The sequence below is a fragment of the Budorcas taxicolor genome, chromosome 1 (assembly GCF_023091745.1).
Source record: "Budorcas taxicolor isolate Tak-1 chromosome 1, Takin1.1, whole genome shotgun sequence".
Lineage (NCBI taxonomy): Eukaryota > Metazoa > Chordata > Mammalia > Artiodactyla > Bovidae > Budorcas > Budorcas taxicolor.
This window is the reverse complement of record NC_068910.1, coordinates 114,413,567-114,557,745: the sequence shown is the minus strand read 5'-3', so window position 1 is coordinate 114,557,745 and position 144,179 is coordinate 114,413,567. Positions and strand designations below refer to the sequence as shown.

General features: G+C 37.2%; 1 pseudogene; it reads right to left on the bottom strand.

Moving 5' to 3' along the window:
* Positions 1–25,425: 25,425 nt before the first annotated feature.
* Positions 25,426–127,309, bottom strand: LOC128052372 (60S ribosomal protein L18-like; annotated as a pseudogene).
* Positions 127,310–144,179: the final 16,870 nt, after the last annotated feature.

Sequence of the window (144,179 nt, the reverse complement as noted above, 5' to 3'; positions counted from 1 at the left end):
AAAAATGGTATGGACCTAACAGAAGCAAGTGATATTAAGAAAAGGTGGGAAGAATACATAGAACTATACAAAAAAGATCTTCATGACCCAGATAATCATGATGGTAGGATCCCCTAGAGCCAGATATCCTGGAATGAGAAGTCAAGTGGGCCTTAGGAAGCATCACTATGAACAAAGCTAGTGGAGGTGATAGAATTCCAGTTGAGCTATTTCAAATCCTAAAAGATGAATCCTAAACGTGCTGCACTCACTATGCCAGCAAATTTGGAAAGCTCAACAGTAGCCACAGGACTGGAAAAGGTCAGTTTTCATTCCAATCCCAAAGAAAGGCAATACCAAAGAATGTTCAAACTACCACATAATTGCACTCATTTCACATGCTAGCAAAGTAATGCTCAAAATTTTCCAAACCAGGTTTCAACAGTTCATGAACCATGAACTTCCAGTTGTTCAAGCTGGATTTAGAAAAGGCCCCATGGACTGTAGCCTACCAGGGTCCTCCCATGGGATTTTCTGGGCAAGAGTAGTGGAGTGAGTTGCCATTTCCTTCTCCAGATGATCTTCCCCACCCAGGGATCGAACCCGGGTCTCCCGCATTGTAGGCAGATGCTTTACTGTCTGAGCCAACAGGGAAGTCCTTTAGAAAAGGCAGTGAACCAGAAATCAAATTGTCAACATCAGTTGGATCATCAAAAAAGCAAGAGAGGTCCAGTAAACATCTACTTCTGCTTCATTGACTATGCCAAAGCCTTTGACTATGTGGATCACAACAAATTGTGGAAGGCTCTGAAAGGGATGGGAATACCAGACCACCTGACCTGCCTCTTGAGAAATCTGTGTGAAGGTCAGGAAGCAACAGTTAGAACTGGACAAGGAACAATGGACTGGTTCCCAATTGGAAAAAGAGTAAGTCAAAGCTGTATATTTTCACCCTGCTTATTTAACTTATATGCAGAATACATCATGCAAAATGCCAGGCTAGATGAAGCACAAGCTGGAATAAAGTTTGCTGGGAGAAATATCAACACATCAGATATGCAGATGACACCACCCTTATGGCAGAAAGCGAAGAACTAAAGAGCCTCTTGATGAAAGTGAAAGAGGAGAGTGAAAAAGTCGGCTTAAAACCCAACATTCAGAAAATGAAGATCATGGCATCTGGTCCCATCACTTCATGGCAAATAGATGGGGAAACATTGGAAACAGTGACAGATATTATTTTTGTGGGGCTCCAAAATCAGTTCAGATAGTGACTGCAGCCATGAAATTAAAAGATGCTTGCTCCTTGGAAGAAAAGCTATGACCAACCTAGACAGAATAATAAAAAGTAGAGACATTACTTTACCAACGAAGGTCCATCGAGTCAAAGCTATGTTTTCTCCAGTAGTCATGTATGGATATGAGGGTTGGGCTATAAAGAAAGCTGAGGGCTGAAGAATGTGCTTTTGAACTGTGATGTTGGAAAAGGCTCTTGAGAGTCCCTTGGACTGCAAGGAGATCCAACCAGTCCTTCCAAAGGGAAATCAGTCCTGAAGATTCATTTGAAGGACTGATGCTGAAGCTGAAACTCCAATACTTTGGCCACCTGTTGCGAAGAACTGACTCATTGGAAAAGACCCTGATGCTGGGAAAGATTGAAGGCAGGAGGAAAAGGGGATGACAGAGGATGAGATGGTTGGATGGCATCTCTGACTCGATGGGCATGAGTTTGAGCAAGATTGGGAGTTGGTGATAGACAGGGAAGCCTGGAATGTTGCAGGCCATGGGGTCACAGAGTTGGACATGACTGAGTGACTGAACTGAACTGAACTGATTTTCAAACCAGCTGTGGACATAGAAAGAAATTTTGTCCAAGGTAGAGGTTCCTACAGCAGATTTGGGCACTTCCCTTCAAATAGGTCTGTGTGTTGCTCTGTTTATTTTGTCTCTTCTGTTTTCCTAGCATTCAGAATGTGGTGTTGATGGCTGAAGCCAGGACAGCCATCTCTGACTATGGTGATGGTGATGGTAGCCTTGGTTGGTGAAACAACATGGTAGAAAGATTTGGTGGAGCAGATACACCTTCATTACTCCTGGACAGCCTACTACTGACTTTTGCCTGAGAGAGCCTGTACTTTTATTTAACCATGGTTGGTAGCTTAGATGGCAAATAATCTGCCTGCAATGCAGGAGACTCAGGTTCAATACCTGGGTCAAAAACATCTCCTGGAGGAGGGAATGGCTACCCACTCCAGTATTCTTGCCTGGAGAATTCCATGGACAATGGAGCCTGGTGGGCTACAGTCCATGGGGTTCCAAAGAGTTGGACAAGATGAGCGACTAATACTTTCACTTTTTTCAGTGTCCTCAGCTTAGCTTATTCCTAACTGATACATGGATATGTAGGGGGAAAAGGTTAATAGAAAAAAAAGAAGAGAGAGCAGGCATTTCTCACACAGACCCCAGGGAGGTTTTCTACAACTAGGAATTCAAGGTGGGGCAGATGGGACCTGCATTCTTTCTAAGCCAGCAAAGAATGACTTCATGCTACACCTATGAGGGTGGATCCCAGGCAACCTCACAACAGATGCGATGCTTGACAAAGAACAGAGAAACACTATAAACACTATGCCTTATGTATGCTGTGATTCTGGGAACAGTCAAATACTTTTAAATATTCAAATCATAGTGTGTGTTTGGTATTTCTTTTCTCTTTTAGCAGTATAAAATGAACAAGGTGCCAACATCTGCATAAATTATTTCATCTAATATTTATAATTCTTATAAGATAGGGATTCATACTGGTAAAGAAAACTGAGAGTTAGGACTTCCCTGGTTGCCCAGTGGTTGGGACACCACACTTCCATTTCAAGGGGCATGGTTTGATACGTGGTTGGGGAGCTAAGATCTTGCATGCTGCGTGGAGTGGCAGAAAAAAAAATGAAAAGATTGAAGAGTTTAAGTAATTTACCTAAGGTCACATAGCTATAAAAATCATAAGCAAGCTAGTTTTCAAACACAGGTCCATCTCTTTCTGAGCTTCATAGTTGAAAACATGAATAAAAACAAAGTTATTTTGGATATGTTAGAACTTATTAAAGGAAAATATTAACAAAATTCTAAATCATTGAATTCTTGATTGAAAAATGATACAGCATATTGATTAAATGTATACAATATGTACAAATACAAGTTAATTACTTAAAGAAATCCTAAAGAGGAAAAGAGTATTTTCATATTTTACATGCATTTTAGCAAGTGAAACTCTTTTTTAGTAGATCTAGTAGTCTAATATCATTAGTACCAAGAAAATAACACTATCTATCTGTATATGGCAACCCACTCCAGTATTCTTGCCTGGAGAATCCCAAAGACAGAGGAGCCTGATGGCCTGCTGTCTATGGGGTCGTACAGAGTTGGACACGACTGAAGCAACTTAGCAGCAGCAGCAGCAGCAGCATCTATCTATCTATTTATCTATCTTATATCTAAAGTAAGGACTAAGAGGAGCTACTCCTTGTTCAAGCTCAGGAGGGGAGACCTCATCCAAGATAAGGAGCAATGGCTGTGCTTTTCTGGAGCAGCCGTGAAGAGATACCCCACATCCAAGGTAAGAGATACCCCATGTCCAAGGTAAGAGAAACCCAAGTAATATGGTGAGTGTTGCGAGAGGGCATCAGAGGGCAGACACACTGAAACCATACTCACAGAAAACTAGCCAATCTGATCACATGGACCACAGCCTTGTCTAACTCAATGAAACTAAGCTGTGCCCTGTGGGGCCACCCAAGATAGATGGGTCATGGTGGAGAGGTCTCACAGAATGTGGTCCACTGGAGAAGGGAATCACAAACCACGTCAGTATTCTTGCCTTAGGAACCCCATAAACTGTATGAAAAGGCAAAATGATAGGATACTGAAACAGGAACTCCCTGGGTCGGTAGGTTCCCAATATGCTACTGGAGATCAGTGGAGAAATAACTCCAGAAAGAATGAAGGGATGGAGCCAAACCAAAACAATACCCAGTTGTGGATGTGACTGTTGATAGAATCAAGGTCTGATGCTGTAAAGAGCAATATTGCATAGGAACCTGGAATGTTAGGTCCATGAATCAAGGCAAATTGGAAGTGGTCAAGCAGGAGACGGCAAGAGTGAATGTCGACATTCTAGGAATCAGGGAACTAAAATTGAATGTAATGGGTGAATTTAACTCAGATAACCATTATATCTACTACTGTGGGCAGGAATCCTTAGAAAAAATGGAGTAGCCATCATGGTCACAAAAGAGTCCGAAATAGAGTCAGTTCTGTTCAGTTCAGTTCAATCGTTCAATCATATCTGACTCTTTGCGACCCCATGAATCGCAGCAAGCCAGGCCTCCCTGTCCATCACCAATTCCCAGAGTTCACTCAGACTCATGTCCATCGAGTCAGTGATGATATCCACACATGCATTCTCTGTCATTCCCTTATCCTCCTGCCCCCAATCCCTCCCAGCATCAGAGTCTTTTCCAATGAGTCAACTCTGCATGAGGTGGCCAAAGTACTGGAGTGTCAGCTTTAGCATCATTCCTTCCAAAGAAATTCCAGGGCTGATCTCCTTCAGAATGGACTGGTTGGATCTCCTTGCAGTCCATGGGACTCTCAAGAGTCTTCTCCAACACCACAGTTCAAAAGCATCAATTCTTCGGCAGTCAGCTTTCTTCACAGTCCAACTCTCACATCCATACATGACCACTGGAAAAACCAAAGCCTTGACTAGACAGACCTTTGTTGGCAAAGTAATGTCTCTGCTTTTCAATATACTATCTAGGTTGGTTAAAACTTTCCTTCCAAGGAGTAAGTGTCTTTTAATTTCATGGCTGCAATCACCATCTGCAGTGATTTTGGAGCCCCACAAAATAAAGTCTGACACTGTTTCCACTGTTTCCCCATCTATTTCCCATGAAGTGATGGGACTAGATGCCATGATCTTCGTTTTCTGAATGCTGAGCTTTAAGCCAACTTTTTCACTCTCCACTTTCACTTTCATCAGGAGGCTTTTTAGTTCCTCTTCACTTTCTGCCATAAGGGTGGTGTCATCTGCATATCTGAGATGATTGATATTTCTCCTGGCAGTCTTGATTCCAGTTGTGCTTCTTCCAGCCCAGCATTTTTCATGGTGTACTCTGCATATAAGTGAAATAAGCAGGGTGACAATATACAGCCTTGACATACTCCTTTTCCTATATGGAACCAGTCTGTTGTTCCATATCCAATTCTAACTGTTGCTCCCTGACCTGAATATAGGTTTCTCAAAAGGCAGGTCAGATGGTCTGATATTCACATCTCTTTCAGAATTTTCCACAGTTTAATGTGATCCACACAGTCAAAGGCTTTGGCATACTCAATAAAGCAGAAATAGATGTTTTTCTCGAATTCTCTTGCTTTTTCGATGATCCAGTGGATGTTGGCAATTTGATTTCTGGTTTCTCTGCCTTTTCTAAGACCAGCTTGAACATCTGGAAGTTCACAGTTCATGTATTGCTGAAGCCTGGCTTGGAGAATTTTGAGCATTACTTTGCTAGTGTGTAAGATGAGTGCAATTGTGCAGTAGTTTGTGCATTCTTTGGCATTGCCTTTCTTTGGGATTGGAATGAAAACTGAGCTTTTCCAGTTCTGTGGCCACTGCTGAGTTTTCCAGATTTGCTGGCATATTGAGTGCAGCACTTTCACAGCATTATCTTTCAGGATTTGAAATAGCTCAACTGGAATTCCATCACCTCCACTAGCTTTGTTTGTAGTGATGCTTCCTAAGGCCCACTTGACTTCACATTCCAGGATGTCTGGCTCTAGGTGAGTGATCACACCATCATGATTTTCTGGGTCATGAAGATCTTTTTTATACAGTTCTTCTGTGTATTCTTGCTACCTCTTCTTAATATCTTCTGCTTCTGTTAGGTCCATACCATTTCTGTCCTTTATCAAGCCCATCTTTGCATGAAATCTTCCCTTGGTATCTCTAATTTTCTTGAAGAGATCTCTAGTCTTTCCCATTCTGTGTTTTCCTCTATTTCTTTGCATTGATGGCTGAGGAAGGTTTTCTTATCTCTCCTTGCTATTCTTTGGAACTTTGCATTCACATGCTGATATCTTTCCTTTTCTCTTTGTTTTTTGCTTCTCTTCTTTTCACAGCTATTTGTAAGGCTTCCCCAGACAGCCATTTCGCTTTATTGCATTTCTTTTCCATGGGATGGTCTTGATCCCTGTCTCCTGTACAAGGTCACAAACCTCCATCCATAGTTCATCAGCAACTCTATCTGTAAAATCTAGTCCTTTAAATCTATTTCTCACTTACACTGTATAATCATAAAGGATTTGATTTAGGTCATACCTGAATGGTCTAGTGGTTTTCCCTACTTTTTTCAATTTAAGTCTGAATTTGGCAGTAAGGAGTCCATGATCTGAGCCACAGTCAGCTCCTGGTCTTGTTTTTGTTGACTGTTCAGAGCTTCTCCATCTTTGGCTGCAAAGAATATAATCAATCTGATTACGTTATTGACCATCTGGTAATGTCCATGTGTAGAGTCTTCTCTTGTGTTGTTGGAAGAGGGTGTTTGCTCTGACCAGTGCATTCTCTTGGCAAAACTCTATTAGTCTTTGCCCTGCTTCATTCCATATTCCAAGGCCAAATTTGCCTGTTACTCCAGGTGTATCTTGACTTCCTGCTTTTGTCTTCCAGTCCCCTATAATGAAAAGGGCACCTTTTTTGGGAGTTAGATCTAAAAGGTCTTGTAATTCTTCACAGAACCATTCAACTTCAGCTTCTTCAGCATTACAGGTTGGGGCATAGACTTGGATTACTGTCATATTGAATGGTTTACCTTGGAAATGAACAGAGATCATTCTGTCATTTTTGAGATTGCATCCAAGGACTGCATTTCAGACTCTTTTGTTGACCATGATGGCTACTCCATTTCTTCTAAGGGATTCCTGCCCACAGTAGTAGATATAATGGTTATCTGAGTTAAATTCACCCATTCCAGTCCCTTTTAGTTCGCTGATTCCTAAAATGTCGACATTCACCCTTGCCGTCTCCTGTTTGACCACTTCCAATTTGCCTTGATTCATGGACCTAACATTCCCTATGCAATATTGCACTTTACAGCATCGGACCTTGATTCTATCACCTGTCACATCCACAACTGGGTATTGTTTTTGCTTTGGCTCCATCCCTTCATCCTTTCTGGAGTTATTTCTCCACTGATCTCCATATTGGGCACCTACTCACCTGGAGAGTTCCTGTTTCAGTATCCTATCATTTTGCCTTTTCATACTGTTCATGGTGTTCTCAAGGCAACAATTCTGAAGTGGTTTGCCATTCCCTTCTCCAGTGGACCACATTCTGTGAGACCTCTCCACCATGACCCATCTATCTTGGGTGGCCCCACAGGGCACAGCTTAGTTTCATTGAGTTAGAGAAGGCCGTGGTCCTAGTGTGACCGGATTGACTAGTTTTCTGTGAGTATGTTTTCAGTGTGCCTGCCCTCTGATGCCCTCTTGCAACACCTACCATATTACTTGGGTTTCTCTTACCTTGGACGTGGGGTATCTCTTCACAGCTGCTCCAGCAAAGCACAGTGGCTGCTCCTTACCTTGGACGAGGGGTATCTCCTCACCATCACCCCTCTTGACCTGGAACATGGATAGCTCCTCTAGGCCCTCCTGCGCCTGAAGAGCCATGGCTCCTTGGACTTGGGCTTGCTCTTCCCGGCTGCTGCCCCTGGCCTCGGGCATGGGATAGCCCTTCCCAGCCGCCACCCCTGATCTCGGACACAGGGTAGCTCCTCTTGGCTGCCGCTCTGACCTCGGATGTGGGGTAGCTCCTCTCGGCCATTCCTGTGCCGCTGCAACCTGGCACTCTCGGCCACTGCCCCTGACCTCGGACTCTGGGTAACTCCTCTTGGATGCCGCCCCTCGGGCATGGGGTCCTCCCAGCTTCTGCCCCTGACCTCGGACATGGGGAGTCCAAAAGAGTCCAAAATAAAGTACTTGGATGCAATCTCAAAAATGACAGATTGATCTGTGTTCGTTTCCAAGGCAAACCATTCAATATCACAGTGATCCAAGTCTATGCCCCAACCCGTAATGCTGAAGAAGCTGAAGTAGAATGATTCTATGAAGAACTACAAGACTTTTTAGGACTAACTCCCAAAAAAGGTGCCCTTTTCATTATAGGGGACTGGAATGCAAAAGTAGGAAGTCAAGAAACACCTGGAGTAACAGGCAAATTTGGCCTTGGAATATGGAATGAAGCAGGGCAAAGACTAATAGAGTTTTGCCAAGAGAATGCACTGGTCAGAGCAAACACCCTCTTCCAACAACACAAGAAAAGACTCTACACATGGACATCACCAGATGGTCAACCCTGAAATCAGATTGACTATATTCTTTCCAGCCAAGATGGAGAAGCTCTGAACAGTCAACAAAAACAAGACCAGGAGCTGACTGTGGCTCAGATCATGAACTCCTTCCTGCCAAATTCAGACTTAAATTGAAGAAAGTAGGGAAAACCACTGGACCATTCAGGTATGACCTAAATCAAATCCCTTATGATTATACAGTGTAACTGAGAAATAGATTTAAGGGACTAGATCTGATAGAGTGCCTGATGAACTATGGATGGAGGTTTGTGACCTTGTACAGGAGACAGGGATCAAGACCATCCCATGGAAAAGAAATGCAAAAAAGCAAAATGGCTGTCTGGGGAAGCCTTACAAATAGCTGTGAAAAGAAGAGAAGCAAAAAACAAAGGAGAAAAGGAAAGATATCAGCATGTGAATGCAGAGTTCCAAAGAATAGCAAGGAGAGATAAGAAAACCTTCCTCAGCCATCAATGCAAAGAAATAGAGGAAAACACAGAATGGGAAAGACTAGAGATCTCTTCAAGAAAATTAGAGATACCAAGGGAAGATTTCATGCAAAGATGGGCTCGATAAAGGACAGAAATGGTATGGACCTAACAGAAGCAGAAGATATTAAGAAGAGGTAGCAAGAATATACAGAAAAACTGTACAGAAAAGATTTTCATGACCCAGATAATCACAATGGTGTGATCACTCACCTAGAGCCAGACATCTTGGAATGTGAAGTCAAGTGGGCCTTAGGAAGCATCACTACAAACAAAGCTAGTGGAGGTGATGGAATTCCAGTTGAGCTATTTCAAATCCTGAAAGATGATGCTGTGAAAGTGCTGCACTCAATATGCCAGCAAATCTGGAAAACTCAGCAGTGGCCACAGGACTGGAAAAGCTCAGTTTTCATTCCAATCCCAAAGAAAGCAATGCCAAAGAATGCTCAAACTACCACACAATTGCACCCATCTCACACACTAGTAAAATAATGCTCAAAATTCTCCAAGCCAGGCTTCAGCAATGCATGAGCCGTGAACTTCCAGATGTTCAAGCTGGTTTTAGAAAAGGCAGAGGAACCAGAGATCAAATTGCCGACACCTGATGGATCATCAAAACAGCAAGAGAATTCCAGAAATATATCTATTTCTCCTTTATTGAGTATGCCAAAGCCTTTGACTGTGTGGATCACAATAAACTGGAAAATTCTGAAAGAGATGGGAATACCAGATCACTTGACTTGCCTCTTGAGAAACCTATATGCAGGTCAGGGAGCAACAGTTAGAATTGGATATGGAACAACAGACTGGTTCCAAATAGGAAAAGGAGTACATCAAGGCTGTATGTTGTCACCCTGCTTTTTTAAATAATATACAGAGTACATCATGAGAAACGCTGGACTGGGAGAAACACAAGCTGGAATCAAGATTGCCAGGAGAAATATCAATAACCTCAGATAATTAGATGATACCAACCTTATGGCAGAAAGTGAAGAGGAACTAAAAAGCCTCTTGATGAAAGTGAAAGTGGAGAGTGAAAAAGTTGGCTTAAAGCTCAGCATTCAGAAAACAAAGATCATGGCATCTGGTCCCATCACTTCATGGGAAATAGATGGGGAAACAGTGGAAACAGTGTCAGACTTTATTTTGTGGGGCTCCAAAATCACTGCAGATGGTGATTGCAGCCATGAAATTAAAAGACGTTTACTCCTTTGAGAGAAAGTTATGACCAACGTAAATAGCGTATTCAAAAGCAGAGACATTACTTTGCCAACAAAGGTCCGTCTCGTCTAGTCAAGGCTTTGGTTTTTCCAGTGGTCATGTATGGATGTGAGAGTTGGACTGTGAAGAAAGCTGACCGCCGAAGAATTGATGCTTTTGAACTGTGGTGTTGGAGAAGACTCTTGAGAGTCCCATGGACTGCAAGGAGATCCAATCAGTCCATCCTAAATGAGACCAGCCCTGGGTGTTCATTGGAAGGACTGATGCTAAAGCTGAAACTCCAGTAATTTGGCCACCTCATATGAATAGTTGACTCATTGGAGAGACTCTGATGCTGGGAAGGATTGGGGGCAGGAGGAAAAGGGGATGACAGATGATGAGATGGCTGTATGCCATCACTGACTTGATGCACATGAGTGTGGGTGAACTCTGGGTGTTGATGGACTGGGAGGCCTGGTATGCTCCAATTCATGGGATCACAAAGAATTGGACACAACTTAGTGACTGAACTGAACTATCTAAAGTAATGGTATTTAGACAGATAATTGGTAAGAATATGTTCTTTTACCTGATAATACATATAGAGAATAAAGGTTTTATAATAAAAAAAATGTTAGTCACTCAGTCGTGCCCAACCCTTTGCAACCCCATGGAATATAACCTGCCAGGCTCCTCTGTCTATGTGTCTTGAGGCAAGAATACTGTAGTAGGTTGCCTTCCCTTCTCCAGGGGTCTTCCCAAACCAGGGATCGAACCTGAGTCTCCTGCATTGCAGGATGATTCTTTACTGTCTTTGCCATTAGGGAAATCCCCTGAGTGTTATATCTCAATGGTTTTCTAAATAAAAAATCTGACTATATTCGCCATTTTTTCAATGTTTATAGGAAATAAAATCTCAGACATACCTCTGGGTGGCTACTGTTCCTTTTCTAGGATTATTTATGAGCTTTGAGAGATTTAAAGTCCAGAAAATTTGGGAAGCAAATTTTGGTTTACTAGATTTCAATTGCCATTGTGATTCTTATTGCCTAATGTGGTTCATTTCAGGGAAATAGCTCTGCTCCCACTTTCCAAACTCCAATAGTTACTTTCTATTTCCAGCTCACAAAGGTGTTCTACTTAGTGTAGATACCCCAGTGATAACATATTGCTCCCAGACTCCATTTTGTAGCAGCAATCTTATCTCTAGCTATGTGCAGGATCACTTGTTTCCACTGGTATGATATCTCCTTTCTTTGACTACAAATCTACTGGAATAAGTGTCTCAACCTGGTAGCAGAAGTGGTTTTTCTTTTTTTTTTTTTTTTTTGTTTTTTCTTAAGCTGGACTCCTACTGTATCCAATGTGGAAGAATCATCTCTCTGGATATCAGTGTTTCCAGCCTTAATGAAACCAAATTTGAGAAGATAGGAAGCACTGATTTCAAATTGGTTGTTGAGGCTAAAGATGAGTGAGATGAGTGATTTCACTCCTAATTTTCCATCTTTGTTCATGAACCCATGCATTCTTTCTAATGGGATACTGTTGCATACAGTGGCGATCGGGTTAAACATCTTGAAGGATATTTCTCTGTTTTTGCAGGGTGTTATTTCTAAGCTAATGTATCACCTACAGCCAAGGTCTACTTCATCACTTTCTGACTATGAATGGTATTTGGTATGTAATCCCTGCAGATGTCATTTCTTTAATCCACTTGTTCCTAAAATTCCCACCTTGCTTCTTCACATCCCTGACCAACCAGTTAGGTAGTGAGGCACTGCCCATGAACCTGTGCAAATCCTTATCATGGGACAGTTTTACTTTTACAAAAAGTAGCTGATCAAGTATACAGCAGGAAGCTCTGTGCCTTGATTTGTCTTTCAGGGTTACTCCTTACAGGGGCTGCAGTTCAGTAACAGTCATCGTTCATCTTGGACTTGTATGTCAGACAGTCTCAGTCCATGAACCAAGCTTGTGTTTTTTCTTCCTCTGATAGGTGATCATAGGGAACTCTCTATGAAGTCATAGGTGTGAGCTAAGAAAGAGACATAGAGGTAAAAGTAGTAGGTGACATGGAGGTCTGGACCACTTATTTGTGCAACTCACTTAAGTTCTTTAGACTTCATTGCAGGCCTAGATATACTATTTCTGTTTTAGGATATATTTCTTTTTGGCTCACGCCAGTTTATGACTTTGTACAATTGTGAGCACTCAGTTATCATGGAATGGAGTGCAAGATTCATCAACCAACAGTGTGCCCATTCTGACTTCCTAGTCAGAAATTGGAAAGCAATCACAAAACAGGCTTGGGTCAGAACTCCTTCACATAACCTTATACACTATTGACCCTAATAGGTGGGTGATGATATTTGAAAATCCAGTAATGTTTCATAGGATATTTGGTATTCTTCTTTATTCAGTTGTGTTTACTGATAAAAAGTAGGAGGAGCCTTTAGGGAAGGGCTGGGGACTGCACTGACTTGTCCTCACCTGTTCTCCTTTATGATTACAGGATGTCAGCTGTGTTTCTAGGCCTTAGATACAAATATTACAATGTCAGCATATATGTCCTCACTTATATCAGTAAAGAAACTTTCCTCGGAAGTCCTCAGAAGACTTCCCTTCATTTTTATTGGCCAGAATTATATTAAATGCCCTTGCTAAAACTGGCTATTGAGAGGGGAATGGAGGTTTCACGACTGGCTTAGTTCAATCAAGATTTATTCCTAAAGTTGGAAACAGGGCCAGTTTCATCCGAATTTAAAAGATAAAAAAAAAAAAATTGTTAACACATCTAATTTTATTCAAGTGTTCTCAGATATTATCCTTAAAACAATCACCAGCAGGTTTTCTGTCAATTAACACATAGCGCACATGACCTAGGATAGAAACCACAAGACTTTTTACCCTCTTATCCACCAATATATGTTAGAATACAGGATAATGAATATTTCTGTGAAAAGAAAGAAAAAAAAAATAAGCCTGATCACTATTTAATGCTTGTTAGTATGCAAACAAAATGATATAATACAAAACGATATAATAATCTATATGTCTGATGGAAGTTTTATTGTAGTAAGCTTTTTGTTTTAATGCTGTTCCCAACAAGTGAACCAATCTAGTTAAGAAAGTTAATTTATCTGAGTGGATCTGTTAGCATCATTTGACAGCAAAACAACAACAAAGAGTGATTATAAATTGTTCAGAAGATATTTTTAATACTCTCTCCACATGCACACAAGCACGCACTCTATTCCAGGAAAGAATATTTTCTGTATGATACTTAGAGACTTAGCTGAATGTGAGTTATTTTCACATGTGCTTAGAAAGTTTGATCCCTGGGTTGGGAAGATCTCCTGGAGAAAGGAACAGCTACCCACTCCTGTATTCTGGCCTAGAGAATTCCATGGGCTGTATAGTCCATGGGGTCGCAGAGAGTCAGACACAACTGAGCAACTTTCACTTTTCTAGAAGATAAGCTAGGAGGACATCCTGAGGCTCAGCATCCTTACTACTGACTGGGTGCCTGTAGAGCTGTTAATAATCCTGAAGACCAAGTTGCTTTCAGCCTCCTTAAAATGGAAGGACTCTGGTATTGTTATTATAGTATTATTTAGCTTAAACCAGATGCTAAGTGCATGAATTTGTCAGACAAAGACTGCCACCAGAGATTAAGGAATATTATCTTCTAGAAATACTATGTTCTGCTTTTGTGAATAGCACAGTCTCACGACTGGTTCTTTGTAAACATTTTCTAAAGACATAAAGCATTTGTGACTTCAAATTGCACCCATTTTGAAAAACCTGAAAGCTGTTTCAGAAAGGAAATGCCAAATTTATTGCAAGTCAGTACAAAAGGAAACACTTGTCTGTTGAATATGTTTCACAGAACTGAATAGTTAGTTGTCTTTTCAGGTATAAAATAATAGCCTGATGTTTTTGTACATTGTATTTTGATGGCAGGTTATCTATGGAGCCAATAGAAAATCAAATATGGTTTTGTGAAACTGCAAGGTTTTCCAACACTCTTCTACTGGATGACTGAAAAAAAACAAGTGAACAAATAAACACACAAATTTTTACAATGAAGTGATTTGAGAATTGCTGACTGTAGTTAGCTATTTTCTTTCTTGCAATATTTAAAAAACAACCTATTAGTCCATGGTTTTATCAATTTTATTTGCATTATACAAAGTGATATATTATTATTAGGCAGATGTAAATTGTTACATATATCCCAGGTAGGGCAAGATTTGCTTTTTCTCTTATAGAATGCATATCTTAAAAAAGAACAGTCAACAATTCAATGTTTAGGTCCCAGAGTATCTGCATTACTGCAGGCTACATCAATAAAATAGAATAATTCTAGGTTTGTGCCCTGAGTCTTTATTGAGATTATTGTTTGTAAATTGATTGTTGATTGCTATAGTGAAAGTGGAGTGGGTGTTTAAGATTTATTTGACTTGATTTTCCCATGAACTGTGGAAAATACGGCCTCCGTGGCTTGAGAGGAAGGATAAATGTTTCTGACTTTATATTGTAATATTTTTTCTATGGCAATCTTGCCAGATCAAGGTTTAAACAGATTCATTTTCAGGGTTAACATACAACTAAGTTTCTGTAAACCCCATGTTTTCTCCTTATGAGAAGGAAAATAAAGGTGGTGAGAAGAGGATTATAAGCAAATTAGTTCCCTTGAAAAATGGAAATCACCATTCTGATTTGGGATAGGCCATCTTAATACCAATTGGTACCTGTTGCCATGGGTCTTCTGAGAGAGAATAGCAGAATTTAGTATGTGGTTACCTTATGCATCATTACTGTGGAATATCAGAATTAAAATCAACATGTGATGGAGGGTCTCAATGAGGTTAACCCGCAAGACAAGAAGATGAAGTCATAAAGGACCAAAAGATTAATTAAGGGAAACCCGGCCTTTTTCTCAGTCTCTAGTGCTTTCCCTGCTCTCCCACCTTTGCTCCCCCCTACTTCCACTCTACACCCTGCTGAGGTAAAATCATCGATCATTTCTTGCATGTCTGCTTCCCAAGTCTGATCATAAGTGACCAAGATACCATATTTTTTGTGAACAGCAGCACTATTAGTCTACAGAGCAGATGGGCAGCTCAGTTTGAACAAAATTTCAAGCTAACTATGGAAGTTGACCCCATCCCTCTGAGAATGACTAGTCAGACACAGCTGCTAGATTTATTCACCTGAAGTCAAACTAGGCTCTCTTCTGAATCTCACTCTTTGCAGTCAAATTTAAAGTGAAGAAAAACAACAATAGAAAAGTTACTTTGACTTGAAATCTAATTGGCATGAAGCTCTAAATTGATTTGATTTGCTATCTGCTTTACCACTGCCTATGAATACCTTCCTGGCAAAGTTTTTACATCTTAAACTCTGTTCAGAAAACTATCATTTTTCACCCCTAATTAACCCTCCTGTCCAAGTTCTATATTTGTGCCAACTCCACTATTATCCTCTCCATTTCCTAAGTGAACTATTTGATGTTATTCCTTCTTTCACTCATTACATGTATACTTTCCAAAGCCTGGACAGTCATCCTTTACAAGAAATTTTAGATTTATGCTTTCCTCCCCAATATCACTGTTAGCATTGAGATATAGGCTCCTAACTCACAATACCAAAACCTTCTACCTGGTGTTCATCTCTGGTCTCTTTTCATTGTATCACATTTGCTCATAGAATAGGCACATCTATTATAATATTTGATGATGTTAAAAGTTTGGGCAACAAGAGATATTCTGTGGGTTTTATTATCTGGTTTTATGAGAGATTATATAGTGACAGTGAGCAAGTCAGGTAACCCCATGTGCCCCAATTTTTTATCTGTTACCTGAGGTTAATGATCTGTACTGTTGTTGTTGTTCAGTTGCTAAGTCTGTCTGACTTTGAGACCCCATGGACTGCAGCATGCCAGGCCTCTCTGTCCTTCACTGTCTCTTGGAGTTTGTTCAAATTCATGTCCATGGAGTCGGTGATGCAGCCTAACCATCTCATCTAATATGATCTAGCTTAGAGAGTTTCTATAAGGATTTTAAAAAACTTCTTTAACGTATTTCTCACATGAGAAGAGCTACATGTGTTTGTTGTTTTTGTTGTACTTTTGTTATAAAAAAATTCCACTTTTATACAGACTGATTAAAAGTCTAGTAGTTTTCTGCCAACTCTTGGATAGAGTTTTTGATATGGTTGTATAAACTATTATTTTGTCTTTCCTTGCCTAAGCATTGTTAATCTTTCTCCTCAGCTCCAGTTAAACACTCAGCTGCAGTCTCTGTTCTTCCCTAGAAACCCAAGACTCAAGCCCAACCTTGTGAGTGTTACTGCTTATTTAGAAATTAATCTCCCTTCTTTTATAACTAGGCTTTGTCTCAACTACTTCACATAATATTCTTGGAGGAATCCATGGTGGTTCTATATTGTTCCTCAACTTAAAAAGTTAAACATACAACTTGTGCTCTAATTCCTTCTGGTTATTTAGAGATTTGTGATAGCACTGTTCTCTAGTCTTTGCATTTATACAGGTCTTCTCAAATAGGTTATAAGTTCTCTGAGGGTAAGAACCATGTCTTCTGCCTTCTGTATCTACAGTGCCAGGAATAATAAAGCAAACGGTAAGTGACTAATAAGCACTTGTCAAATTTAGTTGACAATTTGGAAGTTTTCTATTGACATTCCTTTGTATATACATTCTTGGAAAAAGTTCAGAGAGAGGGAAAATAAAGCTTTTTTATTTGACTTTTTATAGTTTGAAGTAGCTAATTAAAAAGAAAATTCCCTACTTAAGAAACTGGCAAACTAGGGAGAATGCGTTTGTCAAGAAAATAAAAAAATTTTTAACCTTGTGAAAGGCCATTTTCCTTTCTCCCCCTATAGTTCTCAACCACTTGCTTGGTCCTCTCTTTTCTCCCCCGTTCCTTCATCTAACCAAACCCTTCTGTGGGGTTCCTTCCCATCTTCCAAGCTCATGCCTGCCATTCTCCCTTTTCTTACAACCAAGCTACATTGCCTGCTTTCTATTCCTTAAACACACCTGGTTCTTTCCAGAGACTTTAGGACTTCTGCATTTATAGTTCTGTTGGCTTAGAATGCTCTTCTTCTGACTCTTCTATCTACTTCTTCCTCACATTCTTCTAGTAAAACTCAAGGGTACCTTTTCAGGAGTCACCTCTGTGACCACCACGTTCAAGAGAAGGTGTTATTCTTTTCCCACCATCCTCTGTCATATGACCCTGTTTATTTCCACTCCAGCCCTGGCCACAACTTGGGCTGATCATGTCTACTTTCTCCTTGCTGCTGTCTTCTTACACTGGTGTGTATGCTCCACAGTGGTTGGGACCTTAGTCTCCATGTTTATTACAATGTTTCTTGTACTTTATAAGAGCACCTGATATACAGTGGGCACTCACATGATAATTTAGTGAACAATAAACTTATAATAATATGTTTAAGCTGCAAAAATACATATATTATCTATTGAGGTATAAAATAAATATTCTTAAAAGGGCTGTAGTGAGGCATGGGGATACAAAACACTGAATGCTTACATATTTGCCCACAGAGAGGAAAGGGCTCTGGAGTGAAGCTAGTATCATGTAATAAGCCAATTACTTTGATAAAGCAAGGTTTCATTTCTCCCCAGCTGTGAAAGGACTAATGGATCTTGGGTATATGTGTTTTTCTCCCATGTGTTTTCTGTCTATTGTGTAACAGATGAAATGAAGAGAATTATTTTAATAGCTGCTAATGTTTCCAAGCAAAAGTAAAACATGTCTTGCCCTCAGAGCTTGCCAGGGTTTCTGACTAACTCTGCCAGTTAGTGTAGAGAGGAAATAAAATTTACCTCTGCAATTTCTGCAGACTCTCATAGATGTGGAAACAAAACAATGTCTTAGCTTACGGTGTAAGAATTTACGGCATGACATTTAATATATAAATTATGTACTCTTACTAATCTAGGGAGACTTATATACTTACTTTTTTGCCCTCCTAGCTGTCCATGTTTATCTCCTGCTGTCAGCTCTCCATTTCTCCCAATATACAGTTCTCAATCTCCAATAAAAGTCTCTTGTTTATTCTTTCCTCCAAGTCTTGGCTGACATTACTTCCCTGGCCTACATTCACCAACTTTATTTCAAGGTCCAGTCCAAGTCCTCCGTCTTCTCTGAATTGTTCTTTTCTAATCTTATCTTTTGAATTTTTTTGCTTGTGCCCTAAATCATTTGATGTTAACGTTTCCCACTTAAAAAAAGAAAGTCTTTATGTATTCCTTCTCTAATAAAGATTTAAAGATTCTCTAGGGAAGAAACTATTCCATATATATCTTTTTCAACCCCTATAACTCCTAGCACTGTCTACATTCATCACATGTTGGTGCTCATTAAATATATGCAGAATTGAATTGGCTAGTAAGAGACCATGGAGATGATGGAAAATAGAAGTCTGCATTGTATAATTGAGCTCAGTTAGGCCTGTGTTTTAAATCTTCTTGCCTACTAAATATTTGCAGAGAGTTTCAATGAAGTTATAAAACTTTTTTTTCTTCTTATAAAATCAAAGTGTCAATAAAAATGACCAGGGGCTTCCCTGGTGGCTCAGTAGTAAAGAATCTGCCTGCCAATGCAGGAGACACAGATTTGATCCATGATCTGGGAAGATACCACATGCTGTATAGCAGCTAAGTCTGTGGAGCACAAATGTTGAGCCAGCACTCCAGAGCCTGGGAGCCACACTGCTGAGGCCCAGGTGCCCTAGAGCCCATGCTCAGCAACAAGAGAAGCCACCACAGTGTGAAGCCTCTGCTCTGCAGCTAGAGAGTAGCACCTGCTTGCTGCAACTAGAGAAAAGTAGCCAAAAATAAATTTAAAAAACAATGACCAAAGGACAACAGTCTGTAATAGAAGAAGGGAAAATTTTAGCTATTAGATCAGTGAGATTATTCTTATTAGTTTGAATCTCTAATTGTCTTAAAATTTGCTTTCTGTAGAGAAATATATACACAGTTTAGGAGGTCCAGAAGTAGCTAAAGAGAGGTTTATTTCACAGTAGCTCATATTAAAGAAATGTGGTCATACGGATTAAAGCAACGACCATATGGTGTCTGTTTTAGTTGTTATATATTTTCAAAAGACCCACACTCTTATGTTTCTCTCTGCCCCATTCAAAGAAAAAACCCTGTGTTTATCCAGAGAATGAATTACTCCACTACTGGTTCCTTTCAGCTCTCCTGTGTAGGAAAGTATAGTCTTTGGTCAGATAAGCATTCTAAATTTTGATGCTGAGAATTTGACTTTTCCTTCCTTTCTCTTGGTAAATAGGAAGGTTCAGACTGCCATAGCACTCTTCATGAGCATAGATTTTATGGCATAATATTTTTATTTCTCCACTTCTCTTATGCCCAAGTCAGTATTTCTGGTGAGTTTTTTTAAACATAGTTTTAATTTCATTATTTCTCTAATTTTAAATTTCACAAAAGTATGTGGAGCAAACAGTTTTTGAAGATCCTGACTTACCATTACAAGCGAATACCCTATCCTAAATAAAAGTGCAATGGAAGGTTCTTTTTTTTTTTCTCTTCAAACTGACATATTTTCCCTATGGCAAAAGGAGAAGCGGGTGGCAGAGTATGAGATGGTTAGATAGCAATACTGAGTCAATGGATATGAATTTGAGCAAACTCCAGGAGATAGTGGAGAACAGAGGAGCCTGGTGTGTTGTAGTCCATAAGGTCGCAAAGAGTCAGATAATTTAGTGTGTCTGAAAACATCACTTCTCCCAACCTGCTAGCTCTAGACTGCACTAAATGTTGCTGTCCCTGAAAATATGTCTTCACATAGGAGTCTCATACTTACTCTGGCCTTCAGAAGGAGATGTAGGATGTAAGCTCTTATTTCTGTGTAGCACCATAAAAACAAACTTCATCAAGTTAGTGATTCCAGCTAATGGTGAACAAAAAATATTAATATAGTGTCAATAAGGGAGATATATTTTTCTTCCAGAAATGAGATATTATTTATGAACTATCTGAATCCAGAGACACAACTGGGCAGGAGAGCAGGATACCTATTTTAGTTCTCTTGACATGCAACTTTGAAGAAGGGGCTCAGAGAAGAGAAGACAGGGGAAGACTGGTAAAATCCTCTCTATTTATGAGTATTTATAACCCACATTCTGCAGTGTTGAATTAATCCAAGAGAAACATAAACTTCACCTCTGGAACAGAAACATTCGAATATCTTCATCTAACACTATGTTTGCACCATTCAGAATTCCTTTTGCCTGATCCAAAATGGCCAAATATAGATGAGTCTATTTCAGAAGAAGAAATATCATATTGTCTCTTTAGAGATGGAAAAATCTATGTTGGAATAAACATTATAATAAGTGTTATTATGTTGATATAGCAGTAATTTATATACTCTAATGGAATACAATGATTTCAGGCCGGTAAATTTTCTTGATAACCCAAATTATTCTTATTTATTGTGGCTTTACATTTTAATCATTTGGGGTGGAAGTTATGATTTGCTTCTCTAAACAGAGCATAATGATCATTATATGCTCATTTTAGTAATGATCAAGAGTCATCTGAATGAAGAATAATTATTATTTGGTGCTATAGCATAGAAATATTATTTACAATCTGAAGTGAGCAGAACCTTCTCAGTGGCTCAGTGATAGAGTACAGTGAGAAACTCGGTATTCTCATAGCATGAAGAAAGAGAATACCATTCCATAAGGAAGAAGTTGAAAGGTTAAACGATTAAAGTCTGGAGTTAATATTGAGGTACAAACAACTTATAGAAATACTGGCCTCATGACACCAAAACTCAATATTACTTCATTGATTCAAAGATAGATTGAGGTATCTTGAGGTAGCTTATTCTCACACTTCCTCTTAAAATGAAAGTGAATGATTTGAAATGGGCATAACTGCTACACAAACCGCATTACTCTCCCCCACCCCCCACCAAGGAAAAAGATGGCTCTAGTTTTCTTATTGTTTTCCACTTTGATTATGTCTAAATGCATCTTTCAGTGAAAATATTCTACCCTTCTTAGAGTTGTGGTTATTTTTCAGTTATTCCTGAAAGGTCCCTGTATTGCTTATGAGGATCATTAAAGTTGTTTTGGTTAAATGTTAGTTGTGGGAATACTCTCTATTGTTATTAGCTCCAGTGTAGTTTGGGTGATAAACAGTTTCATATCGGGTCATAAACAAATGTCTCCTTTGAAGGAAAGGACATTGCTTTGCTGTACTAATCCCCCTTTTCCCAGTAGAACTGAAAAATTTAAATAGTGGTATACACTAATGAAACTTGTTATGATGCTTTCCCAAGAGATTTGCTGCAGAATCCAAGCTATATCTAATTTTAATTTTTCAGAAAGCTTTTCTGACCCAGTCTATTTACCCAGCGGTGGTCTATTTACCCAGCGGTTAATAACATAGCATTCAGATCTCACACGCCCTTTCACTAAAGGAAAAACTTTACATCTTTTCCAGACTGTTGTCCTCTTTCCTGCTTTATACCTCTGATCTGATTAACAATGTTAAGACATTTCAGGAGAGCAAAACTGCTCTTTCTTTGTTCTTAATGGCAGATAATCTTAGGGAAACAAACAAGTAACAATTTGATCAGAGACAACTATAATCCCTCAAATAACAGCTCCTAGCTCTTCATCACACTCCAACTTGGTTTTTGCTAAATAGCTGGAATCTGTACATTTCTTTCTAAAAAGGCTTACCTTTCTAATGGCATTGAAAAGTGGCCTTGTGGAGGAATGTTCTGTAGCACTAACTAGTAATAGCTTTTTCTCTGAACTCCAAGCCCTCTCAACTGAGAGACAGATAAAACCCTATCATCTACTTCATTTTCTCTAATTCTTTTTTCCCCCTTGCCTCTAGGGGAATAAAAAAAAAAAGGAAAATAGTTGGCAGCACATTAAGGACACAAAACAGAGAAAAATGTAGGTTCCTGGAATGTTTAAGGGAGATGAAAATCATCTACGTTTGGGATCTGCCTCATGGAATTTAGCTGTGGATTAGTTATCCAAATTACCTCTTGCTTTTATCACACAGACAATATACAGCTGAATTGTTAAATGATGTGCACTTTTTTTTTTTTTCCTGAGAGCAAGATTGGGTACTTAATCAGGTCAATAATTATTCACACATTAGCACAGTCTTCTTCTTAAAGTGTAACGGTGACTCATTGGGTATATAGTCATTATTACTGATTAGAAGGAAATTATTTTTGTGGATCAGTGGTTCATGTGAAAACAGCTAAATTTATTATGCTGAGCTATTTAACAGTTGGACCATGTGAAAATTCTGGTGTTACTATTGTGATTAAGTCTTTATGTATATATCAGGAAATGACTATGAAAAAGACCATACTGCATTTACTGTTAAATTTGAATTTTGCTACTAATAGACCCAAATTTCTGAAGTTTGGTACTAAACTTGGACATCCATAATGCACTTCCACAATGAAATTTCTTTATAGGTAAATTTATTTCACAAAGAAATAGGGAGCAAGAAGGTAAATAATCTAGAAAAAAGATGAAATATGAATATAGAGAATAAGTATAAAAAAGAGAGAAAAGAAGTGAATAAGGAAGAGGAAAGAATGAAAGAAATATAATGTCACTTGGTTTGAATTGTTAGTTGGATTTCATATTTGATGAAATATCTGCAATTCTACTTGGTTTGTGCAATTAATTTTTAATATTATAAGTGAAGGACAAATCCTACATTTCATTTCAATTATTTTACATAGAAAATATTCCAAGAATATTATAAATGTATTCCAAGAATACGCTGTAAATATAACAGCATATATTGCTAAAAGGTAAGGATTCCCTTTTAAACGTACCTACAGTATTATCTTATCTTAAAAATGCATTAGAAATAACCCATTAATATTATCTGATAACATGTCCATGTTCAAATTTTGCTAGTTATATGATAGTTTATTTACAATGAGTCTGTTTACATCAGTATTCAAATAAAGTCAAAACATTGTATTTATTTTTATGTTATCTCTTTAGTATCTTTAAATCTTATATTACTTTTCCTATTAATTTTTATTCTTGCAATGTATCTGTTTAAAACTAGATTATTTGTATGGCTTGATCTGATTGAAGCTTGTTACTTTTGGCAAAAACAATTTATATGTGTTGTTGTATCTTTTATCAGCTGGCACATAATATATGGTTGTCTGTTTTGAGGCTGTCAAGTATTTTGTTAAACATTTGTTTTATATGGGAGAAACATGTTAGATACTTGATTATTTCCCTTTATTTAGCACTTTCTAAATAGTGAATTAGTTAAATATTATCTTCTAAAATGATTGGTATATTTTCAATATAGTTTGAATTTGTAGATTTTAACATATTTGCTTGTCATCAATCCTGTACAGTTATTTTTTAATACACAAATCTATAATGCTAAAATAAATAGCATTTCCCTTTATTGAATTATTTCCTCATGATAAATTGTCATGATTGGAATTACTGAGTCAAAAGATATAAAAATCTCCATAGTTTTTGCTATACTGTAACTTACAGGTTTTCAAATAATGCAACTTTAATGCTACTAGAAGTAAGTAGTGAATTCTTTGTAGCTATGGATTTTTAATTTACAGATTAAGTGTGCCTTATGTAAAAATAAATCTTGGAAATGATATAAAAATGAAAATGTAATATATAAAATGTAAACTGTAGTCTCCTGTCCATCCTTTCCAGCAACAGTTCTGTACTCCCTGGTGGATGCCAATTTTAAATTTTTAGTCATTTTCTTTTTTATTTGGCTAGATTCTAAAATAACTCATTTTGAATATCTCCCAAATTTCAGACATTGTGTATTGATTTCCTACTATAGAAACTGAAAATATAGCTCTGTTAAACTGCTCTCACATCCTGATGTTCCTCTTACAGATATGTGTATCTCCTCTTCCTAGCTAACGAACCCAGGTTTTAGCATTCAAGTTGAATCTTTCTTCAGAGTTTCTAGTTATTATGGCTCTGTGTATATTGTTTAATTCAGACCCAGACTGAGTGCGCACACACACAGTATTAAAACTTTTTTCTTGCACAACTTGTATTCATCTGTGGAATTAATTTCTCATTATTATTATTATTGTTATTTAGTGTTTCTTACAATCTGTGACTAACTTTTCCATATTGTTTAACACTTCTCAGTTCCATTTTCCACTAAGTAAAAATTGTCAAATAATCTCTTTTTTAAAATAATTTTAATTTAATTTTAGGAAATCTCTCCCAGAACTTTAATTCTTAAGTCTTCCATTCCAGTCTGTCTGGTTGTTCTCTAAGTTCAGTGAATAACCATCGTCCTCATATTCCATGTTGTTCTCTAGGAAAATTCCTTTCACCTCTCTCTAGTGCTAGGGCCACTATTTCATGGATATTATAGAAAAAGGTAAAAATACAACAAAACAAACACTTGTCTGTTTTGTATGCCCAGCATCTGAAGACTTTTATGTAATTAGGAAAGTTCTCTCTCTGATGGACATTGTAGGAAAGTAAAGAATGTCTTACTGTATAGTAGCTGAAAATGCTGGGCTTCCCAGGTGGCTCAGTGGTAAAGAATCCACCTACTGAGCAGGAGACATTCTATCCCTGGGTTGGGAAGATTCCCTGGCATAGGAAATGGTAACCCATTCCAATATTCTTGCCTGGAGAATCCCATGGAGAGAGGAGTCTTGTGGGCTACAGTCCACGGGGTCACGAAGGAGTTGGACATGACTTAGTGATGAAATACCAACAGAGCTGAAAGTGTTAGAGTCTCATTTCTCTAATACCCTTTCACTCGGGATGCAGATGTATGAGCTAGGATGTCTCAGTCAAATGTGTCCACGGCCAACTTTAACTTGGCTTAGGATGGCTAAAGGAAGGGGCAGGGAGTGCTCTTCTCCATTGGTTTCAGAAATAACCCTGTAAGAAACAGTTCTTTTTATAGGTAGGGGCAACTCAAGGCCCCCAATCAATTCTTGAAAGGAATTGTAGTAGTTAACTGCCCTCTCTGATTCCTGTTCTCACTGCTTCTTTCGAGCTGCTACAGAAGTTTGACCATCTGGATTGTAATCATGTGATACACCGAAATCATAGTTTTTTTTCCTTACCTCTCCTACCAAGTGGCTGGAGCCAATATGTATCTAGGTTGTCATCTCCAAGGTGTCCACTGGTCTCCAGTGATTTTGTTTACAAAATAAAACAAAAAGCTTCAGTGATTTTTTCTTTTCATTTTGTTTCATTTTCTTTATTACTTACATCCAAAATCATTAATAACAAGGCAGGGTATTGGGTTAGTATTTGGAGCTGCATTTGTCTGGTTGGACTTTGGCACACTGGAACCTCTGGTCCCACAAGGGTTTGGTGTGGCCATGCTGTTCCCCGGGCCTTGAGGAAATGCCTGTATACCTCCCTGCTTTCGTGAGGGCCGGAGAGCAGGATGGTGCTGCGGCCCTTGGGGGCGTCCAGGGCCAGCTGGCTGAAGGTGAGGATCTTACCCCTGGCCTTGAGGATGTGGTTCCACACATGTCTGCTCATGCACAGCCCACAACTTCAGTTTGGGCATTTCCTGGATATGCACGTTGTTCTCCACTATAGTCCCGGCAGCCACAGCTGTTTTGTCTTCTGGGGCCAGGATGCTTCATCTTCTGGATCATCAGGGAAAGGGACAGAGCACCGCCAGTTGGTGCGACTCTTGAAAAGTCTCTTCAGTACAACTTGATTGAAGGCAGAATTGAGCCTCTGGCCAAAACTCTGTACAATTTAACGAACAGACTTTGTTAGATGTACATGATCTTGGGTTCTTTGAACTGAACCTTTCATTCTACCACTCTCACCCCACTCCTATCTCCACCACTCCTTGAGAGATGAAAAATGTCACATTTCTTTGGGGTCAGTGCAGTGGTATGGCTTGTTTTTCTAGCACATCCAATGAGCCTACAATGACCCATATCTTTCAGATAATACTATTCATCTAGGTAATCATCTAGAATTCTCTTTGGTTCTTTGAAACTAGGAACTCTAATAGAAAGTTGGAAGATATATCATACTTTCCTTTCTTATTTGTTCAGTCACTAAGCTGTTTCTGACTCCTTTGTGACCCCATGGACTGCAGCCCACCAGGCTCCTCTATCCATGGGATTCTTCAGGCAAGAATACTGGAGTGGGTTGCCATTTCCTCCTCCAGGGAATCGTCTGAACCCAGGAATAGAACCTAGGTCTCCTGCTTTAGCAGGGGAAATTCTTTACCACTGAGCCACCAGGGAAGCCCTCCTATCTTATTTCTTCCCTTGTTTTGCTTTAGAACATTCTCGAGCAGCTGCTGGTGATTATATAGAGGGAGAAATTATTTGAGAGCATGTATATTGAAAAATACTTTTCTATTCTCACAGCTGATCAGTTCAGTTCAGTTCAGTCACTCAGTCGTGTCCGACTCTTTGCGACCCCGTGAATCGCAGCACACCAGGCCTCCCTGTCCATCACCAAATCCCGGAGTTCCCTCAGACTCCTGTCCATCGAGTCAGTGATGCCATCCAGCCATCTCATCCATCCTGTGTCGTCCCCTTCTCGTCCTGCCCCCAATCCCTCCCAGCATCAGAGTCTTTTCCAGTGAGTGAACTCTTCACATTAGGTGGCCAAAGTACTGGAGTTTCAGCTTCAGCATCATTTCCTCCAAAGTAATCCCAGGGCTGATCTCCTTCAAAATGGACTGGTTAGATCTCCTTGTAGTTCAAGGGACTCTCAAGAGTCTTCTCCAACACCACAGTTCAAAAGCATCAATTCTTCGGCACTCAGCTTTCTTCACAGTCCAACTCTCACATCTGTACATGACCACAGGAAAAACCATAGCCTTGACTAGATGGACCTTTGTTGGCAAAGTAGTGTCTCTGCTTTTGAATATGCTATCTAGATTGGTCATAACTTCCCTTCCAAGGAGTAAGAGTCTTTTAATTTCATGGCTGCAATGACCATCTGCAGTGATTTTGGAGCCCCCGAAATAAAGTTTGACACTGTTTCCACTATTTCCCTATCTATTTGCCATGAAGTGTTGGGACCGGATGCCATGATCTTCATTTTCTGAATGTTGAGCTTTAAGCCAACTTTTTAACTCTCCTCTTTCACTTTCATCAAGAGGCTTTTTAGCTCCTCTTCACTTTGAGCCATAAGGGTGGTGTCATCTGCATATCTGAGGTGATTGATATTTCTCCTGGCAATCTTGATTCCAGCTTGTGCTTCTTCCAGCCCAGCGTTTCTCATGATGTACTCTGCATATAAGTTAAATAAGCAGGGTGACAATATACAGCCTTGACGTACTCCTTTTTCTATTTGGAACCAGTCCGTTGGTCCTAGTTTAGACCTAAATTTTTAAGTAGCAAATCATGCTTGGAAATTTAAAAGCATGTTTACCTTGTTGTTAATCTTCCTTCTTCTCACACAGAAGAATCTCCCTGTCAGCTCTCCTAAATCTCTAACAACTGCCCATTTGGCTTCCAGTATTCTAAAATTTAGTTAACATCACTACATTGTTCTAATTTTCTTTGGCTTTGTGGGTCTATCCTTTTTTTATAAGACTGATTCACTGCCTGCTCTGCTAAGGAGGCAGATGAGTCTGTTCCTTTTTAATTGCTTGCGTGTGTATGTGTGTGTGTGTTAGACAGAATAGAAATAAATGCATGTATTAAATTCACAATGCTTAACAGAAAATTTTAAGTATATTTCTTTCATAAGCAAATATCAGGTGCTAAAGAATCCTTCCATGGACAGATTGAATAATAATGGGAACTCTGAATTCTATTAACTCTTCCTGGGCTTTCTCATATATCTACTCTTCATTGATTGGCACAGATTGGAATTGGTTTATTCTAGAATTGTATATTTTCTACTTTCCCTCTCTTACTGTGTTCAGTATTAAAAATGTGTTGATATTATTTTGTCTTATATGCCTCATCTTTATCTCTCTTTCTTTCCATGGATAAGATTAATATTATCAAAAGGTTATAAATTTTGTTCCTTACATCCCAAATTCTAGTTCTGTACTCTGTAACTTGACTGAGTCCACTTATTGAATCTGTGCTCCTGAAGCTACTCTACCACAATAACTATGTTCAAAAATACCTCTTTGTCTTTGCTCTTTGGAATTTTATTTCCTGTCTGCGTGCATGTGTGCTAAGTCTCTTCAGTTGTGTTTGACTCTTGGTGACCCTATGGACTGTATAGCCTGCCAGGCTCCTCTGTCCATGGGATTCTCCAGGCAACAATACTGGAGAGGGTTGTCCTGTCCTCCTCCAGGGGATCTTCCCCACCCAAGGACTGAACGTGCATCTCTTACCTCCAGGCAGGTTCTTTATCACTAGCACCACCTGGGAAGCTCCTTATTTCCTTTCTAATATAACTTATTTTAAGATTATAAACATGCATTAAATAATATTTATGTAACTATTATGTTTTATTAATTATACATATAAAGCATTCCATCCTCTTATTTTTCTTTCTATCTAAAAACATTGTAAGTACCTAGCAACTGTTAGGCTTCTCTGGTAGCTCAGCTGGTAAACAATGTGCCTGCGATGCAGGAAACCCTGATTCGATTCCTGGGTAGGGCAGTTCCCCTGGAGAAGGGATAGGCCACCCACTCAGTATTCTTGGGTTTCCCTGGTGGCTCAGATGGTAAAGAATCTGCCCACAATGCAGGAGACCTGGGTTCAACCCCAGGGTTGGGAAGATTCCCTGGAGGAGGGGATGGCAACCCACCCCAGTATTCTTGCCTGGAAAATTCCCATGGACAGAGAAACCTGGCAGGCTACAGTCCATGGGGCTGCAAAGAGTCGGACATGACTGAGTGACTAAGCGCCCGAAGCAAGTGTTAAACATTGCAGATAGAAGGAAAACAAGAATGTAGAAAGATTAGAGAATGTGAATTTATCAGACATAAAGATGCACAGAAAGAAAAACAGGGGAAAAATAACAGGGTAGTCATTATAGTTGTAATTATCCTCTTGATAATTTCTGGATATTCGTTTTTATTTTATTTAACTATAATTATATAGCATATAAAATCTGATTTGTTTTTTTTTTCTTTCAAAATAAGCTATTGGGAAAATTATTGCTAAGTGTTATATGTTGCTACAATGTCACCAGTAGCAACTGTCCAGAACTTCATACCTAATAGAGTGCTTCCTTATGAAGTTAATCTAAATGGAACCAAGAGACAGAGTATATTGCACATTCTCTTTCTAATGTCCATGGAATACAAGTAAAGGACTTGTCAAATGAATAAATACCAAATAGGTTGCTTGAAATGAGGAATTCCTTTCTGTAGATGTTTATACAAATTTATTCTAACATCCCTCTCCTCGCCAAGCTCTCTGGAGGGAAGAGAGTTCACACAATCACCTATTGAAATCTCCTCAATGTATTTGTCATTTCAACTTTCCTTTCTCTGTTGTTCAAGATTACAAACAGAATACACTGTTGTAAAGAGACATGAATGAAGATAGCCTGGTTTGATAGAAATTTTGCAGCCATTGTGATGTGTTAAACTGTGAAAACTTTTGCAAGAGATAGCTACTTTTCTAGCATGTGAACTCAATTTCCCTAAAATATGAACTGAAAGAAATATGAGAAAATACAGAAAACAAATCCCCAGAAACCTCCTGTATATATATAATTTAAAATTTTCAATGGCTTGTTTTGTTATGAAAACCATTAGGTAAAATGCCTATCTATCCTACAAAAGCTTTGAAAGTGAAAGTCACCAAGTTGTGTCCGACTCTTTGCGACCTCCTGTACTGTAGCCCTCCAGGCTCCTCTCTCGATGGAATTCTCCAGGCAGGAATACTAGAATGGGTTGCCTTTTCCTTCTCCAGGGGATCTTTGCAACCCAGGGATTGAAACTGGGCCTTCCACACTGGAGGCAGGTTCTTTACCATCTGAGCCATGAGGGACACCCTTAAAATAGCTTTAAAATAAATCAAAATGACTCACACAGGTAGAAGAAAAAAGGAAGATATTCAGGGTATGAGTTTAAGTAAATAAAAGATGACTAAATGCCTCCTGGCTCTGTTGCTAGTCCAGTATTACCATAAGCACTCTTATCTAGTTTGAGAATATCTGCTTGTTCTTGACTGAGATGACAGTAAAACCTTAAAGTATGTCATTTTTGTTTCCGCATTGAAAACTTCTATGAGTTCACCTTCCACGCCCTTTTGTTATTAGACAAACAAGTCTATTTGCTTTCCTACATTTTTGTTTGTTTAAGTCAGGAATTAAAACCCCAGATTTTTTAAGACAAAAGGCTCATAAATCAGTCAGGCTTGGGAAACAGATATTTTAAATTTCTGCTTCTTTTCTTATAATGCTTTTTACTCTAATCCTCGTGGCACATTTCCCTGATCACTGAATTGTTTGCTTCATGTTGATTCAACTTGATACCGTGTTTTCATTTTATACATATAGAAATTTCCAGGACAAATACTGAAAAGTGTTCACATTTTTTAAGAGTTTAATTCTCTGCTTTAAGAAAAAGATAACAGAATTGTCCTCTATTTTCTTTTGTTAAATATTCATACTTCTTTTACTCTTTATCATCACCAAATTCTCTGAACAGTTTTCTTCCCTTCTAGGCTGTCTGGTCCGATATGAACAGGGTTTCTCTTTTAGCTCACTGTTTTATCGCAAGCATCTAACATCCTATCTTTCACATGGTAGACACTTAATAATTAATTCATTATAAAATGCCTGCATTCTGCCCTTTCATAAAAGGCAGAGTACTTGCTTTTCACTTTCCATATTCTGTAATATTGTTTTAATATTTTTAATTATGGGAATTGGATATGAAAAATGATTGCTGAATTGCCTTTTCAACCAGAATGGTGTATGATGAGTGAATAACAATAGCAGTATTGTCTTATTTCACAGATTTAAAAAGAAACTTAACCATCTTCCTCCGCCCACATGTTGACATCTCTGATGTTGGAAAGGATCTACAATAATGGCATACTATGATTTAATTGTAGACTCTTGTTCCTTCCTCCCTCCACTCCTTCCTTTTCATGGATCATAACATAGTGATGATATATCTTAGGATCAGTGCAAACTTTTATTTGATTAAAGAGCATAACTACAATTAGATGAACTCCTATTGTATGTTAATGCACATGAAGTCTTATTTTTTTTCCTATTTTACAAATCAGGAAATTTATGTTCAAAATTTAGCAACTCACTTGAGGTTATATATCTAGCAAATGGTGGCATCTGAGCTGATATTGTTCTAGTCCAAAGATTGTGTCTTTTTACATAACTTAAAGATACACTATTCATCATAAGTGAAGTATAACTGAAGTTATAAAAATAGAATCATATACGTTAGAGTTGGAAGAAAATTAAGAGAGCATCTATTCTAATACCCTTATTTTACAGATCAGAAGAGAGCTCCAGATAGGTTAAGTGTTCTGGGTAATAAATCTAGAAATTTGTGAACATAGGACTATGAGAAAAATCATGCATACTCATAGTAACAAATTGAAATACTACAGAAACGTATGGTGAAAGAAACAATCTTACTGTACCCCAATTTGGACATACTCTACCTTTCTGAGATATACTATATATGTATATGTATGTATGTATACATGTATATTTTCTAGTTTTTAAATAGGACTCAAATATATGGTTTATGATACAAGATCTGTAAAACTCATTCTTAAAATTATTTTGGAAGTCAAAAGCTAAATATTGATACACATATAACTTCTAATATGTTTCTTGTAACATTCATTTAAAGAAGAATTGATACAGAAAACATAGAACGAATTTCAAAATATCTACAATGGCACCCCACTCCAGTATTCTTGCCTGGAAAATCCCATGGATGGAGGAGCCTGGTGGGTTGCAGTCCATGGGGTTGCTAAGAGTCGGACACGACTGAGCGACTTCACTTTCACGTTTCACTTTCATGCATTGGAGAAGGAAATGGCAACCCACTCCAGTGTTCTTGCCTGGAGAATCCCAGGGACGGGGGAGCCTGGTGGGCTGCCATCTATAGGGTCGCACAGAGTTGGACACGACTGAAGTGACTTAGCAGCAGCAGCATTATGTACTTAGAATTCATCATACCTTAACTCATTTAAACTGTATCACAAAGTTTTGAGATGAAAACTAGCTATTTGTGAAGTAACAAGAGGTTAAAGAGGACAAGCAACTTACCAAAGGTGCAAGGATGAAATAATTGAGGACTCAGAATCTTTGGGTCATTTAAACTCTGGTTAATTAAAGTTTTGGCTGATGATAGAGGTAATAACTAATGGATAATGAGAGAAGAAAGCCAAAGACATTAGTAAAAGTCCCAGGATCAATCACAGAAATGAGGCCTATAGAAGCCTTGTATAATTTTATTTGACTGTTTTTTTATATGTGTGTGTGTATGTGTGTGCACTTATTTGTATCCTACAATTTTCTTCATATCTCACCTTATTCTCTGTGTCATATGAATACTATTGGCAGTTAAATTTATAATTTAGTGTTTAGGTAACAGAATATTCAGTGGGAGTCTTACTGAATCTGAGGAGCAATCAACATAGCCAATGATGGGTACAATGACTGTTTGAATTGTTTCTCATTTGGAGGAAGTAATATAATCTCTTTTAAGAAGCATAACTCTACATTATTATGTAGTGATATGCAGTTGTTTTACTGTATGGGATCTAAAATGTGAGCAGCAGGGACCATGCAGAAGTTGAGAGTCAAAGAAGTAGACTGTGCTCCTTATCTATTGATTACCTATGTGCTCCAAATTAACACTTTTTATTTGCTCTGTGAAAAGGGATCTGGACCTTTTGACAATTGGCACAATGTTAAGCCTTATCAGAAGGATGGAGAGTTAATGCAGAAGGAAGGGCTTTGTTTTCCGGTTTTGGAGTGCTTGACCAGCGGTCTCCAATAATGTGGCTGGCTTCTTCATTGCTTGGCTTCTGCAGCCCCTGAATTGTGTAACTTCTCAATTAGTCCCAGCTCCTGCAGTGCATGGCAGCAAGCAGCATCTAGTAACCAGTAGCTTCCAGGTGGCTGATTTTGTAGTCACAGGCATATCTCTGTGAACAGCTTTCATAAGCAGCGCTTTAGACCACAGATATCCATCAAGTTCTGCCAGCTAGGCACCACAGAAAATTCTCTGCCATTCAGCCAGTCATGGCTGTGCCTTCCTCACCTTCAAGGTCTATTTCTTAGTCCTGGTGGGGGCGGGAATTCTTTAGGGTGTTCTCTCTCAGCTCTAAGAGTAGTGATTGCTTCTTATGTCTGCTATTCCTATATTTTTTAGAGTTCTCTTTATGTTTTACTAGCCAACACCTCCTTATTCCAATCCTTCATTATAGTTAATAATTCATTATATTAAACTTTCCTTTTTCAAATTATTGTGTGGCTTCTCCTGATTAGATGTAAGACTGTCTGACATCTATTTCTGGGCTTTTAGACCATTACCACTGTTCCTTACCATTAACAGGGATAAATTAAAATGGATAATAATGAGGCTTTGCATAATTTTAAACATAAATAATTAATACTTCAGGTAGTAGAATCATAAAATTTGCAGGTGAGAAGGAACATTAGAAATGATTTAATGTAGTCTTCTTTTTTGAGATATGGAAACTGAGGCCAAAATAACTTTAAAAATGAGGAGATCCATGTTCTATCTGTTTTTTATATCACCATTGTCTATCATAGAGTCAGTGTTCAGTGACTGTGAACTGAATTGAATTGAAATAAGGGAATTAACTGAAAATATTTATTGAGCACTGTGATTTAGACATAGTTCTTTCTCTCAAGAGATTTTCAGGCAAGTAGCTAATTTGGAATCAGAATTATAACTTTGGTTAAACCTATGCCCTCATTAGTTTGGTTATTACCACTAATTTAATTGTGGATTGAAATCAGAAGTTAGTTTTCTTTGTGTACTCTTTGTACATATGTCTAAATTTTCATTGGAAACAGGATGATATGGGCATATTTAAACCTAAGTTACTCTAACTCTGTTATGGTTATTATAACCATCCATCTTCCAGGACAAGTGTTGTATGCTGCTGCTGCTGCTACTGCCAAGTCACTTCAGTCGTGTTCGACTCTGTGCGACCCCATAGACAGTAGCCCACCAGGCTCCCCCGTCCCTGGGATTCTCCAGGCAAGCTCGATTTCCAAAACACACATGTATGGTTTTACTTTTTCATTTATAGGAATATTATTTTTGCACAAGAGTCTTAAACTTATTTTAGATTTTAATTTGTCAGAAACCTTCTATTCCACTTCCTAGAATGATGGGTGACAGGAAATAAGGCCACAATCTTGTAGGGTCAGATTGTGAAATACCTTGTTTATTTAGCATATGTAATTTTAATAAACCTTGCCTGAATTGGTTTATGAATTCTTGTAACCTTTATACATTTAATAGATGTCTATCTTTAGCATGTCTTTCTGGATATATTTCTTTGATAACAGTTTGTGATACTCTAGACCATTTATTTTGTTAATGTTAATTTACCACTCTCCCCCATTTGCAAGAGAGATTAGGACATATTTGAATCCATTAAGATTTTTTCAGACAAATTCTGTTACATTTTAATCAAATATGTATTTTAAAACTTCTGGGTATAAGGATAGGGACATTATAACTTTGTAATCTTCATAAATGGTTGTGCTATCCTGTACTTCATGTAGATATCTTGCCTCAATTCACTGAATGGGGTTGGGGGGATTGAGCATCAGAATATCTCACAAAACTTGTAATAAATAGTTCAGTTCAGGTCAGCCATTCAGTTGTGTCTGACTCTTTGCGACCCCATGGATAGCATCACGCCAGGCCTCCCTGTCCATCACCAACTGCCGGAGTCCACCCAAACTCATGTCCATTGAGTCGGTGCTGCCATCCAACTATCTCATCCTCTGTCGTCCCCTTCTCCTCCTGCTTTCAATCTTCCCCAGCATCAGGGTCTTTTCAAATGAGTCAGTTCTTCACATCAGGTGGCCAAAGTATTGGAGTTTCAGCTTCAACATCAGTCCTTCTAATGGACACCCAGGACTGATTTCCTTTAGGATGGACTGGCTGGATCTCCCTGCAGTGCAAGGGACTCACAAGAGTCTTCTCCAACATCGCAGTTCAAAAGCATCAATTCTTTGGCACTCAGCTTTCTTTATAGTCCAAATTGCACATCCACACATGACTACTGGAAAAACCATAGCCTTGACTAGATGCTACTGGAGATTGATGGAGAACTAACTGCAGAAAGAATGAAGGGATGGAGCCAAAGCAAAAACAACACCCAGTTGTGGATGGGACTGGTGATAGAAGTAAGGTCCGATGCTGTAAAGAGCAATATTGCATAGGAACCTGGAATGTTAGGTCCATGAATCAAAGCAAATTGGAAGTGGTCAAACAGGAGATGGCAAGAGTGAACATCAACATTCTAGGAATCAACGAACTAAGATGCACTGGAATGGGTGAATTTAACTCAGATAACAAGTATATCTACTATTGTGGGCAGGAATCCCTTATAAGAAATGGAGTATCCATCATAGTCAACAAAAAAATCTGAAATTCAGTACTTGGATACAATCTCAAAAATGACAGAGTGATCTCTGTTCATTTACAAAGTAAACCATTCAATATCACGGTAATCCAATTTTATGCCCCAACCGGTAACGCTGAAGAAGCTGAATGGTTTTATGAAGACCTACAAGACCTTTTGGAACTAACCCCCCAAAAGATGTCCTTCTCATAATAGGGGACTGGAATGCAAACGTAGGAAATCTAGAAACACTTGGAGTAACAGGCAAATTTGGCCTTGGAGTACAGAATGAAGCAGGGCAAAGGCTAATAGAGTTCTGCCAAGAGAAAGCACTGATCCTAGCAAACACCCTCTTCCAACAGCACAAGAGAAGACTCTACACATGGACATCACCAGATGGTCAACACCGAAATCAGATTGATTATATTCTTTGCAGCCAAAGATGGAGAAGCTTTATACAGTCAGCAAAAACAAGACCGGGAGCTGACTGTTGCTCAGATTATGAACTCCTTATTGCCAAATTCAGACTTAAGTTGAAGAAAGTAGGGAAAACCACCAGACCATTCGGGTATGACCTAAATCAAATCCCTTATGACTATACAATGGAAGTGAGAAATAGATTTAAGGGACTAGATATGATAGACAGAGCGCCTGATGAACTATGGAATAAATAAATGAGGAATAAATCCTACCTTTAAAAAGTAGAATTTCTAATAATTAATATATTTTAGATAGAAGAATTATCTGGTATAAAGTTTATTTCTTATGTAAAATTCATTAGTGAATAGACAAACTGAAGATCAGTAAATGGCTCTTGTAACTCCATATCACTTTTTATTATAAATAATATTCAAATTATCACACAGTTACACTCATTTCACATGCTAGCAAAGTAATGCTCAAAATTCTCCAAGCTAGGCTTCAACAGTACGTGAACTGAAAACTCCAAATGTTCAAACTGGATTTAAAAAAGGCAGAGGAACCAGAGATTAAATTTCCAACCTACATTCAATCATCAAAAAAGCAAGAGCATCCAGAAGAAACATTTACTTCTGCTTCATTGACTATGCTAAAGCCTTTGACTGTATAGATCACAACAAACTGTGGAAAATTCTTCAAGAGATGGGAACATCAGACCACCTATCCTTCCTCCTGAGAAACCTGTATGCAGGTTAATAAGCAACAGTTAGAACCAGACAGGGAAAAATGTACTGGTTCCAAATAGGGAAAGGAGTACATTAAGGCTGTATATTGTCACCCTGCTTGTTTAACTTATATGCACAGTACATCATGGGAAATGCCAGGCTGGATGAAGCACAAACTGGAATCAAGTGTGTCGGAAGAACTATCAGTAACCTCAGATATGGAGGAGGCAATGGCATCCCACTCCAGTACTCTTGCCTGGAAAATCCCATGGATGGAGGAGCCTGGTAGGCTGCAGTCCATGGGGTCGCTAAGAGTCAGACATGACTGACAGAATTTACTTTCACTTTTCACTTTCATGCATTAGAGAAGGAAATAGCAACCCGCTCCAGTGTTCTTGCCTGGAGAATCCCAGGGACAGAGGAGTCTAGTGGGCTGCCGTCTATGGTGTTGCACAGAGTTGGACACGACTGAAGCGACTTAGCAGCAGCAGCAGCAGCAGCATGCAGATGATACAATCCTTATGGCAGAAAGCAAAGAGGAACTAAAGACCTTCTTGAGAAATGTGAAAGAGGAGAGTGAAAAAGTTGACTTGAAACTCAACATTCAAAAAACTAAGATCATGGCATCCAGTCCCATTGCTTCATGGCAAATAGATGGAGAGTCAATGGAAACAGTGACAGACTTTATTTTCTTGGGCTCCAAAATCACTGCAGATGGTAACTGCAGCCATGAAATTAAAAGCCATTTGCTCCTTGGATGAAAAGCTGTGATAGACCTAGACAGCATGTTATAAAGCAGAGACGTTACTTTGCTAACAAAGGTCCGTCTAGTCAAATTATGGTTTTTCCAGTAGTCATGTATGAATGTGAGAATTGGACCATAAAGAAGGTTGAGTACTGAAGAATTGATGGTTTTGAACTGGGGTGTTGGAGAAGACTCTGGAGAGTACCTTGGACTGCAAGGAGATCAAACCAGTCAATTGTAAATTAAATCAGTCCTGAATATTCATTGGAAGGACTGATGCTGAAGCTGAAGCTGCAATACTTTGGCCTCCTGATGTGAAGAGCCAACTTATTGGAAAAGACCCTGATGCTGGGAAAGATAGAGAGTAAGAGGATAAAAGGACGACAGAGGATGAGATGGTTGGATGGCATCACTGAATCAATAGACATGCATTTGAGCAAGCTCAGGGAAATGGTAAAGAGCAGGGAAGCTTTGTGTGCTGCAAGTCTATGGGGTCACAAAGAGTCGGACCTAATGAGGGACTGAACAACAAAAGCAATTTTATATAATTTGCGATGCTAAGAAAAGTGACCAAACAGTATCTCTATCAAATAGTGGTTTTAATATCCCTTGTTTCAAATAATAGCTTGTTATGAAATCATAATTTAAATCATTCACTTTGTGTTCAGTGTCATCTTTTTATTTGCATTAATACTTATATTGGCGATATAAATGTAATATCCAAGATGTCATGAATATTTTGGAAGGTATCTCCTTTTTTTGCTTTACTGTCTCCTTGTGCTTCATATTTCCATGTCTATCTTGATTATTCTCATTTCTTAAATTCAATTCCCCTCACACTTATTCCCCTTATACTTATTCCTTGCCTGTTCAGATCTCCTGCTGACCTCCAAAAGTCATGGCAGACAAATTCGATATGAATATGAGAGTAAGGATTTGGTCCTTTACTTCTACTGGTTCCTCCAGAGGTCATTTGTTTTATGATAGCATTTTAGAAATGCTCCATATTTTTTAAATGATCTAAAAATACAGTAGGCAAAATAATAAAACATAAAAATCTACTATAATTTATAAAATGAGAAAACATAGGTACAATCTTCATGAATTTTCTCTAATTTCTTTCTGTGCATTTTGGAGATATAATTAAGATTAAACTTTATAAAAATTAGGACCATGTAGCTTTTATTTTGAGGCTTCCCAGGTGGTTCAGTGGTAAAGAATCTGCCTCAATGCAGGAGACGCAGGTTTGATCTTTAGATTGGGAAGATCCCCTGGAGAGGGAAATGGCAACTCACTCCAGAATTTTTGCCTGGAGAGTCCCAGGGACAGAGGAGCATTGTAGATCACAGTCCAGGGTGTCACAAAGAATTGGACACTACTGAGCACACATGCAACTTTTATTTTATATTTTCCTATTAGTAAGTAATCTTCTAAGACCTGATTTCTAGTAGCTTTATGACATCTCATCATATAGACTAGTGGCTTTTAAATGCAAAGGTGAGAGTGTTTCCAAGGAATCATACAGTGAAAGAGATGGGCTTTCCTGAAATGAAGCATGGAAACATTTAATATGTTGCACCTAATCTGAGGGAGGTGGCAGACAGAGCCCCAGCCCACGACATTCTTTACCAACAAGAACATGTCCCTCTTGTATGAATGGCCTGGAGGAATCACGAAGGAAAAGAGACAAACCTGCCTCACAAAATTGTTCCCTTCAGTGAAGAATGGAACAAAAGGGTGAAACTTGTTTTCCTCTCTAGCATGATAATTGCTGTACATGGAATCCATAAAAGGAACAATGAAAATCTAAGGTGATTATATAAATAATTTATAGAATAGTAATCATTCAAATTAAATCAATATTATATTTTAATCTTAATGCACTAAGAATGATGCAATCTTTGGTTACATTATTTTCATCAATTAACCCCTCCCCTGATCCTAATTTTTACAATGGGGTAGTAGCCATTAGTTGCCAGTGTGTCTGGCTTACTGTAAATGGTCACTGGGGACGAAAATTAAGTGTAACATCTCTCAAAAATGTTTAAGTTCCCATACAATCCAAACTCTTTCTTAGAGTAAAATTGTTCATATCAGCAAATCTAATGCTAAGTAGAAAGGGGTTTTTCTAGAATGGAGAGTTATTTTTTTTCTCCCCTAATAATAATAGTAGGCTGAATTCTCTAGCCAAGTTTATTGCTTCCAGTGGTATATTCATGTTGGTCATGATCAGTCAACAGGCATCAACATGATACAAATAAATGGAGGTTGGTGACTATTTTGAAGTCACCTATTTTGCATATTTTAGTCTCATGTATCTGTGACGAATATTTAGATTTGAAAACCTTTTTATATGAAAAGATTATTTTCTGTCCTTAGAGTGCACAAATAGATAAGCTACTTTGAAAATAAAAGCTAAATGAAATGTTCACATATCTATTTAGATGCTAGAACAATTTGATGGTTTTCATAAAATACATTTGAAATTATTGTTTTGAGATAATGCTGTCTATTTACATAATGGTGATATTACATCCTTAATAAATATTTGAGTTATTTGACTCCTGGTGAGCATCTTTAATTGAAGTTTACCCAGATGTCTAAATTTAGCAATTGGAGGTTGTTTTCTTTTTGCTGAGATTGGAGTTGCAATCAAACCTTGACTGTAATTTCAGTTCAATCTTTTTGCATAATTATTTTGAAGTTGACGTAATGGAGGAAAACAAAGAGCACATGTGTATAGGAGAGAGACAGGCTGAGAGAGAAGAAAAGCAAGGCCATATTTTAAAATAGCATTTGATGGCTTACTAGGAAAAAGAAATAAACTTACCCATTAATGTTAACAAAGAGTAAACAACTCATGTAGGATTTTTAAAATTATTATACATTTGTTCTTTATCATTTGTATAGTATGCAATAACTTTAACAGATTATGTATTTGCTTCCCTTTGGGACCAGTGATTTCACTGCAGCAAAATGCAGTGATTCTGTTTTTTAGGTATGTGGTCAGAGTAAGATATTTTTAAAGATTTGCTTTTTATCTAATTAAAAATCTGTAATTAAAAAAAATAAAAAGCAAAGGAAACAAATTTTTACCCACTGGACTTCTATGTGAACTGTAAACTTTAGAGCTTGAATGAATTTAGACCTCATCAAGTCCAATAGTCTTCCTTTTACAGATGAGGCTTCTTATGTCCAGAAGGTGGTCTAATTTTCATAAAAGCTCCTTGGAGACATGGTTGGGAGTGAGTGTAGGGTGTTCGTAGTCTTGGGCAGTTCCTTGGCTAACACCCTGTGAAGATGAATTTGTTCTTATTCTGTTGTTTAAGACCTTGTGTATTTATAGGTCCCAGGCAAGCAAGTGCTTTATCATAGCAATTTCACTCATAATCTATTTATAATAATATGCATGACTGACAGTCATATATATTTTTATTTTCTGTTAGGTAAATCTCTATTTTAAATTGTATATTAAAAACATATTTTTTTCTAAAACTGTGTCTTAAGTATTAATGTGAAGAAATGGGAGATTTTGTCATCCAAGAGCAGGCAGCATTATAGTGGGGTTATTATAGGGGATATAACAAATACCCCACTTATTTGTGATTATAACAAATAAGCAACTAGGAATGCTGATCAGATCCTCTTCTAAACATCATTAGAGAATTTTTAAATGACTTGGGTAAGTCCTTTAAGCTATTAACACTTGTATTTCTTTATTGCAAAAAGGTGATAATAGCTGTCCTCTGGCTGTTAACCTTTAACCAATATGTTGTACACACATTGATTCCTCTTTTATAGAAATATTAAGTTTCTTGATGTGTCTTTATTCATGACTAGCATGAATATTTTTAATGTTCTCCCAGCAGGGCTATTAAAAGAAGACTGAAAAATAGATGAAAGTTGATTCTCAAATTGGAATTTTGATTATTTCTGTGAACTTTCCCTAAGAATCATTTGATCAAATGCAGCTAACTGAGGACAAAGTTTACCCTAAAGTGGAATACCGTGATTATCTAAGTCACTGGCTTTCAAATGGTGATCCCTTGACCTGAGGTGCCATCACTTAGAAACTTATTAGAAAACAAATGCTTGGGTCCTACCACGGTTGTACGCAGTCAAAAACTCGGGTTGAGACCCAGCCATCTGTGTCTTAATGAGGTCTACACATAATTGTGGTGTATGCTAAAATTTGAGAACCAGAGGTCTAAACTAAAACAAAACTAAAAAGGATAAACTCAAGGAAATCAAACCATCTCAGACTTGGCAACAGAACTTACAAGGTATTGGATAGGTATTTTTTGATGTTCCCTCAGGGGACAAGAGACTTTGTGTTAAGCTCACTTGGACGTCTTATTCTAGCTTTAGTTTATCACTGAAAATGTTGGAAGAAGTCACGAAAATTTTACAGTTTTGATAGTACAACATTAGGTCATTAAGGAAAATATCATTGCTGCTGAGACACTGGTATCAGAAATCTAATAATTTGTTCTGTATACAAATAAAAGCTAAGAAAGGGGGCACTCTGAAAGATTTAGCACATGTTAAAATGCTTTGATCATCTGAGTGCTATTCACTTAGCACTTGTTTTTATAAATAAAAGCTTGATTTGGTATTATAATAATGATGGTCTTCAGACTTTGGGGCTTCCCTGGTTGCTCACTTGGTAAAGAATCTGCTTGTAATGCAGGAGATCCTGGTTCGATTCCTAGGTCAGGAAGATCCCTTGGAGAAGGGATAGGTTCTACACTCCAGTGTTCTTGCCTGGAGAATCCCATGGGCAGAGGAGCCTAGCAGGCTATATTCTATGAGGTTGCAAAGAGTCGGACACGACTGAGCGAGTAACGCTAACACTTCAGGTTTAATTTAGCTCTTTGAGATTAAGGAAATTAAAGAAGCTAGAAAGATTTGCTTCATTACAAAGGTATTAAAATTTTATATTCTTTATAGAAGAAGTATTTTTTATAGTGGAAATAAGTTGTTTTTTTTTCTGAGAAGAATAATTATAAAACTAATTCAGTGCTGAACAGTTATGATAGTTTGAGCTATTTTTCTGATATTATCATGAAAGAAGAATGATGCTGGCAAATGTCCAAGGCTAGGTTTGAGCAAGGTGGCCGAATATCAGTGGTTCTCAAAGCAGTTGTTTTGGTGTGACCAAAGGTAAAGTGGTGAGTTTGTCAAATTACCTGGGTGTCTTCTATTAAGTTATTTATGTTCCTCAACATCTCACATTCTCCCAACATCCATTTACAGGGCATCCATAAGAAACATAATTCATAGATTATGCTAAATCTAATATGAATTTGTACTTAAGAATAAGTCTTACTTATTGTGTTTTTATTTCATTTATAATATTCATGTATCTATCTAATGTAGGTAGAACATATTACATATCAGCTAAACTTTAACATAAAGTGTTTCTGTGAAAATAGAGGAAGAAAGAAAGCTTAATCATTTCAAATTGATATCTTTTTATATCTTTTGTAAGCTATCAGGATTTTTCTACCTAGGATGGATAATTTGTTTTTCCTCCAAATACTTCTCCTTTTCTGTTATTCTAAATAAAGTCATAAAATATATTAAAAGTGAGATTTTTAGTATTGGGGAGGTTGGAATAAAAGTGAGATTTTGAGCGTTGAGGAGGTTGGAAGGTCTGTCTTGGCCAATCAATAGATGTTTGTGAGGAAGATGCCTATAAATATTAATTGTTTAAAACCCTACTATTGTCCCTAATCTTTTTGGTTCATTATCATTAATGGAATGATGTAAATTTGTTAATACCCAGTTTTTTGAGGATGCTGATTTTGTGAAAAGAAATGAAAGTCATCACTTTAGACTTTTGCATATGGAAAGCTGGTTCAGTGAGAGGTGTAAATCCTTCTCCATCTGATCTTAGGTGAACCGCTGTCATTGTTCTTCCGTCTTGAGTAACTGCTTCCTGGCTGTCAGCTCCATGGACAGTTCTACCCAGTCTTCTCTGCTTCAACCCCAGTTAGTGCTCTGGCCAGGCCCCTGGGTCAGCCTCGTTCTTACATGGCTTCCTTCTTCTCTCTAGACATTCTTTTCCGTCCATAGTTTCTCTCATCAGTATCATCAGCTGTTCTGTCAGGTCAAGGCGGATCATGGCGTTCTTTTAAAGCTCCAGCTCCCTTCTGGAAAACATACTAAAGGCAGAAATAATGCTGAGACAAGGTATAATCAATGTCTATGCAATAGACATATACCCTCAGGAACACAAGATACTTTCAGAAATAAGGTATATACCACACAGAGGCAGAAGACAAGATCCCTCTGAAGACTTCAAGTTGTCTGTTATGTGCTGTTCTCTTAACAGTCTTCTTAATAACTCAGTTTCTTGTATACATTGCTGTGAGTACCTGATTAATATCTCAAAAGTATAGTTTATAAGGACATGGTCTGTAGCTGTTTGTTGTGCTGTATGTGGACTCTGATCTTAGTGCTAACTCAAGAGTGTTTAAGAATATACATGTATATAAACTGGAAGGGTTCTGGAGAAGAAAACATTACGGAGAAATAGGGGAGCAAAGGAAACTTTATCATGTGACATGAGGTGAATCTGAATCCAGTGTAAAACTATTGGTAATATTAATATATGGGCTGGCGGGTACAATCTAGATAGAGATGGTTGTCCTGTAATTCCAGTGAGGGAAGCATCATAGAAACAAGGAACAAAGCCAGCATGCAAAGGATGTTCTTATTTAGCTTGAGCAGAGACTTCTGTATGAAATGATAGAAGAGGAGGTTAAACATGTGAAGTGGATGGTGATGGAACACTTGGCTTAATGTGGTTTAAACTGGTTCCTGGGAGCATATTTGGCTTATCTCTTCCCACCTTTGGAAAATCAGCCATAATGAAAGTACTTACATGGTAGAAATGGAAAAATGGTACAAATTAGGGCTCCTGTTCTTCCAATAAGCACCCATACAGAACCAGTTGCTAAACATTTGTAAGCAAATCACTACATTGTTTCTTAGGTTTCAAAGGTGGTGCTTGTTTCTAGGTTCAAGTAAGAGCAAGATGAAACTGAAATATTTGTAAGATTAAGAGCCACTATTTAGTACCATCATAGTGTGGAACTATTGCAATGAATAAACTCTAAAAATATTGAAGCTAGTAATTTCAGTTACAAAATTGATGGTTTAGGAAGGTTTGCTTGTTTTGGCAGTTTTGCAATAATCTGCTGTCTTGATTTTTTTCCTTAAGTTTCTTCATATCAGTGAAACTCTTCCTGTTCTCAGAAGATAATCCTGTTTTAGGATAACTTCAACCCCATAGAAAACAATGACACTGAGATTTTAAAAATTTATTTACTTTTACATTTACTCTAATTTTCCTTATGAAAAAGGAAATTAAACAATTTCTTATATAAATAAATCATTATAAAAATTAAGTAATGCATAAAAGTATAAAAGAGTAATCTTTTAGCATATAGATAGTCATTATTAAATTTTTTATTCTTTTAAAATGAAACCAATAATTCCAATTTCCTTTTGTTTTTTCATTTTTATTTGTAATTCTTACTATTGTCTAATCAAAAGTACTTAATTTTTTATTTATTTTTTCTCCTCTTCAAAAATATATCAGTTCAGTTCAGTTCAGTCAGTCAGTCATGTCTGACTCTTTGCGAGCCCATGGACCGCAGCACGCCAAACCTCCCAGTCCATCACCAACTCCCGGAGTTTACCCAAACTCATGTCCATTGAGTCGGTGCTGCCATCCAACCATCTAATCCTCTGTCATCCCCTTCTCCTCCTGCTTTCAATCTTTCCCAGCATCAGGGTCTTTTCAAATGAGTCAGCTCTTCGCATCAGGTGGCTAAAGTATTGGAGTTTCAGCTTCAACATCAGTCCTTCCAATGAACACCCAGGACTGATCTCCTTTAGGAGGGACTGGCTGGATCTTCCTGCAGTGCAAGAGACTCACAAGAGTCTACTCCAACATCACAGTTCAAAAGCATCAATTCTTCAGTGCTCAGCTTTCTTTATAGTCCAAATTGCACATCCATACATGACTACTGGAAAAACCATAGCCTTGACTAGACAGACCTTTGTGGTAATGTCTGTCAAAGTAATGTCTCTGCTTTTTAATATGCTGTCTAAATTGGTCATAACTTTCCTACCAAGGAGTAAGCGTCTTTTAATTTCATGGCTGCAGTTACCATCTTCAGTGATTCTGGAGCCCCCAAAATAAAGTCTTCACTGTTTTCCCATCTATTTGCCATGAAGTGATAGGACCGATGCCAAGATCTTAGTTTTCTGAATGTTGAGTTTTAAGACAACTTTTCCACTCTCCTCTTTCACTTTCATCAAGAGGTGCTTTAGTTTTTCTTCACTTTTTGCCATAAGGGTGGTGTCATCTGCATATCTGAGGTTATTGATATTTCTCCTGGTAATCTTGATTCCAGCTTGTGTTTCATCTTGCCCAGCGTTTCTCATGATGTACTCTGCACATAAGTTAAATAAGAAGGGTGACAATATACAGCCTTGACATACTCCTTTCCCTGTTTGGAACCAGTCTATTGTTCCATATCCAGTTCTAACTGTTGCTTCCTGACTTGCATACACATTTCTCAAGAGGCACGTCATGTGGTCTGATATTCCCATCTCCTTCAGCATTTTCCACAGTTCATTGTGATCCACACAGTCAAAGGCTTTGGCATAGTCAAAAAAGCAGAAATAGATATTTTTCTGGAACTCTCTGCTCTTTCGATGATCCAGTGGATGTTGGCAATTTGATCTCTGGTTCCTCTGCCTTTTCTAAAACCAGCTTGAACCTCTGGAAGTTCATGGTTGACGTATTGCCAAAGCCTGGCTTGGAGAATTTTGAGCAATACTTTACTAGCATGTGAGGTGAGAGCAATTTTTCAGTAGTCTGAGCATTCTTTGGCATGCGATTTGAATGAAAATTGACCTTTTCCAGTCCCATAGCCACTGTTGCATTTTTTAAATTTGCTGGCATATTGAGTGCAGCACTTTCACAGCATCATCTTTGAGGATTTGAAATAGCTCAACTGGAATTCCATCACCTCCACTAGCTTTGTTTGTAGTGATGCTTTCTAAAGCCCATTTGATTTCACATTCCAAGATGTCTGGCTCTAGGTGAGTGATCGCACCATCGTGATTATCTGGGTCTATGAAGATCTTTTTATTACAGGACTTCTGTGTATTCTTGCCACCTCTTCTTCATATCTTCTGCTTATGTTAAGTCCATACCATTTCTGTCTTTTATTGAGCCCATCTTTGTATGAAATATTCCCTTGGTATCTCTAACTTGAAAAGATCTCTAGTCTTTCCCAATCTATCATTTTCCTGTTTCTTTGCACTGATCACTGAGGAAGGGTTTCTTATCGCTCCTTGCTTTTCTTTGGAAAAGCATTCAAATGGGAATATCTTTCCTTTTCTCCTTTGATTTTTGCTTCTCTTCTTTTCACAGCCATTTGTAAGGCCTCCTCAGATAGCCATTTTGCATTTCTGCATTTCTTTTTCTTGGGGATGATCTTGACCCCTGTCTCCTGTACAATGTCATGAACTTCTGTCCATATTTCATCAGACACTCTGTCTATTAGATCTAGCCCCTTAAATCTATTTCTCACTTCCACTGTATAATCGTACAGTTTTTTATTTTGGTCATACCTGAATGGTTTAGTGGTTTTCCTACTTTCTTCAATTTAAGTCTGAATTTGGCAATAAGGAGTTCATGATCTGAGCCACAGTCAGCTCCCAGTCTTGTTTTTGCTGACTGTATAGAGCTTCTCCATCTTTGGCTGCAAAGAATATAATCAATCTGATTTTGGTGTTGACCATCTGGTGATGTCCATGTCTAAAATCTTCTCTTGTGTTCTTGGAAGAGGGTGTTTGCTATGATCAGTGCATTCTCTTGGCAAAACTCTATTAGCCTTTGCCTTGCTTCATTCTGTACTCCAAGGCCAAATTTGCCTGTTACTCCAGGTGTTTCTTGACTTCCTAGTTTTGCATTCCAGTCCCCTCTAATGAAAAGGACATCTTTTTTGGGTGTTAGTTCCAAAAGGGGTTGTAGGTATTCTTAGAACCATTTAACTTCAGCTTATTCAGCATTACTGGTCAGAGCATAGACTTGGATTACTGTAATATTGAATTGTTTGCCTTGGAAACGAACAGAGATCTTTCTGTCGTTTTTGAGATTGCATCCAAGTACTGCATTTCAGACTCTTTTGTTGACTATGAGGGTTACTCCATTTCTTCTAAGGGATTCTTGGCCACAGTAGTAGATATAATGGCCATCTGAGTTAAATTCACCCATTCCCGTCCAGTTTAGTTTGCTGATTCCTAAAATGTCGACGTTCACTTTTGCCATCTCCTGTTTGACCACATCCAATTTGCCTTGATTCATGGACCTAATATTCCTCGTTCCTATGTGATATTTCTCTTTACAGCATCACACCTTGCTTCTATCACCAAGCACATCCACAACTGGGTGTTGTTTTTGATTTGGTTTTGTCTCTTCTTTCTTTCTGGAGTTATTTGATATATAAAATATATGAAAACAATATAAATCCACCAATTTTTTCCTCCTAATTTCAAGATTATATTATTTAAAATTTTAAATCCATTTATGTATTAAATAAAATTTGAAATAAATTATGAGATTGGCTTCAATATTTCTTTTTAAATTTCTTCTTCAGTTTGTCCTAAACCATTTAATAGCTGTTCCGTTTAAATACCACTGTAGCCATTCCTGAATTTTCCTATGTACTTTCCTATATATGCCTATGAATTTTCCTATGTACTCTGTGTTTCTTGTTTTATATTAACTCCATTTAATCATTCATTGTGTCACTTATCCAACAAATACTTACTAGATATTACTATGTACCAGGCACTGCACATGTTGAATGGTATTGGAACAATGAATTCCATCCCTGATTAACTCAGAGTTCTTTTTAAAGCTCTACATAGTTCAGTTTAGCTTAGTCTAATGACTAGTGAATTGGTTTCTTTTTAAGTTCTTGCCTGTGATTTGAAGATTTAAGTAGTGAAGTAATGGACATGAGTGTGATAATGAAAACCAAGGGGAAAGGGCAAGGGGAACATGGAGGAAAAGAATCTATATTTAAACTCTGAGTTAGAGATAGAATTCTCCTAAATAAAATATTTTAAAGAAATTATCTTTCACAATTCACCTTCGTTCACTTATTTGTGGAAAAAAATGGGGCACATATAGAACAAATTTTAGTGCAATAAATTTAAGAAATTAATAAGACAAATTCTTGTATTTATGGAGCTTAAAAATTTTTCAGCTAAGAAGTCAGAAAAGACAGATATAGCACTGAGGATACAGTAACAAAAACATGCCAAAGACAATTTCATTAAAGCCCCAGAGAATATGGATTGGCTTTCCAGAAGAAGACAAGTGAACTTGAGATGGATCTTCAGATTTGATTATGAGTACTTCAGAAACAGAAGTGGAGAATGTCATGCAAGTTCAAAGATTTCTCTAAATTAGAGATAGTGTGAATTTTACAAAAGAAAACTTTAGCAATAGTTCAGAAAAAAAAAAAAAGAAAAATTACTTGTGCTTAAAGAAGGGCTAGTTGCCTGATGCCTCTAAATAGCCCTGCTGTATAAGTTGAGGAAGAGGTTGCTAAAGAATATTAGCTTGAGCCATTTCTTAGAAGACTGTGTTAAAGGCTGTTGGCTATATACATAGTATTCATTGTAACCTGTTTTCCTTACAAATGACACCCTACTTCTTTTGCAGCAATGATGTGCCCAAGAAAATGTACATTCCTAAGGCTTCTGGGAATGACTAGATTACAATTTTCTTATGTGTTTAATTCATTTTAACAGTTATTTATTGTTATCTTCTCTAAGCCAGACACTCTTTTAGACACTGGAAATACAGTAATTAGAAAACACACACACACACACAAATGAAACAGACAGTCTCTAATCTGGATGAGCTTAATTCTAGTAGCGGAAAGAGAGGCCATTCAACACAAGTCCCTTCCAAAAGTAAATATATAGTAAGCTGCACAAATACCATGGGGAAAAATAGGCAAGAAAATAGTTTTCTTTTTAAATAGGATGGTCATAGAGAGCTCTGTTGTTGGAACAAAAATTTAGAGGTAAGGAAGAATTCCTTATTGATTTCTGGGAAGAGAGATTTTCAAGGTAGGAGGAACAGAAAGTACTGATACCCCAAGTCAACGATGTGCCTAGTGTGTTCAAGAAAAATCAATAATAGTAGGAAAGACAGTCAGAGAGGAACTCAGAGGGTAGATGCTCAAGAATTCTGTGGACATTTTACTCAGTGTGAGATAGGTAGCCATTGAAAATTTTGAGCAGAGAAATGACAATCTCTGATTTGACTTTTAATAGAATCTCTCTGGCTCCTGTGTTGATGGTAGATTTTAAGAGATCAAGGTTAATGGAGGAGAGGAACTTTATGAAGTTATTAGAGTCATCAATGAGACATGCTAGTGGCTCAGACCAGGATGGAAGTAGGAAAGATGAAAGGAAGTGGTCAGAGTCTGTGTACATTGTATTTTGAAGATAGGTAGTTTGCTGAGAGCATGTGGGTGTGAAAATAACATAGGAATTTGAGAAAATTATGAGCATCTGTCCTAAACTAATGGTAGATTGTTATGAGTTTTAATTGAGAAACCCAGATGGGAAAGATTTGGGGGAAAAAGGGTTTTGTTGTTACTGTTCTGCTTTGGTTATTTATTTTTTTAAGGTGTAGACATCAAGGATTCAGTTTGGGACTCGTAAAATCGAGAGGTCTATTAACACTTTTATAGAACTGTCATGGATTTAGATAGGGGAGAAATCTTTAAGGGAAACATTTATTTGGATCCCTTCAGTATAAAGGCAGTGTTAAAATATTGATACTATGAAAGCTTGTCAGAGGACTGAATGTACATAGAGAGGCAAAGGAAAGAGCTGAGTCATGGGGCTTTCCCTGGTGAAGAATTTGAGTTGGGAGAGGCACTAGCAAAGGAGATTTAGAAGCAACCTGACAGGTAGGAAGTAAACCAAAAGAGTAAGGTGTTCTGTATGTCAAGGAAGTTTCAGAGAGGATAGAGAGATTAACTATTTCAAATGCACACTGTAGTACAAGTTAGGAGAGAACAGACAATACCCACTGAATTTAGCAACGTGGAGTTCATCAGTGAGCTTGGCAAGACAAGTGAGTGGAGTGGTGAAGTTAAGATCTAGCTTAACTGAGGGCAAGAGAAAGTGGGAAGAGAAGTATTGGAAAGAATTGTGATACACAAGTCATTTCTTCAAGGAACTGTGCTATTAAAATAAAGGTCAAAGGAGCAGTTCTAAAAAATATGATACAAATGAACTTGTGTACAAAACAGAAACAGACTCATAGACTTAGAGAATTAATTTATGATTACTATGGGAGAAAGGTGGGAGGGAAGGATAGGTAGGGAGTCTGAGATTGACATGTACACACTTCTGTGTTTAACCAACAAGGACCTTCTGTATAACACAGGGAACTCTGCTCAATATTCTGCAACAGCATAATTGGGAAAAGGATTTGAGAGAATAGATACACATATATGTATAATTGAATCACTTTGTTGGATACCTGAAACTAGGACAACACTGTTAATCAACTGTACTCCCAATATAAAATAAGTTAACAACACCAAAAAGTTAAGGGGACTGCAAACTTGAGATTTTTCTTATAACTAAGGTTTAGAAATGACATGTCTATTTGCTGATGAGAAATAATAAGAGAAGAGAACAGTATTCTCTGGTGGATGAAATAGACAAATATTATGCACAAGAGGAAGTTTTGGAAAAATATTCAGTCAAAGCTGACAGGTGAGAAGATGTGGAGATAGAAGTTTACAGAAAATTTCTATTACTTGTTTCAGGTTTTGTAGGCAAATATACAGCAAGTTCATAAGCTGAATGTGAAGATGTCCTATGGAGATATGGAGGCTTAAGTAGAGGAGAATGTGAGAACTAGGCTTTGTTGGACAGTGAGGAGATGAAAGAACTAGGAGAGGCTGCTGGGTACCAGGAAGCTGCCTTTCCACTCTTGCCTGCATGGATTAAGGATGCAGTGATGAAGGCACAGTAGCTATCTTGTAATTATGGCATAAGAATTGTGTGGCCAGCATTTCACATGAGTAAATGGAAAGGACCTTTCATTTGTTTGTAATTTTGGAGACATTCTTCCATTCCTTCACTTACATCTAGATTTCCCAGTGTATGAGAAAAATAAAATGTCTGGGTAATCTTTGATAGTTCTTTGATCTCCTGAACTCTATTCTAAAATATACTATAAGTTTGTCCTTATTTATTAGTTGAAGGAATTCACCAAAGTTTTTGAAAAAGAATATGACATGACATGCAAAATGCTGGGCTGGATGAATCACAAATTGGGATCAAGATTGCTGGGAGAAATACCGACTACATCAAATGGGCAGAAGATACCACTCTAATGGCAGAAAGTGAACAGGAAGTAAAGAACCTTTTGGTGATGGTGAAAGAGGAGAGTGAAAAAAATGGCTTAAAACTCAACATTCAAAAAACAAATATCATGGCATATATTTTTATAACTTCATGGCAAATAGATGAAGGAAAAATGGAAACAGTGACAGACTTTATTTTCTTGGGCTCCAAAATCACTGCAGATGGTGACTACAGTCATGAAATTAAAAGACACTTGCTCCTTGGAAGATATCTATGACAAACTTAATGTGTCTTAGTCACTCAGTCATGTCTGACTCTCTGCAACCCCAGGAGACTGCAGCCTGCCAGTTTCCTCTGTCCATGGAATTCTCCAGGCAAGAATACTGGAAGGGGTAACCATTATCTTCTCCAGGGGATCTTCTTGACCCAGGGATCAAACCCAGGTCTCCTGCATTGCAGGCAGATTCTTTGCTGTCTGAGCCACCAGGGAAGCCCTTCTGCATTGCAGGCAGATTCTTTGCTGTCTGAGCCACCAGGGAAGCCCCTAAGTGTGAAGGTGTTAGTCGCTCAATCATGTCCAACTCTTTGTGACCCCATGGACTGTAGCTTGCCTGGCTCCTCTGTCCATGGAATTCTCCAGCCAAGAATACTGGAGTAAGAAGTCTTTCAGTTCTCCAGAGGATCTTCCCAACCCAAGGATCTCTTGCACTGTAGGCAGATTCTTTACTGTTTAAGCCACCGGGGAAGCCCCCAAAACCTGGACAACATATTAAAATGCACAGACATCACTTAGCTGAAAAAGGTTTCTATAGTCAAAACTATGGTTTTTCCAGTAGTCAGGTATGCATGTGAGAGTTGGCTGATGCTTTCAAATTGTGGTACTGGAGAAGACTCAAGAGTTTCTTGGACTGTACGGAGATCAAACCAGTCAATCCTAAAGGAAACCATCCCTAAATATTCATTGGAAGAACTGATGCTGACGCTCCAATACTTTGGCCACCTGGTGTGAAGAGTCAAGTCCTTGGAAAAGACCCTGATGCTGGGAAATATTGAAGGGAAAGGACAAGGGGTGGCAGAGCATGAGATGTTTGGATGGCATCATTGACTCAAAGGACATGAATCAGAGCAAACTACAGGAGATAGTGAAGGACAAGAGAGCCTGGTGTGCTGCAGTCTATGGGGTCACAAAGAGTAAGATGCAACTTGTTGACTGAAAAACAACACATGACATGACTGCTATTGAGGTTTAGAAGATCACTCTGATATGACAGTTGGATTTTCCCAAAGTATGCATAACCTCCATTTCTTGATAACACTGGTTTGGCTTAGAGTCAAAAGCATTGTATAGAATTTACTGACGCTTGTGTCTGGAAGGAGTATTTTTCAGTCAAATCTCATTGAAATATGGTACTAACAGGTTGGTTTTTTTTTGATGCTCTAGTTAATTATTAGGTGAATACAATGGTGTTAAAGTTGCCTGAGAATAAATTGTTGTAGGCTTTCAAATTTATAGCAGTAGACTTTAGGTTCCCATCACAGGTTTTAGAGATACCCTGCCAGTGTTCCCCTGTAAACAGTCAGAGTGAATCGTGTCCTCCAATATATCATAAGTGCTATTTCGTCATTGAAGGTCCTGTGTTCATTTTGTGTTGGTCAATACATAAGTCCTTTAAATAATCATTTCTTATGAAATAACAGAGATAGGTTTTCAAAATTGAGCTCATTTTGGCATTCTGTAAAGTTTAGCAAGTAATAAGCTTTCATTAACTCTGTTAAAACTCTGTCAGATATTTTCCAACTCACCCAAGCTGCCTCTTAGGAAATCTGTATGCAGGTCAGGAAGCAATAGTTAGAACTGGACATGGAACTGGTTCCAAATTGAGACAGGAGTATATCAAGGCTGTATATTGTCACCCTGCTTATTTAACTTATATGCAGAGTGCGTCATTAAAAAAGTTGGGCTGGGTGAAACACAAGCTGGAATCAAGATTGCCAGGAGAAATATCAATAACTTCAGACATGCAGATGACACCACCCTTATGGAAGAATGAAGAACTAAAGAGCCTCTTGATGAAAGTGAAAGAGGAGAATGAAAAAGTTGGCTTAAAACTCAACATTCACAAAACTAAGATCATGGCATCTGGTCCCATCACTTCATGGCAAATAGATGGTGAAACAGTGGCAACAGTGTCAGACTTTATTTTGGGGGGCTCCAAAATCACTGCAGATGGTGACTGCAGCCATGAAATTAAAAGACACTTGCTCCTTGGAAGCAAAGTTATGACCAACCTAGATAGCATACTAAAAAGGAGAGCCATTACTTTGTCAACAAATGTCATCTCATCAAGGCTATAGTTTTTCCAATAGTCATGTATGGATGTGAGAGTTGGACTGCAAAGAAAGCCAAGTGCCAAAGAATTGATGCTTTTGAACTGTGATGTTGAAGAAGACTCTTGAGAGTCCTTTGGACTGCAAGGAAATTCAACGAGTCCATCCTAAAGGGAATCAGTTCTGGTTGTTCATTGGAGGGACTGATGTTGAAGCTGAAACTCCAGTCCTTTGGCCACCTGATGCAAAGAATTGACTCATTTGAAAAGATCCTGATGCTGGAAAAGATTGAAGGAAGGAGGAGAAGGGGATGACAGAGGATGAAACAGTTGGATGGCAACACTGACTCAATGGACATGAGTTTGGGTAAACTCTGGGAGTTGGTGATGGACAGGGTGGCCTGGCAGTATTGCAGTCCATGGGGTCTCAGAGAGTCAGACACGACTGAGCGACTGAACTGATACTGATTCTCCAACTCATGGTAACATATGCACAGATATATGTGATGGTGTTCTGGACTCATTTGAAAAGACAATGCTGGGAAAGATTGAGGGCAGGAGGAGAAGGGGATGACAGAGGATGAGATGGTTGGATGGCATCACTGACTCGAAGGACATGAGCTTGAGCTAGCTCCAGGAGTTGGTGGACAGGGAAGCCTGGTGTGCTGCAGTCCATGGAGTTGCCAAGAGTCGGACACAACTAAGCAACTGAACTGAACTGATTGTGGGAATACCGAGACAGTCGACTTATTTTGTGGCAAGAAGTTAAAAATACTTTTCTGCTCAAACTACAATTTATTGTGACAAAATGCTAATTCTCATGATTTTGAAGATCCATGTAAATGACTACATAATGGAACTTTCTAAGCTAAATTCAAATGACTATTATTTCATTGATTTTTTTTACCTATACATTTCTTGTTTTGTGCCAAGCATTGGGCTAGGTGAAGAGATAGAGCAATGCACAAGAAAGACAGGCCTAGTCAACAGAGGGCAAATCTATTTTATGAAAGAAAGGAAGAGAACTAAATTTACTGAGCACATACTAAGTGCCAGTTACATAAAATAAATGTCAAACCCTTGACATATATTTTGCATACTCACTATTCTGCCATCCCATCACTTAGTACAGGGTCATACAACTGTAATGCCACCATAACTGAATGTCTTTCTAGTTAAAAGTAATTAGGGGGATTTAGAAATGAACATAAGGTGGGAGCTTCTTGTTGAAAAGTCAACAATATTTGAAATATATTCATGTAACCTGAATAATATAGCACCTAGAAGTTTTGATATAATGAAACTTTATCCTAGATTTTAATTAGCTACTGTGCAATGCACATTTTAGAAATTATTACCACTAAGATAACACTGGATGTAAGATTTAAATGTCAAGGATTCTTTAAACTGAAAAAAGTCATAGTAATTACTAGAGGATAAATAGTGCTTCTTTTTAAAAATATAGAGTTTGATTACTTGGTTTGTGGACTATTCTGGCTTCATCACTGTCATTTTCTTGAACTTCCCTTAGCTCAACTTAGAAAATTTTCTCTATTTCTTATGTCTTTTTCTTCAGAAGTTTCTTCAAAAGAAGAAGGCAATTGAAACTCATGATTAAATGAGGTATTTTTATATGGAAACTTGCTATAGTTGCATAGATTGTTGTTTTTCTGGTCTTTTACTTAATCTTCTAGCTTCCTTATTGTTTTTTCTGCTTTAGAAGGTGTAATAGGTTATGTTTATATTACAAAGAAAGTCTACTAACAAGGTGGTACAAACCTTCTCAGTATAGGAAGATGGATGGTTTTATTCTGTTACATTTCCTTTACAGCAATTTCAACTTTTTAACCAATTAAAATAATACCATTTAATTAACAAAAATTGTATGTTTAAATTTTTTAAATAAGTGTGGAAAGAATTAATGTATACCTCTTTATCCTTTGCTAAACCCATCTGGACAATAAGCATAAATTTTATGCAATATTTTACATTTGAAAAACAGTATCAAAATACTAGTTTAGTTATCATATCACTGAATTAACTAGTGTTTTGATGCTCAGTAGCATTAACATTTATGGACTCACTAAAGGGATGTGAGAGTAATTTTTCTTTTTTGAAAGTTCATGACCTCAACTACAGAGGAAATGACACTTCCTAAATTAGACATATGATTGCGAAGAAAATATTTCCTAACCAGTTATCAGGTAGAGTGACTTGGGGGAAAACACCCAAAACACCAACAAAAAGTAGGTGGTAGAGAATATCATTTGCACATATATAAATCAGAATTTCCATCAAGCTTAGAAACTGAATGTTTTCCATGACACAAGAAGATCCTAAACAAGATCTTTATTTTCATCAAACAATCTATAGCTGACATTTTTACATGACCGACAGTTTGCTAAAGAGGTAAATGCTTATGGAGATTTTTGAATTTCTTGTTTTTCTTTACTTTTTTGCAAAACAATTTGAAAAATACATTAAACCTAGAGTTTTGTGCATTTATTTTTTAAAAGAAAATATCAGTAAATGCAGCAGTTAAAATTGTAGTGTGTCCTTGGTAAGGTGCATATATGGTTGGTAAATTAATGCCATGAATTAGTAATTTAAATTAAACTTTGAATTGAGGTCATTGCTAATGTTGCTATGAATATATGGACTTCTCTACAGATTTTGTAGTTTGAATATAATATTGATTATCTATCTAGATAACTAGATGCATACATGTATGTATGTATTTTTTGTAATAGGTATACAGAGACCCTTTTCTGAGAAAAGAAGCTTGAGAATTATTTTAGGGCAAAATTTCCCTTGTAAGAAACATGGAAAAAATTTACTATATAATGCCATTGACATTGGGAAAGATGGGCTATTTTTTTAAGTGAATAAGTGGTATACAATGTTCTGCACATTGATTTCTTGGCCTATAAAATGAAGCTTGACAAGGAGGAGGTCTGGAGAGGGAACTAAATAATATTCCTTGAGCTTATTGTCTATTTTTGCAGGATTATAAATTTCTAAGGGATAGTGTAAACTGAGCATGAATTCATCTTTTTTTCATAGTTCTCTAGGTTTACAAATTGGTTATCTGATAGCTTCTTGCTCTCGTGAAATACACATTTTCCTTCCCAAATGGAAAGGCAGAAAGCTTTTTTTATTGACATAATTAAGAGTGTTACTGCTGGAAAATAAATTTTAAAGCATTGCCTATGTAGTGTTCCAATAGTTGATAAATTTATAAATAAATGAAATTTAGACAAGGAAGTTAATTGATAAATGCAATCTTTTTAACAGCTATTTTTACTGTACTGTTAAATAGGTAAAATGCTGCAAAAATGTTTTGTATTTTTTTTTTTGTTAAATGACTTGATAAAATGTATTATATTCCTGGATTTGGTGGGGGGTATATTTATTGTTCAAAAGAAAAACTGTGTCAATAGAAGAAGCACTTAAAAATCTTCAAATGTTGTAAAAAATTTTTTAAAAGCCAAAGTTCCTAGATCTACTTAGTAAATTACAACTTTAGTGTAATAAATGGATCATATATTCCAATGACTACTTAGGTTGGTTTTTCTAATAGTGCTTTTCTAATACTGTTCAGACAGAGTCCAAAGGTTCAGGGTGAACATGATCCTGGTGAGATAATGTTATGTGTTTCTTGTGTGTCTGTGCTAGAATAAAAATAATGGGAAAGAATATAGAAAAGAGAGAACCAAAAAATGGGGGAGAATACTATGCATGAGTAAAGAAAGTGAAGTTGGAATATTATGGAAGAAGCAATACATAGGTACACATAGATATCATTAAACATTTCAAATTTAGTAAAATATTATTTTGAAGATATTTACCATTCAGGCATTTCCTGGTGGCTCAACAGTAAAGAATCTGCCTGCAAATGCAGGAGATGCACGTAAGAGACACACATTCCATTACTGGGTGGAGAGGATCCCCTGGAGTAGAAAATGGCAACCCACTCTAGTATTCTTGCCTGGAAAATTCCATGGACAGGGGAGCCTGGAGGGTTACAGTCCATGGGGTCACAAAGAGTTGGACACAACTGAGCAACTGAGCACAAACACACATTTAACATTCAGAGAGGATGTTTCAATTACCTAAATTTATAATAATGGTTAAAATATATTTTATTACATATTTACCAATGTGTTTTATAAAAGAAATTATATAAAAACTGATACACTTTTCTTTATCTGAGAGGTCATGATTTGGGACTAACAATATGGCTAGGAAATGAATAATTATAGAATAAACACAGAGTATTGACAGGGAAATCAGTTATTAGAATTAAAAACTGTAGGCATTTTGTTGGTAAAAAATCAAATAGCATTTTGATTAAGAATGAGTCAGATTGCTTACATTTCAAATACAGGCCTTCCTTACAAGCTGTGCTATATTGTACAACACTTTGTATCTCACTTCATCATCTGAAAAGTGAAGATGATGATGTGCTGTGCTGTGCTTAGTCTCTCAGTCATGTCTGACTCTTGTGACCCCATGAACTGTAGCCTATTGGGCTCCTCTGTCCATGGGGGTTCTGCAGGCAAGAATACTGGAGTGGGTTGCCATGCCCTCCTCCAAGGGATCTTCCCAACCCAGGAATCAAACCTGGGTCTCCTGCATTGCAGGCAGATTTTTACCAGCTGAGCTACCGGGGAAGCCCTGAAGATGATAACAATAGAACCCAATTCATAGTATTTTTAAGAGGATTAAATTGTATACATATGTGAAAATGTTATTATATGATTGTATAATTGTGATGTGTGTAATTATGAATGTGTTTATGTATAAGTACTTGTATATGTATATGTGATTGTCGACAGTATGTAATTGCATTTGTGAAGATGTGCATATGGCTATGTGTATGTGTATGTATATATATGCATATGTGATTTGACTATGTGAGTATGTGCAAAGTTATTTGAGTCCTTTACACATATTTGTCCTCCATTGGCATGCATTATAGCTATAAATGATACTTGCATTGAAAGAGGGGAAGAAAAGGAGGAAGAACAGGGGACAGACTGAAAATATTTCAACTATGGACATTTTGAATGAAATTACCATTGTGTGCAGAAGGATGAAGACTAGTTAGGAAGATTAATGGTGAAGGATTAACATAGTAGCTACTGAAAAGAAGACAAAGGGGCAGAAGGTAATACCTCAGAGGAAAGTGAATGGTAGTCTCTTAAATGTAAGCAGTTTATAAACTAGTGAATGAGAAAATTCTCTCTCTCCATGATTTGATTCTTGGTTCTCTACTCTGACTTCTCTAAAGTAGAGAAGTAAAGGGTAGAAGTTTTCTCCATTCAGCTAATATGTTTCTGTGGGTACATATGCTCATGTCCCCCAAACAGTTATGTTATATATGCCTTTGAAATTTTTAAACAGTGCTTCAGAGGGTTGTTGCTGTTGTTATTGTTTCCTTTTGATATTACATTAAAATTTAGCTTATTTTAGGATTAAGATACTGTGATTTTATTCTGCTGGCTTGTGAGCTTTAGTGTTAACCTTCGGCAGTGTTTACTGAATGTTTGCACAAGATGAATTTATGTCACTAGGAAGATGGTAAATATACATGTTAAATATACTAAGGGTGACACATGGTAGACCACTATCTTTACTATGTTTACTGCTAACTTTGCATATTAAATATTATCTAGATTTTAGATGCAGAAGCATGTTCTGTCAACATGTAAAAATGTACTCCATTTTGCTTTTATTATACAAATTTCTCTTATTCTGTTCTAATGTGAACTACAGAACAATATCTTCCACAGAAAAGTTATGAAAGGGTACCAATGAATTCAGTAGGTCAGTTTACAAAGACAACCACTGAGGAAGAAGTTATAACAATGATAAACTTATATTTACTAATTTTAAAACTTCTGAAATATTTTGAATCCATTGATCAATTAGCTCACATGTTAGTATCTCATTGGTAGGTAGTATTATTCTCTAAATCTTAGTTAAAAGCAAAGGTTTGTAATTATTTAAACATCTTTCTTTTGAAGAGCACAAAGTATTTCTGGAAGTTACCTGAGCCCCATATCATTTTTCATGAAAGCCAGCAAATGGGAAGCATTAATATTTTCATATTAAAGCTAGAGAGCAGGAATTAATCTGAGGTAGAGTGACTTGCTCAAGATTATACATTAATTGAATTGATGGGAGAATTGATGATTTGGGTTGGCAAGTTCAATGACGATCTGAGTTGAAAAGATGTTTTACTTGAGAAGGTCATTGAGAGACAAGGGTTCATTCAGATATACTTAATGGGGCTTGTACCAAATTTTACTTTATATTCCTTCATAATATCCCCAATATGGAAAAATATTGCCTAGAGATTTCAAAACTACATAACTATGTTTAACAGTATTTTCTCTGTATTAATCTCCATACAGCCAGGGAAATACATTCCTTAGCATTTTCCTGAGATACCAGAATAAGTCAAATTACAACTCATTAATTTCAAAGGAATCAACATATGGCTTCTGAATATTTAAAGAAGATATATTTGCCTCTTGTATTTTAGACAGAGTCAGCTTCTAACCATCCTTATAATGGAGATTTCTCTGAAAAAGTGTTCCTTATGTTGCTTTACTTAATCTGTCCAGAAGGTTGCAAGTTCAGGCTGATGTACATAAAATGAATCAAGGGTAATTTAATATACAAATCATTTATTACCATTGTCTGTCATGGTAATTTCCTTAGAATCTCATCACTGATGTCAGGGAGTATTAATTGAACATTGAATTTAGACTCCAGAGGTGTTTGAAGAGCATGAGAGGCAGGGCTTCCCCTGAGTGGGCTTATGATTCATTTAAAGAATAAGATATATTTGAATATATAGCTCACATAATGAGGTAGGATATGCTAAGTACTAGATCAGTGGTAAAGCCAGTGAAGGACACTGGAATTTAGTAGTAACAGATTAAAATAAATTAGAGTAATCAGAAGGAGGGGGGGAGTTTCATTTAAAAAAATATAAAAATAAGCTAGTCCTCAAAGGAAAATTATGACCCAGAGCAAAACTGACAAATAGATTTCAATTTGAGTGAGAATTCCAATTAATAGGTAATGGCTTCCCAGATCAATGTTAAAGATTAGGTGACCAATCAATGTATCAACATATTACCTTTATTGATCAGAAATTCGGTTTGCAGAGTATATCTCTTATTTGAGACCAAAATATAACTTCCTATGACTTTTAAAAATTAAGCCATGAGATTTGGCTGAGGAAGACTGTGAGTGGACAGAACAGATCTTTTGCTAACCAGTTGCTTGGAAAACCTCAGGATACTTCACAACCAGTTGAGATAGGATAAATAAATAATATATACACATTACTATATATAAAATAGGTAACCAACAAAGACCTATTGTATAGCACAGGGAACTATATTCAATATTTTGTAATAACCTATAAGTAGAAAGAATCTAAAAAGATATATGTATATCTATATCTTTATTTATGTATAACTGAATCTCTGTGCTGTGCATTTGAAACTAACTTGATGTAAGTCAGCTATATTTCAATTAAAAAATTAATTAATTAAAAAAGAAAATAAAATGAGTAGGCAAAGAGCATGTTCAACTTTCAACTGGGCAGAGGTGAAGAATAGGAAAGGAGTATACTCTCTTTATAGACAGGCGAATTCTGGAGGTAGAGCAAGAGTCAATATGCTTGCCCATACATGAGCAGTGCCCTTTACCTATTTCACTATGTTATTCCTCCATTATGAGAAGGAGTAAACAAAAGAGCTGGAAAATATGACCACACTTTTCCTATTATTCTCAAGGTGGTATATATAAGGATGGAAAACTTCCAGCATTCTTATGCTATTGTATCAGCTCAGGTAAGAATGCAGAAAGAGGACTAAGTTCTATTGTATTTGCCATGGGTGTGGGGTGATGGATTGGTGGTATGTCTGATGCATATTTTCCATTCCTAAAGTTGACCATGAAGACGTTATAATCAATGATAATGGTGAGAGAGAAAGGCAGGGAGGCAGAAATAGGTGATTTGATCCAGATAAAATGGTAACTATCTTGCTTTGATTATGAGGCCAGTACTGGAGAATGTTGGAGGATACTTTCTGCTGCTGCTGCTGCTGCTAAGTTGCTTCAGTCGTGTCCGACTCTGTGCGACACCATAGACAGCAGCCCATCAGGCTCCCCCGTCCCTGGGATTCTCCAGGCAAGAACACTGGGGTGGGTTGCCATTTCCTTCTCCAATGTATGAAAGTGAAAAGTGAAAGGGAAGTCGCTCAGTCCTGTCCGACTCTTTGCGACCCCATGGGCTGCAGCCTACCAGGCTCCTCTGTCCATGGGGTTTTCCAGGCAAGAGTACTGAAGTGGGGTGCCATTGCCTTCTCTGGAGGATACTTAGATATCACTTAAATTTTTTTTTTTTCTCCCTCACAAAGAACTCACAGCCATATTCTTTGTTCTCATCTCTTCCTTTTGTGGCTTTCCTGGTGGCTCAGATAGTAAAGATTTAGCCTTCAATGCGGGAGATCCAGGTTTGATCCCTGGGTTGGGATGATCCCCTGGAGAAGGGAATGGCAACCCACTCCAGTATTCTTGCCTGGAGAATCCCACGGACAGAGGAGCCTGGAGGGCTGCAGTCCACAGGGCCACAAAGGGTCGGACACAATTGAGCAAATAACACTTTTACTTCTTCCTTTATATCTTGGAGAACACTGGCAATGGGTCACTTCTAGTTTTGCCAGGAGGAAGACGCTGTTTCCACCAACCTCATTCCTTTGGCTGAGGAAGCTTGAATGTTCCAGAAAATTTTTTCTGCATAGTAGCTTCTGTTTGTGAGCTGTTCAGTGTCCAATGGGTTTTTGAATGTAGAAATATAAATTTGAGAAGAGGGGTGAATAAGTCATGAAAGCTCATAGCAAAATTACTTTAATAATTCTTGTCTTTTTGTTTCCTGTGTACTCTTTTGTATTACCATTGTTTATTAAGCCATTAGTGTTTTGAGGGCATTAGATAAAATTTCTGACTCAGATTCTTATTTATATATTTAGATATTCTCTTGGGGCAGGAAATCTGAGTCTGTTTATCCATGATTGTAAATCATGTAAATCTGGGTCAGTTTACCCCTAATACAATGTATATTTGCAATCCCAGACAGTTGTGGGATGATGGGCAGGGAGAGATAATAACTGTTATCCTGTTATGTTTTTACAAGTTGATGCTGATGCATTATTATGACCTGGATTCACATTCTGACTCCAACACTGAAGAATCTGGAGACCTGAAGCAAATCATCTGATCTCCCTAAGCCTCAGTCTTCACAGCTATGCATTAGGGATAACACTTTCTTGCCTACCTTACAAAACTTTATGAGGACAAAATATAACAACAGAAAGTTAGAAAGTTTTACAGACATACATAACTTTTTATAACATCAGTTCAGTTCAGTCGCTCAGTCGTGTCTGACTCTTTGTGACCCCATGAATCGCAGCACGCCAGACCTCCCTGTCCATCACCAAATTCCGGAGTTCACTCAGACTCACGTCTATCGAGTCAGTGATGCCATCCAGCCATCTCATCCTCTGTCGTCCCCTTCTCCTCCTGTCCCCAATCCCTCCCGGCATCAGGGTCTTTTCCAATGAGTCAACTGTTCACATGAGGTGGCCAAAGTACTGGAGTTTCAGTTTTAGCATCATTCCTTCCAAAGAAATCCCAGGGCTGATCGCCTTCAGAATGGATTGGTTGGAACTTCTTGTAGTCCAGGGGACTCTCAAGAGTCTTCTCCAACACCACAGTTCAAAAGCATCAATTCTTCGGCGCTCAGCCTTCTTCACAGTCCAACTCTCACATCTATACATGACCACAGGAAAAACAATAGCCTTGACTAGATGGACCTTAGTCGGCAAAGTAATGTCTCTGCTTTTGAATATGCTGTCTAGGTTGGTCATAACTTTTCTTCCAAGGAGTAAGCATCTTGTAATTTCATGGCTGCAATCACCATCTGCAGTGATTTCCATCACAGATAATTAAAGTGGGCTGTAGGACCATACATTACCTAATCCTTAACTTAAACTGTTTCTTGTAGGAAATTTATTAAACTCCATTCTGTATTTACTTCACCATCGAAACACACAGCCAATGGGCCCTCTAGTGGCACTGGCTGATGATAATTTGGATACACCATTGTCTTTCATCATGGCAAAAATAGAATAGTAAAGAAAAATCTAAGCTTATTGAGTGCCCACTGTCCTTAACTGACTATTAATATATACAGAAGTGTTACAAAATTGGAGTTTGCTTTTAGTAGCTTACATTTTCTTTTTTTGAATACAGAAAAAATGTTTTGAGTTTTATGAGCATTAATCTTAGTATGAATTGTTTACTGGTTGTTTATTATTATCTGTTAACTTGGAGGATAGAATTTTATACAAGAAGTTTGATGTTAGGGTAGAAATGGAAAATGTAGCTCATTTGTTTATTTCATAGGATGCCTGTCATTATCTGTATTGGTGACATTAAGTGTCAGTGTATCAATTCCAGGCTGCTTTCAACATGAGCTGTGTATTCTTTTAATGGCTAGCTTTATTCACACCTCTATTTTTAGTAGATATCATTTAATCTTGAAGTGTAAAAAACCATAGCACAGTCATCATTCTTAAGTACATCTTGAAAACACATTCTTCTGAAAATACTCACTCCCCACTAGAGTATACTTTGGACACTGAAACGTTGACTTGGGAACAGATTGATAATTGGCATTGTTTTGCCCTTACAAATGATTATTTTGAAACTAAATAAAAAATAATGTTGATTGTGTTGTATAAACACAGCAGGTTCCTAAAGTCTCAGTTTTGTTTTGTATCAAAATATTTGTCAGTAATTTGACTAATAAATATTTTTAAGCGGTATAATAATCTATCAGTATAATAATATGTCAAGCATATCTATTTTAGGTATGTATAAGCATACACATATGCACGTGCATATATGCTGGACACATCATAAAATGCTATGATATAAAAGTTAAAAAAAAAGAAAACTATAAAAGACTCAAATACTCTGTCCTTTGTGTCATTAAAGATTATGTTTTTGGAACTTGGGAAATGGACTGGTTCTTAGAGCACCTTCTTTATCTTTATCAGAAAATATAAAGAACATGGGTCTCTTTTAAAGTCTGTTTCCTGTTAATTCTAACTCCTTGCTTTCCAGATCCCTTTGTAACCCAGTCAGTATTGTAAATAGTGGTGGCTAATCCTTGATTTTCCTTACGCCCTGAAGACCAGTGCATAGATGACTTTGACACCTTTCTTTGCTTGGTAGAGATTAGAGGAGCAAATGTACCACACCAATGAATAAGCGACAGGGGACTCTATTTAGTATAGCCCAGATGTTTTGCAGAAGCTGTACCACTGGTAAGAGCTGCTGGGGTCACCACTACAGAGAACTAACTCTTTGCTATATCCTGAAGGCAAAATCTTCAGACTAAAATGATGCAGCATTGGCAAAGATAGTGAGATGCTGAGTAAAATCTTTGCATTCTTCAGGGGTCATAACAGCAAGCCATGAATCCAATGCTGCCTTACATATTAGCAGCAGAGGATGAGATGGTTAGATAGCATTAGTGACTCAGTGACCATGAATTTGAGCAAACTCAGGTTGATAGTGGACAGGGAGCCTGCTGTGCTATAGTCCATGGGGTCGAAGAGAGTTGGCATGACTTAGCGACTGAACAATGACAAGCATTCTTAAACGGAATAAGTGTTCTCAAGTTGAAGCAGTTGGTAGGGTTTTACTATTATTCTGGACAAACTTATAAGAAACAAAAGCGAACCCATATTTTTTGAGTGAGAAAGAAACTAGTCAAAAATAAAGACCTAATTTTTAGTTGGATAGCAGATAGAATATCTGAAATATACACGAAACATATATTAAAACTATAAAAAACTGATTACTTAACATTTAATATTAATTCTCTTAATAAATTGATTTCAGAGATAGATGACATTTTAATTCTGGGTGACACATTTCTAAGACTGCTTAGGCCAGATTTTATTTCAAAAGCTGCATAATTAAGTGGATCATCCACGTAGATCCACATGAATCCACAGTTTACTCAAAGGTCACTGGACTTTTAAGAATACAAAATAAGATACAACATCACCAGCACAGGAATATCTGAGCCTTGGTAAGCCTCAGAAAAATTGAGAATGTTATTCACTCACTGTGATGTTAAAAGACTATGATGTCATTTTAGGACTATGTAGATAGTGGCTAGACAAAGAAAGAAAAAAAAAAAAAAAGAGCTGATTCATGCTGAAGAAAGAAAATCCTAAATAATGAGGCAATGGCTCCAAAGCAGTGACCAGGAAATTACTTTCTGAGTAAGATGCTCCAGGGCAAAAGTCTTTCTTTAACAAATATTGTTTAAGGCAGTGAAATCTGTTTGCCATCACTTTTTCTCCTCCTAGGTGATTAAATGCAGAAGAAAAACAGTCATTTCATAGCCACAGAAGCTATTTACTGAAAGTATATTCAATCACCATAAACATTATTTTTACAGCAAGACTAGTGAAAGATACTATGGGGTATCCCATAAAACATTTTTTAAAAGAAAAAAATGATAGTACCATATATTTTTATGAGGGTTTCAGAGTGATCTGTATGCAGCTGTTTCCTCCTAGTACTGCCTGACATTGCAAGCTCTGCTCTTGGAGCCAGATGGCATAAAATTCAGTTCCCAAATGGGAGAGATTTCAGAAGCTAAAGAATAGGTTCAGGGCTTGTTTTATTTTGTGACTAAGGATGATTCCTAATTATCTTCTGTATATTTCTCATCTATAAAATGAGATAACCTATTGTAATACAGGGGATCTTCAGGGCCTGTTTTATTCTGTGACTAAGGATGACTCGTGATTATTTTCTGTATATTTCTCATCTATAAGATAAGATAGCCTATTGTAATACAGGGGATCTTGCCAACCCAGGGATCTAACCCAGGTCTCCTGCATTGTAGGCAGATTCTTTACCAGCTGAGCCACAAGGGAAGCCCATTGTAATACAAGCCCTAGATAATCATAAAGCATTTCATTGCCATACCTTTTAAAGACAGAAAGAAACAGAAAAGCCTGATATGTCTTCAAATTGAAATTTTCTTTTTTTTTTTTTCCTGTCTCCTTTTGAAAACGTGCCATAAGTCATTCTGTAGGAAAAGACTATCACATTTATTCTCTCGGATTTCCAAGTAGAAGCTTCAGGCTTAGTTTGAAAGAGAAAGGACAGACTCAAACTCTCAAGATGTAGAAAGGCTTTATCCAGGAAAAGTGTGGGGCGCTACAAAAGGGAAGTTGCCAATGGATGTGAATGGGACAAAACAGCTAATATAAGCTCTGGTTTGAGTAAGGGGCTCTCTTAGGTGGAGCTGGGACCTTTTATCTAGGCTGACTTAAATGATTACACAGTCCTCTGATGCTGGGACAATACTCCTTACATTGCCCTTTGACTGACATAGCTGCCTTGTCCTCTTTTGTCTTAACCCTTTCTTCCTGGAACCTTTTCATTTTTCTCATCCTTTCCCGGTCCAAAGGCAGGAGTTGCCTCTCTAAACCCTCAGACTGTTCCTTAATGATGTAAACTACTGAAGCACAAAGATAGAAAGAGACTCAAGATTTTTTTTTTCCAGTTCTGCCCTATCACCCTCTTGAGATAATAATTATATGCGCATGCTTAGTTGATTAGTCGTGTCTGACTCTTTGCCACTCCATAGACTGTAGCCCACCAGGCTCCTCTGTCCGTATGATTCTCCAGGCAAGAATACTAGAGTGGGTTGTTATTTTTTTCTCTAGGGAATCTTCCCAACCCAAGAATCAAACCCGGGTCTCTGGCACTGCAGGTGGATTCTTTACCTTCTGAGCCACCAGGAAGCCTGATAATAAGTATAAAATTACCCAAATTAGTTTTCTCAACATTGGCTGCACAAAAGAATCATCTCTGGGAACTTTTGAAAAATACCAGTGTGTAAGCCCACCCCAGAGATGTATTGCAGGCAAAAATATTTTTTTAAAAGCATGCTAGTGGGTCTGAGAACATCTGGTTAGGTATTTGAATAGGAAAAGACAAAGATGAGAAAGGAAATGAAGAAGCAATGATGAGGAGCTATTAATTAACAATTTTAAAATTATTTTGCATATAGTAGTTTTAAACTACAAACCGTGTTTAGAGTTGTCTCAAAATCAAGTATACCTTCATATGGAAGGCTTCACTATTTAGAGTATTCAGAATGATATATTACAGGCTTGGGAGATATTTTCAGAGTATTTTGAGTCATAGCAGTGTGACTGGAATGTATAGGATACCTATGAACATAATTATATTGAAGGGGAACTGTAGAGCTGGAATCCACATTTCTGACATACTAGAATAGCAATATTATAATCTTAGTAATTTTAGTTCTTATATAGTTACTAGGCATTGTCCAAAAAACTCAAACTACCATTGATATATAAAAATCTAAAATAGGATCAATGATAAATCTGTACTTTTTTAAAAATGGAAAAGTGACAATTTTGCTTGATTTTCCTCTTAGACTCATTACACTGTGACTTCTTGTGGAAGTCTGGACCCTGAAAATTTATCTGAAATGCCCCAATTTCATACATATTTTGACATATGCCTGACTCAGATGACGTTTCCAAGGTTTATACATTGACCCAATGTTTTTCTTCTATATATGTCCTCCTTAGAGTTTTTCTTCCTTTTCCGTAGTTTCAATTTCCCTGTTACTTGGATGATATTCAACTCTGTCACAGCTCCTTTATCTTCTTAAATTGTTTTACATTTTTCAACTAATTGTTGTATCATTCCAAGGAAATGTTTTCATGATGCCCTATGATGGCTGTTCTCTCTGATTCCTTTTCATATGGGAAGCTTAAGAAAGTATATATTGGATTTTAATGGCTCCTTTCCTTGTTTTCAGTCTGGTTGTGCATAAGAATGATGTGAGATTACAATCTAGAAAAAAAAAAAAAAAACAGGATGATATGTTATTTGTAATTAAAGGAGCCCTGGGATATTCCTGTTATATTTTAAAATATTTATGACAGAACTGTATTATATTCTTTCAATATACTTAAAACTGTATATTCAATTATAAGAACTACAATTAAATAATAAAATCCATGCATTAAAAAATAAGCAACTATTTCCTTTAATAAATGTAACAAATATCCTATATAATTTTAATAGTATGTTTTTCTCTTGAGAATGTGCTGAACTATTGGAAAATGATAATGGAGATAATATTCTATTATCTGAATTTATTAAACAGAGACTTAAATTTAAGAAAAACACATTGAATGTGAGCTCTAGGATACAGAATTGTGAGTTTATCCAAAAATATTTAAATTATTTTTACATAGTATGTCACTCCCTTCTCTCTCTGCCCCCAATACCTAGCTACTGCTATATGGAGAAAAATATAGGTTAGTTTCTAGGATTTTTGTTATACCCAAATGCATGTAATTAAAAGAATTTAATATGGACTTTAAAATTATACTGAAGTGTGTGTATGTGTACAATTACATGCCTAGTGGATAATAAACCAAATAACTTTTAAATAATAAAAAAATACTAATGATAGTAATTATAAACATAAAACTAACTCTCAGGAATTTTAGAACTTGATATTGCAGAGTTCTGAAATGTAAGCTATATTTTTTGAAGAGTAAGCCATTGCACAAAAGCATACTTGTATAAATGAAAAGTTAAGATGAGTTTATTTTTATAAATAAATGGATTTTTCATGTTTTATTTGTCTTAAAACCACCACAACATATTTGCAGCACTATTATAACCAGAGGCTGTTTTCAAGTTATGCTGTGAACATTAGCCAGTGTGTCAAGGCTAGGCTGGTATGCCTGCTATTTACTTTTTGTATGAAGATTTTTTTTTTCAGATGACTGAACCATTTTTGATTTGATAATCACTGACCTGCACAATAAGAGTGTAGTTTTCCCTGCCCATCCTGGAATGTTTTTTTTTTTTTTTAAAGAACTAGGGAAACAAGATAGCTAATTATAAAATTTCCAATGAGTGTTTGATTTTGTTTTCATCACAGAAGTGTACATGCTGAGGAGCTGACAATAATCTGAAATGACTTCAACAACTTGAACCAGTTTTTCTTCTCTGTTTGCCCAGATGGATATGTGCTCCTCTGGGTTGTCCATGAACATTCTCTTTACCTTTGATTTTGCTGGAGTATTTCTCTGATCATGTGGTCAGAGTCATTGACTTATATTTCAGTTCTGCTGCAAGGAGAAATTTGTGTGATATTTGGAGGCATGTGTAGAGCTAAATGGATATGTCCCAAAGATTGTTTTCAAATAAATAATAATTGTAAAATAGGAAAAAAAAACTTTTTAGAGCTAAGGACTGTAGAAATTCATCTGTGTTAAACTTGTGGAAGATTAACCATAGCCAGCCTGCTAGAGAGCCTTTGTTCAGTGTAGGTGCAGATCTGGGCTTCCTTTAACCAGCTGTAGCTGGAACCATGTGAGTGGATGAACATTCTGTCTAAAAGAATTAAAGAAAGCCCCAGATGGAGTCCAGAGCAAACCCCAGAAAGGCATCCTAAGGAAAACTAAAGAAGAAAAAACATAAAGATTAAGTTTGTCATCTGTGTCAAAACAAATGAATTGTGTATAGGAGCCAAAGGTTACTAGGTAATCAGAAGTGGTTTCAGCTTCAGTTATGTGTTTAATTCACGCAGGATCAAGCATTTATACTAAAAACATGTTTTTGAAATAATTCCCATAATCATTCTGGGGGGTGATCTAATATAATTTTTATGTACATACGAGGAAACATAAAACCATAGTGAGCAGTTAAATGATTTATTTATTTATTTATTTTTAACTAGAGATGTCATTGCTTAAGCTTCTTGTTCTGAAAGATGGGCTTAGTCCATTTCAGAAAGCCACTTCCTCAATAATCACAGGTATTTTTCATGTATACTTAAAAGAAATTGTATTCCCTATTTTCTTTTGAAAAATTATATTAACAAATGCAAAGTATTTGATAATTGAATATCCATTAAGTAAGCCAACTTACATACACTGAACTCTCATTTTGCTAGGGGAACAGTTTCACAAGAGTTTCTGTTCCCACTTGCTTTACTTTCTTTTTTCTAGGTTTCTCCAAGAATGAACATTTTAGTAGTGCTCGTCACACGATATGCCCCTGAAAAAGACATATGCTGTGACCATTGTTCCACTGAAAAGCAGTGAAACAAAATATGTTCATAAGGTTTTAATCTTTGCTTTTTGTTTCTTATAACCTGAAATTAGTCTTTCTGAAAATGATTGTATTAGGGGGGCAGTAACAAAGTACCAAAAGCTAGGTGGCTTAATGAACAGAAATGTACTTTCACAGTTCAGGAGGCTAGAAGTCTGAAATCAAGATGTAGGTGTAGTTAGCTCCTTCTGAAGGCTGTGTGGAGATTTTGTTCTATGTCTCCTAACTTCTGGTAACATAAAGGGTTCTTTGGTTTGAAGATGACATTCTCCTTAGGTGTTCACACCAGCTTCCCCACCAGTTTGTCTCTTTGCCTAAAGTTCCCCTTTTTAAAAAGATACATTCATATTGAATTCAGTTCAGTTCAGTTCAGTCACTCAGTCGTGTCTGACTCCTTGTGACCCCAAGAATTGCAGCACACCAGGCCTCCCTGTCTATCACCAACTCCCGGAGGTCACTCAAACTCACATCCATCGAGTTGGTGACACCATCCAGCCATCTCATCCTCTGTCGTCCCCTTCTTCTCCTGCCCCGAATCTCTCCCAGCATCAGAGCCTTTTCCAGTGAATCAACTCTTTGCATAAGGTGGCCAAAGTATTGGAGTTTCAGCTTTAGCATCAGTCCTTCCAATGAACACCCAGGACTGATCTTCTTTAGAATGGACTGGTTGGATCTCCTCGCCGTCCAAGGGACTCTCAAGAGTCTTCTCCAACACCACAGTTCAAAAGCATCAATTCTTAGGTGCTCAGCTTTCTTCACAGTCCAACTCTTACATCCATACATGACCACTGGAAAAACCATGTCCTTAACTAGATAGACCTTTGTTGGCAAAGTAATGTCTCTGCTTTTCAATATGCTATCTAGGTTGGTCATAACTTTCCTTCCAAGGAGTAAGCGTCTTTTAATTTCATGGCTGCAATCACCATCTGCAGTGATTTTGGAGCTCCCAAAAATAAAGTCTAACACTGTTTCCACTGTTTCCCTATCTGTTTCCCCTGAAGTGATGGGACCAGATGCCATGATCTTCATTTTCTGAATGTTGAACTTTAAGCCAACTTTTTCACTCTCCTCTATCATTTGCATCAAGAAGCTTTTTAGTTCCTCTTTCTGCCATAAGGGTAGTGTCATCTGCATATCTGAGGTTATTGATATTTCTCCCGGCAATCTTGATTCCAGCTTGTGTTTCTTCCAGTCCAGCGTTTCTCATGATGTACTCTGCATATAAGTTAAATAAGCAGGGTGACAATATACAGCCTTGACATACTCCTTTTCCTATTTGGAACCAGTCTGTTGTTCCACGTCCAGTTCTAACTGTTGCTTCCTGACCTGCATTCAGGTTTCTCAAGAGGCAGGTCAGGTGGTCTGGTATTCCCATCTCTTTCAGAATTTTCCACAGTTTATTGTGATTCATACAGTCAAAGGCTTTGGCCTAGTCAATAAAGCAGAAATAGATGTTTTTCAGGAACTCTCTTGCTTTTTCCATAATCCAGAGGATGTTGGCAATTTGATCTCTGGTTCCTTTGCCTTTTCTACAACCAGCTTGAACATCTGGAAGTTCACAGTTCACATACTGCTGAAGCCTGGCTTGGAGAATTTTGAGCGTTACCTTACTAGTGTGTGAGATGAGCACAATTTTGCGGTAGTTTGAGCATTCTTTGGCATTGCCTTTCTTTGGGATTGAATTAGGTCCACCCTAATAACCTCATTGTAACTTGATCATCTGTAATAACCTTATGTCCGAATAAGGTCACATTCAGAAATCCTGATGGCTAGGACTTCTATATATTTGGGGGGAGGACACAATTAAGCTCATAATAATGTCCTAAACAGGATTAATGTAAATTTAATGGGTATTTTATATTCTCATGTTTGTAGAACATTTCATTTGTTAATTTCTGTATTTAAACATACTCAAGACTTGATCTATTTAAAAAATTCTATCATTTTAATATATCACTTCCAAGCATCATTTTTAAATTTTCTCTTTTTATATTTGAACCTCTTTAAAAAAAGTATTCTGTGTTTGTGATCTTTGTTTCCATACCCCACACTCACCCCACAATATGTTTTTACATTATATCACCCTGATGAAAAGGCTTCCCATGTGGCGCTAGTGGTAAAGAACTAACGTGCCAATGCAGGAGACGTAAGACACATGGTTCAATTCTTGGGTCAGGAAGATCCTTGGAAGTGGGCATGGCAACCCACTCCAGTAGTCTTGCCTGGAGAATCCCATGGATAGAGAAGCCTGGCGGACTGTGGTCCATAGGGTCTGAAGGAGTTGGACGCGACTGAAGCGACTTAGCACGCGTGCTCAGTAATGAAATAGCTCCTAATTAGGTTGAAGATTACCTCTATTTTGCTGTATCCATTTCAGACTTTTTTTCTACCCTGAATTTGTTTGTCATTTCAGGATCATTGTTGAAAGATACAATCTCCAACAGGCCTTAGGCATCCCTGTGTGTTCTTCCTGGCTGTGCTAAGCAATCAGGTTCCTGACTATTCTTTGTTGTTGTGTTGTTCATGGTTGTTCAAAAGTCACTAAGCTGTATCCGACTTTTTGTGAGCTCATGGACTGGAGCATGCCAGGCTCCTCTATCCTGCACTATCTCCCAGAGTTTTCTCAGATTCATGTCCATTGAGTCAGTGATACTATCTAACCATGGCATCCTCTGCCACCCCATTCTCCTTTGCCTTCTTTCCCAGTATCAGGGTCTTTTCCAATGAGTCAGATATTTGCATCAAGTGGCCAAAGTATTGGAGCATCAACTTCAGCATCAGTCCTTCCAATGAATATTCAGTGTTGATTTCCATTAGGATTGACTGGTTTGATTTTTTTTGCAGTCCAAGAGAATCTCAAGAATCTTTTCCAGCACCATAATTTGAAAGAATTAATTGTTTGTTTCTCAGCCTTCTTTATGGTCCACCTCACACACCCATACATGACTACTGGAAAAACCATAGCTTTAACTATAGGGACCTTTGTTGGTAAAGTGATGTCTCTGCTCTTTAATATGGTGTCTAGGTTTATTATAGCTTTCCTTCCAAGGAACAAATGTCTTTTAAATTCATGGCTGCAGTCACTGTCTGCAGCGACTTTAGATCCCACGCAAATTAAATCTGCCACTGTTTCCACTTTTCCCCATCTATTTGCCATTAAGTGATGGGACTACATGCCATGGTATTAGTTTTTTGAATGTTGAGTGCCAAGTTAGCTTTTTCACTCTCCTCTTTTACCCTCATCAAGAGGCTCTTTTGTTGCTGTTCACTTTCTGCCGTTAGAGTGATATTATCTGCATGTCTGAGGTTGTTGATATTTCTCCCAGCAATCTTGATTCCAGCTTGTGCTTCATCCAGCCAGGAATTTCGCATGATGTACTCTATATAGAAGTTAAATAAGCAGAGTGATGATATACAGCCTTGTCGTACTCCTTTACCAATTTTGAACCAGTCCATTGTTTCATGTCCAGTTCTTACTTGGGGCCATTTTTTAGGGTTGTGTTTCCAGCAGGCAACCCTGAGGGGTAGGTGACATTTTATTCCAGATAAAGAGCATGCTTGTCTCCACCTTACTATAAAAGTGGTTAATCTTCCATGCTCAGTGTTTCTTTCCTATAATGCAACCCACTAAATGTGCAGGTATCCATATTGGGCACTTCACATCACTCCCTGGGATTTAGGACACATAGGGAACCAGCAAGAGCATCATGTGACTATTTTTGCATGAATCAAAAAGTCCTTTGTCTCTAGCCCAGGAATCTCATGTCTTCTGTGTTCATAAAGTAGAAACAGATATTTATGCAGAGAAAACTCCTTGGCTCTCCGCACAGTTCTTCTTAATCATTTGACATTTTGGACATTCTTCAAGTGTTGCCTCTCTGGCCATGCCTTTCAAATTTTCTTTGCAAGCAGTTCCTTGTCTACTGGGTCATCAAACTCTGGAGTTTCTTAAAGATCAGAAACAAGCCTTTTAAATAGTCCCTTACCAGGAAATTTCAACACATTCATAGTTCTAGTTACCATGCAGGTGCCAAATTTATTTCTCTAGCCCAGAGCTCTTCTCTGGTATATCAGTATATCCAACTATTGACTTGACATATCACTTGGATAGTGGGAAGATATCACAAATTTATATGTACATGACCAGATTCACGGTCTTTTTCTTCAAATCTGGTCATCTTTCACTATTCCTTCTCACAGTAAATGGCATCATCATTCATTCACTAGTTCTGGCCAATCCTCTCTGTTTCCCTCAATCCTCTTATCTAATCTGTCTTGAAGACCAATTGCCTTTATCACCTCAATATCTATGAAATCTGTTTTCTCTTCATTGTTACCTTTACTCTGCTCTTAGCTTTGGTTATCTCTTAAGAGATCCTGCTTAACATGTCCTGCTATGTTCATTCTGTTCTCTCTTCAATCTGTTCTTCAACTGAAGCTAGAGTGAATGATCACTTTAAAACTCACATCGAATCGCATCATCCTGTTTAAAACTTTTGTTGTACTTAAGGTAAAAATCAATTTATTCCTACTCATTCTTTTGATTACAGATACTGGAAACTTTTCTATGACTTCCCAGTTAGATTTGGATTCTTTGATACATGCTCTGTTATAAACCCATTCCCTTTCTTCAGAGGACTTTTGCAGATAGTATTTATATATCCTTAGTGTGATTATTTAATTCATATCTATGTCTCTTCTCAGACAGTAAGATTCATGAGAATGAGGCCCCATGTTAGCTCACTTGTATCTCCAGCAAGAAGTACAGTGTTTGTCCCCAAATTGACACTCACATTTTGAAAATGTACAAAAGAGAATAATCTATATAGAGAAGCGACAGTACATTTTTCCTTATCCTAAAATGTTTATTGTATGTAAGCTAACAATTCACACAGAGGTCAATGTGATGTTTTAAAATGATAATTTGAATTATATTAGCTTTCAAATTATATTAGCCTTCAAAACCCTTCATGACTTCCATCACAATCAAGATGACTCCAAATTTTTCATCTTGTCTCAAAAATCCTATGTGATTTACCCTCTGTACAACTCTTTCTCTCATCCACTATCATAAACTAAATTGGTTATTTCTTCCTCATTCCCACTCAAAAGCCCGTGTACCACTTGTTCTTAATCTTTGCTTGATTGGTTCCTTTTGTCATTTAGATTTTGGGTTAAATATTACCCAAGTTTTTTGTCTATCAAATCTAAACTGGTGACTTAGTCATTCTCTCATCACTTATCATAAATTACTGTTTTTCCTATTTGCTTTTTATCATACATGTTCTATAACTCCTATACATACATATGCACACATGCCTCACCCCACTAGAAATTTCCTTGCATGTAGATTTTCTTCTTTATTGCTATATATCTAGGACTTAAGACTTCCAGGTACATGGTAGTCACAGATAAGTTTTGAATAAATCAACACACTTTAAAATTTAGGGGTCAGATAATTTCTAACAATGCTGTTTGGTTTAATAAAGTAAAACTGCTTCAGGTTACCAAATATGAGACTGATTATGATTTCTAAAATGACCCAAAATAATTTTTTATAATTTGAAGTTTTTCTCTAAATTAGTAGGGGATGAGTCTAGGGAATCAGTAAGTCTATGATTTTTTTCTGTTTTCTTCTTTGCTGATTTACATTGAGAACAAGTTGTCTATACCTTTTAGTAAAGTAAATTGAGTGAAGATTTAAATTAATGTGACAGAATGTGCTGATATTTAATTTGAGGTTAGTGTAAACACAGAGGAGCCAAAGGATCCTTTAACAGTCCTCTGATTTTGAAATACACCTTCCTCTGTACCGTTTCAGTATTTGGATTTGAAAACAACAGTCTGTACCACCACAGATGCTTTAATACTTACAAAAGCTGAACTTAATTATTTCAATCTCTTTACCTTTTAGGTGTAGATTAATACTTTTTCTATTTTTTTTTTTTCTAGTTTTCTAAAGGTACTAACTTAAGAGCAAGATTGATCCTCTACCTCTCTGAATTACATTGACATCACAACTATGAATTAAAGATTGAAATCTATAAGACTCCTAAACAGGAGGTAGAAACATATTTTAGAAAGAAGTTAGGAAAAAATTAGCATGGATTTGATATTTTCATAAGCACCAGAGGGAGAAACTATACCTCAGATGTAGCTCAGTATGCCCCCTTTTACTTGTTTCCATTAGGTAGAAATTCTCCTATGCTGTTGACAACCTTTCTGAGATATGTTCTGGTCTTTCAGGATTAGCCTTAGGCACAATTTTGAAATATTTAGAATTATTCTTGTGAATATTGTATTAGTGCTTCCTTTTATTTTGACATTGCCAGTCCATTGCATCCAGGGATTCAAAATTTTAGCTCCTCATTTTTATCTTTCTTGGACATACTCTATAACTCTTCCTTTTTGCTCCTTCATCCCATCAATGGCTCTGTTTAATCTTATTCACAAATTCAACTGGTTAGGAAGAGCTAATTATTTAATGTATCTCCCTTTCAGGAAATTTATTTCTGTGTAAATTAGGGCCTATCCCTTCACTCAAAAATGTGACTTTAATGATCTTCCTGTTTAGGGATTTAGAGGCTATTTTTTGGTAATCAAGTACAAACAGTGCAGGTCAGTTCGAATTAGCAAAGACATATTAAGAATAAGTCCAAAAACCATAGTCTTGTGGAAAAGACTATGATTTGGCAAACGCCTTTAATAACAGTGCTAACAGTTTTTGAAAATGGCAGTCTCCAAAAGGGCAAGAGACATATTATGATGACATATAATCAAGTTTGTCCCTTCAGACTTGTTAAGTGTAATCCCTGAATGGTGATAGGGTGGTAAGGAAAATAAAACCCAAGGCCCTTTTCCGGATATCAGTGAGCCAAGGAGAAAACAAATGAGGTCAATACTAATTGTAGGATGCAATCATGAAGGCCAGTTATGAGCCGCTTTCATGTGTGGTTTCATGAGCAGTTTCATGTTTCACAATTAGGTGCCTTTTCAGGAACCAAAATCCACATGTGCTTATTCTGATGTTGCTGTTGTTTCAAAAAAGGAGGTCCCTATGGAGAATCTCAAGCTTCCTGATGGTTCAATGGTAAAGAATCCGCCTGCTAATGCAGGATACCTGGATTCAATCCCTGGATCAGGAAGATCCCTGGAGAAGGAAATGGCAACCTACTCCAATATTCTTGCCTGGGAAATCCCCTGGGCAGAGGAGCCTGGTGGGTTGTTGTTCATGGGGTCACAGAATTGGACAGGACTTAGCGACTAAACAACAACAACGTGGATAATTTCATTCACCAGTGGGTAAATGTGGAAGTCCCTTGCTTAAAACTTCAGATCTTTAATGAGCATCAAATGTTCACTATTTTCTATTTCTCATCTTTCATTTTCTACTACAACTCAAGCATTAGTAGGCATGAAGTGATTGTATATTATTATATAACAAAATGATATATATTATTATTATATAACAAAATCTCCATCAGTTAAGAAGCAGCCTGGATAAGTTAAACAAGATAGTGTTTGTTCAGTGTGGAGCATTCTATTTGTAAATAGTAAGTGGCAGCAGTTACCTAAACATAATATTGTTATTAATAATAATATGATTCTCTGCATGTAACGGTTGAGCAGTGAAATACTTTTTTTGTTTGTTTGTTTTTAGAGAGAATTAGCAACTGTATTTTTATTAAATAAAAGAATGGTCTTCCAGTTAGCACTCAGTTTAGAAGATACCTTCTCCACCTAAAGCCATGGAACCCAGTAAGACAGGGACTTAACTGAGGTAGGTAATGGCAGAACCACTTTGAACTGATGAAGAAAATGAAGGATAGAGATGAATGGTCTGGTTTGAATCAATATGGATAAGGGGCAAGCAGGCATTGTTTAAGGTATAGTGGCTAACATATTAAGTGCCTAACACATACATATGAATATAGATATAATTACATTTACATATATGAATCCAGTCAATGGATATATTGCCATCTCTGTCTCTGATTGTTCCCTCTAACCTTTGTATTGCCTCTCCATAATAATTATTTTTCTTATTTTATATATAAGAAAATTGGGGCTTAAGTAATTTTAATGAGTCCCAAAATTGCATATCATTCTACATTATATTAAGGTTTTTCTGACTTTAAAGTTTGAGTCATGGGCTACTTTCAGAAAGAAATCACAAGATAGAGCAGGCTAGGGCAGTGGAAGAGAAAGAGAGGATGAGTGCAGAGATATAGTATTGCAGTTTGGGTATTAGACATTCCTGGGTTTGATCATAACTCAGTCAGAAACTACCTGGGATACGCTGATCAAGATAATCAACTGTTGAAAGCTTTGACTTCCTCATCTTTGATATGGGACTAATGATACTTCTTAACAGATGGTTGTAAGGGTTTCATGAGATAAAATATGTGAACTGTTTAGTAGACAGTAGTAGGCTGGTCCAGTATGTAGGAGACTTGGAAGTTGCCACTCTGTCCTAACAAGTTAAAGCTGAACAAACTGGAAAATCAACAAATCTTCTTAGGTCTGTAAGGGAAATGAGGTCACAGGACAAACTGCTGCCTTCAAGACTGGAGAGATTGACAGGCAAATAGTCAGTACTTACTGGAGCAGAAACCTGCAAGTAGAAACATCAATGGAAAAAAGTATAAGGAGAGGGAAACCTGAATTGTAATTGGTGAATTGCTGGAGGCTCAGTGTGGATAACTCATATTTAAGAAGTTGGGAAGGAGGGTAGTTCCTTGGTGACCCTGTGGTTAGGATTTGGTGTTTACACACTTTTATTGCAGAAGCCCAGGTTCAATCTCTGGTTGGGGAACCATCCCATATGCTGCCAAAAAATGTTCAGGGGACCCAGTCAAATCCTACACACCCTGCCATTTTCATGACTTTTATTTCCAGGAGCTCTTTCAGGACCCAGGTGCTCACAGTGAGTATATATAAATCCCCTCATGCTTCTTTCAAGGGGAGGCAAAAGGAATCATTTTGAAATATACCTGAGCATTTTGTGCTTCTTAATAAGGTCTGCCCTTGGGAGAAACTATTTAACCAAAGCCTAACTTTCTGGGGTTTTATCAAGGCCCAACTGACCTGTGGAAAGAAAAAACTCAACTCCAGTTCCATTGAGTCATCCTGTCCCACTAAAGGAAGGATAGAATAAACAAAACAAAGCTGAAAAACACTTGCAAAGTCTGAGTCTAGAGGCATAGACTCACTACAGAACTAAGACCTAATCATACGGGTACAGAATGCTTCCCTTCCTCTACACCTCACCACTACAGTTTCTTTCACCTAGTGCATCACATCCAGCTAGAAAGAAAATATTACAAGACATACTAAAAGGCTAAAAAGACAGTTTTAAGAGACAAAGCAAGTACTGGAACCAGACACTAACATGGCAGATGTGAATTATCAGACCAGCAACTTAAAACAACTATAATTAATATGCTAAGGGAACCAACAGGTGAAGTAGACAGCATATAGGTGGGCAATGTAAGCAGAGAGATGAAAATTCTAAGAAAGAACCAAAATTGAGTGTTAGAGGTCAAGAACACTGTAACAGAAATCAAGAATGCCTTTGATGGGCTTATTATTAGTAAGCTAGACACAGCTGAGGGAAGAATCTCTGTGTTTGATGATATCTCATTTGAAACCTCCAAAACTAAACAGTAATCAGGAAACAGACTGAGAAAACTAGAGCAGAATATCCAAGAGCTGTGGGACAACTTCAAAATGTGTAATACATGTGCAATGGAATATCAGAAGGAGATGGAAGAGTGAAAGGAAAAGGAGAAATATTGGAAACTGTAATGACTGAGAATATTCTCAGATAAATATCTGATACCAAACCACAGATCCAAGAAGCTCAGGGAACACTAAGAAAGAGAAATAGTTTAAAAAAAGGAAGAAGAAAAAGAAGAAAGAAAGAAAAAAAGAGAAAACAAAAAACTACATCTAGGTATATCATAGTCCAACTAAAGAAAATCAAAGATAAAGAGTAGTAAGCATTTCATCATTAAAAGACCCCAGAAATATTATATAATATCACTATAACTATTGGTGTAACTGCTGCTGAGCTTCCCTGGTGGTTTAGTCTGTAAAGAATCTGCCTGCAATGTGGGAGACTTGGGTTCGGTCCTTGGGTTAGGAAGATCCCCTGTAGGAGGGGATGGCAACCGACTCCGGTATTCTTGCCTGGAGAGTCTCCATGGACAAAAGAGCCTGGTAGTATACAGTCCATGGTGTTCAAAAGAGTCAGATATGACTGAATGACTAAGCACAGCACAGCACATAACGGCTGTTTGGTAAATTGCATATAGATAACACCATGCTGTGCTGCGCCATGCTTAGCCCTCAGCTATATTTGCAACCCCATGGACGGTTCCTCTGTCCATGAGATCCTCCAGACAAGAATACTGGAGTGTGTTGCCATTTCCTTCCCCAGGAGATCTTCCCAGCCCAGGGACTGAACCCCATCTCCTGCATCTCCTGCTTTGACAGATGGATTTTTTACCACTGAGACACCTGGGAAATCCTAGGTAATACCAATACTTACTAGGTAAGCCCCTAGTAAGATAATACCATAATGAGCCTAATTACAAGAAACTGATTATTTTGCCATATTTGTTTCTTTACTGCAAAGGAAAGTGGGGTTATCATTGTAAGGGAAATATAAGAAACTGATGGACTCTCTAGACTTTTCTGACACAATGGACATGAGTTTGAGCAAACTCTGGGAGATAGTGAAGGACAGGGAAGTCTGGTGTGCTTCAGTCCATGGGATCACAAAGAGTCAGACATGACTTAGCAGTTGAACAACAACAGCAAAGTCTTTTCTAGTCACCTTTGTGTTGCCCAAAACTTTTTATTAATTAGTGCCTGAATGGATCTTCTCCTGGCTTACCTTATCAAGTAATATAGATCTAAAACAAACATTAATATCAGCATATAGATTACTCTTTATAAGCGTTGAAGGGAGAAATCATTAAAAATTGCCATAAAAATATAATATTTCTGTTCCCATGGTTCAATATCAAATTATGTACAAAATGTAGGAGACTGTTTTCTATATAATGAGACATTAGCAAGCGGCACATACTGTTTCAGATGACTGTTAAGTCAACCTCTACTTCAACCTTTGGATGATATTTCCTTCTTTGCATTAGAAAATATCTAAGGCTAATTTAGTGAATTATTTTAGGTCATGAAGGGATAGGAGAGTTTGCTTTCTAGTCTTCATCCTTCCTGTCATATGACTCTTCTTCCTCTTTTATCAGAACATTTACCACAAAGGACTTTAAAAAGGTTCTTGGTTTCTAAGGCCTCTGCTGGCTTCATCTCCTCTGTGAGGATATAGCAGGGGTATCCACACTTCACCTCCAGAACCTAAAGTATGGAACCTGTGTAATTTCCTCTTCTGAAAGGAAATAGGGTTGAAGTCTTGACAAAAAGAGAAAAGAGGAGAATTCCACAGAACAAAGTAAATTCTTCCATTTAGAATCCATGACAACTCCACAGCTCATTTTCTTATTCTTTTATATTAACTGTAGAATTTCAGTAAGGCTTTTAAATTTGTGTCCATCTTTGCAGGGACTCATTTTATTAATGGATGTGAATTGTCTGGCTTTATTTTCCAAGTCAATATCTTTACTTGTGGAAAATTCCTACAAATTTCTTAACAGAAACCTCTTAGTTTCTTCATATTACATTTTCAACCTGTAAGTTCTGAGAAAAAGAATCTATTTTACCAAAGATGTGAACATAGGAAAATATCACAATACAATATAATAGGGGAGAAATTTTTACACAAATTATCATTGTGCTGGATTCACTTGCATAATGAATGAAGCACATGCCTTGGGTCAAGGACTGATTTGTCTCCTGTCCTACATGGCATCAAAGACCAGGACAATATTTAATAAATAATATTACCACTTGACTGGAGTTATTACATCTGGGTGGAGGTGTCAAGGCCTATTTGCCTCATTTGTGCCTCCTTTTAAGGGCATCACTAGAAGTTTGGTTTTCAGATTCAATTTTGTTCTGCTGTTCTGAAACGAGGTGAAGTCTAAGTTCTATGTTTCTTATCTCTAGAAGGAATATTTAGGAAATCAATACAGAATTTGGAACTTGGATTCTTTTCATTTTAGTCGACATTTTATAAAAAGATGATTATTCCTGGATTTAGGAAAAAAGAGAGGCCAGATGGTGAAAGTAAAAAAGCAATATTCAATTTAAAATTACTATAATAATAGAGAAATAAAGGAAGAGCTCCCATACCAAAATGTTTTACATTATCTGTTTTAACTATTTCTAGCATTGTCCAGAATGAACATCCTTAAGAATATGTGTTTTAACTCCAGACTCTTAAGAGGTCATCACAAAAACATTAGTAAAAATCTAGTAACAGTATAGGCTTCCCAGGTGGGTCAGTGGTAGAGAATCTGTCTGCCAATGCAGGAGACACAGAAGACGTGGATTAAATTCCTGGATAGGGAAGATCCCCTTGGGGAGGAAATGGCACCCAATCCAGTGTTCTTGTCCTGGAAATCACATGGGCAGAGAAGCCTGGTGGGCTGTAGTCCATGCGGTCATAGAGTCAGACACAACTACACTACTGAGCACATAAACAATAGCAATAGATTCCTTGAGAGGATGCTTTCTGAACTGGATTTTTGAATTCCTAATTTCTGTTGTTTTTATGAAGAAGTCTGTGTTGTACATCCACTGGAAACAGCTGATTGATATTCTCTGTTGGTTTACCCATTTAAGTTCCTCTGAGTATGGCTAGGAGAGGACAGCGGTCAAGACTTTATTCCACAAATATGTATAAGCATATTTTATGATCAAAGCACTAATTAGAGATTTACTTTCAGAAATGAGGGCAGGGAACTCTAGGGGTAGGGTTGTGTTGATGGTGCAAGACCAAATTTATTGAACTGCCTTCGACATAGATTTTCAAAATGTAAAAGATCTTTTAACATCAGAGAGGAGCTTGCATCAATCCAAAGATGGACATTTACATATATTTAGTCAAAATTCTGGATTGTCCCTTCAAAACTTAATCTTTGAAAATATTTGATGATCCACCCTATGCATATCTATATCCACTTTCTATGCATATCTGTGTCATGTCACCAAGTATGTATGTCAGAAGTTAAAGATAGGCTCAAAATATCTGGATAATGTTGGCCTGTGCTTTCTCTTAGAATGTGAAATAAAAAGGGAAATGGGGACTCTAATTGTTAGTTCCCTAAATTTGAAAGAAAATTGTGTATGTGTGTGAGATTACTCTGTTTTTGATTTTTAATCATGTTATAAACACTAGGATAAACTTCAAATCAATCCTGTGGTAGATTATCTGTAATGATTTCTATAATAATTATCCTTACCTTTCTGTGCCTGCCCCCTTGCAGTGTGACTTAAGTATTTTTCCCAACTGAAAGTTAAATCCTTTTGTCCACCTGGAATCTGGGCTCATCATAACTTTCTTTGAATATGGCAAAGTGACATACAATGTCTGAGTCTGGTTCCAAATTGACCTTGTAGTTTTTTGCCTTGAAATGTTTCCACCATCATGTGCTACTTTGCATACAGTAATATGAAAGGCCACAAGTAGAAAAAAGCCATCATAGTAGATGTGTTCAAGATCAGCCAGCCAGCAGCAACCATCAAAATGTGATTGAGGCTATCTTAAGTCTTCCAGCCCCAGTTGTGCCATCAGATGACTTCATTCACTTGAGTGACTGTGAGATAAACCAGCAGAAGAACTGCCCATATGAGCATCTAGTCCAACAGAATTATGACCCAATAAAGTGGTTATTGCCTTAAGCCACATTTTGTGGTGGCTCGTTACACAATAAATGACTGAAACAGATTCCTACTATTTAATTTATTCAATCTCCATGTGATTCCTTGAGCAACAATCTTACCTTGATTTTTACTTAAAATTGCTATCATGCTAGTGCATTAAGTAGCAATATATATATATTGAGTACTTCCTGCATGTGGTGTATGATTATACACCTCTCCTTTTCTTGAGCTTTACAAAAGGAAGTAACCAGAAGACTTTCTGTCCTTATACAATGACATAGTAATTCAGTTCTATAGACAAGTGTACCTGAGAAGCTATAGAATAATTTATGTTTTACTCTGCATACATGCATGGATATTACAAAGTTAAAAAGAAAAGCAGAAGAATAATCAGAGGGGAAATTATGAAGGATGAATTTTAACATGGGCCTAGGGAAAGAAAAGCTTGGTGTTAATGCAATTCTGAGTGATAATATTAAGAAAATAAGAATTTGTTCTCAGAAAGACTAAGAAACCTCAACGTTATTTGTAGTTTCTGTTAGTAAGCCTTAAGCACTGTGGTCACTGTGGTGTATTAGATAAATTTTGTTGTTTGAACTATCATTTCTATAATAAAGTGTTGCCAAAATTGCAAACATTTTTAACTTGAAAAAAATTTTCTTTTCTCCATCTAGTCAAGGCTATGGTTTTTCCTGTGGTCATGTATGGATGTGAGAGTTGGACTGTGAAGAAGGCTGAGCGCTGAAGAATTGATGCTTTCGAACTGTGGTGTTGGAGAAGACTCTTGGGAGTCCCTTGGACTGCAAGGAGATGCAACCAGTCCATTCTAAAGGAGATCAGCCCTGGGATTTCTTTGGAAGCAATGATGCTAAAGCTGAAACTCCAGTACTTCGGCCACCTCATGCGAAGAGTTGACTCATTGGAAAAGACTCTGATGCTGGGAGAAATTGAGGGCAGGAGGAGAAGGGGACGACCGAGGATGAGATGGCTGGATGGCGTCACGGACTCAATGGACGTGAGTCTGAGTGAACTCCGGAGATGGTGATGGACAGGGAGGCCTGGCATGCTGCGATTCATGGGGTTGCAAAGAGTCGGACACGACTGAGCGACTGAACTGAACTGAATATGTTTCTCTAAGTGTTTATCATAATCATTTAAGAAATAGCTATGTACTTTAAATTGCTTGAATTTATTTTCTCTTTATTTTTTGATTCCTTCTCTCCCACTTTCATTTCTTCCTTTCCTTCTACCAGTTTGATTTATTTGCTCTTTTTTCTGAGAGGTATTTAAAGAGTGATAGGGTTTTACAGTTAATGCTATTGTTAGTAAATAAATGAAAACAGGAAACAAGGACCAGAAAAAATAATTATCACCTCATGTCAAAATATAAAATACATCTGATGTAGTTATTCATAGGGTATAGGCCTAAATTAAAGAAATATTATTTACTAAGGAAGAAATATAAATGGAGCCATACTAATTTACTCAGTCTGCTTCCGAAGCCAGCTTTTACCCTTTTCCTGATTCAGACAGAAGTGTGAGCAGTTAAGTCAGAGAATTGATTCCAAAGTGGGAAATAAGTGTTAGTCTTAATTGTATCAGACATTAATACTTTACACTGCAAATAATTGCTAGTTTTCTAAATGCCTCTTGTTGGGACACTCCAGTTTGATACTTTGGCTCCTCTCTAAAAGCAGTGTGTTGCTCGGCCTTGTTGCTAAGCGACATCACACTGTGAGAAGAGCTGAATTCTGAAAATATAGTCGTGGATTAAAAAATATTTTAATCTGTAAGTTAATATTAAATGACATATATGTCTTTAAATTATACAAAGCAGAACTTAACTTCCTAAGATCTGGAAAATTTTCTAATCAAGATATGTTTTCATTTAAGTTACAAAAGACTTTAAAATACATAGCATATGTCATCTTCTAAAAATTTAATAAGCAATTATATTACAAACAAATCTAATGTTTTATTGTTGTGCAGCTATTAGCACAACTATTAGTTGTGCTGTTGGCATTTTAGTGGAGAGGGTCACTCCTGCCAAACATTCATGAAATGAAGGTGTCTGGAGACAGTTCTCTATGGGTCTCTTGTGTTTCTGCATGTCTGTAAGTAGAGGACTGAAAGCCTTTTATCCAGGCTCTCTTTTCAAGGATGCTTGTATAACAAATAATTTTAGAAGGTAGAGAAGTATCTCCCTCTAGAGCAAAAAAAAAAAAAAAAAAAAAAAAAAAGCAGGTTTGCTTACCTTTGAAAGGTGGAAATAGTGGCTCCTTCTGGAGTGAAGAGCAAGCATGTTTACTGCCCATTATAAAAGGTTCACGTTTTCTCTAGGCTCACTGTTCCTCTTAGGTAATGCAATTCACTGTGTGTACAAGTATTATATCACCTGGTTGTCTGCATCACCCTGTGGGAACTGGAGCTTGAGGAACCTGCATAGAAAAAGCTAATTTTCTGGCTCTTGTTACTGCTGTGAGTAGCAAAGTCCTTTGTCTTGTGATTACTCTCACAGAGTTGCAGACTGACTTGTTAGGCTAGGGTAAATTCTAGGACTGATCATGGTTCTTGGCAGTTAATATTACAATAACTGTATCAACTAAAAGAGGCTTTAGGAGACTTGATTCTTAAAAAGTAAGAAGCAAACAAACAAACAAAAAATCAATTAGAAGTAGCAGCATGGAATGCGGGTTCTAGGCAGTGTAAGAATGTTAAATTTGTGCCTTAGTTTTAATTGTATGAAATAATTTGTTCTTTTTAAAAGAAGGTTAACCTTGAACCATAAGTAATTCTTCAGATAGGCACATCGTCCCAGAATCTTTCATATCATTCCATTTAGGCATTTTTCTTTTTGTCCAAACGTATATCTCTAATCATACCTAACTTAAGGAAAATCAAATTGCTAACATTTGGTCTTAATGTTAATGTATACTATTGCATTATGATTTATAATAAATATATATTTGGTTTTCATTCCAGTTTCTAGAATAAAGCTCCTAAAACCCTTTGGATTTCCTAAGTGATGAGAGCAACAAAATGTGTCTTTTGTTATGTTAATAAAGTGACTTCTGAAATGTTCACCTAAAAAACAATTTGAAAAGGGTGAGATTGGTTGTCAGGGGAACAAGCATTTTATAATGAGAACCTGTGATAGGAGGGTTGGAATTTACATCACCCCCACCTACCCCTACTTCCCAACAAAGGGGAAAGAAGCTACAGATTGAATTCAGTACCAAATGGCCAATGACTTATTCAGCCATGCCTGTATAATGGAGCTTCCACAAAAACCCAAAAAGGTGAAGTTTGGAGAGCTTCCAAGTAGGTGGACACACGGAGATTGGGGGAGTGACTTCTTGAGAGTGTGGAATCCCCATATCCTTTCCTCATTCCTGCTCTATGTATCTCTTCCTCTGTTGATACATGGCCTTAATATCCTTTGTAATAAATTAGTAATCTGGTTACTAAATGGCTTTCCTGAGTTATGTGAACTAGTTTAGCAAATTAATTAAAGCCAGGAAGAGGGTCTTGGGAACTTCAGATTTATAGCTAGTCAGTTGGAAGCACAGTTAACAACCTGGACTTGTGATTGGCATGTGAAGGAGAGGGGACAACCTTAATGGGACTGAGCCCTTAGTCTGTGGAATTTGATGCTATCTCCAGGTAAATAGTGTCAGCAGTAAGTTGAACTGTAGGAAAATTATTTGGTAGCATGAGGAAACTCCCTCTCTCCCACTGCCCTCTAGTGAAATAGTGTGCAAAACCCTTTTAATACTACTGCTTCACGTTTTATAATATGCATCAAAGTTAACCTGGAAGATGTTAAAACATAGATTATTGAAGACAGTTCCTAGGGTCTCTATTCCTGTAAGTCAAAGGCAGGCTGAAGAGTTTACATTTTAACAGTTTCCTAGATAGTGTGGATATTTTTGATCTGGGGAACAGTCTTTGAGAATCACTGATATAGGATGACTGGAAGTAGTATAGCATGTTTAAAGAGCTCATTATTTAGAATCATATTGACCTAATTTAGAAATCCCAGCTCCACAATTTACTAGCTGTATAACCTTGGAAAACACATAATTACTATGAGACTCAGTATTCTTATCTGTAAGGTAGAACTATTACTTATAATACTATTTTAAAAAGAGGTTTTAAGTATTAAATAATTCATTTAAAGCTCTTTGCATACTAGTGACATAGCCCTCCCAGATTTCAGAAAATACTACAAAGCTTCAGTAATCAAAACAGAATGGTATTAGCACAGAAACAGACATATGAATCAACGAAACAGAATAGAGATACCAGAAACAAACCCATATGCTTATGATCAGTCTTTCAAGGAGGAGACAAGGATATACAGTGAAGAAAAGATAGCCTTTTCAACAAGTGGTGTTGTGAACGCTGCACAGTTCAGTTCAGTTCAGTCACTCAGTCATGTCCGACTCTTTGTGACTCCATGAATCACAGCACGCCAGGCCTCCCTGTCCATCACCAACTCCCGGAGTTCACTCAAACTCACATCCATTGAGTCGGTGATGCTATCCAGTCATCTCATCCTCATCGTCTCCTTCTCCTCCTGCCCTCAATCCCTCCCAGAATCAGAGTTTTTTCCAATGAGTCAACTCTTCACATGAGGTGGCCAAAGTATTGGAGTTTCAGCTTTAACATCATTCCTTCCAAAGAACACCCAGGACTGATCTCCTTTAGAATGGACTGATTGGATGTCCTTGCAGTCCAAGGGACTCTCAAGAGTCTTCCCCAACACCATAGTGCAAAAGCATCAATTCTTTGGCGCTCCGCCTTCTTCACAGTCCAACTCTCACATCCATACATGACTACTGGAATAACCCATAGCCTTGACTAGATGGAAAGCTGCACAGCTGCATGTAAATCAGTGAAGTTAGAGCACTTCTCACAACATACATAAAAATAAGCTCGAAATGGCTTAAAGACTTAAATATAAGACCATAAAACTCCTAGAAGAAAACATAAGCAAAACATTCTTTGATATAAATCATACTGATGTTTTCTTAAATAAAAGCAAAAATAAACAAATGGGATCTAATTATGCTTATAAGCTTTTGCACAGCAAAGGAAACCATAAGCAAAATGAAATGAAAAGACAACTAACAGACTGGGAGAAAATGTTTGCAAGCAGTGAGACCAACATGGAATTAACTTTCAAAACGCGGAAACTGCTCAAAATACTAAAAAGTTAAAAAACAAACAAACAAACACTAATCAAAAAATGGGCATAAGACCCAAAGAGACATTTCTCCAAAGAGGACATACAGATGGCCAATAAGCACATGAAAAGAGGCTCAACATTACTATTAGAAAAATGCAAATCCAAACTACAATGAGATATCACCTCACAGTGGTCAAAATGGTCATTATCAAACAGTCTATAAATAATGCTGGAAAGGGTATGGAGGAAAGGGAACCCTCCCACTCTATTGATGGGAAGGTAAATTGATACATCCACTATGGAGAACAATATTGAGATTGTAAAAAAAACTGAAAATAGAGATCATATAATCCTGAAACCCCATTCCTGGCCATATATCTGGGGAAAACTATAATTCAAAAAGATGCATGCACCTCAGTGTTCATGGAAGCACTATTTACAATAGCCAATATATGGAAGCAGTCTAAATGTCCACTGATAGATGAATGGATAAAGAAGGTATGGTATAGATATCAATAAAAAATTACTTAGTCATGAAAAGAATGAAGTAATACTAATTCCAACAATACGGATGTACCTAGAGATTACCATACTAAGTGAAGTAAGTAAGAGAGAAAAAGACAAACAGCATATCACTTGCGTGTAGAATCTAAACTGTGATACAAATGAATTTATTTATGAAGCAGAAATAGACTCACAGACATAGAAAACAAATTTATGGTTACCAAAGAGAAAAGAGGATAGGAGAAAGTATAGATTAGGAGTTTGGGATTAGCAGATACAAATTATTATATATAAAACAGATTAACAACAAAGTGCTATAATATATCACAGAGAACTATATTCAATATCTTGTATTAAACTATAATAGAAAGGAATATGGAAAAGAAAAATGATTATATACATATATATGTGTACATATGTGTGTGTGTGTGTATATATATATACATGTATATATACATATATGGCTTCCCTGATGTCTCTGACAGTAAAGAATCTGCCTGCAGTGCAGGAGACCAGGTACCTGTTGAAGGAAATGGCAACCCATTCCAGTATTCTTGCCTGGAGAATCCCATGGGTAGAGGAGCCTTGTGGACTAAAGTCCATGGAGTGGCAAAGAGTTGGACATGACAGAGCAACTAACACACAATAGTTCTGCTTTACTGGTTTTATCTTAACCAACAAATGTCTTTGATGCACTTATACAAAGGGTTCTGTTTTCACCTGAGTAGCTAGAAATAAAGACACATAATTGACTGATCACAACCCATAGCTGAATAAACAAACACAGGAACAAAATATATATAACTGAATCACTTTGCTGTATTCCAGAAACTAATGCAACATTACAAGTTAACTATACTTCAGCAAACAAATGCTTTGCATAGTGTATGGTACTTAGTATGTATTCAACAAATGGTAATATCATCATTATATTCAGTTCAGTTCAGTCGCTCAGTTGTGTCCGACTCTTTGCGACCCCATGGACTGCAGCATGCCAGACCTCCCTGTCCATCACCAACTCCCGGAGTTTACTCAAACTCATGTCCATTGGAGTTGGTGATGCCATCCAACCATCTCATCCTCTGTTGTCCCCTTCTTCTCCTGCCTTCAATCTTTCCAGGCATCAGGGTCTTTTCTAATGATATAATCTAAAGTAACTTTTCCTCGACAATGAAGATTTACCAAAGAACTCATAACATTTGTTTAAAAAATATAGTTATGATGGTAATATTTTATATTTGCTATATAAAAAAGATACAAATATCTTAGAACTAATTAAAAGTATTTTTATTAAGTTAACATGTGATCACTGAAGCGTATCATTTACCTGGACAAATAAATTCTCCCAGGCTTCATTAAAATGTCTTAATGTATACCAATCTTGTTTGATTTTTGAAGCCTGCATATATTCCTGTGAATGGTACTGTGTACCATATCCTTCTTGTGATTGTTTTCACTTAAAACTGAACATTACCTCATGATATCTATTGTAGCAGACTGTTATGATTTTTCAGATATTGCTATAAAACCTGAGAAAGTCTGTAAGGAATTATGAGAAAATAGTCAACTTCCAATTTGATGATGTTTTATGAAGATATTTTTCCTTTACTAAATGAAAGGAAATACTCTTTTTTTTTAGGTATCAGAAAAAGGTAATCCATAAGAAATACTATGTTTCTTTTTATATTAATGCTGCTGCTGCTGCTAAGTCGCTTCAGTCGTGTCCAACTCTGTGTGACCCCAGAGACGGCAGCCTACCAGGCTCCCCCGTAGGAAGACTCATTTTAAAAATGTCTCCTTTAACATTTGTATGTATGAGTGTATGCATGTGTACACATGCATAATTCTCTAGTCACAGTTAGTAATAAAGCACAGAGGTTTTGAAAGTCTACTTAATCTTTATAAATCAAAATATGGGCCAAAGATAGAAAGCATTAGCATCACTGGGGAAATTGTTAGAAATGCAGAATTGTAGACCCCACTCCAGACACACACTGAATTAAAATTTGAATTTTAACAAGATCTCTAGGTGATTCTTATGCACTTTAAAATTTGAAAATCACTGATTTAATAATGTCTCTGATGGTGTGAATTAATTTCCTTTTTCAACTGATATATATTTCTTCTTTCTTTTAAAAGTAATGCATGGTTTGTGATGCTCTAATAGGAAGAAATAGAACACATTTTTTTCCCCCAAGGAATTAATGTTACCTGTTTATATTAAATTATATAAAACTGAGTGAATGTCACCAATTATCCTCAAACTCGCACAGAAGTAGATATAGTTAAAAAGCAAGTTCTTAATCATTTACAGTGCAGGGTAGGTTAAGAAGAGGGATAAACGTTGATCACTGTAACTCCCAATTATTATGTTCCTGCCCAGTGGGATTGCTTGTTATTCTCCCAACAAAAAAGTGATAAGTTTAGGCACACACACCCTTCTCATGGCTCCACCCTGATGAGAACAGGTCTTTAAAAAGAGGCAGGGGTCAGGAAACAGCATGTACTTGATTGCAAAGATGGAGCCAGTCTGTGCCCTCAGAGAGATCATGCTCAAGATCAGTGATGGCATTTATGCTGCTAACAAGAACAAAGATCAAGAACTTTCTGTGACTGGTAATGACAGTTTTGATACAAGCTTTAAACCACTCCAGGAAGAATTACACAAGGCATTTCCAAGGGAAACAGCAGATCACAGATGACTAAGAAAGTCAGGCTGGCTTAGATGTGGGGAGTTCTCCAAATCTTCTAGTGGGTTTTCACTAATTCTCAGCTAAAAGGAACTGGAAAGTAATGATACTAATAACGAAACCTTATGACTTAGAGTTTGGCTATAATTATTAAAACTGCATCCATAATGAACTTTCTGTTGTCTGTATAAAGTCTGAAATTAAATTTTCTATCCGGTGTTACCAGCAACAGCTGTCAAGAGTCTGTGACTCGCATTGACATCTGTAGTATCCAGGATGATCAATATCAGGAATGTTTTCAGATCTCGTTTATGGATCTGGAAGGTGTGTTTTGTGGTGAATTTAGAAACAGTTCTGGTACAAAGTGATTCCTTTTAAATTCTTGCCAGTTTATCAACTTCAGAAACTTCCCTTAGGTTCTCAGTTATGACTTAGCAGGAAATCAGCAAGCTTAGTCTGTTTTTCACTTTTCTTTCCTTTTTTTTTCTTGTTAGTAATGACATTTCTAGAATTTTAAAAAGCACATTCAATGTATATTGTATTCTATCACCCTTATTCATCTTTTCATTGAAGTTCTCATTCTTGGACCTTATACTAAAGCTCCTCTTTTGATTCCTGTCTGGGGATTTATAGGTTATGTGCTTATATATGTTTATGAAGGATTCCCTTGTTATGCCTTTGCACATTTCAAACACATCAATACCATTTTAGAAATATTTATTCTTATAACTTGAATATTATTCTTTACTTCTTTGAATTTGTATGTTCATCTGTGACATTTTTCTGTGTTAATTTTTTCACTTTCTTCTACACTAATCTAATTCTTCCAAATTTTTCAGTTAATTTTCCTGTGTTTTACATGTATATTTTCTTTTTAATGTTTAAATAACCCACATAGTATTTACTCATCTTACTGTTCTTAATTACATCAACTAGCATTTTAAGTAAGAATGGAGATATTGTGGACTATTGTCTCATTTTTTAAATCTTAACAAATTTTGGAAAATTATATTTTATTTTACATATTTACCTCTTACATTTAATGGAAATGTCTGATGAATTTCTTTGATAAGTTTGGGGCATATATTGGGAAAATGAAGTATTTGGATCCTTTGACCTATGTATATAATGCATTGTTAACAAATTAATAATAAAACACTTTGAACCCTTGGAATAAATCCTCTTTGGCTATGACATTCCAGAATATTTTTACTTCAACGAGTTAATTTTGTTCTTTCTCCTAAATTCAAGGTGTTCAATATGCCACCCTGTGTGATCAACTCTTTCTTCTCCCTGAAGCCTGATAGTTGGTACTGATATAGAACCTTGAAGTTGGTTGCTAATGCTGAACTATCTGATTCTCTGTAGTGGTGGTAGCTAGGTCATCTTTATGGAGGGGGAAAGAGCTGACTTATTCACCTTGTGGATTTAGTTATTAAAAGCTGCAGTCATTATTGACAGTCTCTCAGTGATCATTCAACCAGAGCACAGGAGCCACCTTATTTATGAGTTTTGGATAATGCTCTTCTAGAAAGCTTGGAATTTGAAAGGAGCAGTACTGAAAGATGGGTTAGAAGGAGGTTTGGAAAAGATATCTATGGCTCAACCATTCAGAATAGCCAAGGATGCAAAAATATATTAAAAAAAATCTTTTTCTTTCTAAATTGAGTTTTAAAAGCATTATTTACATTCAAATGTCCCCCTCAGTATATGAATATGTGTATAGTTTATATATAACTTCAATAATTACTGAAAATAGTTCTTTGTCTATATCCTCTAAGATTTTTATATAAAACTCATTAATCTTCATTTATATATGATCTGTCATTTCCATTTAATAACTTGTTTTCCTTTAGAGTTACTAGAAGTGTTAACAAATTTCTGATTAGAAAATTGATTTTTTGTCTAAATGCTACTGGTAAATAGAATTCTAATGCTATTGCACTGTGTTGAAAATGTGGCATAATTATTTTCGCTTATGTGGAATTTATTGAGATTTTGGCTCTTTCATAGGACTGTAAAAGTTGTATGTGTTTGAGTATATTTAATTGTGTTCCCCAAATTTCCTATAGTATTAGTTATTTTCATGCCATTTTTCCACTGAACACTAGATTTTCAGAAATGTGTACTAAAATAGCATGTTGTATGTCAGTTTTTAACTTGTTTTACCAGACCAGCATATAATATTGCAAGCTATATTGTTTGATGAATACTGGACCACGAAAGTTTTTATTTTTAATTTTGCTTGACCTCCTATCCTATTTAAGGTTTTCTGTCTTAATTCCACTTCATCTGATATTAGCTGTGTTGCACTCAATTTCTTTTGACTGGCATTGATCTTCAAATATTCTGTGCCACCTCTTTAATTTAAACCATTCTCTGTCATGTTTTCCCCCTGTAACCAGTATACTGGTGATTTTTTTAAATAAGAAGCAAAACAAAGCACTTTAATTTGAGAGTTTTTAAACTATAAAATCTGTTTGACTCATATTTTTGTTGTTAGGAATATATTTGTTTTTATGCTTGTGGTATTTTAATGATTTTCTATTTTACATTTTTTATTATTTCTCATTTTTTCTCTCTTTTTGAGCAAGTTTTCTTTGTTCCACTTTTCACATTGAGTTTTGAAAGTTTTTAGTTTTCCTGGTAATTGTCTTAATATATTATTTATTTATTTGCAATGAAAAACAATTTATTAAAAAGAATTTCAAGTAGATTTAAATGTTTATTGAGATTTTATCACAAACCAGTCACTGTGTTTGGTGCTCTCAAAAAGCTCTGCATTTTCAACACCACTGGTAAACTGTGAGGGAATTTTAGAGATTATTCTAATAATTACTATTTTAATATTTGCTAGAAATATAGCTAGGACTTCCCTGGTGGCTCAGAGGTTAAAGCGTCTGCCTGCAATGAGGGAAACCTGGGTTCGATCCCTGGGTCGGGAAGATCCTCTGGAGAAGGAAATGGTAACCCACTCCAGTATTCTTTCCTGGAGAATTCCATGGATGGATGAGCCTGATAGGCTACAGTCCACAGGGTGGCAAAGAGTCGGACACGACTGAGCGACTTCACTCACTCACTCACTCAGAAATATAGCTAGACTATAAAATTTCCTGTATAGTTTTGCTTATAATGAGGTTAAGCATATAAAATGAGTCAACCTAAAATTGATTAAAAATATTAAGTAACTTGTGAAGGAATTATGACAATATATAGACATCTTAAAGGTAAATGCAGACATTCATATTATATCTTCATAGTAATGTATTTTGGAGATGAGAAAATTTGTGCTCAGTGCTGCTCTGTGCCAGGCTATGATCAGGGCTTTTGAAAAATACCAGAAAACAAAAGAGAAGAGAATCTTTGCTTTCACAGAGACTATTTCTTAGTGGAGTAATACAGCAGGCAAAAAAAAAAAAAAAAAAAAAAATCATAAATAAGTAGTTAAATAGTTTATTTGAAGATAATAAATGCTGTGGAAGAAAAAATAGAGTAGGGTAAAGGGGATAGTGAGCAGCAGGGCCTGCTGGGGCTGCTGGTGACGCTGATGATGGTGGAGGGACCGTTGTGAATGTTTCTCAATGTTCTTTTTAAAAGATTTTAAAACTCCAGAAATAGTTGTATGGAAAGTTTAAATATCTTTCTCCCAGACATAGACTCACCAGTTGTTAAATCTTTTTGTCTAGTGCTCTGTGTCTCTCTCAGACACTCTCTGCACACACACAATTTTAAACAATTTCAGAGCAAGTTTCAGGCACTGTGACATCATACCCCTAGATAGTCAGCAAGTTTAATCACTGCTAATCAAATGCTGGCCCAAGGAGAACTCCCAGGCAGGCTACCTCAGTGTTATCCAGTGTGCATGCTGAAAATATAGGTAGTAGCTAGTGATGTGATATTGAAGAAATTGGGGCCCAGAAATGTATACTTTATTAAATCTCCTCCAAGTGATTCAGAGGTATAAGTGTGTTCAGGAACCAGTGGCTCAACTTAGGGTCAAAGAGCTTGTAACAAAATTTAAAAAGCAGCAGCAGACACAGACCACCTGAGACAATAGTTTCCTGAAAGGCAGAGCTTGCTGAAGGGAGGAAATCCTTTTCATATGTCCTGTTATAGTGAAAGATGAAACTGAAAATTATGGCCTGCCAAGGTTCCAAGGTTTTTCCAAAACAATTTTAGATTCTTGATACTAACTGACTGGTTTAATTTATTTGTGTAACTAGCTCATCAGGATTCTCCAGAAAACTAGAAAAAGTGGGCCAGGAACAGAGTCCAAGGTAGAACGTATTCAATTAAATTTGTTAATGGAAGCCTTAAATTCTACAAAAAATTAATTTTATGCTTTGATTTCTTTACCTAAGATATTTTTTCTAAAAGTTTTTTTTCTTCTGTATATTCATTCTTCAAGCAAAATAAAATACAAAGATATTTAACTGTTTAAGTTTCTTGGGAATATAAGTAACATCAAAAAATAATATTAATACATCATTTCTTTTTTTTAAAAATATGGGTTATGGGAATTTCCTGGTGGTCCAGTGGTTAGGGCTCCATGCTTTCACTGCTGAGGGCCCAGGTTCAATACCCAGTTCAGGAACTAAGATCCTGCAAGTTACACTGTGCAGCCAAAAAACAAACAAACAAAGAAAGTTTATGATTATGTTGTGACAAAGACTCCTTCCTTGACCTAATTCTCCTCATTCTCCTCAAAGTCCTCTTTCTGACTAAGCCCTGACCTTGGACTCTGTTCCTGGCCCACTTTTTCTAGTTTTCTGGAGAATCCTGATGAGCTAGTTTAGAGAAAATCCTCCCCCTTTGGTGTTTAATTGCCCTGACCTGACTCAGAAAGAATCCTACCAAGTTGTTTAGCAAAAATATTACCCTATCTCTTAGTAAGTTTTCTATCCACTAACCCGTTACCCTGCTTCAGACTATATAAATCCATTTTTATTATTATATTTGAAGTTGAGCTCAATCTCTCTCCCTAACTGTAAAATATGGCTAAAGAAACACGCCTGAAAAAAGTCTGCCTTAATATTCTTTGTGTCATCAATAATTTTTTCTGTAACAGTGGCGAAGAACACATGGAAACAGTCTTCCTCTATTCTTAACATGGAGACTCATAATCTACATTATGGGAATCTACATTATAGGAAGTCAAAAAATACCTGGAGTAACAGGCAAATTTGGCCTTGGAGTACAGCATGAAACAGGGCAAAGGTTAATAGAGTTCTGCCAAGAGAATGCACTGGTCATAGCAAACACCCTCTTTAAACAGTTCAAGAAAAGACTCTACACATGGACATCACCAGATGGTCAATACCAAAATCAGATTGATCATATTCTTTTCAGCCAAAGACAGAGAAGCTCTATACAGTCAACAAAAACAAGACCAGGAGTTGACTGTGGCTCAGATCATGAACTCCTTATTGCCAAATTCAGACATAAATCGAAGAAAGTAGGAAAAAATCACTAGACCATTAAAGTATGACCTAAATCAAGTCCCTTACAATACAGTGGAAGTGACAGATAGATTCAAGGGATTATATCTGATAGAGAGAGCCTGAAGAACTATGGATGGAGGTTTGTGACATTGTATAGGAGGCAGTGATCAAAACCATCCTCTAGAAAAAGAAATGCAAAAAGGCAAAAAGATCCTCTGAGGGGGACTTCCAAATAGCTGTGAAAAGAAGAAAAGCCAAAGGCAATGGAGAAAAGGAACCATATACCCATTTGAATACAGAGTTCCAAGAATAGCAAGGAGAGATAAGAAAGCCTTCCTCAGGGATCAGTGCAAAGAGATAGAGGAAAACAGTAGAATGGGAAAGACTAGAGATCTCTTCAAGAAAATTTGAGAAACCAAGGGAACATTTCATGCAAAGATGGGCTCGATAAAGGACAGAAATGGTATAGAACTAACAGAAGCAGAAGATATTAAGAAGAGGTGGCAAGAATACACAGAAGAACTATACAAAAAAGATCTTCATGACCCAGATAACCATGATGGTGTGATCAATCACCTAGAGCCAGACATCCTGGAATGTGAAGTCACGTGGGCCTTAGGAAGCATCACTGTGAACAAAACTAGTGGAGGTGATGGAATTCCAGTTGAGCTATTTCAAATCTTAAAAGATAATGCTGTGAAAGCACTTCACTCAATATGCCAGCAAATTTGGAAAGCTCAGCAGTGGTCACAGGACTGGAAAAGGTCAGTTTTTATTCCAATCACAAAGAAAGGTAATCCCAAAGAATGCTCAAATTACCACACAATTGCTCTCATCTCACACGCTGGTAAAGTAATGCTCAAAATTCTCCAAGCCAGGTTTCAACAGCACGTGAATCGTGAACTTCCAAATGCTCAAGGTGTATTTAGAAAAGGCAGAGGAACCAGAGATCAAATTGCCAACATCCATTGGATCATCAAAAAAGCAAGTGAGTTCCAGAAAAATATCTAATTCTGCTTAATTGGCTATGCCAAAGCCTTTGACTGTGTGGATCACAACAAACTGTGGAAAAGCCTTCAAAAGATGGGAATACCAGACCACCGGACCTGCCTCCTGAGAAATCTGTATGCAGGTGAAGAAGCAACAGTTGGAACTGGACATGGACCAACAGATTGGTTCCAAATTGGGAAAGGAGTACATCAAGGTTGTATATTGTCATCCTGTTTATTTAACTTATATACAGAGTACCTCAGGCTTCCCTGGTGGCTCAGATGTTAAAGCATCTGCCTGCAATGTGGGAGACCTGGGTTCGATCCCGGGGTCAGGAAGATACCCTGGAGAAGGCAATGGCAACCCACTTCAGTATTCTTGCCTGGAAAATCCCATGGACAGAGGAGCTTGGTGCACTATGGGGTCACAAAGAGTCGGATACAACTGAGCGACTTCACAGAGTACCTCATGAGAAATACTGGACTGGATGAAGCACAAACTGGAATCAAGACTGTGGGAGAAATATCAATAATCTCAGAGATGCAGATGACACCACCCTAATGGCAGAAAGTGAAGAAGAACTAAAGACCCTCTTGATGAAAGTGAAAGAGGAGAGTGAAAAGGTTGGCTTAAAACTCAACATTGAGAAAATGAAGATCATGGCATCTGATCCCATCACATCATGGCAAATAGATGGGGAAACAATAGAAACAGTGAGAGGCCTTATTTTTTTGGGTGCCAAAATCACTGTGTTGGTGACTGAAGTCATGAAATTAAAAGATGCTTGCTCCTTGGAAGAAAATCTATGACCAACCTAGACAGCATATAAAAAAGCAGAAACATTACTTTCCCAACAAAGGTCCATCTAGTCAAAGCTGCGGTTTTTCCAGTAGTCCTGTATGGTTGTGAGAGTTGAAATATAAAGAAAGCTGAGCACCGAAGAATTGATGCTTTTGAACTGTGGTGTTGGAGAAGACTCTTGAGAGTTTATTGGACAGCAAGCAGGTCCAAACAGTCCATCCTAAAGGAATTAGTCCTGAATATTCATTGGAAGGGCTGATGCTGAAGCTGAAACTCCAATAATTTGGCCACTTGATGCAAAGAACTGACTCATTGGAAAAGAACCTGATGCTGGGAAAGACTGAAGGCGGGAGGAGCAGGGGACAACAGAGGATGAGATGGTTGGATGGCATCACCGACTCAATGGACATGAGTTTGAGTAAATTCTGGGAGTTGGTGATGGACAGGGGAGGCTTGGCATGCTGCAGTCCATGATGTCGCAAAGAGTCAGACATGACTGTGTGACTGAACTGAACTGAATCTACGTTAGCATCTTTGAAAATCCTGGCGAATCATGCAGTTATGTATAACCTAAAATTTCCAAAATTTATTTTATTATTAAGTCCTTTTGAAGTGGAATAAATAAATTAAACTTTTATTTTCAGTGTGAAGAGGAAAATTGGTATGGATCTGTATTGCTAGTTCAGGTATAGTCCAGGAAACATCAACATCAATATCATCTGAGCATTTGTTTATGATAAAGGATCTTAGGAGCCACTTGAAGTCTCCAGAATCAGATTCTGCATTTTAACAAGATCTACTGGTAATTAGTATACATGAAGAATTTGAAAACATTCATATAGATAAAGTAAAAGAGATGATATCGCAATATTTATTTTATTGACATTTCAGTATATAAAATGTGCTTTTTAAATAATGATAGATTAAAAGAAATAGGTTCCATAAGTGAAGGTTGCATGGAAAAAATCACCTAATTTTAAAATTTTCTTACAGAGAGATGTTCAAGATAGGTTAAAAGAAAAGTAAAGCACAAAAGTAACTTTTGGACACAGCTGTGCTAAATAGTTTGCATGGCATTGCTTTTTATTTTTCAGATTTAATTTTATCCAGATAGTTTATATCCACAGTTTAAACATTGTCAGATAGTACTACTTGTCCCATAAAGAAAAATAGGACTCCTTTACCCTATCCCTACCCTCAAATTCTACTTTTCAGGGGATACCATTATAAGTAATTTTTGCTCTGACATATATATATATATATATATATATATATATATATATATATATATATATTTTTTTTTTTTCCAACCCAGGGATTGAACTCAGATTTCCTATATTGCAGGCAGATTCTTTAGCATCTGAACCACCAAGGAAGCCCATATATATATATATGTGTGTGTGTGTGTGTGTGTGTGTATTTTGCTATTTAAACTTTGGTATTAACTTTTGACTTTAAATTGACACCAATATTTTACTTTCCTTGTATCTTTTTTGACCCCTTCCTGCTGTCCCCTGACCCCATACTTCCAAAACATATCACAATTTTTGTTAAAGTTTACATTTCTTACTATAACAATATTGTTCCTTTTTTATCCATAGAATGGTAAATAATTACATGACTGTTTTGTGCATCTATTTTTATGGGAATAGTAGTCCTCTCTTTTTTCATCATTTCTTATTATTCTTTTTTGCTTATTACTAATTTATTTCACATTCTCCCCAAAACCTGAAACATCACCTCATAGTCCAATATCACGAGGATTCTATCAGTTCCATATATTTTCTGTTAAAGACATTCTTCCTGAAGACGACTGTCCGCTTACTTTGATCTGGACTGTCTGTTCTGTTAGACGGATGCACAGATGTTTTCCGAGAACTGCAATTTGCCACCACCTGGGGACTTCTACTCCACTCCTTCTTTCTTTAACTCCTCTGTTTACAAGGTGAATTTTAATCAGGTTTTTTTTTTTTTTTCCACTTCTTTGTTCCTTGAAGCACCGTATGTCCTCCAGATGGGTGAATCTAGTAGCTGCAGGCAGTGGGGGTACACTTTTTGGAAACTTAGATACGTAAAAATGCTTCTTTTCTTCCCTCAAGGCTGTATTGTTGCAATTGTTCCACATATAGATAATATGCTTCCAGGTTTTAAAGTTTTAATTTATTCACTCAACCACCATTTCTGAAGCAATATTTCAATATGAATTGGTGTGAGTCTCTTTACATTTATTGTTCTAACAGATATTTTAAATCTAAAAGAGTATCTCCTTTTTGAAAATTTTGGGAAATTTTCTTGATTTATGTCTTGCTTTACTTCTTCCCTCCATTATCCTCTTACTTGCTGTTACTGAAAATCAAACTATTTGCCTATAGAAACTCCATGATTGTTCTTGATTTTAATTATCTTTTCCATTCTCTTTTTTCTTCTTTACTTTTTCAGTGGTGTTTTCAGGTTTATCTTATAACTCTTATTCATTTATTTTTATTTCTGCTTTTATCATTTAAATTCTTACAAAAGTTATTTTATTCTTTCATTGTACATGTATGTATTGTGTATATATATATAAAAAATAAAAGAATAAAATATATACAGTACTATATTTTAAAAGCATAGCATTCCATATATATTTCATGGATATCGTATTCTCTTTTATCTCTTTGAACATAATTAAAAGATGTTTATCTGCTAGGTTTTGTACTACATTAGGCTTTTAATCTATTCCTTCTTTTATCTCAATGTCCTTCTGTCTCTATTCTTTTAATCTTATTTCTGTTTTTATGTTTTAACTTAACTTTCAAAGTAATTTTAAAAGATAAGAGCTGTTTTAAGCTTCACATTATATATAAAAAAAAATCTTAAAATAATTTCCCCACATAACTTGGCAGCAAACTGATCTAGTCAAGCTAAGGCATGACTTCCCAGTTATCCCTCATAAGCTATATTAACCCTGCCTTTTCCACATTAATACTGGAGGACTGATTATTTCAGAAAAGCTATTGCTGAAAAAATAACCCTGTGCATAATCAGAGAGAACAGTAAATATGACTCATTGATTATATGTTTAAAATTAGGCAATCTCTCTAAATTTTTAGAAATGTTTAAGAAGATAGTTATTCTTATAATACATATTTGTGTGATCATATTATTTATAGCAGATGAACTGTTTATATATCCTAACCTTTGGCTGAGCTTCCCTGGTGGCCTCAGACATTAAAAAATTTGCCTTCAATGAGGGAGACCTGGGTTCAGTACCTGATTTGGGAAGATTCCCTGGAGAAAGGAATGGTAATCTACTCCAGTACTCTTGCCTGGAGAATCCCATGGGGTTGCAAAAAGTTGAACACAACTGGGTGATTAAAACTGTCACTTTCAACCTTTCATTAAAAGGTTATAATTTTAGCATGTATCCTATAAAGAAAAATAACTGAGCTACTGGTAAGATTTTCTCTTTGTGTTTCTTCCCTGAAACTTGAAGTGTTGACAGGAAAAAAACAAACAAACATATTTTTGGTTTGGTTTAATGGTTGGAAATCCATATATGTGTAAATGTCTTTCAAGGTTTGTTTATTCAGTTCAGTTCAGTTCAGTCTTTCAGTCGTGTCTGACTCTTTGCGACCCCATGAATCGCAGCACACCAGGCCTCCCTGTCCATCACCAACTCCTAGAGTTCACTCAGACTCACGTCCATCGAGTCCATGATGCCATCCAGCCATCTCATCCTCTGTCGTCCCCTCCTCCTCCTGTCCCCAATCCCTCCCAGCATCAGAGTCTTTTCCAATGAGTCAACTCTTCACATGAGGTGTCCAGAGTACTAGAGTTTCAGCTTTAGTATCATTCCTTCCAAAGAAATCCCAGGGCTGATCTCCTCTAGAATGGACCGGTTGGATCTCCTTGCAGTCCAAGGGACTCTCAAGAGTCTTCTCCAATACCACAGTTCAAAAGCATCAATTCTTCAGCGCTCAGCTTTCTTCACAGATCAACTCTCACATCCATACATGCCCACAGGAAAAACCATAGCCTTGACTAGACAGACCTTAGTTGGCAAAGTAATGAATCTGCTTTTGAATATACTATCTAGGTTGTGTTTTAGAAACTAGCAAAAACAAATACCTATCCTAGCTGAACAGCATAAAAATTAGCCTACATCCTGAAGCATTTTGACCTTTTCTTCTGTCCCTGCTGTGTCCAACTCTTTGAGACCCCATGGACTGCAGCACACAGGCTTCCCTGTCCTTCACTGTCTCCGGGAGTTTGCTCAAACTCATGTTCATTGAGCTGGTGATGTCATCCAACCATTTCATGCTCTGTCACCCTCTTCTCCTCCTACCCTGAATCTTTCCCAGCATCAGGGTCTTTTCTAATGAGTCAGTTCTTTGCATCAGGTTGCTAAAGTATTGGAGCTTCAGTTTCAGCATCAGTCCTTCCAACTGATTGATTTGAAAGGTTGATTTCCTTTAGGATTGACTGGTTTGATCTCCTTGCTGTCCAGGGGACACTCAAGAGTCTTCTCCAGCACCACCATTTGAAAGCATCAACTCTTCAGTGCTCAGCCTTGTTTATGGTCCAACTCTCACATCCCTACGTGACTACTGGAAAAGAAAAACACAACATAGTTTTGACTATACAGACCTTTGTCAGAAAAGTGATGTCTCTGCTCTTTAATATGCTGTGTAGATTTGTCACAGCTTTTCTTGCAAGGATCAAGCATCTTATAATTTCACAGCTGCACTCACCATCCACAGTGATTTTGGAGCTCAAGAAAATAAAGTCTGTCACTGTTTCCATTGTTTTCCTATCTATTTGCCATGAAGTGATGGGACCTTATGCCAGGATCTTAGTTTTTTGAATATTGAAATTTAAGCCAGCCTTTTCACTCTCCTCCTTCATCAAGAGTTGGTAGTTCCTCTTTAGTTCCTCTTTGCTTTCGCCATTAGGGTGGTATCATATACATATCTAAGGTTGTTGATATTTCTCCCAGCAATCTTGATTCCCGCTTGGGATTCATCCAGCTCAGCATTTAGCATGACTTAAAAAAAAAAAAAAGCTAAATTTAATCCTGAAGAAAGCCTTGTGTTTATACATGTTTCTCAGAGAATGTCTAGCAAACACTAGCCCATACAGAGTAGCCAGTATTATATGATAAAGGGCCCATGGATAGATATTTGTGCAATCTTGAGTTAAATAAAATTTCTACAAGACTCCTTAGAGATTTAGATATACTGATTTGTACAACAATTTTGCAAAAAATATACCAAGGTATTTAAAAAGATAGAGAATATATTTTACTATTTATAGTATCTGTATTTGGCAGAACACTAGAGATTACAATCTATAACTCACCAACCAAATTTACAGGTGGATAAATTAAAAATTTGAAAATATTATGTGCCTTGCTTGAAGTTAGTTTATAATATCTATCATTTTATCTTAGGGTAACCATGCCAGGTTAAAAACTCCAAAATTTTTGAAGAGTGATAGTGGGAGCAGACACAGGTAAACCTATGGCTGATTCATGTTGATATTTGGTAGAAATCAACACAATACAATAAAGCAATTATCCTTCAATCAAAAATAAATAAATTATAAATGAATAGATAAATGAAAGTATAAATTTTTTTTTTTTTAATGAATGAGGAGAATTTAGAAGTTAGTGAAATAAGTCAGATAGCAAGAATGCTGCGGCTCCTAAGTCGCGTCAGTCGTGTCCAACTCTGTGTTACCCCATAGACGGCAGCCCACCAGGCTCTGCCATCCCTGGGATTCTCCAGGCAAGAATACTGGAGTGGGTTGCCATTTTCTTCTCCAATGCATGAAAGCAAAAAGTGAAAGTGAAGTCTCTCAGTCGTGTCCGACTCTTCGGGACCCCATTGACTGCAGCCTACCAGGCTCCTCTGTCCACAGGATTTTCCAGGCAAGAGTACTGGAGTGGGATAGGTGGACATGAATTAAGATACCTGTATACAGGGCTGAATACACAATTTGTGGGCTCCAGTAAAAATGAAATTCAGAGCCCTTTATTTAAAATGCAGGAAAGAAAATATTCAGTAAGATACTAAAATTTAAATCCTTCTTGTTTTATGTATTTATTATTTTTTGGTTGCCCTGGGTCTTTGTTAATATGAGTGGGCTTTCTCTAGTTGCGGTGAGAGAAACTATTCCTTGTGGTACACAGGCTTCCCATTGCAGTGGGCTTTTTTGTTGTGGAGCACCAACTCTAGGGCATGCGGGCATTAGTAATTGTGGCATATGGGCTTAATTACTGTGCAGCTGGTGGGATCTTCCCAGATGAGGGATTGAACTCTTGCCTGCCACATTAGCAGGTAGATTCCCAACCACTGGACAACCAGGGAAGTCCAAGAATTTTTTGTTTTAAAAAAATTGTGTTGCTTATAAAATGTAGCAGGTATAATAGAGATACATGAGTAATAACAAACAAAAATTACAGAAAAATTAAATTTAGTCTCACAGCTTATGATTATGATATATAATGATACATTATTACATGTATTATATATATTGATAGTATTTTACTAATGTTATATTTTGATTTTTCTGACTTGCTTTTCCAAACTTTATTAGGTCATCAAATTTTTACCTTTAGCAACTTTATTTTTAATCTACATAAATGAAAGTAATATCAATATTTTTTGATAATTTTTGTTTTTGAGAAGCATATTTTTGCTGATACAGTTGTTACTACATATGGAGTAACTTTCCAATAATTATTTTAGAATAAACACTTTAGTAAGAGCCGATGGTTCCTAAAATATAATTTTCCTAAAAATATTTAATTTTTCATAAGAATCAGTTTCATGTGAGTCTAATTTTAATTTAACTGTAACTTGTACAATGTCTTTTTAACATATCTTTAACATTTCTTGTAACTTGTGAAAGTTACACAGAAAAACAAAAGCTTTTGGAAGTTACACAGAAGAGCAAACAACTTCATGCTTTGTTTATAATTCAAAATGTTTATGCTTTCTCTCACTGTGTCTTCAATTATAAGAAAAACCAATTTAAAATTATCTTCTATATAAATGATTGGTTCATTTGAAACTTCACATGAAAATTGTGTTCTTTTTCATCAAATGTGACAATTTCAAAATCAATTTCTATGTCTATGGATATATACTTTGCAACATTGCAGCAGTATTCAAAACCTGAGTTTAAATCCTTTCAAGAATTCTAATAGTTTGCTGACATGTATTGCAATGTTCATGTGTACACTTGTGATTTGTTATAATTTAGTGAAAAAGTTTACAGCAGGAACACTGGCAGTTCTTGTATCAGGAGCTGACTACAGAGTTACTCTTTGTGATTTGTGCAGATGTGGCAGGGTCGGTATGTGGCAGTGAATGCATGGACAGGCTGGTGCCCCACCACCGCTGCTGGTGTTGTTGCTTCAGCTACCATCGCTGCTATTATTGCCACCAGTCTGCACCCAACACCCAGCCCAAACTGCTTTCTTGGAGCCCCGTGGTGCCATGAACTGGCCCAGACATGAGCACCATGTGGCCAGGTCACCTGTTTACTGTGCATGCTGCCCACCAGGGTTTCTGACCTTGGCTTGTGTTTACACTTAGTGTATCTCTCCTCTTCCCATGTGTGTGCTCTACTGTCCCATTGGATTTGACTTACAACACAAGTTTAAAGTTAAAATTATAAGTTTCATCACAGTAGGAGCAGAATATTGAACTAAATGTAAGATCCCTGAATGACCGCACAAGTTACCTGCTCTGTGGCTAAAACTGTCTCTGTGTACGGAACTCATATTATCTCCGGAGAATCTTAGGTCCCAGTGTGCTAAAATCTTTGAACCCTCATCTGAAATCTCTGAAAATGCCTAGAACTCAAAGTTGAAGGATTAGAATGTAGTATTCAAATTTCTCTCTATAAGTGCTTAAGTTCTATTTTTCACTATCTTACTGAGCATCATGTTACCCTCCTGTCAATATTTAACTTAGTTATAGTTTGTAGAAACTGAATACATAAGCATCAATGATCGTGTGAAAACCATGCTTTTTGATTTTTAGTGATGACACTATCAGAGACGTATAGTTAGTGGTCATTTGTGGCAGTTCATTTCTGAAAATTTGATGACTGAACCTTTTTGAAGTTAGTATTGTTCAGTTCAGTTCAGTTGCTCAGTTATGTCTGACTGTGCAAAGCCACGGACTGCAGCACGCCAGGCTTCCCTGTCCTTCACAAACTCCCGGAGCTTGCTCAAACTCATTTACATTGAGTCGGTGATGCCATCCAAATATCTCATCCCCTGTTGACCCTTTCTCCCTCCTACAACCTTTCCCAGCATCAAGGTCTTTTCAAATGAGTCAGTTCTTTGCATTAGATGGCCAAAGTATTGGAGTTTCAGCTTCAGCATTGGACCTTCCATGAATGTTCAGGATTGATTTCCTTTAGAATGGACTGGTTGGATCTCCTTGCAGTCCAAGGGACTCTCAAGAGTCTTCTCCAACATCACAGTTCAAAAGTATCAATTCTTCAGTGTTCAGCTTTCTTTATAGTCCAACTCTCACATCTATACATGACTTCTAGAAAAGCCATAGCTTTGACTAGATGGAATTTTGTTGGCAAAGTAATGTCTCTGCTTTTTAATATGCTGTCTAGATTGGTCATAGCTTTTCTTCCAAGGAGCAAGTGTCTTTTAATTCCATGGCTGCAGTCACCATCTACAGTGATTTTGGAGCCCGAGAAAATAAAGCCTGTCATTGTTTCCAATGTTTCCCCATTTATTTGCCATGAAGTGATGAAACTGGATGCCATGATCTTAGTTTTCTGAATGTTGAGTTTTAAGCCAACTTTTTCACTCTCATCTTTACTTTTGTAAAGAGGCTCTTTAATCCTTCTTTGCTTTTTGTCATAAAGGTGGTGTCATCATGTCCAGTTCTAATTGCTGCTTCTTAACCTGCATACAGATTTCACAGGAGGCAGGTCAGGTGGTCTGGTATTCCCATCTCTTGAAGATTTTCCACAATTTGTTGTGATCCACATAGTCAAAGACTTCGGCATAGTCGATGAAGCATAGTCAAAAAGCTCATAATCCTCACATTAGATGCCTACTATTCTCTTTTCATTACTTTCATCTATTTTTTCTTTTCCTTTGTATTCTTAGATAGCTTCTTAGGTTAATTGGATTCCTATTTTCATGGAATGATGGAAAATGAAGACATAAAGATATTACACTGAAAGTATAACTTGATGTGAATTATGATAGAACTCTGCATAGTATTTGTTAAACCAGAACTGCAAATGTGTTTCATTCTTCTGATATTTCTCCCAACAATCTTGATTCCAGCTTGTGCTTCATCCAGCCTGGCATTTAGCATGATGTATTCTGCATATAAGTTAAATAAGCAGGGTGACAATATATAGTCTTGACGTACTCCTTTCCCAATTTGGAACCAGTATGTTGTTCCATGTCCAGTTCTAATTGCTGCTTCTTAACCTGCATACAAATTTCACAGGAGGCAGGTCAAGTGGTCTGGTATTCCCATCTCTTGAAGATTTTCCACAGTTTCTTGTGATCCACATAGTCAAAGGCTTCGGCATAGTCGATAAAGCAGAAGTAGGTGTTTTTCTGGAACTTTCTTGCTTTCTTGATGATCCAATAGATGTTGGCAATTTGACCTCTGGTTCCTCTGCCTTTTCTAAATCTAGCTTGAACATCTGGAAGCTCATGGTTCACATACTGTTGAAGCCTCTGTTGGAGAATTTTAGCATTACTTTGCTAGCATGTTAAAAAGAGGAGACATTACTTTGTCAACAAAGGTCCATCTAGTCAAGGCTATGGTTTCTTCAGTGGTCATGTATGGATGTGAGAGTTGGATTATACAGAAAGCTGAGCACCAAAGAATTGATGCTTTTGAACTGTGGTGTTGGAAAAGACTCTTGAGAGTCCCTTGGACTGCAAGGAGATCCAGCTAGTCCATGCTAAAGGAGATCAGTCCTGGGTGTTCATTGGTAGGATTGATGTTGAAGCTGAAACTCTAATACTTTGGCCACCTGATGTGAAGAGCTGACTCATTTGAAAAGACCCTGATGCTGGGAAAGATTGAGGGCAGGAGGAGAAGAGGATGACAGGGAATGAGATGGTTGGATGGCATCACCAACTCAATAGACATGAATTTGGGTGGACTCCGGGAGTTGGTGATGGACAGGGAGGCCTGGCGTGCTGCAGTTTATGGGGTTGCAAATTGTAGGACACGACTGAGTGACTGAACTGAACTTGCTAGCGTGTGAGATGAATGCAATTGTGTGATAATTTCAACATTCTTTAGCATTGCCTTTCTTTGGGATTGGAATGAAAATGGACTTTTTCCAGTCCTGTGGCCACTGCTGAGTTTTCCAAATTTGTTAGCATACTGAGTGCAGTACTTTCACAGCATCATCTTTTAGGATTTGAAATAGCTCAACTGGAATTCCGTCACCTCCACTAGCTTTGTTCGTAGTGGTGCTTCCTAAGGCCCACTTGACTTTGCATTCCAGGATGTCTGGTTCTAGATGGGTGATAACACCATCGTGGTTATCTGGGTCATGAAGATCTTTTTTTGTATAGTTCTTCTGTGCATTCTTGCCACCTCTTCTTAATATCTTTTGCTTCTGTTAGGTCCATACAATTTCTGTCCTTTATTGTGCCCGTCTTTGCATGAAATATTCCCTTGGTGTCTTGAATTTTCTTGAAGAAATCTCTAGTCTTTCCTAGTCTATTCTTTTCCTCTGTTTCTTTGCATTGATAACTGAGGAAGGCTTTCTTATCACTCCTTGCTATTCTTTGGAACTCACATTCAAATGGCTATATCTTTCCTTTTCTTTTTGCCTTTCACTTCTCTTCTTTTCACAGCTATTTGTAAGACCTCTTCAGACAATCATTTTGCCCTTTTGCATTTCTATTTCTAGGGGATGGTCTTGATCACTGCCTCCTGTACAATGTCATGAACCTCTGTCCATAGTTCTTCAGGCCCTCTCTCTATCAGATCTAATCCCTTGAATCTATTTGTCACACCCACTATATAATCGTAAAGGATTTGATTTAGGTCATACCTGAATGGTCTAGTGGTTTTCCCTACTTTCTTCATAAGTCTGAATTTCTACCAAATGATCACATTAAAAAGCCATCTATCTTAAACTTAAGGTAGTGAATACAGTTGTTTAAAAAAGTTATATGTGCTTCTAAATCACAGAAACTTGCTTTTGATAGAATTTGCTTTCACTTTGTAATTGTACCCAGATATTTACATATCAATCTGTAAAGGAACTGATGAATTGCATTCAATAATTATTGAACTTCATGAAAATTAGATTTTAAATTGTCATTATATATATAAATTGACTAATAAATTATTCTAACATATTATTCATAATTTAATAACATGAAAATTTATTGTATTAGGCATGAATAGTTGGAAAGGATTGTCCAGACATTGTGACATAATATTTTTCAATGATTTTTATCAGAATTGATTAGCTACTGTTTTTCAAATTCATGGAAAAATGAACATGACCTCTGTTTTAAAGGCCCTTAAAACTCAGGAAAAAACGCTTGTTTAAAAATGATCACAAATTTTCTATAAAAAAGTGAGCATTTGCTTAAATCCAGCAAGATTTCACAACCAATAATGTGTAATTGAATTTTCTGACTTACTGTTATCCTGACTAATATGCTCTAAGCTGACTATAGCATTTAGTAGGTGCTTTATGAATGGTATGATTATGTACAAGGACTAGTGAAAATTTTGTCAACAAGATGCATAGCATTATCTCCTCCATTTCAAAGATGCAGAACTTATATTTCTGAGAGATTTGAAAAACATCCTCAAGTAATTCCGCAAGTTATATAATTGACAAATGAATTATAAGCCAATTCTGTTTGACTCCAAAGTTCCACTGCATTGGTTTGTGCTTTTGGTGTTTTCTCTGACATATCATATTGTGAAGGTCCCGTCTAGAGTGGATTTTCTCAGCTGTGCACAACAGAGTATTTTTCAAAGGAAGATTTCTAGGGGGAAGCCAGTAAGGGCAATGAATGAGGGAATGGGGGGTGGAATTTTTGGTCAAATATATTTGGCTGCATTCCATTCTTCCCATTGGAAATTACAAAATATATTAGTGTGTTCAATGATCTGCAATGCCTTATGAAAAGTAAATCATTTGTGCTTGCTCAGTTAGCACATATACTAAAAATATACAGAGGAACAGAATGTTAGCATAGTCCTTGTATAGGCATAACACATAATTTTGAAGCACTACATATTTCTGTTCAGTTCAGTTCAGTTCAGTCACTCAGTTGCTCAGTCGTGTCCGACTCTTTGCAATCCCATGAAAGGCAGCACGCCAGGCCTCCCTGTCCATCACTACCTCCCGGAGTTCACTCAAACTCACGTCCATTGAGTTGGTGATGCCATCCAGCCATCTCATCCTCTGTGGTCCCCTTCTCCTCCTGCCCCTAATCCCTCCCAGTATCAGAGTCTTTTCCAATGAGTCAACTCTTCGCATGAGGTAGCCAAAGTACTGGAGTTTCAGCTTCAACATCATTCCTTCCAAAGAAATCCCAGGGCTGATCTCCTCTAGAATGGACTGGTTGGATCTCCTTGCAGTCCAAGGGACTCTCAAGAGTCTTCTCCAACACCACAGTTCAAAAGCATCAGTTCTTTGGTGCTCAGCCTTCTTCACAGTCCAACTCTCACATCCATACATGACTACTGGAAAAACCATAGCCTTGACTACACGAACTTTTGTTGGCAAAGGAATGTCTCTGCTTTTGTTTTACCTATTCCAAGATAAATTTTTGACTGTATGCATCTGATAAATTTCAACTGCTACAGTATTTCTCAAATGTCTTTATTTCCTTAATAGCTGTTATCATATTGTAAAAATATTGTTTCATCAAGTAAGTTTTTGAGAAAAATGATGTGGCGCTATAGCTCCAGGGAGACAATATACCTCTGTTCAGAAGCATTAACCACAGCATTATGGACTATAGAGAGACTATCTTAATCACTTTCTTACAGTTAAGATCTAGTTTGCTTGTTTTATAGTTATTCTTATTGTGGGGAGAAATATCTTAAATTCACAAGTAAGTTAATAAAAATTACGTTTAAACGGTCATCTCACAAATTTGGGAGATTATTTTTACAGAAGGTGACCGACCAGGTGGCTTTTGTTAACTGATCAATGACATTGTCATTGGAGTAGTGATGTAACATAGTAAAGCAGTAGTAAAATGTGTAGGGGTGGTTGTGTATTGGAGATTTGACCAGAGGGAAAAAGGGGAGTTCAAACTTATTTAAAAAAGAAAAGAAAAAGAAATTTAGGACTACATTTAAATCACAAAAACCCACACTCTAAGAAGAGTATGGATGACAGGTAAAAGAAAGAAAACAAAAAGTAAATGAAAAAAACTAGTTCCTGACATTGTTTAAAGATATATACAAAATAGTAAAAGAATGTTAATTGTTTTAATCTTCAAGTTTACTTTGTCTAGGTCTGCATTTTCTAAAACTATTTTCAAAAACTTAAAATTTTTTCTGAAGTTAGGGAAAATTGAGTCTTTAAGGTTTGTTATGTCTGCCTGCAGTTTTCCTTCACTTTGCCTGGGCTTCCGACTGACTGTATCATTAATTGCCTTTTGTGTGCGCATGTTAAGTCACTTCAATTGTGTATAACTCTTTGTGATCCTGTGGACTGTAGCCCACCAGGCTCCTCTGTCTATGGGATTTTCTAGGCAAAAATACTGGAGTGAGTTGCCATGCCCTCCTCCAAGGGATCTTCCTAACCCTGGGGTGGAACCTGTGTCTCTTAGTTCTGCATTGGCAGATGGGTTCTTTACCACTAGCACCACATGGGAAGCCCACTGATTGCCTTAAACTAGTAACTTTCTTTCAGAAAACCAGGACACCAAAACAGTATGGTTCTTAAACCCAATTGGTTATCAGTGCATAAGATGGATGTCTTTATTTTGGCTTGACAATTACCTCTTTTAGAAGGATCAACACAATGGATTTTTAGTAAAGTTGGTCTCAATATACTCAAAGTTGTCCTCTCAGCTAAGAATCTACAGGCTGAAGATTTGAAGGACATAAGTAGGTAATGTTTTGAGACACACCCCAGATTTAGTAAATAATAAGTTTTTAAAAGGAACACTTTTTCAGCTAGTAGCTCATATATTTGCTTATGGAATATCATGCTGGGCACCAGACGGGGTACGATAAGGACAACAGGGCTTAAAAAATTTCTATTGCTTTGGTGCCCTGCAGCAATCTTTTGAATGGAACAGGTATTTTCAAAATAACACTCGCCTAAAAGAATCCATAGTCTTTGTAGGAGTATCAGCAGCTTGAAAACTTCCTGACTTGGGTTTTATTACTGGAAAAAAATCCAAATGAAACTTCTGTTAAGAGCATATAGCCACAACAGGGGTCCTGATGTGGGTCTCTTTATAATAGCAATGAAGGTAGGCTGCATTTTAGATCTCACTAATTTCCCAACATCTGTTTCTTATTCAGTTTCCTAGGTCTGGGATTCTTTTCTGTAATGCTAAGTGTATATTAACTTTGTAAAATAATCACAAAAAAGAATATTTCTTTGTGTATTTTCTGTGGAGATAAAACAAATATGCAACTAGAACAGAAAAAATTAATGTGAATTACATTATAGTTGTTTTATTTTAAGAGAAAGAATTTCAGTTGTTATTAAATTAGAACATGGATGCCTAGGTATGCATACATTCAGAAAGTTATTAGCTCTAAATAAATATCTTCTTTCATCTTGAAAAATAATTCTGTTCATTTGAAATACATGAAGTATTTCCCTAATTCATTATCACAGTCCACAAGAGATACATACTTAGAGATCCTCATACATACTTAGAGATCCTCAGTGTTCTCAGAATACTTAGAGTAATACCTGTCAATGTATGGTTCAAGCATCTCAGCAATGAATCACTTAGTGCACTTTGGTCTTCATACTACTAAACATATAGATAACTGAGTTCCTCCCAAGATTTATGAAATCAGAATCTAAATGGGGTGGTGCTCTGGAACTTTTTTTTTACACAAGATTTTCAATTAGCTTGTGGTAAAATTTGACTATATCTGCCTTAATGTTGAATCAGAAATAATTTCTTATACTCTAATTCTGAAGTGTTATTTTTTTTTTTTTTTCCGTGAAATGTGTATATTAGTCTCCTCAGGTTGTTATTACAAAATACCACATACTGAGTGGCTTAAACATGTAAATTTATTTTCTCATAATTCTAGAGACTTGAAAGTCCAAGAGCAAGGTGGTGGTAGGAGTCAGTTTCCTGTGAGGAACTCTTTCTGGCCTAAAGACATCCACCTTCTCATTATGTCTTCATATGGCCTTTCCTTGGTGCACACACAAAGAGAGAGTGAGTGAGATCCCTGTTGTCTCTTATACGAACACTAATCCTATCAAGTCAGGGCCATAGTCATGATCTCATTTGACCTTGATTATTTCCATAAAAGCAAATACAGCTACACTGGATGTCAGGGCTTCAACATATGAATTATGAGGAGACCCCAACATTAAGCCACCAATGATGTACAATATATTTTGGTCAATTATTCAGTTCCTTGAACTTACGGTTATCAAAAAGGAAGGGCTAGGGGGAGGGATAGTTAGGGAATTTGAAGTTGACATGTACACACTGATATATTTGAATGGATAATCAATAAGAATCTACTGTATAGCACAGGAAACCCTGCTAAATATTATGCAACAACCTAAAGGGAGAAAAAAATTTGAAGAATACATGCATATATATGTATAACTGAATCACTTTGCTGTGTACCTGAAACTAGTATAGCATTGCTAATCAACTATAATTTAAAATAAAATAATTAAAAAAATATTTAGTTCTTTCCTTAAAACTGCAAAAATATAACTGTATAAAAGCATTAATTTTGTCCAAAACTTGAAAGAAACTCTAGTTTTGAGAATTCCTCCTTTCCAGGACAAAAACTTTATAAAGATTTATGATAAATTTTGTATCTTAGAACACAAATTGAGTTAACAGCCTTTCAAATTTATATTCTAATATTGTTCTAAGGACAAAGGATAAGCCATTAAAACAATCTGGAATAGTTTCAGATTTCAACCAAATCAACATCACCCAAAGCTTATTTCTGGGCCTGGGCTCAGCAGTTATGGAGAGTAGAGGTGGAGGGTAAGGTCTGGTAAAGGATAACTGAAATTTGAGAAGCTGAAGAAAAAGCAAGATAAATGTAAGAAACTTAGAGATTGGGGTTTCAGGGGAAAGAATGAGTGTTTATCACCTGATGTTTGTGTTGATAAGAATCAAAGAAACACAGACTTGGCTCCTGGACAGATGTAGGTGTGATCCCTATTTCAAGGTGGATGAGGATACTTAACCGATCTGATATCTAAGGCCTATTGTAAAATACAATGTTTTATATCTTCTTATTAAAGGATTAAAAAAAAAATCACAACTTGGTGGTTTAGAATAGCACCAATGTATCATTTCACAGTTTCTGTAAATCAGGAGTCTGGGCCTAACTTAGCAGGATGCCTTGCTCAGGGTCATACAAGTCTGCAGTTAAGGTGCTGGCAGGGCTGAATTCTCATCTGGATGCTGACTGGGGATAGACATGATTCCAGTCTTACTGCGTTTGGTAGCAGAGTTGGTTTCCTTGAGATTGTATAATTGAAAACCACAAATTTCTGTTGGCTATTCACAGCCATCCAAAGTTGAAGGTCAGGAAGGGTGGCGTTGAGGAGACACCCCTCATTCAAGGTAAGGAGCAGTAGCTGTGCTTTGCTGGAGCAGACGTCAAGAGATACCCCACGTCCAAATTAAGAGAAACCCAAGTGAGATGGTAGGTGTTGCAAGAGGACATCAGAGGGCAGACATACTGAAACCACATTCACAGAAAACTAGTCAATCTAATCACACTAGGGCCACAGCCTTGTCTAACTCAATGAAACTAAGCTATGCCCATGGGGAAACCCAAGACAGACGGGTGATGGTGGAGAGGTCTGACAGAATGTGGTCCACTGGAGAAGGGAGTGGCAAACCACTTCAGTATTCTTGCCTTGAGAACCCCATGAACAGTATGAAAAGGCAAAATGATCAGATACTGAAAGAGGAACTCCCCAGGTCAGTAGGTGCCCAATATGCTACTGGAGATCAGTGGAGAAATAACTCTAGAAAGAATGAAGGGATGGAGCCAAAGCAAAAACAATACCCAGTTGTGGATGTGACTGGTGATAGAAGGAAGGTCTGGTGCTGTAAAGAGCAATATTGCATAGGAACCTGGAATGTCAGGTCCATGAATCAAGGCAAATTGGAAGTGGTCAAACAAGAGATGGCAAGAGTGAATGTCGACATTCTAGGAATCAGCCAACTAAAATGGACAGGAATGGGTGAATTTAACTCAGATGACCATTATATCTATTACTGCAGGCAGGAATCCCTCAGAAGAAATGGAGTAGCCATTATGGTCAACAAAAAGAGTCTGATGCAGTCCTTGGATGCAATCTCAAAAACGACAGAATGATCTCTGTTCATCTCCAAGGTAAACCATTGAATATCACGGTAATCCAAGTCTATGCCCCAACCAGTAACACTGAAGAAACTGAAGTTGAACGGTTTTGTGAAGACCTACAAGACCTTTTAGAACTAACACCCAAAAAAATGTCCTTTCATTATAGGGGACTGGAATGCAAAAGTAGGAAGTCAAGAAACACCTGGGGTAACAGGCAAATTTGGCCTTGGAATGCGGAATGAAGCAGGGCAAAGACTAAAAGAGTTTTGCCAAGAAAACGCACTGGTCATAGCAAACACCCTCTTCCAACAACACAAGAGAAGACTGTACACATGGACATCACCAGATGGTCAACATTGAAATCAGACTGATTATATTCTTTGCAGCCAAAGATGGAGAAGCTCTATACAGTCAACAAAAACAAGACTAGGAGCTGACTGTGGCTCAGATCATGAACTCCTTATTGCCAAATTCAGACTTAAATTGAAGAAAGTAGGGAAAACTGCTAGACCATTCAGGTATGAGCTAAATCAAATCCCTTATAATTATACAGTGAAAGTGAGAAATAGATTTAAAGGCCTAGATCTGATAGATAGAGTGCCTGATGAACTATGGAATGAGGTTCATGACATTGTACAGGGGACAGGGATCAAGACTATCCCCATGGAAAAGAAATGCAAGAAAGCAAAATGGCTGTCTGTGGAGGCCTTACAAATAGCTGTGAAAAGAAGAGATGCAAAAAGCAAGGAGAAAAGGAAAGATATAAGCATCTGAATGCAGAGCTCCAAAGAATAGCAAGAAGAGATAAGAAAGCCTTCTTCAGCAATCAATGCAAAGAAATAGAGGAAAACAACAGAATGGGAAAGACTAGAGATCCCTTCAAGAAAATTAGAGAGACCAAGGGAACATTTCATGCAAAGATGGGCTCGATAAAGGATAGAAATGGTATGGACCTAACAGAAGCAGAAGATGTTAAGAAGAGCTGGCAAGAATACACAGAAGAACTGTACAGAAAAGATCTTCACTACCCGGATAATCATGATGGTCTGATCACTCATCTAGAGCCAGACATCCTGGAATGTGAAGTCAAGTGGGCCTTAGAAAGCATCACTACAAACAAAGTTAGTGGAGGTGATGGCATTCCAGTTGAGCTATTTCAAATCCTGAAAGATGATGATGTGAAAGTGCTGCACTCAATATGCCAGCAAATTTGGAAAACTCAGCAGTAGCCACAGGACTGGAAAAGGTCAGTTTTCATTTCAATCCCAAAGAAAGGCAATGCCAAAAAATGCTCAGGCTACCACACAATTGCACTCATCTCACATGCTAGTAAAGTAATGTTCAAAATTCTCCAAGCCAGGCTTCAGCAATACGTGAACCATGAACTTCCAGATGTTCAAGCTGGTTTTAGAAAAGGCAGAGGAACCAGAAATCAAATTGCCAACATCCGTTGGATCATGGAAAAAGCAAGAGAGTTCCAGAAAAATGTCTATTTCTGCTTTATTGAGTATGCCAAAGCCTTTGACTGTGTGGATCACAATAAACTGGAAAATTCTGAAAGATGGGAATACCAGACCACTTGACCTGCCTCTTGAGAAGTCTGTAGCAGGTCAGGAAGCAACATTTAGAACTGGACATGGAACAACAGACTGGTTCCAAATAGGAAAAGGAGTACGTCAAGGCTGTATATTGTCACCCTGCTTATTTAACTGATATGCAGAGTACATCATGAGAAATGCTGGACTGGGAGAAACACAAGCTGGAATCAAGATTGCCGGGAGAAATATCAATCACCTCAGATATGCAGATGACACCACCCTTATGGCAGAAAGTGAAGAGGAACTAAAAAGCCTCTTGATGAAAGTGAAAGAGGAGAGCGAAAAAGTTGGCTTAAAGCTCAACATTCAGAAAACGAAGATCATGGCATCTGGTCCCATCACTTCATAGGAAATAGATGGGGAAACAGTGGAAACAGTGTCAGACTTTATTTTGTGGGGCTCCAAATGGTGATTGCAGCCATGAAATTAAAAGACGCTTACTCCTTGGAAGAAAAGTTATGACCAACCTAGATAGCATATTCAAAAGCAGAGACATTACTTTGCCGACTAAGGCCCGTCTAGTCAAGGCTGTGGTTTTTCCAGTAGTCATGTATGGATGTGAGAGTTGGACTGTGAAGAAGGCTGAGAGCCGAAGAATTGATGCTTTTGATCTGTGGTGTTGGAGAAGACTCTTGAGAGTCCTTTGGACTGCAAGGAGATCCAACCAGTCCATTCTGAAGGAGATCAGCCCTGGGTGTTCTTTGGAGGGACTGATGCTAAAGCTGAAACTCCAATACTATGGCCACATCATGCGAAGAGTTGACTCATTGGAAAAGAGTTTGATGTTGGGAGGGATTGGTGGCAGGAGGAGAAGGGGACGACAGAGGATGAGATGGCTGGATGGTATCACTGACTTGATGGTCGTGAGTCTGAGTGAACTCCGAGAGATGGTGATGGACAGGGAGGTCTGGTGTGCTGCGATTCATGGGGTTGCAAAGAGTCGTACATGACTGAGCGACTGAACTGAATTGAACTGATTCACTTGGTTATCCTTCATAATGGCAATTCCTAGAGGCTACCTGTGCATTGCTGTGCTGTCGCTTCAGTCGTGTCTGACTCTGCAGACCTGTGTACTGTAACCCACCAGGCTCCTCTGTCCATGGGATTCTCCAGGCAAGAATACTGGAGTGGGTTGCAGTGCCCTCCTCCAGGGGAAATTCCCAACCCTGGATTAAACCTGTGTCTCCTGCATTGCAGGAAGATTCTTTACAATATCAGCACCTGGGAAGTCCCAGATAACATCCATAAGTTCTTACTATAAGGACCACCTCAACATGGCTGTTTATTTCATCAAACAAGCAAGGAGATACTCTAGATCTATTCTACTAATGCAGAATCTCATATAAAATAATTACAGCAGTGACATCTAACATAACCTAGTCAAGCATGACTTCCATCACTTTTACTGCATTTTATTGTGAGAGGCCAGCCCAAGACTCCAGCTCTAGTTAGGGGCAGAAGGTATTATACAAAAGCATGACTCACTGGGGGGTCACCTTTGGGTGTGTCTCCCACATGGTAATATCCACACCAGTCTCTGAGGATTTAAAGAGATTATAGACATGAAGGTCTTTGTCCTTATTTGTAATACTTATACATGAGCCATTACTGTGTTCTACTGGCATGACTACTAAAGAAAGGTTCTCCTAAGGTAGTGACAGATCTTTTGACCTTGCCTCACCTCCTAGACTCAACTCAGAGCAACCAGCAAGTACACCTTGCCTGTCTTGACAGGTGTCACACATATTCTGTATGATGAGTTTACGTTAAAATCTGAGTCTGGACTGACTCTTGCCGGGGGGCGGGGGGAGAGGGGGTGGGGGTGGGGGGGCAGGGACTATGAAGAGGGAATAATGACAAAGTACTTTCCCTTTCTGCTCCTGCTTTGCCCCCTTAACACACACCTTGATAATATATCTATAGATCTCTCTCAAGCATTCAGGGGCATTTTGCCATTCTGTTTATACTCTGGGACACTCTTAAGCACTTCCCTTGTGTACATACCCCTTAATAAAAGAGTCTAATAGTACATCAGACTAACCATAAATTTTGTTTCATCCCTATACCACCCACTACTCCTGGACTTTCATTTACCTAAATATTGAAAAGCTTAAACTAATTCAACTTATTTCTTAATATATTACCTTCTCCTTGTAGACACTAATAGATTCAGTGCTTGTACATAGATAGAGGCAAACAAGGAGAAATAAGCTTGGAAACATATCTTTTCCTAATTAAGCCTTCAGATGAGAAAGCAGCCCAATCTCACCGCATTGCAGTCTTGTGAAAATATGTGTTGAAGATCCAGGTAAGTCACACCTGGACTCCTGAGCTATAGAAGCTATATTCCTTGTGATAATGTTTTAAGTATTTTACATAACCTGTGCGACAGAATCTCATCACAAGGAGACCTTACCACAACTCTCAAATATCCTGTCTTTTTTTGTTCAGTGTAGAGCTTATGTTCCAACATACAAAACAATTATATGACTTTAAATAAACTGTTCAATGTCTCACTGACATTACTTACAAGTGCACTTTTCTGGAAAAAGAACTAAATATAATCACTCTTAGAATAGTAATCAATGTTTTATTACTCTCCACAGCTTACAAGGCACTTCAGAATGTATTCTTTCTATCCAGATATCATATATGAAAGATGTTTCATTTGTGGTTCTCTGAGAATTCTGTGAATTTCTCTTAGATACTTAATATTGTCAGGTGGCAAGCATAAAAATACAAATAAAAACAGATTTCCTTAATGTATATTTTCCAGAGAAAATGAGATAAATAGATTTTCATCTATAAATTACAATGGTTGTGAGAATAAATGCTCTATGACTGTTGAGGTGGTGTTGGTAAGAAGATGTAGACGTTGTTTTACTGAAATGGTTCTTGTATTGGAAAGTTTAAGAAAAACTGAATTAGAATAAAGTTTCTGCCCTCTGAATTGAAAATATCCAGGAAATACCTGTTAATTGGGCATATAGTGTTTTATTTCAGCACTTCAGGGACTGTGAAACACAAGTAAGTGTATTAAGCAGCTCCAGTATGTTCAAATACCAACTAGTAGCCCTCAGCCACCTGCAGAAGATAACTTATCAAGCATGAAGCCTCTCTCATCAGATTATGTTTCTATGTTTGACAGCCGGTCTCAAGGACCGGCGGGAAAATGGCTTAGTTGAATCTTTTTTTCATGGCTTGAATGAAACTCAATGAAGTGAATCAGTTTCCTATAAAAATGGGAGTATCAGTCTGTTGAAGATTAAGGCATTTTCTCACCTTTAGCATACATTGGATTAAAGGGATGAAAGGGGATGCAGTATGTAATATGGATGACTTGATACTGAGTGGTACTGTACAGGCAGCTAAGGGTCTCACTTAACACTTTACCCCTTACCGCTATCCCGAAGCTGGAACAATTAATGTGGATAGAACTTAACAGTTCAGTGTAAATGAAGCAAAAAAATAGGTAATACATAAACTTCAAACTGAGACCTAAGATTGGCTACATAATTTTCATTGTACATTGTAAAGTGAATATGTAGAATTCATTTTCCAAAATTATTAAAAATTTCAAGATGGCACAATAGAGCATTAAAACAATCACAGGGTCCTTTTGAGCATGGTCTCAGGTCTCACACTGTGAAACTGGCCCTGCAAAGGTTAGCCCCTTCAACTCTGCAATCCTCCAAACATCAGTAGCAGAGCTGTCCCTAGGGTAGAAGAAACATGTACCTTCATTGTACTGTAGAAGAAAGATAGGATCCTGGGAGAGTTGGAGAATGTGCTATTGATGTTACCTGTGAGCTGATTCCCCAGGCACGTGAGGCTCTTGAACTGACTGTGGCTATTGGCTCATATGCCAAATCCAGGTACAGTGTTCTGTTTTCTTCTTTCTTTCTTTTACCACTTGATACTTATTTTAGTCCAAGTACAACATTCAGAAAACTAAGATCATGGCATCCAGTCCCATCACTTCATGGCAAATAGATGGGGAAACAATGAAAACAGCGACAGACTTTATTTTTTGGACTTCAAAATCACTGCAGACAGTGACTGCAGCCATGAAATTAAAAGATGTTTGCCCTTTGGAAGAAAAGTTATGACCAATCTAGACAGCATATTAAAAAGCAGAGACGTTACTTTGCCAACAAAAATCCATCTAGTCAAAGCTATGGTTTTTCCAGTAGTCATGTATGGATGTGAGAGTTGGACTATAAAGAAAGCTGAGTGCCGAAGAACTGATGCTTTTGAACTGTGGTGTTGGAGAAGACTCTTGAAAGTCCCTTGGACTGCAAGAAAATCCAACCAGTCCATTCTAAAAGAAATCAGTCCTGAATATTCACTGGAAGGACTGATGCTAAAACTGAAACTCCAATACTTTGGCCACCTGATGTGAAGAACAGACTCATTGGGAAAGATCCTGATTCTGGGAAAGATTGAAGGTAGGAAGAGAATGGTACAACAGAAGATAAAATGGTTGGATGGCATCACCGACTCAATGGACATGGGTTTGAGTAAGTTCCAGGAGTTAGTGATGGACAGGGAAGCCTGGCATGCTGTGGTCCATGGGGTGGTAGAGAATCAGACATGACTGAGCAACTGAACTGAACTGAACACATGAATTAAAACACTAGCAGGCAAAGTGAGTTTTTTCCCGTTTGCTATTCTGTATCCCATATATGGCTTTGGACCTTCAAGGAAAATTCTTATTTTTTTAGTTTCTTGGCAGAGGCTACATGTTCATGTCTTTATGAAATGTTGTAAAGTATACTCATCAAAGCACCAGCTTTGGAGTCAGATATATATATAGTTTTTATGAAAAATTCTTATTTTTCCCTGTTTTTTTCCTGTTAATCTTTGGCAAATTATCTATCTTTCCCGAATTCCCATTTCCTATTGTAAGTAACAATAAAAATACCTACTTTATAAGCTTGTTTTGTATATTAAAAGAGATAATGTTTAGAAAGCCAAATGCCCAGCATATTATAATATTTAAAAATATAACACTCATTTTGGTATTATTCAAATTTCCAGTCATACCTTTCAGAAAGCATTGACTCATTTTATCTTGATGTAAAAAATGTTAAAATTCAGAACCATAGACTTAGAGAAAACTTCATAGATTTTCTGGTTTAGTAGCTTTTAAATTTCTTGGGAACATATGTCCCTTTGAACTCTTTTTTTAAAATTTATTTTTAATAGAGGCAAAATTGCTTTACAATGTTGTATTGGTTTCTGCCATACAACAATGCAAATCATCCATAATTATGCACATCTCACCTCCTTCTTGAGCCTCCCTCCCCTCCCTCTTGGTCATCACAGAAAACCTGGCTGGGCTCCCTGTGTTTTTAGCAACTTCTCACCAGCTATCTGTTTTACACATGGTAATGTATACATGCCAATGCTACTTTCTCAATTTGTCCCACCCTCTCCTTCCCAACTGTGTCCATAAGTCCATTCTCTACATGTGAGTCTCAATTCCTTCCCTGCAAATAGGTTCTTCAATGTAAAGCGGTGGACCCTCTTTCTCTGCAAAAGTTACATATGCATTCAGCATTCTATTTCAGGAGATTCCTTCACTGTCTGAAGGTCAACGTTGAAACATCTGAATGCCATTTTAAAGAGTGTATGAAATCTTATATTTGGTCTTCTATTCACAGAACTGTTGGATTGTCCTCTAAATATTGAACTCCCATTACTAGCTCAGTGGTGAAGAATCCGCCTGCCAGAGCAGGAGACATGAGTTCTATTCCTGAGTCAGGTAGATCACCTGAAGGAGGAAATGGCAACCCATTCCAGTATTCTTGCCTGGGAAATCCTATAGACAGATGAGCCTGATGGGCTACAGTCCATGGGGTTGCAAAGAGTAGACATGACTGAGCATGCACACATAGGCACACATTATTGAAAAGCAACCTTTTTTCCTGAACATGGGTCATTTTTTTTCTTTGCCACAAAAATGCTTAGCACAGCTTAGAAATTAATGAGAACATCAGATAATGATGCAAAGTTTTATTTCAAAGAAAACCACAGCAAAAACTTTCCTTTTGAAAGCCTCTGTATTCTGGGAGACCTTCAGTGCTGTGAAGTTGTTTCTTTTAAGTGACTTCATCTAACGTGCCTCTGCTGCTCACATCACTAGTGATTTTATGCTTGGGCAGTGGAGTAGAATAGCAGCTCAAGTTTTGAAAAGTAGCAGAGCTAGTTGGGCTTTTCAATATGACCTTCAGGTTGTCACATTGATCCCTGTTTTGTTTCCCCCTTTCTAGTTAATTATTCTACTTATCTTTATTTATTTATTGCTTCCATTCCTTTTCCTCCTCTCACATTAAGTTTTAGATCTAGTTTGCAAAACATTTTGAAAGGTAATATGAATGTCTAGTTTCTAGCTGATTCCCAACCTTTGCATTTGATTGTTCAGCATTTATTCCAGATATTTTCCTTCTCCTTGGTTACTTCTACCTTTTCTTATCACACAACAAACTTCTGGCAACAGCAGATGCACTGATACTTTCAAAGAGACCTTGAAAGTAAAAAGAAAAGAGAATAGAAAGGGAGAGATGCTCTGTCACCTAACCTCACAGCCTCATTTTCATTTTGTTATTTGTCTGGTTTTCATTTGACCCACATAGGTTGCTTCTCATTCCTAAGCACACATTCCAGGGTTTATGTTCATGACTGAGAGATGCAAGGGGAGAGTATGTAAAGAGTAACTTCCAAAGGGTAACCCCAAAGAGGGCTGTCAAATTTCTCTTTATGGACATTTTGGCTCCAAGTCATTTTTATATTCTTCCCAGCTCTAGATCAAACTGATGTTGAAAGGCAGGATGTCTTGATTGTTTCCACATTTCTTGCAATGATATTGCAAGGCAAAATCCAGGGAGAATGCAAACATCATCTGTTATGTTTAGCCAGGATGAAGTTGTATGACATTTAAAGTGTTGGAGAAGGGAAAGTATCTGCCAACATGGAAGTTTTTAATCCCCATTTCTGAACACTTACCGAGTTGCCATGCTAATCCCCCAGTGCTGATGTCCTGTCTGCGGCTGACATGCCATCTGCTCTTGTTCATATTGCATGTGATCTGATGTGAATCTCAAAGACATTTTCGAAGCTAAGCCTTCTTTGACTCCTGAATCATTAACTTTCACCCAGAGTCATCATATTTTGCCTTCTGCCCACACAGATTTTGTTTAATAGGAAAGTAATTGACATGTTGCAGGTAAGAAATGCCATCCTGATGGAAAGAAACTTCAATTAAGTGCATACTTTAGCAGGGTCATAGAACTTTAACAGAGTTGCCCAGCTTTTTATTACTTAGTGTGTTTGTATAATTTATCCATATTTATTTTTAAAACATGTGCAAGCTTGTTCAAATTTTCTGTTGCTTCTCCTCTTTATAATAAAAAGGAGAAGTGCTTCTTGTATGAGAAATGTCATCAGCAGGAAGAGGCATTAACAGAAGCCTTGTTAGAGCTGATGTCAAGAGAAAGCAGAACAGGATCTGATCTTTGTTCTAGGAGGTGATGAAGTTGCAGATAGAAATCATTGTGCTAATGATTTAAGTCCCAACAGTTTGTCTTTTCAGAGATACAGATTCACTCCTTCTGTGTGAAAAGTTTTTAATTTTCAAAAGTGCAACTATTAAATTGTAAATCATCTTAGAAAATCTTAGGCTGTATCTGTTAATCCCACAGTGCGAAGCCAACTAGACACTCAGTCCTGTAGGAACAGGACATGAAATAGTATCAGAATGTGAAGGGTAGGAGGGCAAAGTAGTCCTGAAAAGTTGAAGGTACAGAAAGAAAAATCATCTGCTTCCTGGTTTGTTAAAATTAGACTCTACTTTTAACTGTGGCACTTCAGTCAAATAGGGTGATAAGATGCAGAGAACTGACCAACAGCCATCTTTGCATTTAAATTACTGATAGATGCTAGACGAACGTCTGACTGATGTTGCTATTACTGTGTCCTAAGTGAATTAAATAATTAAAGTATTCCCAGAATTCTCTACAGTGTACACAGTCCTTTTACAATTACAATTTTATTATTAGCCTGTATACATGGAGAACACCTGTTACTTTCATTTTTATCTGTAGAGGAGTGATTGATGTATGCATGATTGATGCACTGATGTATGTACTCATCAACTATGCATGAGTGTATAGTACTTTATAAACAAGTACCTTAGAGAAGAAAATTTAAGTTTGAGAATTGAGTTACAAATAGATAAAGACACTTATTCACAGTTACATCAGAGATGTCTGTGTGGAATGTGCATCTTTATCTGTATTAGCTTTAATTTACATGGTTTAAAATGTATAAATCACTTATGGCATCTCCATCACTATGATTGTACTTAAGCATGCAATTTAAAAAATTTCTAATAACATTTAAAGTCATTTTCTGGGATGAATTTTCTATTATAAGTCAATAAGGAAGAAGGAAGCATGACAATATATTATTATTCAAATAGAGAAATAACACATATGGCATTTCTTTATAGCAGAGAATTCTTCATGCTTCCTTTATAATGTTGCTTCCAAGAATATATGTCTGGACAGAAGAATAATCTTAATGTTACTTAGCCTTAGGAGTATAGGGTACATCTATTTTTCCTAAATTTGTTTTTGTTGGAATGTGAGGAAAGAATGATATACTCATGATTCCAGCATTTTCTCAATCAAAAGTGTTATTACCTGGCCTACACCATTTTTTATTATTTTTTAAAAAAATATGAAACCTATTGCAGAATTAGAAAACCTATATCACATTTAGCTTTGTATTAATGAATCTTATTTACAAAAATTGTATGGAAAAGAATATATAGGACAAGTGAATGCTGTCAATTATAATAAAGTTTTTTAGTTGTGACAGAATGAAAAATATTAATTTAGAAAAATAATGAGGACAATCTAATATTACTTTCTTTCATGTTGTTATCTTAAAAAAGCAAAACATTTTAGAATGTAATCTTATAGCAGAATCCAAACTCTCACCAAAAGCACTCAATAAATTTTAATTATTCCTTTCTGATTTGTGTGGTTACATGGTTATTCTTTTAGTTTCACCAGTGTTATTTATCTAATGATTTTTAATTAATTAGTACCCATGTAAAATGAGATTTTAACTATTCTGAAGCAACAATTCTTACATGGCCAGAACACAAACTCCATCTCAAGCTGACTTAAAATTATATGCAAAATCCTAAACATTTATTTTCCTGTGGCTTCTCAAAGACATTTAAAGGACCCTGATTTTTTGGGAGGATATTTTTATTTATTTTTTATTAATTAATTTATTTTAATTGGAGGATAATTACTTTACAATATTGTGATTGTTTTTGCCATACATTGACATGAATCAGCCATGGGATATTTGTGAACAAGTGGTAAAATAGAATTTCTACAAAGGCAATAATAACAAATTAGTAAGTCTTAATGTTTCAGAAATTGGTGCTAAATTAGTTCATCTGTTCTTTTGAATAAATTGAGAACTTAGGAGAAAGTAAATGTGAAAAATGTTATAAAAATCCCTTGCTTTACCAGTGGTTGTCCATGAGAGAAGCATTTTCCCGTTTTTCATGAGAAAGCATTCACTTTAGCTCTTAGAAAAGAATTATAAGACTAGTGGTGTCAGCTGTCTCACTGGGCTTTCCAGGAGAAGCTGTGTCTGGGAAACATCTTGGGTAAAATTCAAAGGCCTGAACATAAGCGGGTTGTCTACTAGAATGTGGTTTCCTGTGTTTTTAAGGGTGGAGTGGTAGGGATGATATATTGTCATAGGGGAGTGAGTGGGTTTAAGAATCTAGGGCACTTAAATTTTAGAAGGCTAAGTAAGGTTGAAGTTTAGGCTTTGTTATTTCACAAATATAATCTAGAACAGTTTACTAAATCTTTCTGAGCTTGTTTCATCTTTTCTAAAATTCACACCTGTGCTATTTCATGCAACTGAAGTATGAGATATACTGGAATCCAGGAACCCAGGACTGGGAATATGTTTTGGTTATTTACTTCTGCATTATAAATCACCCCAAACTTATTGTCCTACAACAAGACGATTGATTTTTCATGATTTTGTGAGTTGACTGAGTGAGTTTACTGCTGATCTAACCTAGATGATTCATGTTGCCTCTAGGTCTGGAATTGTCTAGGAGCAGGACTCAGTGGGCTGCCAGACAAGGTGACTCAGTTTTCCTCCACTGGGCCTTCCCATGGAGCTAGTTTGGGCTTTCTCACTGCCTCCTGATTTCAAGCAATGTTCCAGTAGGGAAGATTTTAGAAATGTGAGAATAAATGGTACAGAGCTCCTAAAAGATGTTGGAAGTCCTGCTGTGTCCCTTCCACCATGGTTTATAGACAAAGCAAATCACAGGCTAGCCCACATTCAAGGGGAGAAAAAGTCAGACCCACCATTGGATGAGAGGAGTGGTGAAATCACTATGTGGAGGGTATATGATATGGAAGATATTCTGCCGGGAGCCAGTGTGAGGAATCCCACCCGTGACAAGGTCATGAGGAAGGAAGCTGACATACGCAAGGCGTGCTCAGACTTCAGGGGCCCCTCTGGAAATTCCTAAGCATGTACCCCAACAAAAATCTGCCGGTTTTTGTGCTCTGCTTTTCCACTCTTCTGACATTCTCTGGAAAAAGTCAATTCAGGGCTTTAGTCTTCTACATTTGAAAGAGTGTTTCAATCCAAAAACCCCTCTGATGGCTTTCTGGCCTGCCTGCAGGACTCTACAGCTGCACGTGTGATTGTTTGAGGCCTCCTGACCGCAGGAGGCACAGGAAGCTTAAAACATCCTAGGAATGCAGGGGCTTCCGGGGAGTCAAAATCTTTAGAATAGGACTGATTAAAAGTTTCATTTGTTGAGTCAATACTTTCTGCCAAATTTTCATATCCTTTATTTTTAGATATAGTTGGTATATAGAAAAACAGGTCGTAGACCTGGTATTAGCAACATTAGATCTTGGAGTTAAGTACCTTCTTTGTTATAACCCACTGCACCTTTGTTCTATAGAGATGTAACTTTAGCGCTTTAAGGAGATGCAGATTAAAGAAAAACACTTCAGGGGAAACGAAATTAACATTCATTAAGGAAGAGAGACAAAAAGTGTTATCAAGCCTCTTGGCCAGAAGATAATGTAAATCACCTGAGACCTTTTGTATACAAAATGATATACAGAAAGAGTCTGGGCTTCGAACGATACATAATTTTGTATTACCCATTGATCTCTATGTATAATCAAAAGTATAAAAGGCCTTGAAGGACAATAGAAGGAGAGCCAGTCGCTGCACTGGTTTCCCCCGTGTCTCCTCTTTACTCTGATTTCAGGCTGAATTTCCATCTGGGGCGTGGAGGCTCACTATGTCTACTTACTTGTCCCGGCTTTTAAGGCTTTTAAGATCCGTAAGAGAGAGAGCCCAAAACAGGGCACTCTCCGATATTCAAACGGGTGCCGGCGGCCTAACGTAGATGGTGCAAGCTCCTTGTCTGGAACTTTATTTGGCTTTCCACGTAACCCAAGCTATTCAGCCCTCTTCCTCCACTTAATCTTCTTACTACACTATAGTTTCCTAATCTAATCTTATATTAATAAATAAACAAGTCTTTCCATGCCAACGCTGTCCACCCTTCGAATTCCCTGGATCCACCGGGGCTGGACCCAGGCAATATTCTTATAATCATATTTGGAAATAGTCTACTAAATGAGGGAAATTCTAAAGCTGGGACTTGGGCACAGGGTGATGCTGAAACACACAGACTGGTGATAGTAACCTACTCTGCAAAGGAAACCAACGATTCAAGATGCAGTATCCAAAGTCCATGCTCATGCATAATTTAATGACTCTTGGTTAAGAGCATGGATTATAGAAGCAAAACAATTTGTGGGTTAAAATCTGGCTTACAGTTGTTACCTGTTGTTTTTCAGTGGCTAAGTCGTATCTGACTCTTTGTGATCCCATGTACTGCAGCATGTAAGGCTTTCCTGTCCTTTAATATCTTCTGGAGTTTGCTCAAACGCATGTCCATTGAGTCATTGGTGCCATCTAACCACCTCATGTTCTGTCGTCCCCTCCTCCTCCTTCCTTCAATCTTGTCCAGCATCAGGGTCTTTTCAAATGAGTCAGCTCTTCACATCAAGTGGCCAAAGTATTGGAGTTTCAGCTTCAGCATTGGTCTTTTCTTTTTCTTTTTTAAAAAAACTTTTTATTTTTACTTTATTTTACTTTACAATACTGTATTGGTTTTGCCATACATTGACATGAATCAGCCATGGGTGTACATGAGTTCCCAATCCTGAACCACGCTCCCACCTCCTACCCCATATCATCTCTCTGGAACATCCCCGTGCACCAGCCCCAAGCATCCTGTATCCTGTATCGAACATAGACTGGCGATTCATTTCTTACATGATAGTACACATGTTTCAGTGCCATTCTCCCAAATCATCCCACCCTCTCCCTCTCCCTCTGAGTCCAAAAGTCCGTTCTATACATCTGTGTCTCTTTTGGTGTCTCACATACAGGGTTATCATTACCATCTTTCTAAATTCCATATATATGTGTTAGTATACTGTATTGGTGTTTTTCTTTCTGGCTTACTTCACTCTGTATAATTGGCTCCAGTTTCATCCATCGCATTAGAACTGGTTCAAATGTATTCTTTTTAATGGTTGAGTAATACTCCATTGTGTATATGTACCACAGCTTTCTTATCCATTCATCTGCTGATGGACATCTAGGTTGTTTCCATGTCCTGGCTATTATAAACAGTGCTGCAATGGACATTGGGTTACATGTGTCTCTTTCAATTCTGGTTTCCTCGGTGTGTATGCCCAGCAGTGGGATTGCTGGGTCATAAGGCAGTTCTATTTGCAATTTTTTAAGGAATCTCCACACTGTTCTCCATAGTGGTTGTATTAGTTTGCATTCCCACCAACAGTGTAAGAGGGTTCCCTTTTCTTCACTCCCTCTCCAGCATTTATTGCTTGCAGACTTTTGGATCACAGCCATTCTGACTGGTGTGAAATGATACCTCATTGTGGTCTTGATTTGCATTTCTCTGATAATGAGTGCTGTTGAGCATCTTTTCATGTGTTTGTTAGCCATCTGTATGTCTTCTTTGGAGAAATGTCTGTTTAGTTCTTTGGCCTATTTTTTGATTGGGTCATTTATTTTTCTGGAATTGAGCTGCATAAGTTGCTTGTATATTTTTGAGATTAGTTGTTTGTCAGTTGTTTCATTTGCTATTATTTTCTCCCACTCAGAAGGCTATCTTTTCACCTTGCTTATAGTTTCCTTTATTGTGCAGAATCTTTTAATTTTAATTAGATCCCATTTGTTTATTTTTGCTTTTATTTCCAGTATTCTGGGAGATGGATCATAGAGGATCCTGCTGTGATTTATGCCTGAGAGTGTTTTGCCTATGTTCTCCTCTAGGAATTTTATTAAGTCAAAAAAATAACCAGCATTGGTCTTTTCAATGAATATTCAGGACTGATTTCCTTTAGGACTGACTGGTTTGATCTTACAGTCCAAGGGACACTCAAGAGTCTTTTCAACACCACAGTTCAAAAGCATCAGTTCTTCGGTGCTCAGTTTTCTTTATGTTGGACCATACATGACTACTGGAAAAACCATAGCTTTGACTAGACGGACCTTTGTTGGCAAAGTAATGTCTCTGCTTTTTAATATGCTGTCTAGGTTTGTCATTGCTTTTCTTCCAAGAAGCAAGTGTCTTTTAATTTCATGGCAGTCACCATCCGTAGTGATTTTGGAGTCCAAGAAAATAAAATCTGTCACTGAACTACTACTATCATTGTTACCATTCTTAGTGACATTGCTTCCAGTGACAGTCTCAGTTTCCTATTTGATTAAGCTCATCTGTGCCTCAATATCCTTGTCTATAAAATGAAAAGAATAATATATTCTAGCTCATGGAGTTATTTTAAAGACTGAATAATTACTGTGTGGGAACAGCATTACTAGAGTTTTATTTCGAACCACTGTTCATTGGCCCAGGAACTAAACTCAGTCTGGGTCTGTAAGTGAAGACCCTGAATGGATTCAGCCCTGGAAACCAGGAAGAGAAAGATAAATGCAGGGGCTGTAACAGAATATTGACTCTTTATCTCACTTAATGGTTATGATTTCAAAATTTAACAGTGTATATAAAAGAACTTTGTAAATTACTATAATCAAGCATGTTTCCAGAGGCAAATGAGTTTTTAAAAAACGTATTTGCCAAATTTTCAAACTAAACATCTGGGGATAGAATCCATGATATTATATGTGAAGGCTGAGGTCCCTGACAGGCAGTCTAAGGCAGGTGGGAGAGCTGAAGCTGCAACAGTGTAAGGACAGAGTTCGGGACTTAAGCAGTTATGAAGGAAAAGGTGACGAATGTATTGGGATGAGAAGATTAGAGCCTGAATGCATGGGTGGATCTCTCACCCATGTGTGCTGTGGAAATATAACAGCAAATCCCATGATGAGGCTGATAATCCCTCTGCCCCGGTTTTAAGTAGTTTTTCTGATGTGGATGGATGAAGGCTAACAGGTGTGTGCTGAGCCCCAGAATAAATTCTGCAGGTGCTGGTGATTGTGGTAAAGGTCTAGGTCCCTTTGAGAGTCCTCACCATCTGAACAAATGAAATGATTTTGAATGCTTCTGCTTGCTACGGGGAAATTTATAAAAAGATGGCATGATTTCATGCTCCTCTGGATAGCTTTTTAGCAGAGACCTGGGCCAAGACAATTATTCTCCAAGAATCCACTAAATTTTTATAATGGAAACGAATTTCTTTCTTAATGTAAGTAACAATTCTATTTTAAATTTATGATATGAGAGTGGAGGTTTTTAATCACCCTGTGTATGTTTTACTGTTGGGGCTTTCTGTGTAGCCAATATCTGGCAAGGATGTCATTGCTGTATTGTTTTAAAATAGGAAGGTTTTAGAACAGACATTTTGTTCATTATATCTATGGTTTTATATTGTATTTAGAATTAGTCAAGAGTATGGTGCCAGATTACTTATTCCATAAGAAAACATAAAGTTATCTAAGAAAAGGAGTTTATGTTAAGGTGAAACTACTAAACAGTTGAGACTGTATCCAAAAGACTAATTTTCCTCATTTGCTGATCTCTGCTTCTTCTTACCTCAAGTACCAAGAGAATGATTCCTCTAAACTAATCACTACTAGCTAAACTCAAGTAATATTCTAGAAGTGAATTAAGATGAAAAGTTAACCAGTTCCATGATTCTTTCCCCTCAAAGTGCCATTAATTCAGATAAAATCAGTTCCAATTTTGGAATTTTGCCATATGTTCAGAGTCATCTTTATAATTGCAATATTTACAATGAAGTTGTTCCAAAAGTAAATTTTTTCCCCATAATTTTCCAATTTTATGCAGCATTCTAGGGGAGTAAGATGTTTAACTCCAGAAGGCACTAAAAAAGATACAGAAATGCAAAAACCACAGACTAGTAGGCAAGACGCAGAAGTTAGTTAATGAGTTGACAAGAGTGAACAGGGTGTGAGTTCAGAGGGATTCTGAAAGGAATCATTGAACTTTAATAAAATGATGAAAAGGCATCTTGACAGAAAAAAAGTTCATGAACCATTCTTTTGAACTATACAATAGAGTAAGCCTGTGAAACTTTTTTTTTCTAGAAAACACCCTGTTACATTGCCACTGAATTAAAAGTTATATTTTTCCCATCAGAATATTATTGACCTAAGAGTATTCCTCTCCTACACCCCAATGTTAAGTTAAAACAAGTTTAAATTATGAAAAAGTTATTTTTCAGATTTTATGACTTCCTGTGAAAAATAGTAAGCTATTTAAATGCTGAATTTCAAATCAGAACAGCTTTAACAAGATTTGTGTCTCCTGTAAACCACACTGCAATCAATAGAAAAACAAATTAACAAAGGTTAAGCCCTGTACCTTATTTCTTTAGAAGCATATAAATCAAATACTTTATCAACTTTTAAGAAAATGTTTTCAAAAACAAAACCCTTTCTGCCATTATGGTGTGCAATCAAGATAAAATGTAGTCATGGTATGTCTCTATACCAGGTCAAAATTATATCCTATTGAAACAATGGTTTCTCTTGGCTTAGTTGTTGCTGTTTAGTTGCCAAGTCATGTCTGACTCTTGCAATTCCATAGACTGTAGCTTACCAGGCTTCTCTGTCCATGGGATTTCCCAGGCAAGAATATAGGAGTGGGTCTCTGGGGGATCTTCCCAACCCAGAGATATAACCCATGTTTCCTGCATTGGCAGGCGGACTGTTTACCACTGAGCCACCAAAGAAGCCTGTCTCTTGGCTTAATTTATTTAGCAAGCACTCTGTCCTCACTATGTGCCAGGCACTGTTTTTAATGCAGTGCTAATATAACTCATTGAATTCTCGTAATATCCCTATGAAAACAAAATCATTGTTACCTCCATTCTACAGATTAATAAACTGAAGCATAGAAAGTTTGAGCAATTGCTGGAATTCATGCAGCTCCAAGTAGCAGAGCAAGTATAGGAATTCTGGTAGTTTGGCCTTGGAGTCTGTACTCTGCACACATGATGCAGCTACTCATACAAAATATGCCTTAATAGATAATGCAACCTGAAAATGTCACTGATTAGGTAGGAGTTCCAAGTGCTAGAGGAAATCCAAACTACTCACTCCTATTTTCATTTCTAGCTGTATTTTTTATGGTCACTTTAACCTCCGAATTTCTGACTGCAACTCATCTTCGCCCCCAAATGGTTTCCTTCTATATACCTGTATTGGATGATGACTCACTTGTTATTTTACTACCTTAGGTTAAACCTGTTGGAGAAGGAAATGGCAACCCACTCCAGTGTTCTTGCCTGGAGAATCCCAAGGACGGGGGAGCCTGGTGGACTGTTGTCTATGGGGTCGCACAGAGTTGGACACGACTGAAGCGACTTAGGAGCAGCAACAGGTTAAACTTAAGGGTTATTCCAAGCTCAGTGTCTGTAACTAATTAGTTATTAGTAAGTTATTAAATCGAAATCTTGATAAATATTCTCAAAACTAACCCCTCTATGCCTTTGCCACTTTGAAGGCTTTTTTTAATCTTATGATAAGACACTGTGACCTAAATGTGTTTTTAAATTTCTTCCACTGTAGCCATCCTTCACTTTATTGCTAATGTGATCTTTAAAAAAATGTCTATTTGATCATGTTTCTCCTCAAGTTAAAGAACTTCACTCCTTCCCTCTAGCTTTGGTATAAATATAAGGCCCTTTTTGATCTGATTTCTTTCTTACCTCCTGCTACTGCCCTAATCATACTTATGGATGATGTATCAAATACCTAGCATCATGCAGTTTTTAGCCTCCCGTCTTTGCATCTACTATTCTCTTCTTCTTGGGCCAAACTGCTCACCACTTGTCCTCTTGGCAAACTCATGCATGTCCAATAGATGTCTATCTGATGTGTTCAGCAAGCCTGCTGTACCTGGAAGACTTAGTTACACATTGATACTGATACAGCCTTTTGTTGCACTTACCACAACTCTAGTTATTGGGTTGGCTTGAAGCTTCTTTCAAGTTTTTCCTGAACGGTTTTTCCATATATATATATATATATATATATATATATATATGTTTTACATTTTGATTTAGACTCTTGTCTTCTTCGTAAAAGTGAAAGTTACTCAGTCATGTCCAACTCTTTGCAACCCCATGGACCATACAGTCCATGGAATTCTCCAGGCCAGAATACTGGAGTGGGTAGCCTTTCCCTTCTTCAGGGGGTCTTCTCAACCCAGAGATCGAACTCAGGTCTCTTGCATTGCAGGCAGATTCTTTACTGGCTGAACCACAAGTAAAGTCCAAGAATACTGGCGTGGGTAGCCTATCTGTTCTCCAGCAGATCTTCCTGACCCAGAAATTGAACCAGGGTCTCCTGCATTGCAGGCACATTCTTTACTAACTGAGCTATCAAGGAAGACTTATCTTCTTAAGGGGACAGCCTATTAACAGCAGGCCAGTAAATGTCAGTGCAGTAAATTTATTGTTCATCTCTCTTCTAGCTTACTCTGAAAGTTTGTATGCTATCAGAAGGTGTAGAAATTTGAAAAATAGTGCATTCTAACACACAATGATGGTTAAAGGGGAAAGATGGTGGGAAAATGGGTTACAAAATTAGAGAAGAATGTGTTTTTTTTTAAAAAAAAGGTGAAGGAGGAATCAGTCTTTATTTGAGCTGAAGCTACTTTCTCTTCTTATTTTCAAGATTTTACTTTCAATACATTAATATCTGATTCATTAATGTTCTACCTGGGGCTATCCTGACTTGACATTCTACTATGGAATGTCATTTGGTATATATGTTTACACTCTTTTGTGTTCCCAATAGTTAAGCCTAGCAGTGTCAACAGTAATTCAGTTGGGTCTCTTTCATCAGAAATTTCAGAGATGGCTTTGATTGCCCCTCAAATTTTGACTGTGCTCCTCCGCATTTTACTATTTGTCACCCAGGAAAGTTCCTATTATCTGGCAGATAGAATTAATTTTGTACATTTAACATGTTAAAAAAAAAAAAGGTAAAACTGGAGATATACAGACCTTCTCTAAGAGGTATTTATGTTTTCCTTAAAGACTATTTTTTTTAAATTGGCCAATGACTATCATGTTTTCATAACTAAATCCTTACAGCTGGGTCTAGCAAAGAAATGGCTTTAACTTTGTTGAGCAAAATGCTGTGATTACAAATATATAGGCAATTTATAGATTATCCTATGATTTATCATACAAATGCTTAACTGCATTTCATAGATTTCAAAGCTGGATTTGGGGTGAGGTTTAAGAATGTTCATGTTGAGAATCTGAATCATAATGTATTTCTTAGATTTTAGGAATATCATATCTAAACTATTGGTTGAAATAGTGTAAGAAAATTTCATTACATTAACGTTAAGTTAAAGCAACAGGTTGTTTTATTTCAATCTTGTGACTCCCATTAACATGTTTCAAGGAGTTTTAGAAAAAGAAAGGGGAGAGAAATTCCCCCAAATGGAAGAAATTATTTTCTTAATAATTATGTTCTATATAATTTTATTTGCTTGAGTTATTAACATTTGTTTAACATTTACCCTGATTGCTTAGACACAATTAATGATGATTATATTTTATTTTAATATTTTCTCTTTCATTTATTATTGCAAAAAAATCATGCCAACACTTGGTGACTTAAACTACAATCATTCCTTTCTCTCATAAACCTTCAATCTGTTCAGTGTACAGTAGGACAGATAATCTCTGATCTACAACCTCTGGGATGACTACAATACCTACAGTGGGGTTGAGCAAGCAGCCCTCCCTCCCTTTATAGCTATAATTTCTGAAGTATATTTTCTTCTGTGTTTGTCCACAATGGTGGTTTCAAGATAGTCAGACTTCCTGCAATGCAGTTCAGGGGGCTCTGTGAATGAATATTCCTAGAAAGCAAGATATTTTTTGACTTTATCTCGAAAAGCTTGCAACTATGTAATACCCTCTACTGACCTAAAGTACAACTAGGGTGGCCTTGGCAATATGACTGGACTACCAGGTATTTTGAAGCTGCTATCTCTGTACTGGTACTGGAGCCAGTGTGCTTGTACATCAGCCCTTTAAGTGTGGAGTCTTAGTTTCCTTCAACCCTCAGGCTCTCCCAGATAAAAGCCTTGCTGGCTTTCAAAACCAGATAGTATGAGGATGACTTTTCTTGGTGCTATTACCCAGGGCGGGAGTGCCAAATGCATGGCTGAGACCTCTCACTCCTTAGGAAAGACCTCTTAGGAAAGACAGTGCCCTGCCTCTGAGTCACTGTGGCAGGGGTATGGGTCCTGAATAGATTGCATCTCTATCCCTTCTACCTGTTTCAATGTCTTTTTTCTTTATATTTTTAATTGCAGAACTTCTGTTTTGCTAATTATTGGGTCTTTTTCAGATATATATATATTTTTTTCTATATGTAGTTGTCTTTTAGATTTGTCCATGGGAGTAGTCCTTGGAAGAAAACTTATGACCAACCTAGATAGCATATTCAAAAGGAGAGACACTACTTTGCCAGCAAAGGTCTGTCTAGTCAAAGCTATGGTTTTTCCAGTGGTCATGTATGGATGTGAAAATTGGACTGTGAAGAAAGCTGAATGCCAAAGAATTGATGCTTTTGAACTGTGGTATTGAAGAAGACTCTTAAAAGTCCATTGGACTGCAAGGAGATTTAACCAGTCCATTCTAAAGGAAATCACCCCTAGGTGTTCTTTGGAAGGAATGATGCTAAAGCTGAAACTCCAATACTTTGGCCACCTCATGCGAAGAGTTGACTCATTGGAAAAGACTCTGATGCTGGGAGGGATTGGTGGCAGGAGGAGAAGGGGACGACAGAGGATGAGATGGCTGGATGGCATCACCGACTCGATGGATGTGAGTTTGAGTGAACTCCGAGGGATGGTAATGGACAGGGAGGCCTGGCGTGCTGCGATTGATTGGTTGCAAAGAGGCGGACATGACTGAGCGACTGAAATGAACTGAACTGAACTGAACTGAACTGAACTGATGGGAGCAGTAAGCTTAGAATCTTGCTGCTCTACCATATTGATTCCATCCTTGGATACATTTTTTTTTTTTTTAATTCATTCATTCACTAGTTGAAGAACATGTGGATATTTTCCAGATGTTGGTGATTGTGAAAAACATTTCTGAAAGAGTGTTACTTTAACACGTATCTAAAAATATGGAAGTTGCTTTGGAACTGGATGTTGGGTAGAGATGGGAGAAGTTGAAGGTGCATGGTAGAAATAGCCAAGATTGTCTTGAAGAGAATGTTAGTAGAAATATGGATGTTAAAGGTGATTCTGATGACAGCTTAAAAAGGAAATATGAGCTATGGAGAAAACCTTAAACCTTTATTATTCTTATATCATCAGCAATGGAATTTTGTAGCAATATGGGTAGGAATACTAAAGGCTATTCTGGCGAAGCCTCAGAGAAATATTAGAAACATATTCAAAAACAGAAGGAAAGGTATCCTTTGTTATAGTGACAAGGATCTTGTGTTCCAGTGTTTTTTGGAAGTTAGAAATTACATACAGTGAAACTGAATATCTAGAAACTTAGATTTCTAAGCACTGTGTTGAAAGAGTGGCTTTGCTTCTCCTTAACTCTTTTGTACAAGGAGTGAGGACAGGATGAACTGTCCTCTTAACTCTTTTGTAAACTCTCCTTAACCTTTTTTTAATAAGACGAGAGAAGTAACTTGAAAGAATTGTTAAAACAAGAAACGAGAACTTGAAAAACTAGGATATTCTCAGCCTATCCACACTGCAAAAAATGAGATAGCATGTTCTGAAGAGAAGACTAAGAGTGTGACTGAACAGTCATTGATTAGGAAATTGTGAGTGTGATTCATGGATTTGATCAACCACCTTAACCAAAGCCATGAAGGGAAATAGGATTATACTAGCAGAGACAAGGTCAATTTGAATTAAAGGGGATAGATAAAAGGAAATAAAATTAAGGAAATCTGTCAGCTGTCAGACTTTTGGATTCTTCAGGGCAGGTCAATGGGTACATTTAGCTGCAAGAACACTCTATCCTTCAAGAAAAGAGAGTAATGACCCCAAAGTTGATTCATAGATCATTAGGACTGCCACTCTCTCCACTGATATGGGAAACAAGGTTACAGCTGACTGGGAAGCTATCACAGAGGTCTAATGGGTGAATTTACCACAGACAGTCATTGGAGTGGAGATGCTTTAGTGAATCAAAGGAGTTGTTGGAGTAACACTGTTAAACTCTGTCCTGTAGGGCAGAACATCAAACCAAAAAGGATTATTCTTAAGATCTTAAGAGCTGATGGAATTTGACTTGCCAGGTTTAACTTTCTTGGAAAGCACCATTCCTTCTCCTTCTGATTTCTTTCATGTGGAATTTAAATGTCCATCTTATGCCTGTCCAACCACTGTATTTTGGAAGCATGTAGCTTGTCTGGTTTTACATGTCTACAGCTTGAGTACAATTTTGCTTCAGGATGAGCTGTCCTCTTCCTATCCATGTCTGATTTAGATGAGACTATGGATTTTAATCTTTAGAATGGATGTGGAAATGAATTAACACACTAGGGATATTGTGCTGCAATAAGTGTATTTTCAAGAAGGACATAAATTAGTATATTTCACAAGATAATAAAAGTTAGGTTATTTAGCATATGAATGTTCAGTATTTCATGCATTACTGTTGAAATTACTAACTTCTTCCATTGGATTATCTTTGTATCTTTGTTGGAGATCATTTTTTCTTACATGTGCTTCTATTTCTGGATTTTGTTCTACTTAATTGACTTTTATATTTGTTGATTTGTCAATTCAACACATTATTTTAGCTCTATAGTATGCTTTAAATTAGGAGATGTGAATCCTTCAGGTTAGTTCTAAGTTTTCCAAAGTGTTTATGCATGTTGTCATTTATTTTTCTATATAATTTTTAGATTCCTATTGTTTATTAAGCAAAATAAAATAGAACACAAACAAAACAGACTTCTGAAATTTCTGATGGGATAACATTCACTCTCTATATCTATTTGGGGCCTCCCTGGTGGCTCAGCTGGTAAAGAATCCGTCTGCAGTGTGGGAGACCTGGGTTTGATCCCTGGGTTGTGAAGATCCCCTGGAGGAGGGAACAGCTACCCACTCCAGTATTCTGGCCTGGAGATAAAAGTCCTATTAAAAATATTAACTTTTCATATCCATGTACATGGTATATCTCTTCATTTATTTTGGTTCATTGATTTATCTCATCAATGTTTTTCAGCATATAGATAATTCAAATAATTTGATAGATTTATTTCTAAGAATTTTATATATTTAGTATTATTTCAGATGGTAATGATTATTTCAATTAGTTTTTCATTTATAGCTTAAAGATACAAATAATTTTACTTATTGATTCTAGTAGCTTCCCCCCCACCACCCCCACCCCCCTGCCCTGGAGACTTTGGAATGTTCTATGAAGAAAACATTTTTATTTACAAAAAAGTTTATTTTTTCCTTTTAATCTCTTTACCATTCATTTCCTTTTCTTGTATAGTTGTATTGGTATGATTTTGAATACAATGATAAATTGCAATAATGACACTGAATAGCTTTGTTTTATTATGCAGAAGCCACAGGAGACCAGGGTTCGATCAGTGGGTTGGGAAAATCCTTTGGAGAAGGGCATGACAATCCACTCCAGTGTTCTTGCTTGGAGAAACCTCATGGACAGAGACTGGTGGGCTACAGTCTATGGGGTCTCAAAAAGTTGGACATGACTGAACGGCTTAGAACACACACCTGCATTACTCATTCTCTGCTCATGTTCTGCCCCAAATCTTTCTTATCTCAATTGGTAGAGACCTATGAGAAAGTTTTGCAGATGAGTGGAGACTTCCTTTTTGTCCAAGATTCAGCTATTTCAAACTGATAAACTTGTCTAGACTAGGACTATGACAGTTAAATTAAATTTTGGCTGTTTTTTCTTATTTGTTTAAATGGTGGGTTGGTGTCTCTTTATTCTGTGCTCTGTCACAGATAGGACATTTTCGTACCTTGTTTCTCATTGCAGAAGCTTGTTTCTTTGAAAGTTACCTGGTTGACAGTCCCTTATGAGTTTTACTCTCCGATTGTGATTCAAGAAATTGTGATTAAAAAAAAAAAAAAGAAATTGTGATTTTGTGTTTTTTCAGCTTTTATTCATTGTGGATGTGGAAGCAACATTCTTTGCACTGTTTTCATCTAAGCAGAGGAGTTAGCTTCATATCTGTTCTTTCTTGACCTGTTTTTGGGTGCAGATTCAGTGGCTAGAAGCTAAACCACATAACAAAATTATGGAACTGTTTAAAGAATCATTTCCTAAACTGTTTTCTAATGAGATATAATAAAAAATTTTATTTAAAGGGAGTGTGTAATAT